The sequence below is a fragment of the Syngnathoides biaculeatus genome, chromosome 6, assembly GCF_019802595.1.
Source record: "Syngnathoides biaculeatus isolate LvHL_M chromosome 6, ASM1980259v1, whole genome shotgun sequence".
Lineage (NCBI taxonomy): Eukaryota > Metazoa > Chordata > Actinopteri > Syngnathiformes > Syngnathidae > Syngnathoides > Syngnathoides biaculeatus.
Window position 1 is genome coordinate 2,945,180 of NC_084645.1, and position 121,896 is coordinate 3,067,075.

The following is a 121,896-nucleotide window of genomic DNA, read 5'->3' on the forward strand; positions in this document are numbered from 1 at the left end:
CTTTCAATTTTTTTCAATAATGTCCAAAATATATGTAATAATGATATTACTTCACATTGGAGGGTTTATTGTACATTTGAATTTGGGAAATGTTCTTTAATTTGATGGTCCAGTACCCTCTTGCATCCTGAGTGCTGAAATACTTTGTCCCTGGTAACTTGGATGTCACATCCTCCAATGTGGGTAGGGGATTGTGTGGCCTCATTATTGCTTTGTTTAATGGTCTGAGAGGGGCTTACGGCCATGCTAACCTGAGAATGACTAATCTCGTCAGATCTCGGAAGCTAAGCGCATTTAGCCCTGGTTAGTACTTGGATGGGAGACCACCTGGGAATACCAGGTATTGTGAGTTGACAATTCAGTTTATTTGGCTGTCCGGTGTTCACGTTTTGCCTTGGGGTGGAGGGGACGCAGAGTGTGTTTTGCCCTCATTAGAATAATTATTTTCCTTGTTAATGATTAATCTTAAGTTGATCCCTCTGACCATTTAAAGGATGTCTTGATCAAATCGATTCTTACAAATTGTAGTTAATAGGTTATGTTTTGTTTTTTTTGGGGGGGGGGTAATACTGTCTTGTTATCTCCGATCAGGTGTCACTACTTTCCGCCATGTTTGTAATAAGTTTTGGGAACTCATTAAGGTGGATATGTACTGTATTTTGGGATTGTATAAAATAAATATGTAGTGTATTTTGGCATTATATGTGCTTCCTCCATTTGCTACCCGGACTCAAGTGGAAAATACAGTTCAGAGGAAACCAGAGTGACAACCCACGAGGGGACTGGGAAAACATGCAAACCCCACACAGAGGTAGGCCAGGATTTGAACCCATGTCCTCAGGACTATGAGGCCATTGCTCTACAGCTGCCTCACTGTTCTGCTCAATTCTGAGAATTCAATAAAATAAAAAAAGCACAATGAAAGTTTTCAATCTAACATTTTGAAAAATGTATACTTTTCATGACTTTCACTGGGTGGGCAGTCTGTCAATCAGGGTGGGCCTGTGCACATTAGAGGCCACCCAAAGGTCGGTCCCTGATATATGCTTGTATTTTTATGAAATTGATTCAAATTTAATTTCAAAACTTCACTGGTGGATGAGAATGCAGCCCTATGGGGGCACAAACCAGTGCAATCTGTAAGCCGGTCCCAAGCCTGGATAAATGAGGCTTCTGATGAGAAGTTTAATCCAGAAAAACACTACATGGAACTTGCTGATGGAAGCAGAAGGAACACTGTGGCATTAAAACGTGGTGATGCTGAAGTAGTTCTTCAGGACATTAAAGGAAGAAATGTTGCTGTCGCACTGAAGAAAGCATTATTCATCCCAATCAACCCCCAGGGCATCGTCTCTGTGAAAGCAGCCACGACTGACGGAGCCATGTTTGCACACAGGGAAAATTTACTAACAAAAGAAACAGGAAAGCTGATCCAAAAGCTATTGTGCCTCTTGAATTGATACATACAGAGAAGGTCAGAAGGAGCTACATTGTGTCTTTGTGGATCTAGAGAAAGCCTATGACAGAGTACCAAGAGAGGAACTGTGGTACTGCATGCGTAAGTCTGGTGTGGCAGAGAAGTATGTTAAAATAGTACAGGACATGTATGATGGCAGCAGAACAATGGTGAGGTGTGCCTTAGGTGTGACAGAGGAATTTAAGGTGGAGGTGGGACTGCATCAGGGATCAGCTCTGAGCCCCTTCCTGTTTGCAGTGGTAATGGATAGGCTGACAGATGAGGTTAGACTGGAATCCCCTTGGACCATGATGTTCGCAGATGATATTGTCATATGCAGTGAAAGCAGGGAGCACGCAGAGGAACAATTGGAAAGATGGAGACATGCACTGGAAAGGAGAGGAATGAAGATTAGCCGAAGTAAAACAGAATATATGTGCGTGAATGAGAAAAGTAGAGGGGGAAGAGTGAGGCTACAGGGAGAAGAGATAGCGAGGGTGGACGACTTCAAATACTTGGGGTCAACAATACAGAGCAATGGAGAGTGTGGTCAGGAAGTGAAGAAACGGGTCCAAGCAGGTTGGAACAGCTGGCGAAAGGTGTCTGGTGTGTTATGTGACAGAAGAGTGTCTGCTAGGATGAAGGGCAAAGTTTACAAAAAGTGGTGAGGCCGGCCATGATGTACGGATTAGAGACGGCGGCACTGAAGAAACAACAGGAAGCTGAACTGGAGGTGGCAGAAATGAAGATGTTGAGGTTCTCGCTCGGAGTGACCAGGTTGGATAGGATGAGAAATGAGCTCATTAGAGGGACAGCCAAAGCTGGATGTTTTGGAGACAAGATTCGAGAGAGCAGACTTCGATGGTTTGGACATGTTCAGAGGCGAGAGAGTGAGTATATTGGTAGAAGGATGCTGAGGATGGAGCTCCCAGGCAAAAGAGCGAGAGGAAGACCAAAGAGAAGGTTTATGGATGTGGTGAGGGAAGACATGAGGGCAGTTGGGGTTAGAGAGGAAGATGCAGGAGATAGGCTAAGATGGCAAAAGATGACACGCTGTGGCGACCCCTAACGGGACAAGCCGAAAGGAAAAGAAGAAGAAGAATTGATACATACAGATTTGTCTGGCCCCATCGAGCAGACTATTCAAGACGGTTATAAATATCCCATTTCATTCACAGATTATTTTTCAGGGGCAATTTCTGTTTATTTCCTTAAAAATAAGAATGATGCTACATTAGCAACAGAAAAATTTATTGCAGCCAGTGCACCATTTGGCAATGTGAAATGCATTAGGTCTGATAACAGTACGGAAAATACAGTCAATACCTTCCAGTCTTTATTGAGAGGAAAAGGCACAAGAAATGAGACATTGCCTCTACATTCTACCCATCAAAATGGAAGGGAGAACGCTTTTTGAGATGGGTAGGTGCCTGCTACTCGAAAAGCGAGTACAAAAGGTACTATGGCCTTATGCCATTCAAAATGCAGCTCAAATTCGGAACGGATGTTATAATAACAGGACCAAAAATACCCCATATTTTCTGATGACAGGACACAAGACAGAACTCTCCAAAATGTGAGTTTGGGTCAGAGTGCTATGCATACAAACATGACCAAAGGTAATTAGACATCAGATTTGAGAAAGGAATATTTGTCGGGTATAGTAGAAGCAGCCCCGCTTTCCTGGTGTATAATCCACAAACAGGGAAAGTGTCAAAACACAGACTTGTAAAATTTATCAAAAAGAACTGTGCTGAACAACCGACACAAACAGATGAAGAAGATCATTCAGAAATTCAAATTAACAGAGGCAGAAACTGTAATCATGAGGAAAGGACACGTGTCAGTAAAGATGTGCAACTACATTACAAAATGACAAATTGTATGTAGTGAATACAAAAACAGCGCAAATATAGAATCTAAAGATGGTCAGAAACATCAGTACTTAAGAAAGGAGAGAAAAGCTCCAAAATACCAAGATGAATATCTAACAGACCTTAAAGGGAATGGTGTAACTTGCACAAATATTGATTATTGCTTCAAGTCTGTGTGTGGAGTCCCCCAAACTTACTGTGAAGCCCCACCTGAGGCATCCAGATGGGAGAACACTCTAAAGGAAGAACTCCACTTACTTAAAGAAAATGAAACATTTGATTTACTCCTTTACCTGAAGGTTGCAAGGTAGTAGGAGAAAAATCTATATGCCATCAAAGAATGCACTAAAGGGGGTAAAATCTCTCAAGCTATAAATGTAGCTCAAGGTTATAGTCAAATAGAGGGTATCGATTATCACGAAACATTTGCCCCGACAGCAACAATTAGATCAGTATGAGCATTGATGCAGATAGCTGTACAAAATGAGCTCATCACCCACCAAATAGATGTTTACATGCACCTTTAGAGGAAGAGATTTTCTCAGAGCAACCAGAAGGTTTGGAAATGACATCGAAGTCCCATTAGGGTTTGCCACAGCGTGTCATCTTTTTCCATCTAAGCCTATCTCCTGCATTTTCCTTTCTAACACCAACTGACCTCACAACATCCATCAATCTTCTCTTTGGTCTTCGTCTCACTCTTTTGCCTGACAGCTCCATCCTCATCACCCTTCTATCAATATACTCAGTCTCTTGCTTCTGGACATGTCCAAACTATCAAAGTCTGCTCTCTGTAACCTTGTCTCCAAATGATCCAACTTTGGCTGTCCCTCTAATTAGCTAATTCCTTACCACACTCACCGTTGCTCTGGATTGTTGACCCTAAATATTTGAAGTTGTCCACCCTCGTTATCTCTTCTCCCTGGAGCCTAACTCTTCCCCCTCCCACCCTCTTGTTCACACACATATATTCGGTTTTACTTCGGCTATAATCTTCATTCCTCTCCTTTCCTGTGTATGCCTCAATCTTTCTCGTTGTTCCTCCACCTGCTACCTGCTTTCACTGTATATCACGATGTCATCTGCGAACATCATGGTCCAAGTGGATTCCAGTCTAACCTCATCTGTTTATTCCCACAGCAAATAGGAAGGGGCTCAGAGCTTTGCCGCAAACAATTCACGTAGCCCTTCATACAAACTGTGCTCACGAAGTAGCCCTCAGCCTCTAAAAGGTTGTTGAGCCCTGCCATAAATAAATATATATAGAAAGAAAGAGACGGCGGTGAAGAAGAAGAAGAGAAGAAGAAGAAGAAGAAGAGAAGAAGAAGAATGAGAAGGAGAAGGAGAAGGAGAAGAAGAAAAAAAGAACTTGACTTGAGACTGTTGCAAATCTTCGTGAAATGATGTTAAACGATGTTTCCACAGCTAATATTTTCTAAGGTAAGATTTGCTCCGAGATGCATACGTCAATGTTTACCAAGATATTAATAGTAATCATGGTATAATTACGCTAACCAGCGAATGGAAGAACTTGTGAACATACTATGACAGGTCAGTATCCAAATCAAGTGGAGCCGTCTGTTATTTTTTAGAATGTTACCAAAATTTATTACATTAGTATATGTGTTGTACCATACGACATCAATGCAATCTGTTTTAAACCAATACGAACGCACGCTTTAACAAACTGAATACAATAATCCATATTTCCAGTACTATAGAAAATAACTTAAAAACAACATTAACTTTACATCATCCCTGCCCAAGCATTCCTAAATATATAGATTTGTGAAATGAAATAAAGTAGTATATATATATATATATATATTTTTTTTTTAAACTCCAATTGTGTTGCATTTTTTTTATTAGCATCCGAGAGCCATCACCAACCTTAGCCACTGACAGACAAGTAATAAACCATGAAGAAGAAAGGTAGATGTCCAAGGTCGCCTGAGACATCACGAAAGAACAGTAGAGTCTGTGAAGGGAAGAGTCCATGTGGAAAACTCAGAGAAAACAACCATGTGACTGCAGCAACATCTAACTTGTATGATGGAGATGCCCCATCCGATGCTACCAACATTTTGACTGACAAGGATTCAGATGTCAAGTCAAAAGCCTTCAGTGAGTAGTTAATTGTTTTGTCTGTGGAAAGTATTTTATTTTAGATTTATTGCATGTAATTTCCCAATTTGCAATACACAAATGTAATTTTTTTTACAAGTGAGATTTTACTGATTTAACTGAAACAAAGCAGCAAAATGGGGAATGAAAGTAATAATTTTCAATATTTTAAGTTAAAAAAAAATAGGACAAATGTAACGAGACAGCCATTTTGCCTGCATGAATCGTGTGCTACTAGATGTTAAAATCGACACTCAAATTAAAATTTTGATACTTTTGATACTGAAGTCATTTGAGATAATGTATTTTTAATATAGCGTTGGTATCGATGAGCAGATGTACACAAGGAGGAAAGCGGTGCAAGAAATGAAAAGTTAACACAAAGGTTGTATATTAATAGGTTGCACCAAAATTTCCAAGTGGCACTCAAAATTATTTGTAGTTTCCCATCACAGATAAATGTAGGTGGGAATATCATCCATCCATTCCTCCATCCATGCATTTTCTGAGCCACCTATCCTCAGAAGGGTCCCGAGAGTACTGGAGCCTATCCCAGCTATCATCAGATGGCAGGGTACACCCTAAACTGGTTGCCAGCGAATCGCAGGGCACATAGAGACAGACAACAGTCCCACTCACAATCATGCCTAAAGGCAATTTAGAGTCTCCAATTAATGCATGATTTTGTGATGTGGGAGCAAACCGGAGTGGCCAGAGAAAACCCATGCATGATCAAGGAGAACATGCAAACTCCACACTCCTATTTTTTATTGCTACATGTCCAACAGGTAGGTGCATTAGATTCTCAGAAAACCAACAAGACTCAGCATTCATGATATACAAAGTCTTAAGGCTTTGTAATTTGTCGAAAGCAATGTATTAAAAAAATGTCTGCTGTTGGCTTTACAAACTAAAAAATATTCTGTAGAAACTTTTGTTTCTAGGATTTACCAATCACGAAAGTAATATTTGGTTGTCTGACCTTTTTTTTTTAAAAAAATAACTGGTCGACATTTGTGTGGCATGGAGTCAACCAACTTGTGGCATCTTTCAGCTGTTTTTTCCACTCCAAGATTTCTTAATGACATTCTGCAATTCATTTACATTTCTTGGTTCTGCTCCAGAAGCAGCATTTTGATGTCACCCTACAAATTCTCAATTCGATTAAGGTCCAGGGATTGGGCTGGCCACTCCATGACATTAATTTTGTTGGTTTGGAACCAATACTTTGCAAATTTACTAGTGTGTTTGGTGTCATTCCCATAGTGAGATAAACATGTCCATATGATGCTTTCACCACCATGCTTCACTGTCTCCACTGTATACTGTTTTATATTCAAAGTTTGAGGGGCATCTCATAAATTGTCAATGGCCCCTGCATCTAAAAAAAAAAAAAATAGTTTTTTCTCTCATCAGTGCACAAAAATGTTCATCCATTTCTCTTTAGCCCAGTGTATGTGGCAAGTGTAGCTTCCTCTGCACATGCCTTTTTTTGAACCGAAGGACTTTGTGGGGGATTCCTGTAAATCGATCAGCTTCACACAGATGCCTTCTCACTATCACAGTACTTCCAGGAAACTGCTTCATCCTGGAGCTGATGAATGGCTGAGCCTTTGCCATTCTGGTTATTCTGCGATATATTGGGATGGTTGTCTTCCGTTTTTTGCCATGTGTCTCTGGTTTTGCTCTCCATTTTAACGTATAAGAAATCATTTTCACTGAACAGGCTATAATTTTTGCACCTCTTTAAGGTTTTACCTCTCCAATCACATTTTTAATCAAAGTGCGCTGTTCTTCTGAAGAATGTGTTGAATGAGCTATTTTCCTCATGCTTTCAAAGAGAAATGCATATTCATAAGGAGGTGGCTTCATCCTAAAAGAGGGGGCACCGGATTCATACTTGTTTTTCACAAAATTGATGACCTTACTGATTGAATCCTGCTCTTTTTTTTTTTTTTTAAACACAACCCTTTCGAAAAAATGGACAGTCTTCATGTGTATATAGAGCATGGTGGGTTTTGTTAGTTTTCTGAGAATCTCCTGCACCTATTGGTAACTTGTTTGACATGTAGCAATAAAAACTATAGTGAAAACGTTAATTTATGTGGTTCATTACATCGGGCTGCCATTATTGGCAACTACCGTGGAGTTAACCAGGCACTCATCTGTCCAATGCAATCCCCGCAGTGAAGCAAGGTGGGGGCAAAATCATGCTCTGAGAGTGTTTTTTTTAGCTAGGGGGACAGGACTGATTTAAAGGAAAGACGAATATGGCCAAGTACAGGGATTTCCTCAATGAAAACCTTCTTGAGAGTCCCAAGTACCTCACACTTGGCCGAAAGTTCATCTTACAAGAAGACAACGACCCTACGCACAGAGCTTTAATAAGGAAGGAGTTCAGAACAACTCCACGACTGTTCTTGAATGTCCCAGCCATAGCCCTCGATTAAACCCAATTGAACATCTCTGGAGAAACCTGAAAATGGCTGTTCACCAACATTCGCCATTTATCCTGACAGAACTGGAGAGGATCTGGATGGAGGAATGGCAGAGGTTCCCCAAATCCAGGTGTGGAAAAATGTGTTGCAACATTCCCAAAATGACTCATTGTATTTGTTTGTATTGTAGTATTTGTTATATTACCTCAAAAAGGATGCTTCGACTAAAAACCAAGCAACGGTTCTGAATATGTCTGTGTTTAAAGGCAGCAACAATTTATTAGTAAGCAATTTACAGAAAATGTTTCAAGAAAAAGTTGTCACGAGTAATCAAAAGCTGGGATAGGCTCCAGCACACCCGCAACTCTAGTAAGGATAAGCGGAATGGAAGATGAATGAATGAATGAATGAACTTGAGTTATATCTTATATCAAATCCAAGATATGTCAGTTACGTAACACTAGGCTACATCATGAATTAACTAAAACCTCTGGCCAGCCGCCGGCTACTTTACTTTACTACTTACTAAGCTTTCATATAAAATAAAAGTTACTGTGTACAAGATTATAAGGATGTAGAGAGAGATGTATGAGTAAATAAGTTTGACTTCTTCCACCTCTTGAATATGTACAATTTAACTTTTTTTTTTAAATTTGAACATTCCTCTTTTTTTTTTTTATCACTCATACACGTTCAAAATAAATAATTCAATTCAATACCACAATGCTTTATTCTTCCCAGTCTTCCATCACTGCAAGATTTGTGCACTTTCCTGATTCATAGTTTTCCTGTGTATCCTGGTATTGTCTTACCTGAGCTATAGATTTCTGCAGCTTCTGCAAAGTTACAATGGATGTCTTGGGTGCTTGTTTGATCAATGCGCTCCTCAAACGCCCTGTCTGTTTATTTTGGGAAGGTTTGCAGTTGTGCCATGCTTTGAAATGTGAAAACTCTAAAAGGGTAGGAATCATTTTTCAAGGCACTGTAAATATGGCTTGTTGCAGTGTTTCCCAAAGGACCAGAATGTATTTGTGGTGGTAGGTAGCCGGCGGCTGGCCAGAGGTTTTAGTTAATTCATGATCTAGCATAGTGTTACGTAACTGACATATCTTGGATTTGATATAAGATATAACTCAAGTTCATTCGTTCAGTCATCTTCCATTCCGCATATCCTCACTAGAGTTGCGGGTGTGCTGGAGCCTATCCGAGCTATCTTCGGGTGAGAGGCAGTGTTCAACCTGAACTCCTACTGGCAATTTAGAGTCTTCAGTTAACCTACCCTGTTTATGAGAATGAATGTGAGGGGAAAATTGGAGTGCCCACCTAGGCACAGTGAGAACATGCAAACTCCACACAGGCGGGGCTGGGACTTGTACCACGGTCTTCAGAAGGCAGAGTCAAATGCGCTAACCAGACCTAACTTGGTTAGCATATCAGGTTAACTGGGTGCAAAGCTTGACTCTGTTTTGTCTGCTTGACTAACTTTTAATAATTTCCCATGAATATAAAATGTACTTAAAATAAGCATTGTCTAACTAAAGTCTTTTCTATAATTTTAATAGACATGATGGAAACCTTCAGATATAATCAGAATCAGTTTTATTGGGCAAGTGTGTAAAAACTTACTAGGAATTTTTCTCTGGTAGTCGGTGCTGCCCTGGTACGACATTGAGAACAAACAACTCAACAAGAACAAAGAACAAGAAACTTCTGTTTGTAGGAACTATTCCTTATAAGAGTTGTGCAAGATGTAAAATCTTCTTTATTGAGAATAGGTAAGAGGTAAGTGTGTTAACGTCCCACATTGTGTTAAACTTGTACAGAGTGGCTTTACCCGTTCGTGGTTCCCTTTATAGACCAGTGCAATGACAATTGTACAAAGGGAGCAGTTTAAAGTGACAAATTGAGCGATAGTCTACAAAATATATTACTAATACTGATTAGACCAGCACAGGGATGAGAATTTTCCCCGGATCCGGGGAATTCCGAGTTTTTTCAGCTGAAAATGTCATTTTTGTGAAACGTAAATCCGTTGAGAAAATTTGGTGGGGCGGGGGTACAGCTTGACGTGAGGTGAGGCTGTGATCAGGACCAGCCGCCAGCACCCATCGCTTCACCTAACGCTCATTGTGAAATTAGTCACAGCTGTGACAGCGGAAAACGGTATTGCTATTTGTTCACGACATTGCTATCTGTTTGCATTAAGTTTGTTGTTTATAATAATGACAGCATTCCGATTTCCGACAGCATTTTGGTGGTATTCGATCGTTATTTTCTCTCTGATGTTAACATTTCATTGAAAAGCATTCAGTTTACTATGGCATAGTTATAACTTATAGATGTATGTACGCAAACGTTATCGAGCGGTCTGCACGTTTGCCAGTATGGCGAGAGTCTTGGAGCGAAAAGATGAAGATCGTGCCAGAGAAATTGATAAAAACCACGGGCTAGAAAACTTTCACATGGGCATGGCTTGAAGAAAGTGTAACCATGCAGATGGGAACGAAAACTGTATCAACATATCTAACCGAATACATACTAAAATTGTATGTTCCCGGCAAAGTGCTGTGCATTCTGTTTTCCAATGTTATCAATTATGGAAGCTGAAGAGCAAAAATTATGCAAGAGCATACCCAAACCAGGAAACACAAAGGTAAGTTGAACGTAAATTTCTCTATTATATAATTCACAACTGTTAATACGATTAAGCCTATCTGGAGCACTGGCCCTGTAGATCACGCATTTAACAGTGTGTTTTATAAAAAAAATTCATGCCGAAGGCAGACATTTTCAGTCTTTTTCCAAAGTGCTCATTCTCATCCCTGCCAGCAGGATGTGAGTGAGTGTCCTAACATGGAACAAGGCAGGAAATGTGTGTTCGCTGACCATGAATTTAATGACTTAATTGCCAGAGGGGAAAAAACTGTTCGAATGCCTGCTAGTTTTGACCATCATTGATCAGTAGCGCTTTCCCAATGGAAGGAGCTGGAAGAGCAACTGGCCAGGATGTGGAGGATCCAAAAGGATCCTGCCTGCTCTGGACTTAATTTGCGTTGCGTGCAAGTCCTCAATAGTGGGTAGTGTGGTGTCGACGATCTGTTCAGCGGTTTTGATTGTCCGTTGCAGCCAGTTTGTCCTTTTTTGTGGCAACACCAAACCAGACTGTGATGGAGGTACACAATACTGATTGAATGACCACTGTGTAGAAGTGTCTCAGCAGCTCTTGTGACAGGCTGTGCTTCCTCAGAAGTACATCTTTTACTGGGCTTTTTTGAGGATGGAGTTGTTTGTCTCCCACTTCAGGTCCTCTGAGACTGTAATTCCCAAGAACTTGAAGACCTCGACAGTTGACACAAGACAGCTGGACACCGTCGGGGGCAACTGTGGTGAAGGATACCTCCTGAAGTCCACGAACATCTCTACAGTCTTTAGAGTGTTCAACGCCAGGTTGTGTTGACCACATGAAAGCTCCAGTCTCACCACTTCCTGTCGATATGCAGACTCATTGCAGTCTTTGATAAGGCCGATGACCGTGGTGTCATCTGCGAACTTCAGGAGTTTGACCGTTGGATTCAGTCGTTTGTGTAGATCGAGAAGAGCAGAGTGGAGAGGACACAAGCAAAGCATTAGACCAGGCATGATCCTGCCCCAAGTGGACGAGTTCAAGTATCTTGGGGTCTTGTTCATGAGTTAGAGAAGAAAGAAATGGGAGCTCGACAGGCGGATTGGTGCAGCGTTTGTAGTGATGCGGAATTTGTATGGGTCTGTTGTAGTAAAGAGTGAGCTATGTCTAAAGGCAGTCGAATTACGTTCCTACTCTCACCTATGGTCACGAGCTGTGGGTTGTGACTGAAAGAACAAGGTCCCGGATAGAAGCGGCCAATACAAATTTCCTCCGCAGCGTGTCTGGGCCCTCCCTTAAAGATAGGATGACAAGGTCTGTCATCCAGGAGGCCCTCAGTGTTGAATCGCTGCTCCTCCAAAGTACCTCAAGGGTGGCTCCAAGTGGAGGAGTTAAAGTACCCTGGGGTCTTGTTCACGAGTGAGGGAAGAATGGAGCAGGAGATCAACAGGTGGATTGGTGCACCTTCTGCAGTGATGCAGACTTCTTGTTGTGTTGAAGAGAAAGTTTAGTCAAAAGACAAAGCTCTCAATTTACCTGTTGATCTACATTCCTACCCTCACCTATGGTTACAAGGTGTGGGTCATGACCGAAAGAACAAAATCCTGGATACAAGCGGCCAAAATGAGTTTTCTCTGCAGGGTGTCAGGGCACTCCCTTAGAGGTAGGGTGAGAAGCTCGTTCATCTGGGAGGGGTTCGCTGTTGAGCCGCTGCTCCTCCGCATTGAGAGGAGCCAGAAGAGGTGGCTGGGTCATCTGATCCGGATGCCTCCTGGACGCCTCCGTGGTGAGGTGTTCCAGGCACATCCCACTGGAAAGAGACCTTGGGTACAATCCAGGACACGCTGGAAAGACTGTCTCTCAACTGGCCTGGGAACACTTCGGGATCCCTTTGGAAGAGCTGGACGAAGTGGCTGGGGAACGGGAGGCCTGGCTATCCCTGTTAAAGCTACTGCTCCCGCGACCTGACCCGGTAGACCGGTAGAATATGGATGGATGGAGACTGAGAAAGTAATGTGAGCAACAGCCAACATCAGTTTGCCCCTGTGTCCACAGTGCTTCAGACATTTCTGTCAGAACCCATCAGCCTCAGAGTGATTTGTTCTCTCTCTATCACAAGCTTGTGAAATTTCATGATGTTGTCGAGTAGAAGAATTCAAAAATTAAATTAAGTCATAACCTACTCATTTCTCAAACAATTTTCATGAGGTTTACTTTTTTTTTTTTTTGTCAATGCTAGACAAGTTTTGGATGGGCTGTACTCACCACTGCTACTTGGAAAGAGAAAATGGACTAAACAAAACGTTGTCCTTTCATGATTTTTTTTTTTTAGATTTTCTCCCAAACTATCACAATAAATGGTGTTTTTTTAATTCTCTGAAATCGTCCTTATTTTTACATCCATCTATCTATTATCTAAGCCACAGGCGTGCTGGAGCCTATCCCAGCTATTTTCAGGCAGGAGGCAAGGTATACCACGAACTGGTTGTCAGCCAATCGCAGGGCACACAGCATTAGGGCTGCCGCTGTGACAAAAGAGTCTTGCTACACCCAAGTTCCTGAGACAGTGGTTAGGGCAGCCATGATGTATGGCTTCGAGACAGTGGCATTGAAGATACACCCAGAAGGAAACCTGGAGATTGTGGAAATGAAGACATTGAGGTTCTCACGACAAGTGACGAAGTTGGATATGATTAGAAATTATCTAATCAGTGGGACAGGTAAGGTTAGATGTTTTGGAAACAGAGGGTAGACGTGGATGGTTTGGGCACATCCAGAATGGGGTGAGAGAGTATATAGGTAGAAAGATGACGGAGATGAAGCTGCCAAGTAAGAGTGCTTGAGGAAGACCCAAGAGAAAGTTGGTAGATATAGTGAGAGAAAACATGAGGGTAGTTGGTATTAAAGAGGAAGATTCAGCAGATCGGCTTACATTGAAAAGGAGGACGTTGTGGTGACCCCAAATGGGATAAGTCAACTTAACCTTATCAAAAGAAATATGGATGGAGCCTTGGTGACAATGTCTTTCACCCAGGAAACTTAAAATGGATCATGGATGGTTCTTCCAGCATGGCGATGACCCAAAGCAAACAGCAATTGAATTGAAAATGGCTCAAGAAGAAGAACATTAAGATCATGGACTGGGGTTGTGAGCCTTTAGACCTAATTCCCAGAGAAAATCTGTGGAGGGAGTGAAAGTTTTGAGTTGCTGGGTACAACCTTGAAACCCTAAAGCTGGGGGGGGGGGCAACCCGGGGGTGGCAACCCGGGGGTGGCAACCCGGGGGTGGCAACCCGTGGCTCTCGAGCCACATGCGGCTCTTTTCCACCTTTCATGCAGCTCTCATAAAGGCACCAAAGTATATCGAAGGTGTCTTTTTAATTTTTTATGTGCGTGTGGACGGGCTTTGTTTGTGTTCATTACGGTAGCTCCGAGCATGCTTTTCCTATTTATTGAAGTATTTACGTGTGCGCTTTGCTTGAGTTTCTTACGGGTGTTACGGGTATTGTGACAATAAACTGTGTGTGTGTGTGTGGGGGGGGGGGGGGTGCGTGTGTCTGTGTGAGTGAGATGTGACTGCGATGGTGACGGGGAAGAATAGCTTTATTGTTCCCGTTAAATAAAAATATGTGGTTGAACACAAGACTCTTTTATCAGAGTGGGAGAGCTCAGAGCTTGTTGTTGAGCGCAGGTGTTATTTTAAAGGAGGACCTGGCTAAGAATGTCTTGGAGGTGAGAAGAGTATCAGACGAGTGATGAGGCTGAAATTTGGAATTTTGAGGGCGTTATGTATAATGTGACTAGCGGCTACGCCCCACAGGTAGGATGTGACTTAGAGTTGAAAGAGAAATTCTGGAAGGAACTAGATTAAGTAGTTTTGAGCATTTCAGACAGAGTTTTAATAGGTGCAGATTGTAATGGACATGTTTGTAAAGGAAACAGGGACGATGAAGAAGTGATGGGTAAGTAGGGCAAGCCCAAAGAAGATGAGCATAGCCACTGATTCACAGTTGCACTCAAGACCTCCAATCATATGTGTTGCATTAGATGAGAGTTGTGACATACAAGAAAAGACTTGTTTGAACTGCTAGTTTGTCTGTCTGTGAGAGAGCACACAATTTTATTTTTTAAAAATGACTGGTCTGTGTGCTTGGTACTCTGTCAATTTCGATTTTTCTTATGTTGGTGTGTGACATTTACAATAAATCTGGCAGAGCAAAGGTATGTGTCTGTGTGAGGAGGGAATTATGATCATGTGTGATTATGTGGTTCTTGTAATACGGTAAAAAAAATGTGGCTCTTGATCTCTGACTGGTTGGTCACCCCTGCGGCCTAAAGGATTTAAAGAGGATCTGCAAAGAGGAGTGGTGTAAAATTGATCAACAACAAGAAAGGTCTGACCTCTGTACTGGCCGATATGGGTTCTCCATCAAGTGCCATATTATGTTTTGATCGAAGGTCATAAAAACCCTCAATGAATTGCAAAGTCATTTGAATGTTTTGTTTTATGTGATGGTGGTATGTTGGACCAACTGGTTAGAACCTCTGTCTCACTGTTCTGAAGACTGGGTTAAAAATCCCAGCCCTGCCTGTATGGAGTTTGCATCTTCTCCCTGTGCCTTCGTGGGTTTTCTCTGGGAACTCCGGTTTCCTCCCACATCCCAAAAACATGAATTATTTTGAGATGGTAATTTGTCGCTGTGATTGGGAGTTTTAATGGTTGGTTGTTTCTATGTGCTCTGTGATTTGCTCGCAACATGTCCTGCATCCTACCTGAAGGTAGCTGGGATAGGCTCCAGGACTCCCGAGACCCTTGTGAGGATACGTGGCTCAGAAAATAGAATGTTGTTCTATATTATGTTATAGATTTTATTTTGGGATTCTGGTATCATTTCCTCCATTTTTACACTGAGCACAAGATTTATTTTCACTATAATTTGCTGATTGTTGTTATTTTTAATCCCGATAGAATTATCCACTGCCATCTGTAGGCTGTGCCATGGAAAGTTTTCGCCACGGAGTCTGCTACATGCCTTTAACAAATGTCCTGAAGATTATCCTGATATATTTAATGAAGAAGCATATGCTGCTGCCAAGTCACCCTCTTTATTCCACATCGACTTCCAGCGATTGGTTGGAGTACAGTTGGACCCTGACCCTCAATTATCAGAGTTTGTTTGCAAGAAATGTCACAGCAAGTTCTATAAGTGCCAAAATATTCTGCTCAGGTTTCTACAGATGGTTAATCTCCTGCCTGTTGGGAAAGACAATTCGAAAATGAGGTGACTTTGAAAGGATTTGGTGTCAAAATCTTTAATTTTCATTCATTACTTTGATGAGTGTTTTTTACCATTAATGTTTAAACTTTTTTTCTAGGCACATGGCAATGCTTTCAGACTCTTCAATAAACGATGGGTCTATAAGTAAGAACAAATATTATCTTCCTCTCCTTATTGTTGGAACCTCAATGTTGGTTTAACAAGTTACTGTAATCTGAGATAATCTTATATTTTTTTTCTTCCAGCTTCACCATCATTTTCTTTAGACATTGCCTCCCTTCACAAGCTCGTGTCTTGGGCTCACCATCATGGAAAGGCCTGCAAATCCTGCCCTGACCTGAAGCAGTTGCTTGAGGAGCAGTGCTGGGACTCAGTCAAAGCAGTGTGGTATTGTCTTGATGGGCACAGCTACACCATGAATACACAGGGAACCACCTCGATCAGGTTTGGATATGTGCTCAACCCACGAGAGAGTGAAACTTGTGCCAAAGAGATTTCAGGGGAGGTGGACTGTGCGGAAAAACGCACAGTGGGGATGGCAGGGCCACAGGCTGAGCACAGTCTACCAGCAGTCACTCCACTGATTCAAACGTCAACACTAGCTGCTGACTGGACCTGCAATACTAAAGGTGCATTTGCAATCTAAGGCACCATTCCAAGTTCACAAAATTTCCACCATTTTTTAACATCTCCACTGTTTAAGCAATTTATTTACCATTCTAAAAATTTTTACATAATTTGCATGCAGTCGTAATGGAGAATACCAGAAGTTTTGTGAGTTTCTCTTACACCAACTTCTATCGGTGCTTTCAGAAATGCATCACTGAAAACGGACACCACACATGGATGTTGTTTTCCCGCACTTAATTGTGACATATTCTATTTCAATACGAACACATTGATGTCAATCAAATATTGTTTGTAGGTATCATTTATTTTGTTTTTCAAAAACATTTGCCCTTTCTGCCCCACCCAAGCTAGATAGACTAAACACTGTTCTGTTGTTAAAGGGCTCCAGACGTAAAACACTCGATTGCAAATGTTTTTCACCTAAATAGTAAACAGTTTGTTTACAACTCTAGCAATCATCCAAATACTCTTGAGCCCCTGAAAATGGGTCTTTGCTGCTACAAACGTTATAAATATAGTAATCTATCTTTTATTCGAAGCTAAATAGCTACGCTTCAATCACATCTTGTTTTACTTTAGACGTGGTTGTGTCTTAGGGCAACTCATAAACACTGTTATTCTCCATTACTACTGGACGCAAATTAATGTAAAAATATTTTAGAATAGTAATTAAATTTCCTCACGTGACCATGTCAATTGCTGTTTCAATACAAACATACTGTCAATCAAAGTTGTTTGGATAGAATATTTAGTTTTTCAAAAATGTCTTTTCTTCCCTACTCTGTATTCAAAACATAAACTGCATGAAATCTGTGTCATTCCTTGATGGTTTATAAATTAAATTCACAACTAATAGAAAATTAACACTTGAACCAATTTAGAATTAGTCAGTTGCAGCCTATTTATTGAAGGTATTCTTTCTTTGAAGCAGACATACTACTGTTTTCTCAATTTCTTCACAGTACAGTCATTATCATTAATTACTCAACAGCTAGGTTTCACAAAATATTTCTGCTCAAGAGATTAGATATGTGCTTTCCTTGGGAACCAAACTTTGTAAAATTGAAGTACCACTGTACTCAACTGTATGTATTTTCATAGCTATCAGTTGAGATCCAAAGTTTACGTACACTATTTAAAAAGACACAAACCGCTTTTTCCTCACTGTGCGACATGAAATCGGACCAAACATTTCCTGTTTTGGGTCAATTAGGTTGTCAAAACATTTTTGTTTACTAAATGCCAGAATAACGAGAGAGAGATTTTGTTTTGGACGATTTTTCCTGAGTGACATTAGTAAGGAAGGCAAAGTTAATTTATTTAAAAAGATTACACAAGGCAAATCAGTGTACTTTTCTACTTTGTACTTCACATGATAAAAACCAAAAAGACTTTTAAAACAAAATCCAGATAATTAAGACATCTCATATACCTGCCAATACTTGGAAAAAAAAAAAAAAGACTGAACTTGTAGGACTGTGATCCGGTCAAAAATCTGGGTGCACTTTTGGGCTTGTGCACTATTGCAACTTTACTATTGCCAAAAGGTTACTCCATAGCCCTGGAAGAGGCTGTAGAACTAGAGTAAAGTGTTTTGATCTTTGATATTATTATGCATTTAAACAATTTAGAAAACTAAGATGATATCATGTTTTTGGAAGCTTCTTTTTTTGGACAAAATTGTAATTAGAGACACACCTCAAGAAGTATTTGAAGGTGCACCTGAAACACTCCTTTTTTATTTAACGGGAATGTCACAAGAAATCAGCCAGGATATCAGGAAGAAAATAGTGGGCTTGCAAAAGTCTGGTTCATCCTCGGGTTCATTTTTCAGATGCCTGAAGGTTCGATGTTCATCTTTTAAAACAATTACAGTTTATGCAAGTATTAACAACATGGGAATTTTCACCCATCATAGTGACGAGGAAGGAGATAAACATCTTTGGGCCAAAATATCCACATCAGTTCAATAATAAAGTTGAAATAACTAACATGAAGATGCTAGCTGAAGTTGCATAGAATCCACAGTAAAATAAGTATAGACTGTCGTGGGCCGAAAGGCGGCTCTTCGAGGAACAAAATGACACAATCCAAAGAAATTCCAGAACGGTTTATGAATAAAGGAATACATCAATTAGTATGCAAAGGGTTACAAAAGCTATATCTAAATCTTTAGGATTCCAGTGAAGCATATCCTCACATGAAGAAAACATACAACATAAGTGAACCTTTCCAGGATTGGTAGGCCTACAAAGATTACCCCAAGAGAAGAGCAATGACTCATCCAGGAGGGCACATTGGATCTCTGGACACCTTCTCAAGAACTGCAGACGTTAGTTAAGGTTAGTGTTCATGAAACAACAATAAAGAAGGGATTGGGCACAAATGAATAAACTATAAAAGAGGGGCCATAGGGGTTGTGTGCAATGTGATCTGGGCAGTAGCTGAAGACTGGGACCTCAGCGATCCAATCCCTGGTTACAGAGCCTGGCTTTTGCAACGTGGAATGCCACCTGTCTGGCAGGGAAGGAGCCCGAGCTGGTGTATGAGGTTGAGAAGTCCCGACTACACTCCACACAGCATTCGAGCGCTGGTACCAGTCCTCTTGTGATAGGTTGGACTCTGTTCCACTCTGGAGCTGCCCACGATGAGAGGCGCCAAGCAGGTTTGGGTATACTTATTGCCCACTGTTCGATGATTGATTTGCGGGCGTGTCATTGGACTTATGGCCATGTCTTGGACACTAGGTTAAGAAAGGAGCGGAGCTGTCAACTGATCACAAATCACCTGGTGATGAGTTTGCTCTGATGTTGGGGGTAGGTGTCGTTCCGACCTGGCAGGCCTAACTGTATTGTGAGGATCTGATGGAAACATCTGGCAGAATTGCTGGACCGAAAGAATTTGAACTCTCACCTCTGGCAGAACTTCACCCACATCTTGGGGGTGACCTGGAACATTGAGTCAGAGTATTCTGCGTCTCTATTGGCAAGGGAGAAAACTGAAGCTGTGGCCATAATGTAGCAGTCCCTGTTGTGGTGGGAATCCTTGAACCCGTTTGTGGACACCAGCAATGAGGGATGCGGTAAAGCTGGAGGAGTCCTACTGGAGTCCTTTCTGGCTTTTACTCCTGAGGCAGTTGATGGGAACAGTGGTGCTCAAAATAATAGCGATCCAATGTGACTAACCACATTAATCCACATTTTCAGCATATGTTTTTTTATTGCTACATGTCAAACAAGTTACCAGTTGGTGCAGTAGATTCTCAGAAATCCAACAAGACTCAGCATTCATGATATACACTCTCTTTAGGCTGTGCAATTGGGCAAATGGTTAAAAGAGGTGTAAAATACAGAGAGTCCTCTGGTTAAGAACATGTTCCGTTCCTATGCTGGTAATGTAACTCGAATTTTGTTGGAAGTCGGATTTCACCATTAGTCAGAATTTACATCAAAATACTTTGTATAAAAAAACAAATACATTGAAATAAAAAAAAGATGATTCTGTACTTTCCATTACTGCTGAGAGATGGATGGAGAAGAATAAGGGGAGGCTGTGCCTAGCTATTGCAAAGCAATCTGGTCCTCAATCCATAACGTAAGTAGCCTCTCCATCTTTACAAGTATCAAAGTAGGTTGTTTTGTGATCACTGTATCTGACATAGGAACGGAACCCTTCACATATGCGAAAATATGGGCTTTGTCTTTGATAATTGTCACCACGGTTGACCGACTGAAGCCTAGCACTTTACTGATGTTCGTCGGTGTCTCTCCTTTCTCCGATCTTTCTATAATCTTGAGCTTTGTTTTTCTTTTGGCTGCAGAAGCATTGCTGAAAGACATAGCTTTTTTCTTGGGGGCCATAATGTTTAAAAAGGAGGGCCAAAAATGCAAAAATACTCCCAGCGCACAAACACGGACGAGCACTGTGCACATTCGCTAGACAAAATGGCGGACAGAGGGCGGGCGTTGTAAAGTTGAAACATTTTAGGTCGAGACCGTTTTAACCTGAAGACTCCCTACCGTCAGCCGTTGACTTTACAAACTCAAAATTATTTTGTACGAACTTTGTTGTTTTTAGGATTTAGCAATCCTTTGAAAGACCGAACAAATATTTAGTTCTATGACATCTGGAATGAAGGTAACCAACTTTTCAGCTCTTATTCCACTCCTAGATTCCTTTACGACATTCCACAATTCATTTCTATTTCTGGGTTTTGCTTCAGAAACGGCATGTTTTATATCCCACTGCAAGTTCTCGATTGGATTAAGGTCCGGGGATGGGGCTGGCCACTCCATGAATATAACTGTGTTGGTTTGGAACCAAGGTTTTGCATGTGTACTGGTGTGTTTGGGGTCATTGTCTTGTTGAAACACCCATTTCAAGAGCATGTCCTCTTCAACATAAGGCAACATCATTGTATTTTGACATATGCAAACGATCCATGATCTCTGGTTATGCGACAAATAGGCCCAACAACCAGAGTAGGATAAATATACCCACATCATGATGCTTACACCACCATGCTTCACTGTTTTCACTGTGGCTTGAATTCAGAGTTTGGGGGCTGTCTCACAAACTGCAGCCCCTGGATACAAAAACAAAAATTTTACTCTCATCAGTCCACAAAATGTTCCTCCATTTCTCTTTAGCACAGTTGATGTGTTCTTTAGCAAATTGCAGCCTCTTCTGCACACTTTTTTTTTTTAATAAACAGAGAGACTGTGAGAGGGTTCTTGGAAATAGATTAGCTTAGCTTTACACAGTCATCCTCTCACTGTAAACTTACTTACAGGTAACTCCAGAGTGTCTTTGATCACCCTGGAGCTGATCATTGGCTGAGCCTTTGCCATTCTGGATATTCTGCGATCCATTTTGATGGTTGTCTTCTTATTTTTGGCATGTCTCTGGTTTTGCTCCCCATATTAAGGCATAAGAGATAATCTTAGCAGAACATCTGATAATTTTTTTTTTACCTCTTGATCAGGTTTCCCCTCTCTAATAAAAATTTTAATCTAAGTATGCTGTTCTTCTGAATGACCTTTCCTCAGGCTTTCAAGGACAAATGTATCTTCAACAGGTGCTGGCTTCAGAATCAGAATCAGCTTTATTGGCCAAGTGTGTAAAAACACACAAGGAATTTTTCTCCGGCAATCGGTGGTGGCCTGGTACGACATTCCGAACAAACCAATAAGAACAAAGAACAAGAGACACTTCTGTTTATAGGAACTATTCCTTATAAGAGTCATGTAAGATGTAAAATCTTCTTCATTTAGAACAGGTAAGAGATAAGTGTGTCTGCGTCCAACATTCTCTTAATCTTGTACAGAGTGCCTTTACCCGTCGCTGTTCCCGTTATAGACCAGTGCAATGACAATTGTGCAAGGGGAGCAATTTAAAGTGACGAATCTTGCAATATTCTACAAAATATATTACTAATACTAATACAGATTGGACCAGAAGGATGTGAGTGAGTGTCCCAACAATGGCACAAGGCAGAACATAGTAAATTCGCTGAGCAAGAATTTAATCCTTGCATAGAGGCCACCTGATTGACACCTGTTTTTGGCAAAATTGATGATCTCACTGATTTCATACCATACTGCTATATTTTTGAGCACACCCCTTTCAACAACTTGCCTTAAGAGTGTGAATATCATAAATGCTGGGTCTTGTTAGTTTTCAGAGAATAAACTGCACCTACTGGCAACTTGTTTGACTTGTAGCAATAAAAAATATAAAGAAAACCTGGATTAATCTGGTTAATCACATTTGACAGCAATTTTTTTCAAAACTTCATGAATGAATGAAGGCTATTTATTTATTAGATGAAACTATAGAATGAAATTGAAGAGACTCCTGCATCACTACATACATGAAATAAAATAAAATGACAAAAAAAATGCAAATAAAAATGTGTAAAATGGAATGCATTGGAAATGTTGCTCAAGATATTGAAATCAGCATGCCTTTCCATTACTAGCACAGCTAAAGGAAAGATAAGAATTCAGGGAAAAAAACTTGTCCTTAGTCTGTTGGTCCTTATTTTTGTGCATATATACCCCTTTCCAGATGGCAGGAGCTCAAAAAGTTCATAACCAGTGCATATATTGTCCTTAATAATGTTCTGATCTCTGCTGAGGCACCAAGAGGAATAAATGTCTGCCACGAAGAAAAGAGGGCAGCCAACGATCTTCTGTGGTGCTTGGATTGTTTTCTGAAGCCTTGCTCTGTCTGCCTCAGTGCAGCTTCCGTACCAAATTGAGACAAAGTCTCTCAGCAGGCCCTTGATAGATGAGCGGTAGAAGGCCAGCTGCATTTTTGTGTCCATGTTGTTTTTCATGAGGAATCTCAGGAAGTGGAGACACTGTTGAACCTCGTAGATGGCTGGTGGGATGTTGTCTGTCCAGAAGAGGTCCTCAGAAACAGGCCTCCCAAGAACCTGAATGTGTGGAGTCTCTTCAAAAACTCCTGTTGATGAAGACCAGAGCCGTTCAATTCGGTTCCTCACAATGATCTCCTTTGTTTTTACAGTGTTCAGTGCTGATTGATTTCAGTGTACCATGTTGTTACCGTCTGGACCTCCTGTGTGTGGGGTGTCTCATCTCCCTTTGAGATCGGACTGACAAAGGTTATTTGTGTGGACTTGGCTGCAGTCAAATCTGTAGAGACAGTACAGGAGGGGATTTAGCACAGAGCCCTATGGTGAGGCTTTAGTGTATGGGTGAAGGAGAGGTTGGAGATGATTCTCAGAGTCTGGGGTCTGTTAGTCAAGAAGTCCTTCATCCAGGTGCATGCGAGACAAAGGAGGCCCAAGATGTCTAGTTTAATCATCAGAATGTTCAGAATGATTGTGTTAAAGGCCGAGCTATAATCAACAGAGAGTGTCCTAGCGTAGCACTGTGGTTGATCCAGGTGACTCAACACAGCGTGCGGAGGTATGCCAATGGTTTCCTCTCTTGATTTATTTGACCAATATGCCAACTAGTGTGAGTCGAAGTTGTGCGGGGAAGGAGTCTTTGATGTAGTTGAGAATAAGCCTCTCAGGTGTAAGGGCAACAGGGCGATAATAATTGAGGCCAGTTAAGAATTTCTTTTTGGGGATGGGACTGAGTCGTAGATTTTAAACAAGTGGCCATGAATGCTTGGGCCAGTGAGAGGTTGAAGATCTTGCAGATGACGCTGGAGAGTTGGTGAGTACATGCTCTGAGCACCTTGCCTGATACTCCGTCCGGGCCAGCAGCCTTCCTGAGGTTCACAGCCAGGAGCACACACCAGACAATGTTCTCTTGTACAGTAAGTGGAGATGTACTAGATGGAGCGTAGTGGGGGTGAGAGGAGCACTGGAGCAGGTGATTTTTGCCAAGATTATTCAAAGTGAGCAAAAAAGCCGTTGAGCTCCTCTGCCAATGACTCATTTGTGTCTCCTGGTGTTGCATCACAGCCTCTGGAGTTTGTGAGGCTGTGTAGGCCTTGCTACACTTCGAGGCTTTTTGCTGGTATGATGGGACTCTATCATCCTCTTGTAACTCCTTTTTGGCATTTTTGATACCTTCTTTTAGTTTAGCTCGAGCCATGATGTAAATAGCTCTGTCACCAGATCTGAAGGCCCAAAGAAGTGAACGAACCTGGCTAAACATCCAGGGTTTCTGATTTGGAAAAATCCTAATGCTTTTCTTCACAAACAGTTACAATACAGAATTTCATGTAGTTCAGTACAGCCCCTGTGTATCTGTCCAGGTCCTTGTGTACAAAAAGGTCCCAGGCCCTTCTATGCTTTTCTCCCAAGTTGTTGAAAGCGGTACTGAAGTTGACTCAGTGCAGTCTGGCCAGGTTCAGTGTTTGTGGTCAAGATTGATATGCGTCTGAGGGGAAAGCAATGAAAGGGTAAGTAGCAGGGAAATGTGGTCTGACTCAGCAATGTAGGGGAGGGTTGTAGTTCTGTTGTTTATTGTAGCTCTGTCACCATGCTTGATGTTGGAGTACATATAGTCTAGAGTGTTTCCACCCCTTGTTGGACAGGAAGACTCTTCGAGGGTACATGGGAATTTGTCTAACCAGTCTACATGTTTTGTGTTTTTACATGTGGATTTGCATAAAGTGTTCAACCGTGCGGGAGTAAGCGTACCAAATCACCTGACACCGGCTGTTTGGCCTCTGTCCGGCCGGTGTCAGAGTTTGCTCCACATTGCCGGCAGGAAGTTGCACTCTATTCCGATGAGGGTTGGACCAAGGCTGCCCTTTGTTACCGATTCTGTTTCTAACTTTGATGGACAGAATTTGTAGGTGCAGCCGAGGCGTAGGGGGGGTCTGGTTAGTTGTCGACTCCATCTTTCTTTTTTGCAAATGATATGGTTCTATTGAAATGCAGCCCTGTGGGGCACAAGCCAGTGGAATCTGTAGGCCGGTTCGAAGCCCGGATAAATCCAGAGAACAGCCTCAGGAAGGGCATCCGGCGTTAATCTGTGCCAAACAAATATGAGCGTTCATCTGGAGAAATACCATACCGGATCCTTCGTGGCCTGGGTTAACAACAACCGCCCCCAGCACCGTTAACTGCAGGGATTCGGTGGAAATTCTGCTGCTGTGGGTTGAAGACAAAAAAGAGGAGGAAAACAGACTAATCCGCAGAAGAAGAAGAATTAACAGAATTTACAGCCAAGTGTAGGCTGAAATTTGAAATTGAGTTATGTACACTGAAGAAAATAAGTATTTGAACACCCTGCTACTTTACATACACACACACAGAATCTCTCTCTCTCTCTCTCTCTCTCTCTCTCTCTCACTCATTGCTCTGACTGAAGGAAAGAGGTTGTTCCCCAAAATCTCACAATACATGGCTGCGGTCATCCTCACCTTAATACAGTGCAGTTGTCCTGTCCAATGTGCAGGAAAAACACCTCCAAAGCATGATGCTACCACCCCAATGCTTCACAGTAGGGATGGTGTTCCTGGGATGGAACTCATCATTCGTCTTCGTCCAAACACAGTAAGTAGAAACAGGACCAAAAAGTTCCATTTTGGTCTCATCTGACCACAAAACCTTCTCCCATGATTCCTCTGTATCATCCAAATGGTCATTGGCAAACTTATGACGGGCCTTGACAAGTGTTATTAAGCAGGGGTACCTTCCGTGCCATGCATGATTTCAAACCATGACGTCTTAGTGTATTACCAACAGTCACCTTGGAAAGGGTGGTCCCAGCTCTTTTGAGGTCATTGACCAAGTCCTGTCGTGTAGTCCTGGGGTGATTCCTCACCTTTGTAAGGATCATTGAGACCCCACGAGGTGATATCTTGCATGAAGCTCCTCTCTGATTCAGAATGACCTTCATGTTTAGCTTCTTCCATTTTCTAATGATTGGTCCAACAGTAGACCTTTTTTCACCAAGCTGCTTGGCAATTTCTCCGTAGCCCTTTCCAGCCCTGTGGAGTTGTACAATTTTGTCTCTGGTGTTTTTGGGTTAACTCTTTGGTCTTGGCCATGTTACAAGTTTGAGTCTTACTGATTGTATGGGGTGGAGAGGTGTATTTATGCAGCTTACAACCTCACACAGGTGCATCTGATTCAGGATAATACATGGAGTGGAGGTGGACTTTCAAAGGCGGACTAACAGGTCTTTGAGGGTCAGAATTCTAGTTAATAGACAGCTGTTCAAATACTTATTTGCAGCTGTATCACACAAATACTTTAAATCGTGAAAAAAATCATACATTGTGATTTCTGGGTTTTTCTTTTTAGATTATCTCTCTCACAGTGGACATGTGCACCTATGGTGAACATTTAGACCCCTCAATGATTTCTAAATGTAAGAACTTGCAATATAGCAGGGTGTACTGTAACATGTGATTTCCGGTAATGGCCCACAGGTATGATGTGACCTAAAGTTGAAAGAGCAATTCTGGAAGGAACTATATGAAGTAGTTCTGAGCATCCCAGACGGAGAGAGAATTGTGATTGGTGCAGATTATCATGGACAAATAGGGGCGATGAAGAAGTGATGTGTATGTACGGCATCCAGGAAAGTAACATTGAGGGAGAGATGGTGGTGGACTTAGCAAAAAGGATGGAAATGGCAAGAACATAGAGTGACCTACAAGAACGTAGATAGAAGCACGCAGGTGAAAAACATTTTGTTCAGATGATGTAATCTGACTTTATGGTAGTGGTATGGGAAAGTGTAGCGCGATATTTTAGGATGATGGTGTGTAGGATGACTCTGGTGGTGAGTCTGAAGATTAAGAAGACAAAGGTAGAGAAGAGAACCACGTCGTGGAAGCTGAGAAAGGAAGAATGTTGTAAGGTCTTTCAGAAATAGATGACACAGGCTATCGATGGACAAGAGGAGATGCCAGAAGGCTGGAATACTACTGCCAAGGTGATCAGAGAGACAGGCAGGTGAATACTTGGTGTCTTCTGGGAGAAAAGGGGAGGAGGCGGAACACTAAGTTACAAAAAGTCATACAATAAAAGAGCTTATTGAAGAAGAAATGTGACTGAGGAGAGGCGAAAGAGATACATTGAGATGTGATGAAGGGCAAAGGTAGAGGTGGCCAAGGCTAAACAAGAAGTACATCACATATACACCAGGTTGGACACGAAAGAAGGAGAAAAGGATCTCTACAGGTTGGGCAGACAGAGGGATCGAGATGGGATGTGCACCAGATCAGGGTGATAAAGGATAGAGATGCAAATGTATTGACTGGTGCCAGTAGAGTGCTAAATAGTTGAAAAGAATACTTTGAGTAGTTAATGAATGAAGACATTCAGAGAAAAGGAAGAGTAGAAGAGGCAAGTGTGAAGAACCAGGAATTGGCAATGATTTTTTAAGAGGGAAGTTAGAAAGGCACTAAAGAAGATTAAAAATGTATGGTCTGTGGAGGTATGGAAGCAATATGGAGTGATGGCTGTGGAGTTTTTGGGGCGGACCTTTTTTTTTTTTTTTTTATATAGACCAATTTTATAGACCAATGATGAAATAGAATGACCATGTCACAAAGATCTACCCACTACAAAATGCAGAACATATTTTAAGTATTTTGAGGATTCTTTGTGCCTTTTTTTTTAGAATGACCAATGATGAAATATTGAGGAGTCTTTATGTGTAAATGTATGTTTGTGTGCCTTGCAGAACCGCATGAGGCAATATTGCTCAACACAACATACTTAAATATGAATTTTTTTTGTAACTATCTGATTTCACGTTGATGATCACTAAACACCATACGAATAAAAATGCACACATGGGATGTCACTCACGTCAGTAGATTCATCCAACTGCAGTGAGAAACACTAACAATCTCTGATATCCTCCCACATTTCCTGGGTTAAGTTCTCAGGCATGGCTTCACAATGCCGTGTAATTGTACTTGACAGCTGTAGAGCTTTTATTGAAGATATTTCCGCCTTATTTTTAAATTATAAGAACAATGAGTCAGCTATGCCTCTTTAAGATCTCTCCTTCTTGGAAGAACTTCTTGTTATTGATGATGATGTTGCTGTCAAATTATGTTGTGTGAAAAGTCGTTGCTGTGTGGCCAATTGGGATTTTAGTTCGTTCACTTTTGTCATTATCAGTTCGCTCGGAATGTCAGTGTCTTATTTTCCATGAACTGTTCGAAAATGGCCATAGATATTTCACTGCACTGGCAGATGAGAAAAACGCACTTTTGACATGACTTTTTTTCACTGACCGTGAAAAATAAGTACATCTCCCATTCTGAATGTCAGTGATACGTTTTTGTCTTCTTTTTTGCTCCAGCATCCATACGCATGCTTGATAAGTTTACTTTAAGAAAAGGACCAGTCGATCGCGATCGACGCATTGAGTATCCATGATGTACAGCTTAGACACGGTGGTACTGAAGAGACAACAGGAAGCAGAGCTGAAGGTGGCAGAAATTAAGATTTTGAGGTTCTCTCTCGGGGTGAACGGGTTGGATAATATTAGAAATTAGCTCATTAGAGGGACAGCCAAAGGTAGATGTTTTGGAAACAATATTCAAGAGAACATACTTTGATGGTTTGGACATGTTCAGAGGCGAGAAATTGAGTGCGAAATTGAGTATATTGGTAGAAGGGTGCTGAGGATGGAGCTGCCAGGCAAAAGAGCAAAATGAAGACCAAAGAGAAGGTTGATGGACATTGTGAGGGAAGACATGAGGGCTGTGGGTCTTTGAGATGAAGTTGCAGGAGATAGATAGGTTGCACATGGAAAAAGATGATGCGCTGTGGCGACCCCTAACGGGACAAGCATAAAGGAAAAGAACAAGACCATATTGGTTGTATTGTCTTTCGTATTAGGCACAATCTGAACATTTTAGATCATTTTATTTGTATTTTATTTCTTTTTAACGGTTCAGTCTATTATAGCATTGCACCTCCGAGAGGAATGCATTTTGGGTATGTGTATGTATATGTATATGTGGGTAAGTGATGTGTAGAAACACATCTGACAATAAAGTTACTTGAATTTAAACTTTTTCAGTAATAACTGAATCTTCACCGATTCAGTTTGCGTTCCCTAAGTCCATTTTTTTTTTTACTTTGTCCCTAGAGTTTGGAGATACAGAAGTGGCAATTTCTCCTGTTCAGGAGCAGCAAGGGGACATGCGGACTAATACTGAGTTATCTGACAGGTGTGTTTCAGTTTTGTATCACTGTTTAACCCCAAATCCAATGAAGTTGGGACGTTGTGTTAAACAAATAAAAGCAGAATACAATGATTTTCAAATCATGTTCAACCTATATATAATTGAATACACGATAAAGACTGTTAAATTTAAAAATTGATAACATTTGTTTTTAGCAAATAATCATACATTCATCCATTATCCAAGCCGCTTTTAATCACAAGGGAAGGAGCCTATCCCAGCTCGCTGTGTGTTACCCTAAACTGGTCATCAGTCAGTCGCAGGGCAAATATCAACACCATCACTGAGCGGGAATCAATCCCGCGCTGCCCAGACCAAAGTCAGGCGTGTGTACCGCTACACCATCTGTGACACTGCATATAATCATTTACATTATGGCTGCAATACATTCCAAGAAGCTGGGACACAGACATGTTTATTACTATTACATCACCTTTTCTTTTCACAACATTCAATACACCTTTGGGAACTAAGCCCACTAATTGTTGAAGGTTTGTCGATGGAATTATTTCCCATTCTTGCTTGTTGTATACCCTCAGTTGTTTAACAGTCCATGGTCTCCAATGATGTATTTTACGCTTCATAATCCGCCACACATTTTAACAAGAGACAGGTCTGGTCTGCAGGTCTTATGGCCACGCTGTTTTAACACATTCTGAATATGGTTCGGCATTATCTTGCTGAAATAAGCAGGGTGTCCATGAAAAAGATGTAGCATAAATGGCAGCAAATGTTTCTCCACAACCAAGATGTACCTTTCAGCATTCAGGGTCGCTTCACAAATGTGTAAGTTGCCCAAGGCACGAACACAGCCCCATACCATCACAGATGCTGGCTTTTCAGCTTTGTGTCCGTAACAGTCCAGATGGTTCCTTCCCTGTTTGGCCTAGAGGACACGAAGTCCAATATTTCCCCGACAATTTTGAAATGTTGACTCGTCAGACCGCAGAACACTTTTCCACTTTGTATTAGTCCATCTTCCATGAGCTTGGGCCCAGAGAAGCCAGCGGCGTTGGCTTTTGCTTTGTATAGTTGAGTTTCAAATTGCAATAACAGTTCCGTGAAAAAGTATTTTATCCCCTCCTGATTTTTTTTTTTTTTTTTTTAACTCACAACTACCACACAGAAGTTTGAAATCATGAAATCTATTTTAATATCACTCAGAGACAACCCAAAGAAAATGCAGTTTTCAAATGATAATTGAATTCGATTGGGAACAAAAAAATTCCAAACTTTATTAAGTCACTGTGACAAAGCATAAATTTGGTAATGGTGAGTCTGGAAAAAGTTAAAGCCATATCCAAGGCTTTGGGGCTCCAGCGAACCACTGTCAGAGCCATTATCCACAAATGGAGATAACTGGGAACAGTGGCTCAGCTTCCCAGAAGTGGACGGCCAAGTAAAATTACTCCAAGAGTGCAACAACAAGGTCAAAAAAGAACCTCAAAAAACATGTAAAGACCTGCAGGCCTTGCTGGCCTCAGTTAAGGTCAGTGTTCATGAATACAATAAGAAAGGCACTAACCGAAAGTGGTCCATGGGAGAGATCCTCGGCGAAAACCCCTGATGTCAACAAAGAATGCATATGGTCGTCACACATTTATTAGACAACAGCTTGATGATCCTCAAGACTTTTGGATAAACATTCTGTAGAATGACTACTCAAAAATTAAACTTTCGAAGATGTATGGCCCGTTACATCTGGCCTAAAAATGGCAAACCATTTGATAAAAAGAACATCAACTAGCACATCCGTCGATTCATCTTACGGACCTATGCTCCATAGCCAATTAAATGGATGAACTTCAGCTTCTGATCAAGACCTGCAAAGAATTTGGACATTCTGCTGCCCTGTGCTTCACAGAGGCTTGGCTTTGTGGACGTGTCCCCGATGCTGCCATTACACTCCCCGGCTTTTATCTTCATTGTCCTGACCATGTTGTGGAGCTAACACGGAAATTGAAAGGCGGTGAATTACACAGCTCAGCACAGACTGCAGCCTGCTTTAGAGTCCCTGTTTTTGAATTTTTTTTTCATTTTATTCACCATGTGAGTTCGCCTCGTTCATTCTCGTCTGTGTTATGATAAGCAGCATGTAAAATATCTGAGGGCACTCGAGAGGACTGTTATACTTCCATTAAAAACACATATTGTGCAATTCCCCGTGAACCCATTTGTTCCTCTGACCACTGCTTGCTCCACTTAATACCTACATACAGGCAAGCACTTAAGTGTGTGAAGCCTTTGGTAAAATCAGTTAAAAAGTGGACCAACGCGGCAAAACTAGAACTTCAAAGCTCCTTTGACTGTACAGACGGGAGTGTCTTTGAAAATTCAGCGCACAGCCTAGATGAATTCACGGATATTGTTACCGTGGCTGTCAGTTTCTGTGAGGAGGTGTGTGTACCAACAAAAACGTTCCGTAAGTTCAATAACAACAAGCCGTTGTTTACAGCCAGACTTGGGCAACTCCGCCAGGCGAAAGAGATTGCACATCGTAGTGGGGAAAGGTCCCTCTACAATTGCACTCAAAACCAGCTGACTGAAGAAATGAATATTGCAAAGAGGGACAATGCAGTTAAACTGCAAAAATATATTGGCACTAAGGACTCCAAATCAGTTTGGCACGGGTTACAATTGCTCACTAATTATAAGTGACGCCCCCCCGAGTAAAAAACAAGAGTGGGCTAGCCGACGACCAAATAGCTTTTGCTGCGATTCGAAATAGACACTTCCACACTATGTACCCACCAAGCCGCACCACCTTCCACTCCACCGTTTAACATCCATGAAAGGGACCTACACAGATCTTCAAACAACAAAGGATCAACAAAGCAACAGGCCCAGAATCTTGTGTATCCATCCTGCCTCAATGTCTGTGCAAACCAACTTGCTCCTGTCTTCACGAATATCTTCAACAGGTCTCGAGAACTGTGTGAAATACCAACCTCCTTCAAACCTTCAACTCCAAAAAGCAGCAGTTTCAGGTCTTAATGACTACAGGTCTGTTACCTTGACATCTGTGGTCATGAAGTCCTTTGAACGCCTTGTGCTGGACCACCTCAAGAACGTCACAGGTCCCCAGCTGGACCCACTGCAGTTTGCCTATCGAGCTAAAAGGTCTGCAGATGATGCCGTCAACATGGGTTTGCACTTCATCCTTGAACATTTCGACAGTGAGGGTACCTGTGCGAGGATCCTTACAGTGTTCACATGGGTCCCTAAAAGTCCCTAAAAAACCCTAAATTTTCGAAGGTGCATTTAGGGGCTCCTGAAAGTCCTTAAAAATCCGCGAAAACCGGTCAAGCCCCTAAAAAGGCCTTAAATTAAAAAAAAAAATCAAAGGGAGGACCTCTACCGCCAAAATTCTCCCTTTCATCGATCCAACTTGTATCACGGGGAAGTGCATTTTTCAAGAAGCTTGGGTTGAAAGTAAGGAGTTTGGGAGCTAGGTTCGTCGAGATCCAAAAGATCGGCACATGTTTTACTGCCATCTGTGCAAGCAGAGTTACCAGCTTGAAAAGATGGGCGTCAAAGCGCTGGAGTCACACCGGAAAGACAGGAGACACGCTGATTTGGCGAACACGATCTCATCTTCCGTTGGTATGAATCTGTTTCTAAAATATCAAGATAGTGAAGCATCAACTTCAGGCAGTGGTACTAGCAGTGTATGTGCACCTACAGTTGTCCAGTCATCGACTTCAACCAGCCGGAAGTCAGGCTTTATGAATGTAGTTCAATACACGAAGACGGACTCGTTAAAGGCAGAGATCGTGTGGACTTCAAAAGTGATCTGCAACCATTACAGTTACAAATCTTGTGAAAATAATTCGAAAGTGTTTGCAGTCATGTTCCCAGACAGTGACATTGCTAAAAATTACCACTGTAGGAAAAGGAAGACTTTGTACCTGGCTACATTTGGCATCGCTGCCCACTTTTCATCTCAACTGCCTCAACGCCAAAAAAGCCAGAATAGAGACTGACATATTTACGCTTATTGAGAAGGCTGACAGGCTGTGTGAGGAGGCAGAAGAAAAGAGGAATCTGAGGTTTATCACCGAGGCCAATCCACTCAGAGGGAGAGCAAAGGACAAGAGAGCCACTTTGGCACCTCTGCAGCAACAAATAGAGGAGGCACTGGGTAGGCTCAAGGAGCTAGAGTAGGGGTGCTGAGACAGACATCAGTAGAAAACATTTGTGTATATAGTTACAATTGTAGTTAGAATCTGTTATTCTGTAGACTGTTATGTGAAGATATTGACAATGGTCATAATAATGAGAACTACCACAAGGGGCGACAGGTGATCACTGTCACAGGTACTGAGGTACTGGAACATTTGATGACCCAAGAACGGTTGATGGCACCATTGGGTGAGTTTTTTTTCCTGACTCTTGATTTCCCACGATGGTCCTAAATTTTTTCGTGTCAGCCCTAAATTTTTTCCGTGTCGGCCCTAAATTTTTCGTGTCAGCCCCGAAGAATGCCCCTAAAAAGCCCTTAAATTTTTTGGGTCAGACTGAGTATGAACCCAGCCTTATCATGGACTCAGCTCTGCGTTTAACACCATCATCCTTGAACTCCTCTCCTCCAAACTTCTCCAGCTCAGCGTCTCGCCTGCCATCTTCCGGTGGTTCTACAACTTCCTGACAGGCAGGACACAGCAGGTGAGGCTGGGGTCACCACCTCATCCATGTGTACTAGCAGCACCGCGGCACCCCAAGGTTCTGTCCTCTCCCCTCTGCTCTTCTCGCTCTACACAAAGGCATCCTTCACCACAGGTGCCCCTGACCCTGTCCAACTGTCTTATGTCGCCCGTCAAGACCTTCAAGTTCTTGGGAATTTCAGTCTCAGAAGGACCTGAAGTGGGAGACAAACATAAACTCTATCCTCATAAAAGCCCCCCAAAGGATGTACTTCGTGCAGCTTCTGAGGAAGCACAACCTGTCACAAGAGCTGCTGAGACAGTTCTACACAGCAGTCAGCCAATCAGTACCGTCACCTCCATCACAGTCTGGTTTGGGGCCGCCACAGAAAAGGACGAATTCTGACTGCAACAACAATCAAAACCACTGAATGGATTATCGGCCCCTCTCTACCCACTGTTGAAAACTTGCACTCAACGCGAACTAGGTCCAGAGAGGGCAGGATCTTTTCGGACCCTCCACATCCAGGCCGCCAGCTCTTCCAGCTCTTCCAGCTCCTTCTGTTGGGAAAGCGCTACTGATCAATGCAAGTCAGAACTAGCAGGCAACAGTTTTTTCCCTCTGGCGATTAAGTCAAACTCTTGATCAGCAAACCCACTTTTCTGCCTTGTGCCATTGTTGGGACACACCCTCACATCCTTCTGATTCTATCATTTATTATTGGTTTATTATTCGTAATATATTTTTTTAGACTATCATATGATTTGTCACGTTAAATTGCACAATTGCCATTGCACTGATCTATAATAAGAACCGCGAATGGGTAAACGCACTCTGTACTAGCTTAACACAATATGGGACATTGACACACTTATCTCCTACCAGTCCTAAAAGAAACTTACATCTTGCACATCTGTGACTCTTATAAGGAATAGTTCCTATAAACAGAAATGTCTCTTTTTTGTTTTTTAAAGCTAAAGGTGACCCTAAGTTTGTTTGGATAATATATAGACCTCCAAGACACCAAAGGAATTGTATGGACAATTTTTCAGAACTGCTGTCAGCCATTTGTACTGACAACTATTTTATCATTGCGCAGGACTGAAACATTCATCCTAACAATAACATGGACAAAAAACATTCCGCTATACTAGACACATGGGGACTTTTCAGAGTCTAACTCACACTCAAGGTCACATCTTAGACTTGGTCATCTCTAAGGATGTTGAACTTCTGTTAATTGACGTTCAGGTTTTGGCTATGTCCGACTGTTTTTCGTGTATTCTATGAATTACAAATTTGTCCAAAAATTCAGACAACCTCTATCTATTCAGAAAAGGTACAGAAATGAGAGTACTGTCTCTCAGTTTACGGCGTCTAAAGCTGTGCCACAAACTGTGAATGCCGACACAAAGAACCTTTGGACAATTTCACATGGAAAATCTCAAATGTCATGAATGCTGTTGTCCATCCATTCATGGATTTTCTGAGCTACTTATGCTGGAGTGCTGGAACCAATTCCAGCCGTCATCGGGCAGGAAGCAGGGTACACCCTGAACTGGTTGCCAGCCAATCGCAGAGCACATGGAGACAGACAACAGTCGCACTCACAATCATACCTAGGGACTATTTAGAGCCTCCAATGATCGCATGTTTTTGGGATGTGGGAGGAAACCGGAGTGCCCAGAGAAAACCCACGCAGGCACGGGGAGAACATGCAAACCCCACACAAGTGGGGGCAGGTTTTGAACCCCGGCCCTCAGAACTGAGGCCAACGCTCTACAGCTGCACCACTTTTCCCTCTCTACACATATAACTTTATTTTAATAGTACAAACGCAGTGTCGTGAAATGGTATTCCCCCCCCCCCCCTTTGGCCCTACATTTTTGCATTGTTTCCCCCACTTTAAGATCATAAAACAAATGGGAATATCATACAAATGTGACCCAGGTCAACCAAAAAGGCTGTTTTTAAAGTGTGATTTCATTTAAGGAATAAAAAGTTTAAATTTACTTGGCCCCAAATGAGAAGGTAATTGCCTCCTCAGCCTAAGAACAGATTGGTATATCCTCACCATTAATTAGGAATTATTGTGGCTAATCATATTATTTTGTTAGGTTTCACTGATCAAACCCAACTCTGATTACCTCCAGACTTGTTCAATCAAGAAATCACTTCAACAGAATCTGTTCCACATCACATTCTAATTTATTAAGATGTACCCTGGTTGGATTCTCTTTTTTGTTTTGGATTGATCTATGATAGGAAAACTAGATTTCAATTGGATTATTTTATTACTAGTACTTCTTATCATGTTCATGTTTGGTGAAGAAATTGGAGCTGGGTGTTTTGATACACAGTCTTCAAAAAACATGTGTGTGGGTGTTATTTGTCCTTGTGTGTCCAAAGTGATTTGACAAGTAGAAAATGCTTTTCAACTGATGAGATTCTTGAGCCAAGGTAAAAAATTATAGATTATTCAGCAAAGGTTGTTTCAACATATTACTGCAGGTAGAATCTCAGGAATTAAATCTAAATTATAATTTCTCCTTCACAGAGCAACTGGGTCCAACGAGCAACAACAAATAACAAATACTTCAGGAGATACTAAAGTTAAAAGGAAACCTGGACCTAAACCTGGCTGGAAGAACAAGTTCAAACCTAAAGGGTAAACACATAAATACATGATTATATAGCTGCATCCTGGTCACCAGCTCTTCCAGGGTTTGCACGCGGCCCTAAAAGTCCCTAAAAACCCCTAAATTTTCGAAGGTGCATTTAGGGGCTCCTAAAAGTCCTTAAAATCCGCAAAAACTGGTCAAGCCCCTAAAAAGGCCTTAAATTTAAAGAAAATCAAAGGGAGGACCTCTACCGCCAAAATTCTCCCTAAAAAACAAATGAATCTTTTATTTAAAAAAAAAAAAATAGCGATCCGTCTGGCGTCCAAATCAGCCGAAAATTGTCAACGGAAGTCACCGTGTTGACAACTAGTCGCCATCTTGTCGATATTCCATTGTTTGTTTCCGTGAGTAGGCATTTCATTTCGTCTTCATTACGACGTAGCGTAGTTCTTTCATCGATCCAACTTGTATCACGGGGAAGTGGATTTTTCAAGAAGCTTGGGTTGAAAGTAAGGAGTTTGGGAGCTGGGTTCATTGAGATCCAAAAGATCGGCAGATGTTTTACTGCCATCTGTGCAAGCAGAGTTACCAGCTTGAAAAGATGGGCGTCAAAGCGCTGGAGTCACACTGGAAAAACAGGAGACACGCTGATTTGGCAAAGACTCTCTCATCTTCCGTTGGTATGAATCTGTTTCTAAAATATCAAGATAGTGAAGCGTCAACTTCAGGCAGTGGTACTAGCAGTGTATGCGCACTAAGGATCGCAAAAAAATGCTTACTTTCATAAGCGGTTTTAACCAAACAGCTATAGCAAAAAACCGGTACCAAAGTGGTGTTTACATAATTCATCCGCGAGTTGGGGTGCGGGGTTCCGCACGGACTGTTTTTGTTGTTCCTCTTCCGGAGTGACGAGTTCACAGAGTTCCCCCCGTTATGCGAGTAGTGTTTTGATGTCTGCCAATAAAACGAGTTTACTCCCATACTTTGGAGCGTTTTCTCGATGCCATGTTTGATGTTTCTTTGATTTAACTGAATGTTCTTTTGAGTCCAACTTTACTGTAACAGTGAAACTTGAAAAAAGTGGAAATGATGGACCGGAAGAAATGATTGGAAATTTTAACCGATTTCGAAAGTCCGATTACGGTTTCGGTTTAAAAAAAAATAATAATTATCGAAAACCGGTTATAACCGGTTATTTGTGGCCGATTGCGATCCCTAATGCGCGACAGTTGTCCAGCCAGACGTCAGGCTTTATGAACGTAGTTCAATACACGAAGACGGACTCGTTAAAGGCAGAGATCGTGTGGACTTTAAAAGTGATCTGCAGCCATTACAGTTTCAAATCTTGTGAAAATAATTCTAAAGTGTTTGCAGTCATGTTCCCAGACAGTGACATTGCTAAAAATTACCACTGTAGGGAAAGGAAGACTTCGTACCTGGCTACATTTGGCATCTCAGCCCACTTTTCATCTCTACTGCCTCAAAGCCAAAAAAGCCAGAATAGAGACTGACATATTTACGCTTATAGAGAAGGCAGAAGAAAAGAGGAATCTGAGGTTTATCACCGAGGCCAATGCACTCAGAGGCAGAGCAAAGGACAAGAGAGCCACTTTGGCACCTCTGCTGCAACAAATAGAGGAGGCACTGGGTAGGCTCAAGGAGCAAGAGTAGGGGTGCTGAAACAGACATCAATAGAAGACGTGTGTATATAGTTGCAATTGTAGTTAGAATCTGTTTTTCTGTATACTGTTATGTGAAGACGTTGACAATGGTCATATCAGTGAGAACTACCACAAGGGGCGACAGGTGATCACTGTCACAGGTACTGAGGTACTGGAACATTTGATGAACCAAGAACGGTTGATGGGACCATTGGGTGAGTCTTTTTTCCTTACTCTTGATTTCCCATGATGGCCCTAAATTTTTCGTGTCGGCCCTAAATTTTTTCCGTGTCAGCCCTAAATTTTTCGTGTCAGCCCCGAAGAATGCCCCTAAAAAGCCCTTAATTTTTTTTGGTCAGACTCAGTATGAACCCTGTAAGACTTCCAACTCCTCACCTAGCTCACGGGCATTCCAACAGCTTCTTCCCTCCTACAATTAACTTCCAAAACAGCAAACTTACAATTCAACTGCAAAATGCTACCAATTTTTCTCGAGTTTGTTGTCACATTCTGTAATGGCCAAATTTTATACATTATTCGTCCAGTCACTTTAATCGTCGCACCACGCTCCACCATGTGCACATCTGTACATCAGCTGTTGACCTTTACTAGCCTCGTGTTCTTGAGTAGCATTTGCGCCACTTCCATAATCGACTGAGGAATACCTGTGAAATTTGCACAATTGACATTGTCCCAGATTATCACATTAGTCACTTTATACTGCATACATTTCTTGACGTTTTGGCACCCTTTGCACAATACTCATAGCACTGGACTATTATTGCTCCATTAGGTATTCAAACTGCTCTAAATACTCGAGAGTCTGCATCCTATGCAGAAATGTCCACCCCCACCTACTCCAAAAAGTGTTCCGTCATTGCCAGATTTCTAGCAACCTTTATTGCACGGTGACTCTTACCGCAATGTCCTGATGTGTTCTCTGTCAATTTACTATCTGTCTGCTGTCGTACTCAACATGTATGTTGTATTGGGCAAGTCCAACTACAATGCTTGAGACAAGTCCTACAGTGTCGTTGACCTACTTGACCAATAAAGATGATTCTGAGTCTGATCACAAATGGGGCTAGCAGCACGATGATGACCCAAAGCACACAATAACATAATTCAAAGTGGCTCAAGAACAACAATATTAAGGTCATGGACTGTCCTAGCAAGTCTTTAGATCTAATTCCCAGAGAGCAACAAAAGCTTTGAGCTGCCAAGACACAACAATGAAACCCAAACGAGTTGCCCAGGTACAACCTTGAAACGCTAAAGGATTTAAAGAGGAATTTTGAAAAGTTCCTCCTGAGGTGATCAACTACAAGAAATGTCTGATCTTTGTACTGGGTGACATGGGTCCGCCACCAAATACGTAGTGATGTTATGAGAAAGGGTGAAATACTTAATTACCTCAATTAATTGCAAAATCATTTTAATATTTTGCTTTATGTGATGGTGGCACAGTATGCGACTGGTTAGAATGTCTGCGTCCCAGTTCTGAGGACTGGGGTTCAAATCCTGGCCCCGCCTGTGTGGATTTTGCTTGTTTTCCCGTGTCTGGGTAGGTTTTCTCCGGGCACTCCAGTTTCCTCCCGCATCCCAAAAACATGCATTAATTGGAGACTCTATATTGCTAATAGGTGTGATTGTGACTGCAAATAGCAGTTTTTTTTCTGTGTGCTTGGTCATTGGCTGGCAACCGGTCGAAGGTGTACCCCACCTCCTGCCCGAAGGTAGCTGGGACAGGCTCCACCACTCCCGAGACCTTTGTGAGGATAGGTCGATCAGAAAATGGATGGATGTTTGTATACAGTGGGTAATGCAAGTCTTCAGATTTTAAAATGTTATAATCTGTTTTATTGCAGCCATTTGCTAAAATCTTTTTTCCCCCCTCTGTGTACACACAACCCCATTTTAACAGGAAAAAAATACATTAAGTTACGCTTTCTTAGTATGTGACGTCACGTGACTAAAAAAAGGGTAACTGGATTGACTGGGTGTTGGGTTCTGACCTGAAGTAACCAGTAGTTCTTAACACTGAATTTAGATGGTCAAGTTCAGCCAGCGAATTGTAGCGAGTTGAATTTCAGACTGCGAATTGTAGCCAGTTGATTCTCAGGAGACTGAAAATATTGCATTTGAATTTTAAAGGTTTAATTTTTTTTTATATGGCGAATTTATTAACATTGAAAAGTTAAACTGAAATACAGCTATTGATCACTTTGTAATAATGTGTATTTTACAACATGAAATTTTCAGTGGCATTTTTAATTAAAAATCCCGGTGGCAGATATTTACTTCCATCATTATGGTCATCCCAGATGTCTTCCATTCACGGATTATGGAGGCCACTGTGCTCTTACAAACCGTAGGTGAAGATCTGTGCCTTGCCACAATTCTATCTCTGAGCTCTTCAGGAAGTTCCTTTGACCTTGTGGTTCTCATTTACTCTGACATGTACTTTGAACTGTAAGATCTTATATGGACAGGTGTGTGGCTTTCCAACTCAAATCCAATCAGTATAATCAAACACATCTGGACTCCAATAAAGGTGTAGAACCCAAAGCTCAAGTGTCATCAAACGGATGATTTTTGGTATATTATTAATGAAAAATCCACAGCCAATATGGTCCCATGTGTTTTTTCACCACAAAACATGATTTTGACGTACACAGCTTTTTGTAACTCCCGCCATAAAAATCCTCTCAGGAATTTGTTGTCGAGAAGAAGCAGGAAGTGACGTAAAGGACAGTGGCGCCCCCTCGTGGACTCGTTTGTTTCCATTAATTTTACTTCCGCGAAGGTAGCTCGTTGTTCCTTCGTGTTAGCCAAAATGCCAGCTCATTGCATTGCTGGACATTGCTTGAACACTTGGGAGAATGGAATTACCCTTCATAAGTTTGAAAGAGACCCTGTTCGTTGTGAAAAATGGATTGCACGGGTGCAGAGGACGAAAGCTTCGTGGGTTCCAAATAACAAGTAGGTGTGTACAACTACTAAAAAAAAATGTTTGGGGCTGACCACGTAATCAGTCTTCCTCATAACGTAGCAAAAGATCCGCGTATGAAATGTGTTGATGTGCGCATACAGCTACTAAAAAAAATAATAGTTTGGGGCGGACCACGTAATCGGTCTCTCTCATAAGGTAACAAAAGATCCAGGTACGAAATGTGTCGATGTGCGCGTCGCCCAGCCAAAAATGTCTCACTCAGCCTGCAACATAGCTTGGCTCCACCCCCTCCTTATATAGCATGGCGGGCTGAAACTCAGCCACACCGGCTGAGGCGCCGCGTTCGGCGGTCACATCTTCCGCGAAGGATGCGCGTCGGGCTTTGCGACGGGGGCGGCTCTGAAGAACCCAGCCGAGAATGCGCTACTCAGTCGCGTGCGAGCATGAAGCGCGCCTGCTCAACTGTAAACACAAAGCAGCTCCGTCATAAGCCACATCGGCCGCGATGGCTCATCTCCGCCGTGAAAGTGGATCGGACGGGATGCGGTTTGGCCGTGATGGCGTATCATCTGAATATGGCTCGAAACAATAGTATAATATTGCCCTGAGGGCTCGAGACAATAGTGTAATATTGACCCGGTAACTTCACTCAGTTGTGTGGTGTTGTCCTTTTCGAAAAGAGCTTCCGTGTCAGAAGGGGTGTTGGAAAAATCCGAATATCTCTGTTGTTCGGCTTCCATAGTAGCAGGCACTGCGCATTTTCAACGGCGGAAGTCACGATGACGTCAAGGACAGATGACCGGACTAATATGGCGACCACTTGGATGTCGAGGGACACTCAATCGCGCAACTTTGTGCATGGATGACGCGTCCTCCGCTCACTTTTTTTTTTCCGAATAGACATTGAAGTGAATACTGTTATATGTATTTTTCATAACAATATCTATTTTAGAATGTTTATAGGGATGACACCCGGGCTTTAAGGCACATTCTTTTGACTCTGTTGTAGTCAAAAGACTCCTGCAAGGACCTCTAAACCACGGGTCTCAAACTCAATTTACCTTGGGGTCACTGGAGGCGGAGTTTGGCTGAGGCTGGGCCGCAGCCTTGGGGCACATGGATGTATGTGGAATTTAAATTAGAAATTAAAAACAATCCTATCTTCTCAAACATCATTTTTTGTTTGCATCATCTTTAAAGTGAATGACAAAAATTTGATGATTATTTAATGGAATAAAATGCTGCTGGATGTAATTATGCCAACTTTTCCTCCTTTTTCCCTTTTCAAAAGAGCAAGTGTCATCCCTATAAACATTGTAAAATAGACATTGAAATAAAAAATACATATAAGATTATTCACTTCAATGTCTACACAAAAAAGAAATATGAGCAGAGAGTGCGTCATCCATGCGCAAAGTTGCGGAAGTGTCATTCGACGACATCCAAGTGGTCACCATATTGGCTGCATCCCCTGTCCGTGACAGTCACCCCGTCACCATTGAAAACACGCTGTGGCCCCCTACTGTCGGGACACACCCCTTCAGACGCAGAAGCTCTTTTTGAAGAAAACATCTCACAATCGAGTGACTTGTCCGGAGCAATGTTACCCTATTGTTTCGAGCCATATTTAGATGACATGAAGATCACGGCATGGACATGAGCCACCGCGGCGATGAGCCTCCCCGTCCGTCAAGACAAGCGCAGGCTCGGCCTTGTCAACAAAGCCGGTAGCGATCCACAAGGCCTTCGGAGGCCGTCCTTCAGCGGCTGCTGCACGGAAGCCTTCCAATGCCACATAGACAGATTTAGCAACCCTGATTTATGGATTACACCCCCCCACACACCTCCAACTATTGTTTTGTTTTTAAGTAGCTGTATACACAGACCTGTCATTTGGAACCCACGAACCTCTCGTCCTTTGCATCGTGCACTCCATTTTACACGACGAGCCGGGTCTCTTGCAAACTTATGAAGGGTAAATCCATCCTCCCGAGTTTCAAGCAATGTCCAGCAATGCAACGAGTCGGCATTTTGGCCAATAAGAAGGAACAATGAGCTACCTTCACGGAGGTAAAACTAATAGAAAGACATCGAAGTGAATACTGTTATATGTATTTTTCATGACAATATCTATTTTAGAATGTTTATAGGGATGTCACTCCCACTTTAAGGATGATCACAGGGAATGGACAGCAGGTTCTGAAAGCTAAGGGTCTGAATTCTTATGGCTGTGATATTTGAGTTTTTCTTTTTAAATAAATTGGAAAAAGTCTAAAATTTCGTTTTTTTCCCTAATAATAAGGGATGCTGTGTGTACATCATTGAGAGAAAAATTAACTCACAATAAAATTATATTCATGGGCAAAGAGAAAGCTGAGTGACAAGCAAAAGGCATCGTGGGGGATGTAAGAGGAGGAAAACATTTGACAGCTGAGAAAAAAAAATATGTATGAATGTATGCACACACAACTTAATCCCGCTCAAGTTTCTTGGGGCCCATGGAAAAGAAAAATGACTGAACTTGAAAAACTCACGAAAAAGGTGCACTTCACTAATGTGCAATAGCATGTGACTGCATCTGAAAGCGAGAGTGCGTCATTCGGTGACACTGGGGTGTCCAAGGAATTTTTTTTGACATCCCTCCTAGCCAATGGGATGCCAGGTAGGTGTTCCGGCGATAGCCAATGGGATAGCAGCTCTTTCATGCTGCACAAACCAAGATACAGGATGTATATGTTTGGTGGAATTTCAGGGCTGCGAATCCAGCACCTATTTTTCGTCACTAGGGACGTTCGTAAGTTGAGGTACCACTGTATAGAGTATCTTTCTCTCTTTGTCACACACACACACACACACACACACACACACACACACACACACACACACACACACACACACACACACACAGTGGGCCAAGAATGTACAGTGCCATGAAAAATTATTTGCCTAGCTTTGGGTTTTCGTTTTGATACAAAATGCAGTTTTAAAGTGAGAATTCAATTTACAAGGGCAGAAAAAATTCAAACCTTTCTGACTCTCTGGGGAAAAAGTAATTGCCTCATTGTTAAATCACAAAGCCACTGTGAATAACCACAAATTTGGGAAAGGTGACTTCAATTTCACAAGCCACACTCAAACCTGATTACCACCATACTTTTTGAATCATCCATCCATCCATCCATCCATCCATCCATCCATCCATCCATTTTCTTACTTGCTTATCCTCACAAGGGTCGCGGGGAGTGCTGGGGCCTATACCAGCTGTCAACGGGCAGGAGGCGAGGCACATCCTGAACTGGTCTAGCCAATCCCAGGGCACATAGAGACAAACACCCATGCTTGCCAGCTGATCCACCTTGCCGCCCGATTTGAATCAAGACATTAAAAATAGAATCTGTCAAAGAACGTGAAGTAAGCTACAAGATCTAAAGAAGCAATGCATCATGCCATGATCCAAAGAAATTCAAGAATAAATGAGAAAAAATGTGATTGAAATCCCATCAATCTAGAAAAAGTTAAAAATCAGTTTCTAATGCTTTGGGGCTTGAGTGAACCACTGTCAGAGCCATTATCCACAAATGGAGAAAACTGGGCACAGTGGCAAACCTTCCCAGGAGTGAACAACCAACTAAAATTACTCCACAAGTCCAATGACGACTCATCCAGGAGGTCACAAAAGAACCTCGAACAGCATACATAGACCTGGAAGCCTCAACAAAAAAATATGAGCTCTTCCGCTCTGGTAGAAACATCCTGTGTTTAACCATATATTTTCGTTTGACTGCATTTTTCCTGAGCATTTTGAGAGCGATATTGACAAATTATTTTCTCCAAAGATCAATGCGAAAGCCAGTTTTGCGAAAAAACGTGTCACCTTTGGGCCAAGGTCAGGAGATGTCTTCTCTGTGCCGAGGTCGTCCTGCTCTGGGTTAACCCTTCTCTCATTGCACAGCTGAGCTGGTAGACGGGAAAAATAAACGCATTGTTCCCCGGTTGCTATTGCGCTTTTTGTTTCGTTCTCCCTCCCATTGCACCACGCACATCTCATTTATCCATCAATGTACACAAACACTGAGCTTGTTGTCACAATCCATGTAACAACCATTAAAAAATTAAAGCAAAACCTGCACACAAATAATGTAATAAACACAAGCAACGCTCGCTCGCAACTACTGTAATGAATTTAAGTAAAGCGCACCCACACATGCACATAAACAAAAGTTTGATATTCTTTCGTTCCTTCAAGAGAGCCAAGGGTTGGCCAGCCCTGCCTGTGACAAAGGCGGCATTTTTTCACAAAACGGTAGAGCTCCTGCCTGGGAAATTTTCAGATAGTTTTCTTTCCTTAGCGAGTAACTGCATTCGAACATTAGAGCGTTCCCAACGCCCAACGGTGTTCGTCACCTCAGACCTCTCCTCCTTAGTGGGACAAAGTCAGTCAGCAGTGGACTTGGCATCCACGGTCTGAGCAGCAGCAGCTTGCTACCCCAGAGCCTGGCTTAAGCCCTGCGACATAAGTTCTTCAACCACAGAATTTGTCTTCTGACAAAAAAAAAAAACGGTAAAGACTTTGGAGTCTGCTTTACACAGACATAGCTTTTTGAGCTTGTCCCAGATAGCAGTGTAATGTTTCCAGGCTTTCATCAACACAGGGTAGACTGCATCCTGAAGTTATCCGGGAAAACAAAAGGTTGCAGATATGCCTCTATATCAACAGAAAATGGTAGCTAGTATTAGATTGCCACTTTGGTATAAATTAAACATTGCCTGAATTAATCACTTGGCATGCTGCCAGCACAAGAGCCCAATAACGTCACCTCACAGGACACGTCCATTGACGTCGCAGCCTTTTTATTTGGTGAAAGAAAATGGCGCACCATCAATTGATCATAAAAGGAGTTACATCTGGTGAAAACAAAATGGCGACTTACATGTGTTGACTATAAAAGAAAAAAAAGAAAGAAAGAGAGAAAAAAAAACTAGTATTTAACCAAGTCAATGTCTTTTCTTTGACCACTGAGGTTGTGCAGGATGCTGAGCAGTCCATCAGTCTGGCGAAAAAAAACAATCATTGAACCTTATTATAACATTGGTTACATGCTCAGACATTTTTATAAACATGTCAGTGTTGCATACCACAAGAACATCTTAATGTCAAGGCTCTCACGGATTTAAAGCCTTATTCTAATTATTAAATGTGTCAGTTTTACTTTTCTAGGGCGTGTCTGAGCCGGAAGTGTCTTTTTTTTTTTTTTTTGCAATTGAGCAAACACGTGTGCTCAAGGTTTTCAAAATGTATGTCAAAACTTAGGTATAAAATATACTTTGACCTTGATCCTATCTCCAATTCCTTGGTGAAAATTTACGAGCGAACTGCAACCTTGAAAAAAAAAACGTTTTACCTTCCATAGAGGCACTTCTTGTGTGATGTTGAGAATGAAAATATAGATGGTTCAGATGATTATGAAGAGGTTTGAGTTGTATAAGTATGGTATAACAAGATCCCAAAGGGATCCAAACTTCACCCGTTGTCCTCCAGATCTAACGTTGGTCATTATGGCCAAACAGCTCCACTTGAATGTCATCAGACTGCAGGACATGTATCCAGAAATTTAAATCTTTGTCTTGGTGTCTTTTTTCAAACTGTAATCTGTCTTTTTTTTTGTTTGTTTGTTTTAGGAGTTAAGGCTTCATTCTTGGTCAGTGGCCTTTCAGCCCTTATTGGTGCAGGACTCCTTTAACTAAGGATAATGACACAAATTTCATCCAGCATCTTTAGAAGGTCTTTAGTTTTTGTTCTGGGGCCAATTTGCCCATTTCAGACTAAAACACGTTAATCTCTGTGGCAGAGAGCCCATCTCCTTTCTGGACGTTGTGATGGTTGGACATTCCCATGATGTTTACTTGTGTATAATTGTTTGAACAGATGATCGTAGCACCTTCAAGCATCTGGAAATTGCACCCAAAGATGAGCCGGACTTGTGGAGCTCCATAATCTTCACTGATTTCCTGACCGATTTCTTTTGATTTTCCCATTATGTCAAACAAGGAAGCAGTGTTTGAGATATAGCCTTAAATACATCCCAGGTCTGCCGTCAACTAACTCACTTGTTGCCAGTTAGCCCAACCAAGAGCTTCCAAAGCCATGATCTCAAACCTGTGCTTCCCCATGTTCTTTCAGACACAGTACTTTTTGTATATGTAAACTTTTGACCTCCAAGAAAATAATGTAAAATTCCTGAAGAAATTCTCTCTCTCATGATTATGGCTTTGAACAAAGTTAAAAAAGAATTGTGATCCTGACTGACCTGAAACAAGAGAAGTTAAGACTCATTTAACTTCAGACTGAGACAAAAAATGAAATATGTTTGTGCACTGTGTATGTAAACCTATAGCTTCAGCTGTGTATATCTGTGTGTGAGTGTGTGTGTGAGTGTGTGTGTGTGTGTGTGTGTCCACACAATATAACCTCGACGTTGGAACATAATTCATTCTCTTAAGTGTTCCGAATTTTTTTTTTCGCCTCCAAAACACTTTCTGAAGGAAGTAATGTAAATGACTTTAATCTATTCATAACCTCCAAATAGTAAATTTCCATTTGAATTACCATTTATTTAAAAACATGTACACCCTGTATTCAAACAATGAAAAATCTTTAAACTTAAAGCAACTTAAATGTCCATTTACCTTTTTGGTTCTGGTGTAATGGCATCAGAGGGACTTGAGAGGGAAAGAGGAAGTAAAATGTCAAAGTCACCCTCCATGTTTTATACTCATTCTCCAGTAGCTTCTCCATTTTTTTTTCTCTTATCCGTGGCCTTTGCGTTGTAATGCAAGTCATTTGTTTGGAAACACTACTTGCTTTTTATCCCATTTTTATTCATTATGATAGTCAAAACCGTTGACTTAGCCCATATGATACAAGTTAGAGCCAAAACAGACATGCACCCCATTTTTGTATGTAACGATTCTCTCCTTCCTTTAATCCACTGTGCTTCACAGAACTTTCTCCTAATCATCATGTCAACCAACTCCTGGGATTTTCCTGTCATAGTCCCAACATTCAAAGTCCCTTCACTCAGTTGTAGGCTCTATGCATTCCTCTTGTTCTGTCAAAAAATCTACTTTCCTCCTCTTCTTTGTCTTCAATCCACAGTCACTGAATTTCCACTGATGTATTGCAGATAAATGGTGCTGGGGGTGGGCGTTTTTCACCCAGGTCACGACCGATCTTGTATGGGATTCTTTTTATGAATGCTATTTTTTTGGCAGTTTTAAGCCAGATGCCCTTCCTGACACAACCCTCTGCATTTATCCAGGCATGGGACCACCCTACAGATTGGTGGCTAATCCTCCCATAGGACTGCATTATTTCCCTCATTGTATATATACTTTTTTAGTTTAAAAGATAATTTTCACAAATACGTAATTGTGGACAAAGGAATCAACAGAATTAGGTTATATGTGGGGGGATTTTGCAGTGCTCAGCGGTGAAGCTTTGGTTCACTTCTGTAATAAATTTCCACAGTGTAATTTTAAACGTCTGACTTGACGACTGCACGTAGGCTTTTCCCAATACGGATTGGTGTTTAAAAGCCAAACTACCCATAAATACAAACAACAACAAGACCTAGTGTGGTATCATAAGACGTCATTATATACAGTGTACCAGGTGGACCAGCATCACTAAGCATGGGGAATGGTCGAAACTGACCCAAGTGTCAATGGCAGTGATACCAGAAAATCCATTCATCCATTTTCTTAGCTGCTTATACTCACAAGGGCCGACCCCAGCTACTTTCGAGCAGGAGGCGGGTTACACCCTGAACTGGTTTCCAGCCAATCGCAGGGCACATACAAACAAACAACCATTCACACTCTCATTCACACCAACGGGCAATGTAATCTTCAGGTAACCTACCATGCATGTTTCTGGAATGTGGGATGAAGCCGGAGTGCCCAAAAAAAAAAAAAAAACACGCAGGCATTGGTAGAAGATGGCCTTCAACAAACATGAGCAAATCTCATCAGGACAATAGAAAAAGCTGAACAATTGTGCTGATACATGTGCTTATATACACTTGAGACTTTCCCACATTTTCAAAACACCACCTCTTAGTCGTGAATGCCTCAGACTAGTTCCTCCAGAGCCTGCAACATTGTTGTTTGTCCACAAGGAGACGCTCCAAGCCAAGGTTAATTTACCTCTTTTTAATTACCTCAATATCCTTAGGCTTATCACCAATCATTCTGACTAGGAACCTTGCAGCTAATCAACCCCTGCCAGATGTTCTCAGGTCTCACCACAGTGAGCCAATTCCGGCCCCTCTTAGACTGTTATCTTTAAGCAAGGTCCCTTACCCTTGAATATCGTTAAATCGAAGTTTTGGGAGGGGCCTTTGAAAGTTCAGCCTGTTCCAAAAGCAAACTATGTTGGAAATTTAGATATTAAGAACAAAGAATAGAAGAATAGTTTATAATAATTGGTTTCATAATTTGTTAAAGGAAAATTTATAATTGGTTATGGCTTAGAATAACTGTTTACATTATTTATTTATTAGGAGATTACTCATCCACAATAGCTGGGACAGGCTCCCTAACTCCCGTGAACTTTATTAAGATATGCGGCTGAGAAAAATAGATGGATGGATGGATCATTTGTATACACAAAAGAAGCACAGAGACACAATTTCTGCACAACAAAAGCACAAATTTGTGGCCACAATTTTAATTGTGGGCTTCTACCACAAATAAATGTACATGTGGAAACCCTGATTTTTGTTGAGCCAATTAAGATTGCATTGTCAAAAAAAGCAAGCCATTTTCAACACTGAAGATATGGCAACAATTTGTACAAAGACCCACGTGACAGCTAACCAGTAGAATAGTTTTGTGACCAAATAGACCAAATTTGAATGAAAGGGGGTTTCAATTTAATGACAATCACTGTGAACCACTGGTCTAATGGCAAACAGGTTTATTACAATTGGCTTGTACATGATCAGGATTTTTTGGGCCGATCAGCGAGTTAACAAAAAAACAACTCATCATTCATCCGATCACATGATGGAGCAATGTGTCTATTTAATTTATCTGTTCATTTACTGTATATATTTTTTGTACTTAATAGTTCTAGAAATATACCGTATTTTCACAACCATAAAGGGCACGTAAAAATCTAAATTTTCTCCAAAATGGATAGGGCGCACCTTTTGTGTGTGCAGAGCTCCAAAATCTGTAAATGTTGCTGTGTGACTACTGGGTGCTCTGCCTGACTGGGAACATTCCCTGCCGACAGGATACTAATTTAGAAGAAAGGCAAACATGACTGAGGACGACATATGGATGTGAAAGGGGCAAGGGTAGGCCTGGAAGGGAATGCTAAAGGCACCCCACCCCAGCAAGTATATAGTGCAGTATTTGCTTTGTGCAAAACAATATTGTTTTGGCTAAGGGCCATCAGAAAATGGCGCAGACGAAGAGATGAACCAGATGAGTTTAAACCCCAAGCCATCACATTATGCGGTGAAACATGGGAATCAAGCAGCCACGAGAGAATTCAAGATCAGTGAATCCATGTTTCGCAATTGGAGGAAGCCGGAAAACAAGCTTTGATGAAACAAAGGACTTCAACCGCTGGACATTGGTGTAAACATGGTCTTCAAAGTGAAATTGCGAATTGCATGGGAGTGATGGATGACAGATGGTGAACACATCTTGACTCAGAGTGGGAGAGCGCCGGGTGAGTTATGCCACAATTTGGTAATGGATTGTGGATGCTAAGGCTAACGAGTCTGCTTCCACTGTTGTTTGAGTTTCCCAAAAGCTGGCATCATTTTGAGACGCCACACAGCTATGAGACTGACTCTGACAATGACGAGGGAACCTGGCATGTTTGATGAAGAATTTGCCCAGCTGTTCATTTTGGATGTAAAAATTGAAATGAGGACTTTGATGGATTTGTGGATGAGGATTAATGAAAAAAATAAAGTGATTGTACAGTATACCTTGTTAAATACTTCAATAAACTACAACCAAACTCAGTTTTGCTCCCACTACATTTTTAAAGAGGATGCATGGATGGTACCGTATGTTTTAAGATGGTGTATTGTCGAGTCACTGGAAGGCTGGAGGCACTTCCAGATTGTTTTGCGTTGCTAAACATGTATGTATACAACGTTTGAAGTGCATGTTTTATGTCAATTACACCTTTGCTCATTGTTCTGGTTTTGTTGTCTGCTGTCTAAATAGACAATGGGTTTAAAAGTTATTGGCTGCCAACATTTTCTACTGTGTGGGTCATTCACCGTCATGTAAAGATAATGTTTACAAAAATTAAGGACAAAAGGAGTCCGTTATTCACAAACAATCAGAGGAACAGGAGATAAGGCGAGACAAGGTGCAGACAGATTCATTTGCGTCATCCAAACAATCAGAGGACCAAATGACAAATGGAATGTGCCAGCACTTTAAATCGCTCACACCTGTTCCTGCCCCATTGGAGCCGTCCACACCTCAGAATTTCCCCTCTGACTACGACAGCGAAACATTCTCCAATAGATTTTGGCTCCCCCTCTCCCTACCTGAATGCAATGTTGGGTCTGATGGATAGAATGAAGACCATTGTCAACAATGGAGTCCAGCCCATACCACGCCAAGATCTTCCTCCTATCCCCCCTTCCCTGAAACCACGGTCATCTAAGATGCGAAAGGTCCCGCCTTCACCCATGAAGACTCTTATCTGTAAATCTGACTGATATTTACCAGGTCTTTTCCAGAATAGACTGACGTCACACACCTTCTGATTTCGAATGCAGGTGCCATCTTGGTTTGGTGAATTCAAGTAAACACACGTGACTAAGCAGGAATCATTTCAGAAAGGCGTATGAATGGTGGCGTACTGCTATGTTATCGGTTGCTCAAACAAGCGTTGTAAAGCGACTTTCTTTTGACTGCCAGCTGTGATCAAGAACCAGTGTGAGAAAACGGAGCAGTTATCAACCAAACAGTGACAACTGTGGCTGTCTCATATTAGAAGAGCTGATCTAGCAGCCAAGCACAATACTCGTGTGTAAATGCAATGCATGTCTCCAAAATCTGTATTTTCTGTTTTATTATAATAAGTTTGCAAAAATGAGTTACCGCACGGCTCGCTGTTTTCTGAGTTGAGTTAAAAATGTCGTCGTGGAAGTGGAGAAAAAGGTGCGCGCTCCAATTGGGACTCGTCCCGGTCGAACCTCTCTCTCCCTTTCGGTAACAAAAATGAAAACAATAATCTACACCTCTTTGGTTGGTATAATCAACATAATTTAACACAACGCTGACTATAATCACGCGGTACATATTTAAATTGCATTGCGCAGTACACTAACCCTAGCACTGAGGGGAGACAGGTTGCTTACAATGGATACCGCCGCATGACGAACCCAGCCATTGATGAATTCGTTGTAGGGTTCCGGACCTTTGTAATTGTTGAGTTGGTCCACGGTATAAACGCTTGTCGAGAAGAGGAGATAGTGGACGAAGTCTGGATAGTTTACCGACGCCCACAGTTTTGTGCTCCATTTGTGTTTCTCCAAGGCATATGGGTCGATATTGTCGATCAAAGCACACTTCTTGTCGTCAACGGTTTCTTGAAACAACATCTAATGAGCAACGCTAACTTTCCAAAGTCTTTTTCGCCATCTTGCATCACTTTTAACCGTCGTACGAACATTTGTGTAACTCCGGTCTGTATGCAAAAGCATTAGAGTGAACAGTGCGTTAGTAGAGTGAACCCATCCAGCATGGCCAGGTGCCCCGGATTTAGTCACGTGGTCAAAAGCAGTCTGTAACTTTGACCTCTATGGAGATCAAGCATTTTTCATCCCTGCAATTACAAATGACAGAAAGTTGGTCCAAGAAATATGGCACAAAAAAAGTAGTACTTCCAACTTAGGGAGGATAAAATGTGAATTTATTAAACCATTGTCTCCAGCTATCTCTGCGAGATAACAAATCGATGTTGATTAGTGACGTTACATCTTATGATCTGGACGTTTTGTTCTTAAATGAAATGTGGTGAACAGAAAGTAGTTGTAATACCATTTTAAATGGGGCAACACAAGCAAATTTTTATTTTATGAAAATGTGTCGAACAAGGAGAAAGGGTGCTGGTATTGTTGTTATTTTTGAATAACTATTTCAATGTAAGGAAATTATAATGGGTGATTTTAACTCTTTTGAATATCTGTGTTTTTTAGTTAAAGGTAACCCAAAGATTATTATTTTAATATTTATAGACTTCCAAGATACAGTAGAAAATTTATGGAAGATTTTTCAGAACTGCTGTCATTTATTTGTAGTGAGTACAACTATTTTGTCATAACAGGGGAGTTTAACATTCATGTTGACAATAACATGGAAAAAACATCCAAAGAAATTTCTGCCAAACTAGACACATTTGACCTCTCTCAACATATTAAGAGTCCAACTCACACCCAGGGTCACGTCTTAGACCAGGTCATCTTAAAGGATGTTGAAATTCTATCGACTGACATGAAGGATATGGCGTTTCTGACCATTTTTGTGTATTTTTTTTATTACAGCTTCTACCAAAAGTTCAGACAACCTCTATCTCTATTAGGAAAAGACTGCGGCTGTGCCGCAGACTGTGAATGCTGAGACAGTTGAATTTTTGTACAATTTTATCGTGAAAATCACAAATGCCATGAATGCTGTCACTTCTGATAAAACTAAGACCATCCTGAGGTGACCTAGAACACCGTGGAGGAGCACAATGATGGTCAAGAGCTCTAAATCAAAGTGTAGGAAAGCAGATTGCAAGTGGAGAAAAACTAAACTCCAAATTGACTATGACCTCTACAGACAGTGTCTTTGTAATTTTAACCAAGAGTAAGGATAGACAGGAACACTTTCCTGAAATCATCAGTAAGAACCTCAACAATACTCGCACTCTGTTTTCTCTGGTTGACAAGCTCACAAACCCCCGAATAAGATAGATCCAAAACTTGTAAGTTGACTCGTGCAATGAGTTTGGATGTTATTTTTGTGAAAAAAATACAATGCATCAGGTCAAATGTCAGCATAAATCAGCAAAATGATAAAATGATTTTACATTTGAAGCCACCAAGGGAAAACTGTCAGAATTTAATACAGTTGACCAAAAAACTGTATAGAAAACTGTTCAGCAGTTGAAACCAACAAGCTGTCAATACTATCTGACTTTTTCAAAACTTTTGTGAAGTCAGTGCTAGCTGATTTGCTGTAAATAATCAATTGCTCACTTTAGTCTGGCGAGTTTCCGAAAGCCCTTAAAGTCACTGCTGTTAAACCTTTCCTCAAGAACAGATCCCTGGACAATTCCATGTTAGCCAGCTATAGACCCATCTCAAATCTCCTTTTCATAGCCAAGATTATCAAGTTATTTTTAATCAATTCAGCCATTTCTTTAATTAAAATAAGCTTTTTGACAAATTTCAATCAGGTTTTCAAACTCATCACAGTACAGAATCTGCTCGAATAAAAGTGCTAAATGATACTGTATAAGGTTGAATACTGACTCAGGAAAGGTGTCAGTTTTGGTCTGGTTGGATCTCAGTGCGGCTTTGTATACGGTAGGTCATAAGATACTGATGAACAGGTTGGAAACGTGGGTAGGACGAAATAAAACTGTCCTTAAATGGTTTAAGTCCTACCTGGAGGAAAATTATTATGTTGTAACCATTGGAAGTGCTCAATCTAAACAAATTGCAATGACCTATGGGGTCCCTCAAGGGTCAATTCTTGGACTCCTCCTGTTCAGCCTGTATATGCTACCATTGGGTCAAATCCTTAAAAGATTTAATTTTGACTATCATAGCTATGCAGACGACTACAGTTATATTTAGCAGTGTCTCCAGATGACGACAGTTCAATTAAGGTATTGTGCCACTGTCTAAAGCAGATAAATAACTGGATGAGCCAACATTTTCTTCAATGAAATAACAACAAAACTGAGACAATTGTTTTTTGCAAAGAAAAGAGAATTATTGTTGCTGAACTCTAACTTTAAAAACCAAAGACCAAGTCTGAAACCTTGGTGTTCTTATGGATTCTGACCTGATTTTCAACGGTCATATTCAAATCGATCACAAAAACTGCCTTTTACGATCTGAAGAGCATACACTGCCTTGTGAAAGTATTTGGCCCTTTTGAACTTTTCCACCTTTCGCCACAATCCAGGCTTCGAACATAAAGATATATATATATATATATATATATATATATATATATATATTTTTTTTTTTTTTGTCAAGAATCAAGTGGGACACAATAGTGAAGTGAAACAAAATGTATTGGATGTTTTAAACTTTTTTTAACAAATAAAAACCTGCAATATTATTCGGTCCCCTTGCATTAATACTTTATTTTGCTACAATTACAGATGCATGTTGCTTGGGGTATGTCTATCAGTTTTGCATATCAAGAAACTGAAATTCTTGCCCATTCTTCCTTGCAAAACAGCTCGAGCTCAGTGAGGTTGGATGGAGAGCGTTTGTGAACAGCAGTCTTCAGCTCTGCCCACAGATTCTCAATTGGATTCAGGTTGGAAATTTGACTTGGCCATTCTAACACCTGGATATGTTTATTTGTCAACTATTCCATTGTGGATTTGGCTTCATGTTTTGGATCATTCTCCTGTTGGAAGATAAATCTCCGTCCCAGTCTCAGGCGTTTCGCAGACTCCAACAGGTTTTCTTCCAGAATGGTCCTTTTATTAGCTCCATTCATCTTCCCATCAATTTTAACCGTCTTCCCTGTCCCTGCTGAAGAAAATCAGGCCCAAACCATGAGGCTGCCACCACCATGTTTGACAGTGGGGATGGTGTATTCAGGGTGATGAGCTGTGTTGCTTTTATGGCAAACATGTCGTTTTGCATTGTGGCCAAAAAGTTCAATTTTGGTTTCATCTGACCAGAATACCTTCTTCCACATGTTTGGTTTGTCTCTAACTTTAAACAAGATTTTTTCTGGATATCTTTGAGAAATGGCTTTCACCTTGCCACTCTTCCATAAAGGCCAGATTTGTGCAGTGAACGACTGATTGTTGTGCTTTGGACAGACTCTCCCACCTCAGCTGTAGATCTCTGCAGTTCATCCAGACTGATCATGGGCCTCTTGGCTGCATCTCTGATCAGTCTTCTCCTTGTTTGAGGTCAAAGTATAGAGGGATGGCCGGGTCTTGGTAGATTTGCAGTGGTCCAATACTCCTTCCGTTTCAATATGATTGCTTGCACAATGCTCCTTTATAGCTTGGGAATTTTTTTGTATCGAAAATCCGGCTTTAAACTTCTCCACAACAGTATCTCGGACCTGCCTGGTGTATTCCTTGGTCTTCATCATGTTCTCTGCACTTGAAACAGAAGCCTGAGACTATCAGAGAGGAGCTGCATTTATACGGAGACTTGATTAAACACAGGTGGATTCCATTTATCGTCATCAGTCAACATTGGGTCATTCAGAGATCCTCACTGAACTTCTGGAGTGAGTTTACTGCAGTGAACGTCAAGGGCCCGAATAATATTGCACCCCCACTTTTCAGTTTTTTATTTGTTAAAAAGTATAAAATATCCAATAAATTTCATTCCACTTCACGATTGTGCTCCACATGTTGTTAATTTTTGACAAAAAATGAACATTTTATATCTTTATTTTTGAAGTCTGAAATGTCCAACTAGCTTTTGGATTCAGATATACTGTGTATGACGGTGATGCGCCATAAATGTCATTTGCAGACCCGATCAATGACATCATTGATCAGATCGCCGAATTTTGACATTAAAGCCAATCAGCACAAAATGCCAATTATTGGCCGATAATCGGTGTGAAGTCTAGTTACAATGCCATTGCTTCAAACTGACACAAACGTTTTGGGTTCTGTATACAGGGAGGAGCTGCCCAACATCTACAAGTGTCTGTATCAAGGCTGCACTGCTGTCTATAGAACTTCTGAAGGTTTAAAGGTCAGACCCGTAATTAGTTCCAGCTGTCTGTCACTGAATTGTTATTCTATATCCACGTGCACAAAGATAAAGGCAGTACATAATCATCGTTGAACCACAAACTTTCCAATTAGAGAGTAGGAATGATAATTCCTCTGACTTTTACTTCCGGTCCCCAAACTGGTGGCAGCTTAAAAAAGTGGCTCTGGCCAGCCCGATCGTAATTCAATAAATCCTGCTGAATTTGGACCGAATGTTGTGAATACTCGACGTGGGACGCTCCTGGTGACGACTTCAGTGGACTAAAATCATCTGTGCAAGCTTAATACCCAAATGGGACCTGTATTGTTTCATGTTGAAGGTGCTCGGCCTAAGTTAGTCTAGCCAAGTTTGCTAACAACAAAATGCGTCTGTAGCCTAATATTTACTGAGGAGGAAAACATCCAACGCTAGTACCTTCACGACCTGCAAAACCTATGTATCATATACAATCGTGATCGTGAGTACTCATGAGAAGTTGGGCAAGTGGAAACGTCATCTTAAACTTGCTTATCGGCCTAGTATTCCTTAGGTTAGCTTGCTAACAACGAGATGCATTTGTGATCAAATCTTTGATGTTGAAGAAACATTGAACGTGGACTCAACTATCAACTACTAGAGTGAGAGCCATTGTGGTTTGAATCTCTTCCATCCCCATATCCTTTAAATCACCATATCCTTTATATTTTCACACAGGTAGTATGTGATTTGTGTACCTTATGTGCTGACTGTGTTTATGAGATTGCCTTTAACTTTAACATAGATTAGGTAGGATTTGAATTGTGTATCTCATGTGGTGACTTTGTTTATTTGATTTTTCTTCTTTTTTGACTATCTGCAGCCCGTTGGGCAGCACAATATTGTGAAACCTGTCGGCCGGTCCCAAACCTGGATAAATACAGAGAGTTCCTTCAGGAAGGGCATCCAGCGTAAAACTGTGCCAAACATATATGAGTGTTCTTCATACGAATTCCATAACGGTTAGGTCGTGGCCCGGGCTTCCTACGCCCGCCCCGACACTGTTAATCTGCAAGGCGTAGGTAGAAATTCAGGTAATGTAGATGGAAGACAAAAAGGAGGAGGAAAGTGGCTTAGTCAGCTGAAGAAGAGGAATACGCAGACGCTACAGCTGTGTATAGGGACTTTGAATGTTGCGACTATGATAGGAAAAGCTCAGGAGTTAGTTGCCATGATGATTAGGAGAACGGTTGATATATTGTACATCCAGGAGAGCAAGTGGAAAGGGAGTAAGGCTAGAAGTTTAGGAGCGAGGTTGAAATTATTTGACCATGGAGTAGATGGGAAGAAAAATGGAATAGGGTTATTTTAAAACAAGAGCTGGCTAACAATGTTGGAGGTGAAAAGAGTATCAGATCGACTGATGAGTGTGAAATTTGAAATTGAGGGTTTTATGTATAATGTGATTAGCGACTTTGCCCCAGGTAGGATGTGACCTCAAGTTGAAAGAGAAATTCTGGAAGGAACTAGATGAGGTAGTTCTGACCATCCCAGTCAGAGAGAGAGTTGTGATTGGTGCAGATTTCAATGGACATGTTGGCGAAGGAAACAGGGGCGATGAAGAAGTGATGGATAAGTACGGCATCCAGCAAAGGAACTTTTAGGGGCTGATGGTGGTGGAGTTTGTAAAAGGGATGGAATTGGCAGTGGTGAACACTTCTTTCCACACATAGAGTGACCTACAAGATCGGAGGTAGAAGCATGCAGGTGGATTATATTTTGTGGAGACGATGTAATTTGAAGGAGGTTACTGACTCTAAGGTAGTGGTGGGGTGACTGTAGCTCGACAGCATAGTATGGTGGTGTGTAGGATGACTGGTGGTGGGTAGGAAGATTAAGAAGACAAAGGTAGAACAGAGAATCAGGTGGTAGAAGTTGAGAAAGGAAGAATGTTGTGTGGCCTTTCAGAAAGAGGTGAGATAGGCTCTAGATGGACAGGAAGACCACTGAGAAGACTGGAATACTACTGCCAAGGTATTCAGGGAGGCTGGCAGGAGAGTACTTTGGGTGGCTTCTGATAGGAAAGGGGAAAAGGTGACTTGTTGGTGGAACCCCAAAATACAACAAGTCATCCAAGGAAAGAGATTAGCGAAGAAGAAATGGGACACGGAGAGGACTGAGGAGAGGCGAAAGGAATACATTGAGATGCGTCATAGGGCAAAGGTTGAGGTGGCGAAGGCTAAACAAGAAGCATATGAAGACATGTACACCAGGTTGGATATGAAAGAAGGAGAAAAGGATCGCTACAGGTTGGCCAGATAGAAGTATAGAGATGGGAAGGATTTGCAGAAAGTAAAGGTGATTCAGGATAGCGATGGAAATATGTTGACTGGTGCATTAGTGTGGTAAGTAGATGGAAAAAGTACGAAGAGAAGTTAATTAATGAAGAAAATGGGAGAGAAGGTAGAGGAGAAGAGGCAAGCGTGAATGACCGGGAAGTGGCAATGATTAGTAAGGGGGAAGTTAGGCACTGAACATAATATAAAATGGAAAGACAGTTGGACCTGATGACATACCAGTGGAGGTATGGAAGCAGTTTGGAGAGGTGGCTGTGGAGCTTTTGACCAACTTATTCAATAGCAGGGTTCATACACTTCCAGAGAATCAAAATTCCATGAATTTTCCATGACTTTCCTGCTACTCAATATAAAATTCCATGACTAATATTGGATTGACTGGTTGTGGCAGTCAGAAATTTTGCAGCTATCTGATCCTGTGTTGCCACTTAAATAATAATTGCCAAAGCTTCACAATGTAATAGGTGCATCATAATGACTGTGAAATTTATGGTTATTAAAAATATAAAGTATACTTACAAGTGTATAAAAGTATTGTTGATAAGAAGCTCATTGGCTTTGCGTGTAATCCACAGGGACATGGGCATGCTTTTACAAATCCATTCACCTTTGAATTTGCTTATCCTATCACTACAACATGGCAGTAATGCACGCTTGTAAGTCGTTTCTTATCTGCTGTGTTGTATGTAATGTAAGAGTACTCTTCAGTTACGAAGGCTTTATGCAGCAAGTCTTGGGCTTCAAACTTGCCATCAACCAACGTTCCCTCTAATTTTGTACGTGTCTGAGCAAACACACTATGGCTATGAACATCCCCTTTGACCACCGTGAGCAACATAAGACGTATGCACTGTGATCAGATCAGTGTCATCCATTGAAGTTACATGCCTCATTCAAAGATTGAGATTACGACACTCCCATCAGAACATTTTTAAGAACAATTTTGTGTTTTTGCAAACTTACAATGAAAATGTCAACAAACCAAGCCAACTATGAACTGCAAATTTGAAATGTCCCATCCAACTTTGTTTAAAATTTTTTTTACCCCACAATGATATCCTCGTCTGTTTTTCTTGGTGTAAAAATGAATTATTCTTTGCAGAAAATCTTTAGCAATGCATTTTGAAAGCTGAAGAATGCTACCAACCATTTTTAAGGTTAATGTTATGTTGCCTCCTATATTTAAAATACAGAATTAGATTTTTGTGCACTCTATTGTCTACGCTTTCATCCTCTATCAGGTTGTGCCAAAGTAGAATTTTAACATTATACACCATCTCATGCTGTACTTTCTACTTGGGATTCAGACCAGACCTTTTTTACTCAAAAAATGAGTAAAATGAATGAGCCGAAGGGAGGCAGTCAGGTAAACTATCAGTAGACCGTGTGCTTCCGTGTTGAGAAAAAAAAAAAAAAAAGAGTCAGGCTGTGGTTCACCGCGATGGATTGGTTTTCATGTGCGCTGAGAATGTCTATGTATTTCTACTCAGAACAATTTTTACGCGCATGATTTTTCCTGCTCGACTGTGCAGATTTGCGAGTGCAATCGCGCCCGTCAAGTCACAGTGCCTGAAAATTCCATGACATTCCCTGATCCAAGCCAAATATTTTTTTATTTACCGGACTTTCCAAGACCTGGAAAAGGCAACGTTTCTTCCCATGATATTCCAGAAATTCCCTGACCCGTACGAACCCTGCAATAGAATACTTGCGGGAGAGAAGATGCCAGAAGAAGGGAGGAAATGTGTGCTAGTTCCCATTTTTAAGAACAAAGGCAATGTTCAGATCTTTGGAAACTGTACAGGAATAAAGATGATGAGCCACACAATGAAGTTATGGGAAAGAGTAGTGGAGGCTAGACTCAGGGCAGAGGTAAATGTCTGCAAGCAACAGTATGGTTTCATGCCGAGAAAGACTTCCACAGATGCATTATTTGCCTTGAGGATGGTCATGGTAAAGTACAGAGGTCAGAATGAGCTGCATTGTGTCTTTGTAGACCTAGAGAAACCCTATGACAAGAGTACCAAGAGAGGAACTGTGGTACTGCATGCACAAGTGTGGTGTGGCAGAGAAATATGTTAGAATAGTACAGGACATGTATGAGGGCAGCACAACAATGGTGAGATGTGCCGTAGGTGTGTCAGAAGAATTTAAGGTGGAGGTGGGACTGCATCAGGGATCTGCGCTTAGCCCCTTCTTGTTTGCGGTAGTAATGGATTGGCTGACAGATGAGGTTAGACTGGAATCCCCTTGGACCATGATGTTCGCAGATGGTATTGTGATCTGCAGGGAGCAGGAGGAGGAACAAATAAAAAGGTGGAGGTACGCACAGGAAAGGAGAGAAATGAAGATTAGCTGAAGTAAAACAGAATATATGTGCGTGAATGAGAGGGGTGGAGGAGGAAGAGTGAGGCTACAGGGAGAAGAGATAGCAAGGTGGACGACTTCAAATATTTAGGGTCAACAATCCAGACCAATGGTGAGTGTGGTAAGGAAGTGAAGAAACGGGTTCAAGCAGGTTGGAACAGCTGGCGGAAGGTGTCTGGTGTGTTATGTGACAGAGGAGTCTGTGCTCGGATGAAGGGCAAAGTTTATAAAACAGTTGTGAGGGTGGCCATGATGTACGGATTAGAGAGAGTGGCACTGAAGAAACAACAGGAAGCAGAACTGGAGGTATCAGATATGAAGATGTTGAGGTTCTCACTCGGAGTGAACAGGTTGGATAGGATGAGAAATGAGCTCATTAGATTCAGAGAGCAGTGATTTCCAAACCTTTTTTAGAGCCAAGGCACATATTTTACAATTGAAAAATCCCACGGCACACCAACCAAAGTAAATGTCACCAATTATGGATAGATAGATTAATTACTGTATGTACTTCCTGCCATCTAATAGAAGAGGATTTTTTTGTTCTGTCTGTGATTGTGCCTCACTGGCATAAATAGATGAATAAAGATTCATTATTTCTTGGAAAGAAATGTTTTTTTTAAGCAATTACATACATTTGGATAACTTCCCATGGCACACCTGAAGAGCACTCCGGGCACACGAATGTACCCCGGCACACTGTTTGGGAATCACTGCATTGGAGGGATAGCCAAAGTTGGATGTTTTGGAGACAAGGTTCGACAGAGCAGACTTCGATTGTTTGGACATGTCCAGAGGCAAGAGAGTGAGTATATTGGTAGAAGGGTGCTGAGGATGGATCTGCCAGCCAAAAGAGCGAGAGGAAGACCAAAGAAAAGGTTGACAGATGTTGTGAGAGAGGACATGAGGGCAGTTGAGGTTGGAGACGAAAATGCAGGAGATATGCTAAGATATGCTATGTGGCGACCCCTAATGGGACAAGTCGAAAGAAAAAGAAGAAGAAACAACAATATTAGCCAAAGTAAAACACAATATATGTGCATGAATGAGAGGGGCAGAGGAGGAACAGTGAAGCTCCAGGGAGAAGAGATAGCGAGGGCAGACGACTTCAAATACTTGAGGTCAACAATACAGAACAATCGTGAGTGTGGTAAGGATTTAAAAAAAACGGGTCCAAGCAGATTGGAACAGCTGACTGAAGGTGTCTGGTGTGTTATGTGACGGAAGTGTCTGCTAGGATGAAGGGCAAAGTTTATAAAACACTGGTGAGGCCGGACATGATGTATGGATTAGAGACGGTGGCACTGAAGAGACAACAGGAAGTCGAACTTGATGTAGCAAAATGAAGATGTTGAGGTTCTTGTTCACTGAGCAGGTTAGATAGTATTAGAAAATGAGCTCATTAGAGGGACAGCCAAAGTTGGATGTTTTGGAGACAAAGTTAGAGAGTCCAGACTTCGGTGGTTTGGACATGTTTAGAGGTGAGAGTGAGTATATCAGTAGAAGGGTGCTGAGGATGGAGCTGCCAGGCAAAATAGAGAGGGGGAAAGACCAAAGAAAAGGTTAATGGATGTTGTGAGGGAGGACATGAGGACAGTGGGTGTTAGAGAGAAGGATGCACGAGATAGGCTTGAATGGGAAAAGATGACACGCAGTGGCGACCCCTCACGGGACAAGCCGAAAGTAAAAGAAGAAGAATGATTATGCATCTATTTCACCAGCTGCTAATCAATGGAGCAGATGACAGAGATCATTGCCAAGTCAGTCGCTATACAGGAATGCTTTTGATGATGATAGTTACATAATTTCTTGCTTTTCTGTATACCTTTTGTGTGAGAAACAACAGAAGGAACACTGCTTAAGCCCTAAATTTACTTCAAGTTCAGCATACCTCTTGTGTGCATGTGGGTCCACAGTCAAAAAACATTTGGTGATGGCATGAGGGCTTTATCTAATCCATGAGCCAATTTCAGTTTACACACAAACTTGTCCATGAACAAATCAGTTTACAAACAAAATGTTTGGACTGATATTCCTTGAGTTCATGAACTAGGCTTCAATTCGCAATCAGTGGAATGCTCAGTTGTGATTTCTCTCGCACAGTGTTAATTTATATTTGCTATGTGCATACAGAGACACATACAGGCACTATCTTTTTTTGCGTCATAGTAAAATGGAATAGCTAAACATGAACATGGTGTTTCTGATCTTACTAAGCAGTTTATTCGCAAAATGTACTATGGAGCTGTTGTTCGCCACTTCCCGCTGCCGGAGCTGTGGTGTGGTGCAGGCTGGTCATCAGACTGAGGTCAGACACCTCAGTGGTGAGCTCCTGCTCTGTGTCTCAAAGTCGCGCGCTCATGCATGGTCAGACACATAGGCTCAGTACTTTTCTTTCTTTTCTTTTGATTTTTTTATTTTTATTTATTTATTTTTTTTTTTAGGAGCAAAGAATTAATGATTTCTAGATTACTTACTAAACCAATCATAAGTCAGTCAGGTCCGGAAATATTTGTACATTGACATACAGTCGTTCTCATCTTTTTGGGTCAAAGCATCACTGAAATGTATTTGATATAAAAAGAAAGACTTTCAGGATTAATTTGAGGGTATTTACTGTACATTCCAATCAGATAAAAAGTGTAGCAATTACAACAGTTTGTATATGTACAGTACTTCCAATTTTTTTCAGAGCTGTTCCATGGCCAGGCGTGTTATTCTTTCACTGCCCTTTTAACAAGTATCAGATAAAAGGGCTAACAAAGGTGTATTCAACTCCAGATTCTCCAGATTTTCACATTTTAATTGACCTGAGATATCTGGCATGCTAAAAGACAGTTTACGTTTTTCGACTGAATTCATTTTCTACTTTAAAAACAGAAGTCATATAAGTCATGAAAGTCACCTGAGTGATGTATAATGCTAAAATACTGATATTGTTTTTTCCTATTCCAGTTTCTGTTAAAAGAGACTAGCAGAAGTTTGCAGGTGATTTAAAGTCTGGTATGTGGAGTGGTTGTATGGGAGGCATGTGAAATGCAAAAATAGAGTAATTTCTCTTGACTGGGTTTCTCCACTGTCAGATTCCGCTTATCCACAGGACTTCTTCTTCTTCTTCTTTTCCTTTTGGCTTGTCCCGTTAGGGGTCGCCACAGCGTGTCATCTTTTGCCATCTTAGCCTATCTCCTGCATCTTCCTCTCTAACCCCAACTGCCCTCATGTCTTCCCTCACCACATCCATAAACCTTCTCTTTGGTCTTCCTCTCGCTCTTTTGCCTGGGAGCTCCATCCTCATCATCCTTCTACCAATATACTCACTCTCTCGCCTCTGAACATGTCCAAACCATCGAAGTCTGCTCTCTCGAATCTTGTCTCCAAAACATCCAGCTTTGGCCGTCCCTCGAATGAGCTCATTTCTAATCCTATCCAACCTGGTCACTCCGAGCGAGAACCTCAACATCTTCATTTCTGCCACCTCCAGTTCAGCTTCCTGTTGTTTCTTCAGTGCCACCGTCTCTAATCGGTACATCATGGCCGGCCTCACCACTGTTTTGTAAACTTTGCCCTTCATCCTAGCAGACACTCTTCTGTCACATAACACACCAGACACCTTTCGCCAGCTGTTCCAACCTGCTTGGACCCGTTTCTTCACTTCCTGACCACACTCTCCATTGCTCTGTATTGTTGACCCCAAGTATTTGAAGTCGTCCACCCTCGCTATCTCTTCTCACTGTAGCCTCACTCTTCCCCCTCTACTTTTCTCATTCACGCACATATATTCTGTTTTACTTCGGCTAATCTTCATTCCTCTCCTTTCCAGTGCATGTCTCCATCTTTCCAATTGTTCCTCTGCATGCTCCCTGCTTTCACTGCATATGACAATATCATCTGCGAACATCATGGTCCAAGGGGATTCCAGTCTAACCTCATCTGTCAGCCTATCCATTACCACTGCAAACAGGAAGGGGCTCAGAGCTGATCCCTGATGCAGTCCCACCTCCACCTTAAATTCCTCTGTCACACCTAAGGCACACCTCACCATTGTTCTGCTACCATCATACATGTCCTGTACTATTTTAACATACTTCTCTGCCACACCAGACTTACGCATGCAGTACCACAGTTCCTCTCTTGGTACTCTGTCATAGGCTTTCTCTAGATCCACAAAGACACAATGTAGCTCCTTCTGACCTTCTCTGTATTTTTCCACGAGCATCCTCAAGGCAAATAATGCATCTGTGGTACTCTTTCTAGGCATGAAACCATACTGTTGCTCGCAGATACTTACTTCTGTCCTGAGTCTAGCCTCCACTACTCTTTCCCATAACTTCATTGTGTGGCTCATCAACTTTATTCCTCTATAGTTCCCACAGCTCTGAACATCCCCTTTGTTGTTAAAAATGGGAACTAGAACACTTTTCCTCCATTCTTCAGGCATCTTTTCGCCCGCTAGTATTCTGTTGAATAAGTTGGTCAAAAACTCAACAGCCATCTCTCCAAATTGCTTCCATACCTCTACCGGTATGTCATCAGGACCAACTGCCTTTCCATTTTTCATCCTTTGTAGTGCCTTTCTGACTTCCCCCTTAGTAATCATTTCCACTTCCTGGTCCTTCACTCTTGCCTCTTCAACTCTTCCTTCTCTCTCATTTTCTTCATTCATCAACTTCTCAAAGTATTCTTTCCATCTATTTAGTACACTACCGGCACCAGTCAACACATTTCCATCTCTATCCTTAATCACCCTTACCTGCTGCACATCCTTCCCATCTCTATCCCTCTGTCTGGCCAACCTGTAGAGATCCTTTTCTCCTTCTTTCGTGTCCAACCTGGTGTACATGTCTTCATATGCCTCTTGTTTAGCCTTTGCCACCTCTACCTTTGCCCTACGTCGCATCTCGATGTACTCCTTTCGCCTCTCCTCAGTCCTCTCAGTATCCCACTTCTTCTTCGCTAATCTCTTTCCTTGTATGACTCCCTGTATTTTGGGGTTCCACCACCAAGTCTCCTTCTCCCCTTTCCTACCAGATGACACACCAAGTACTCTCCTGCCTGTCTCTCTGATCACCTTGGCTGTCGTCGTCCAGTCTTCCGGGAGCTTCGGTTGTCCATCGAGAGCCTGTCTCACCTCTTTCCGGAAGGCCGCACAACATTCTTCCTTTCTCAGCTTCCACCACATGGTTCTCTGCTCTACCTTTGTCTTCTTAATCTTCCTACCCACCACCAGAATCATCCTACATACTACCATCCTAGGCTGTCGAGTTACACTCTCCTCTACCACTACTTTACAGTCAGTAACCGCCTTCAGATTACATCGTCTGCACAAAATATAATCTACCTGCGTGGTTCTACCTCCGCTCTTGTAGGTCACTATATGTTCCTCCCTCTTCTGGAAATAAGTGTTCACTACAGCCATCTCCATCCTTTTTGCAAAGTCCACCACCATCTGCCCTTCAAAGTTCTTTCATGGATGCCGTACTTACCCATCACTTCTTCATCGCCCCTGTTTCCTTTACCAATATGTCCATTACAATCTGCACCAATCACAACTCTCTCGCTGTCTGGGATGCTCAGAACTACTTCATCTAGTTCCTTCCAGAATTTCTCTTTCAACTCTAGGTCACATCCTACCTGTGGTGCATAGCCGCTAACCACATTATACATAATACCCTCAATTTCAAATTTTAGTCTCATCACTCGATCTGATACTCTTTTCACCTCCAAGACATTCTTAGCCAGCTCTTCCTTTAAAATAACCCCTACTCCATTTCTCTTCCCATCTACTCCGTGGTAGAATAATTTAAACCCTGCTCCCAAACTTCTAGCCTTACTACCTTTCCACCTGCTCTCTTGGATGCACAGAATATCAACCTTTCTCCTAATCATCATGTCAACCAACTCCTGTGCTTTTCCTGTCATAGTCCCAACATTCAAAGTCCCTACACTCAGTTGTAGGCTCTGTGCATTCCTCTTTTTCTTCTGACGCTGGATCCGGTTTCCTCCTCTTCTTTGTCTTCGACCCACAGTAGCTGAATTTCCACCGACGCCCTGCAGGTTAGCAGTGCCGGGGGCGGGCGTTGTTAACCCGGGCCACGACCGATCCGGTATGGGATTCTTTAGATGAACGCTCATATTTGTTTGGCACAGTTTTTACGCCGGATGCCCTTCCTGACGCAACCCTCTGCATTTATCCGGGCTTCGGACCGGCCTACAGATTGCACTAGTTTGTGCCCCCATAGGGCTGCATTGCTTATCCACAGGACTAATCGGAAGAAATGTCCTGACCCACTCTCCAGTTAAAGGGTTAAGCTACCCCTTTACCCCAGCCGACTCTAACGGCATGCGTGCAGGAGGACGGGAGCTTCTTAAGTCGGTGTTGAGATGAATTCGCCTAGGTGAACTATCTGCCTTTAGTTTTGCAGAGCCAATCCGATCTGCCCTCACTTATCAGTTCTTAACAGGTAATCTTACAGAGTAAAAGGGTGATAAAGTGATCGCTCCGCTTTTACAGCAGCTTCATCTCTTATGAATCGATTGCACTTGTCATTGACCTAGTAAATTTAACAATCCTTGTTAGAATCATACGGATTTGTTTTATCTTAAGACGGAGAATATCAATGAGTGACTGATTAAAATAGAATTTCACGACTAGATGATGTTTATGTTGTTAAGGATCAATCTTTAATGAGGTTGAATGGTAATAATGAGACAACTCAATATAAGAATGACAAAGAGAGATGAAAATGGAAATTTTAAGTCTTCAATAAAATGATAATCGTTCAAATAACATTCATTACTCGACACCTACTCTCGCCAGTCAAAATTCGATGTTAATTGAGCCTAAATCAATAAAAGGAAACATGATTAAAATGATAATACTGGTGGTAAGTAGGATAGGGTAAATGATAAAAGTAGTAAAAAGTAATAAAAATGAAGTAAGATTAAAAGCATTCAAAAACATTAGAACTTCGGGAAAATAGACATTTTTGAGGGAGCCTGTTAGGGTTAAACAAGTCCTACGAAGCTCAAAGCCCAATTTGGTAATAAGGAATTTTAGGATTAAAGATAAATTGTCTAGCCAACTTGCCCTTCTTAGTTAACCACGTAATGTCGCTGGTATTATCCTGTCATTACCTTATTATTATAGTTGTTTTACTCGCGCCCAATCTTAGATGGAGTAGTCAAAAATAAGAATCCCAAGTTGCTCGAAGACTTCTCCCCGCCAGCTTGCCACACAACTATTACTCCTACAGAAGGACCTGTCTCTTTGTCAGCGAGAAACGAACAAAGAGCCTCGGACTTCCATATCCAAGGTTTTTATAGCTTTTTGGTGGAACATTCTGGAAGGTTTTGGCTGTATCTACGCCCAGTGGGAAGGGCTCTCTTTGTTATCCTATTGGGCCCCTTTCGCCATCCCTAGGTTGACTTGTCACGCCCCTCTTAGCTCACTCAAATTAGGGCCAGGCACCCGCAAACTTAACTGTCATTTCCCCTTTAACCAACATGTTCATCCTTTAAATGTAACCACAACTTGCATTCAGTTTCACTCTAGTTTTTAAGCAATAGCATATATGTATCAACATTCTTGTGAATACAATTCTCTCATGCATTCTCAGGCTTGTTCTTGTTGGTTGCACATCGTGTGTGCCTTGTCTGAGAGAGACAGTCATACACAGGTTATATTCTTTTCACAAAGTAGTTTCAAAGCATCAAATTCTTTACTCAAGGTTCAATGTTTCTTCTTTTTCTTTCGACTTGTCCCATTAGGGGTCGCCGCAGCGTGCCATCTTTTTCCATCTTAGCATATCTCCTGCATTTTCGTCTCCAACCTCAACTGCCCTCATGTCCTCTCTAACAACATCTGTCAACCTTTTCTTTGGTCTTCCTCTCGCTCTTTTGGCTGGCAGATCCATCCTCAGCACTCTTCTACCAATATACTCACTCTCTTGCCTCTGGACATGTCCAAACAATCGAAGTCTGCTCTGTCGAACCTTGTCTCCAAAACATCCAACTTTGACTATCCCTCCAATGCAGTGATTCCCAAACAGTGTGCCGGGGTACATTCGTGTGCCCGGAGCGCTCTTCAGGTGTGCCATGGGAAGTTATCCAAATGTATGTAATTGCTTAAAAAAAACATTTATTTCCAAGAAATAATGAATCTTTATTCATCTATTTATGCCAGTGAGGCACAATCACAGACAGAACAAAAAAATCCTCTTCTATTATATGGCAGGAAGTACATACAGTAATTAATCTATCCATAATTGGTGACATTTACTTTGGTTGGTGTGCCATGGGATTTTTCAATTGTAAAATATGTGCCTTGGCTCTAAAAAAGGTTTGGAAATCACTGCTCTCTGAGTCTAATGAGCTCATTTCTCATCCTATCCAACCTGTTCACTCCGAGTGAGAACCACAACATCTTCATATCTGATACCTCCAGTTCTGCTTCCTGTTGTTTCTTCAGTGCCACTCTCTCTAATCCGTACATCATGGCCACCCTCACAACGGTTTTATAAACTTTGCCCTTCATCCTAGCACAGACTCCTCTGTCACATAACACACCAGACACCTTCCGCCAGCTGTTCCAACCTGCTTGGACCCATTTCTTCACTTCCTTACCACACTCACCATTGCTCTGGATTGTTGACCCTAAATATTTGAAGTCGTCCACCTTGCTATCTCTTCTCCCTGTAGCCTCACTCTTCCCCCTCCACCCCTCTCATTCACGCACATATATTCTGTTTTACTTCGGCTAATCTTCATTCCTCTCCTTTCCAGTGCGTACCTCCATCTTTCGAGTTGTTCCTCCACCTGATCCCTGCTTTCACTGCATATCACATTATCATCTGCGAAGATCATTGTCCAAGGAGAATCCAGTCTAACCTCATCTGTCAGCCTATCCATTAGCACTGTAAACAGGAAGGGGCTCAGAGCTGATTCCTGAGCCAGTCCCACCTCCACCTTAAATTCTTCTGTCACACCTATGGCCCACCTCACCATTGTAATTTTCCACTAGCATCCTCAAGGCAAATAATGCATCTGTGGTACTCTTTCTAGGCATGCAGATACCTACTTCTGTCCTGAGTCTAGCCTCCACTACTCTTTCCCATAACTTCATTATGTGGCTCATCAACTTTATTCCTCTGTAAGTCCCACAGCTCTGAACATTGCCTTTGTTCTAAAAAAATGGGAACTGGTACACTTTTCCTCAATTTTTCAGGCATCTTTTCGCCTGCTTGTATTCTGTTGAATAAGTTGGTCAAAAACTCCACACCCATCTCTCCAAATTGCTTCCACACCTCCACAGGTATGTCATCGGGACCAACTGCCTTTCCATTTTTCATTCTTCGTAGTGCCTTTCTGACTTCCTCCCTTACTAATCGTTGCCACTTCCTGGTCATTCACACTTGCCTCTTCTACTCTTCCTTCTCCCTCATTTTCTTCATCAACTCTCGAAGTATTCTTTCCATCTATTTAGCACAATACTGGCACCAATCATCACAATGAAATCCCCTTGTTTATACCAGAAAAATATAACAAATCAGTTGTATTGCCTTGAAGACAATTTAATCAAACACACAATCCAGTACAACATCAAAATAAGACAAAATAGAGGTACAATGGTGGTTTCGTTACATGTAACACCAGCTAACGAGCGAAACGACATATTGTCACCAAAATCTGAACGAATGTCCTTCTAGGAGAATGTTACTCGTTCCTGTAGGCGAATGTTGCTTCCAGCGATGGAGTAATGAATCCAGAAAAGTCCAAAAGACGTGAGGCAGAAGGCAAGTAGGCGGAAGGCCAGTCGTTACTTGTCTGAAGCAGCACGTGGTTGAAAGAAGCCCCGTCAAAAAACCATCCCTTCATTATAGAGGCAGTTCTTGAAAATTCCACAAAGATCCGCATTCGACAACGTTTTTCAGAACGCTCAACAAAGGTTCCGCGTCAGATGACATAAGAGTGTACGCAACAACATGTACAAAACTAATTCAATACAATGAATACAGAAAGAATGCAATACAATGTGATGCATAACTCAATACAGCCACTCATAACACTCTCCCCCTAAAAGAAAAAGTTACGAATAAACTTTCTGTTGTACTATAACTAAATAAGCAACAATTCAAGGATGCATCAGGACACTACCTGCACCTATATCACTTGCATCAAATTGCAATTGAAATGCTTTCTCAAAGTTAGGTGCCTGCAACACTGCAGAATCAATGACTATGGCTTTGACTTTTTCAAATGCAGCTTGACAACTTCCATTCCAACGAAATTTAATCCTTTTCTCCAAAAGGTTAATAAGTGTAGATACCACATCAGAGAAATTTCGGCAAAGTTTCCTCTCATAGCCTGCTGTAGCCAGGAATCTCATGAGTTCTCTTACACTGTGGAACAGGGAAATGTACTATATATAGCCTCAACTTTAGCATTGACTGGGTTGTACCAGACTGTGCCCTACAACATGCCCTAAATATACAACTTGTGCCTTTCCAAACTCACAGTTCGCAAGATTGACAGTCAGTTCACTACCGACAGTCTCTCAAGGAATTCCCAAATTCTCTTCAGGTAATTGTCCCATTCCATGGCGTAAACAATGACGTTATCCATGTAGGCTTTGACACCTTCCAGACCTAATGTCACATTGTTGACGAGGCTTTGGAACCTTGCTAGGGCATTCTTCAAGCAGAATGGCATGACGTTCTATTGATATAGTCCGTCGGGGGTAGTGAATGTCGCAAGCTTCTTACCACGGTCTGTGAGCGGCACCTGCCAGAAGCCCTTCAAAAGGTCAAACTTACTCATGTACTTAGCTTGATCGACATGATCAATGCAATCATCCACTCATGGTAGAGGATAGAAGTCAGTTTGTGAGAGCGCATTGACAGTTTACATGTTAGTGCAGCAGCACCAACCACCACCACTTTTTGTCACAAGAACTCCACGGACTGTCACGGGGTTGGTCTTCAACTAAACCACAACAAAACTGAGACAATTGTTTTGGGCAATAAAGAAAAGAGAATTACTGTTACGAAATACCTGGACTGAGTAGCTTTAAAAACAAAAGACCAAGTTCGAAACCTTGGTGTCCTGATAGATTCCTTCCTGACTTTCAATAGTCATATCAAATCAATCACAAAAAATGCCTTGTACCATCTTAAGAACATATCTAGAGTGAAGGCTTATATGTGTCAAGCAGACCAGGAAAAGCTCATCCATGCTTTTTTCTCTCAACTAAACCTGACTACTGTAATGGTCTTCTGACTGGACTCTCCAAAAAGAGCATGAAACAGCTGCAGGTCATTCAGAATGCTAAAGCTCAGGTTCTGAGCAGAACAAAGAGGTCAGAGTGTAGGAATCCAATTCTAAAGACCTTACACTGGCTTCCAGTCAACAGAATAGATTTTTAAGTTCTACAACTGGTATATAAATCACTAAATGGTTTAGGCCCTCACTAAATGAAAGAAATGCTTACGGAATACAAACGCAGTAGAGCTCTGAGGTAGATCCATGTTGAAAACTACTACTAATACCAATATTTAAATAAATGACTCCTGGTTTTGCACAAACTCCCATTCATTAACTATGATTGAAAAAAAGACGGCGGTTGACGGCTCGTGAACGCGGAAGTGTGTTCGGCGACAAGTTAACCTTTGCCGGAATCCATCAATCTTTTCCGCTAGTATTCAGTACAATTTCAAATATTTAAATAAATGGCTCCTGGTTTTACACAAACTCTCATTCATTAACTATGATTGGGGGGGAAAAAAAATGACGACGGAGTCGTCTCCACGGAACGTACATGGAAGCGATTGTGGCCACACTTAACCTCTGTAAACCTCTGCGCCAGAGTTTTTTCAATACGCGTTGTTATCAAATGAGCCAACTTGGCATTATAAATATTTTTTGGTAATTTGAGATTGAGAAGAATAATTCCTACCTGAAATGAAGCGATCGCTACACAGGCGTGTGTGTATTTTGGTTGGGCACCATACATCATGTTTAATTGCCAAAATCCATCAATATTTTCTGGTCTTTCCAGCTGGTATTCCATAGAATGATCTCTTTGAATAGCTCTCTTGTCTGTTGTGACGACCAACAGCACAAAAGGTCTTGGGTCAATGTCTCTCGCAATGTTGAGAGCTCTATTTGACCGGCAATATGGTGCGGTGAAAATGGTGATGTCACGTGCATGAGCTCTATACATACATAGAAGACATTATATATAGTTATAGTTTTTTTTCCCTGTTTGAAATGTTTTATTTCTTTGTATTGAAATCCTATTAATCATTGCATTACCTTGTGTATGAAATGCGCGATATAAATTTGCTTTGCTCTGCCTTTACCCGGGCTGCACGGTGGATCAGCCGGTAAAGCGTTGGCCTCACTCTTCTGAGGTCTCAGGTTCAATCCTGCACCCACCTGTGTGGAGTTTCCTCTGGGCACTCTGGTTTCCTCACGCATTCCAAAAACATGCAACATTAATTGGACACTCTAAATTGCCCCTAGGTGTGATTGTGAGTGCAGCTGTTTGTCTCAATGTACCTTGCGATTGACTGGCAACCAGTTCAGGGTGTACCCCGCCTCCTGCCCGTTGACAGCTGGGATAGGCTCCAGCACTCCCTGGAACCTTCATGAGGATGAGCGGTGAAGAAAATGTATGGATGGATGCCTTTACCCTGCATCATTTTGGACTCTGGGAGGAAACCAAAGTGCCCCAAAAAAATTCCACGAGGCAAACATGCAAATGCTGCACAGTCAGGGCCGGAATTTGAACAGTTCGTAGTACCTCGCCAATGTGGCGAGAAGTGCCAAACTGGCAATTTAACCGCATTTGGCAACTGGTGTGTGTTACTGAAACCTGAAAACCTGGATGCACCTTTTGGCATTAATGGTGCCTTTAGAAATATGTTACCCATGCTCAGGGCACTAAAACAGTCCCATACCATCAAAGATGCTGGCTGGACTTTGAGGTGATCACATTTCAGGTGGTCATTTTATTCAGAATCAGATTCAGCTTTTCATGGCAAGTATGAACAACACACAAGGAATTTTTCTCATGCCTCCTTGGCAAAGAACAAACTAACAAGAACGAAGAACAAGACATTCAATGAATAGGAACTATTTCTCATAAGAATCACAGTTGTGCATAATGCAGTCTTCTCCATTTAAAGCAGTTAAACTGCATCAAAGCCCCACATTATGTTAAGATTATACAGCGTGTCCTTAAATTGCGTGAATGCTGTCGCTCCTGTTAAAACTTGGACCATCCTGAGGCGACCTAGAACATCGTGGAGACGCACAATGATGGTCAAGAGCTCTAAATCAAAGTGGAGGAAAGCGGAACGCAAGTGGAGAAAAACTAAACTCCAAATTGACTATGACCCCTACAAACAGTGTCTTTGTAATTTTAACCAAGAGTTAGAGCTACACAGGAACACTTTTCTGAAATCATCAGTAAGAACCTCAGCAATACTCATGCTCTATTTGCTTTGGTTGACAACCTTACAACCCCACCGATTCAGATAGATCCAGAACTCGTAACAGCTGACAAATGCAATGAGTTTGCCTATTTTAGTGAAAAAATACAATCCATCTGGTCAAATGTCAGCACAAATCAGCAAAAAGATAAAATGATCTCACTTTTGAAGCCACCCAGAGAAATGTCTATTGACTTCGTTTGATACAGTTGACCAAAAAACTGTAGAGAAAACTGTTCAGCAGTTGAAACCATCAACGAGCTGTCTCAACTCAATAACATCTGACTTTTTCAAAACTATTGTGAAGTCAATGCAACCTGATTTGCAGCAAATAATCAATTGCTCACTTCAGTCTGGGAAGTTTTCCAAAATTTCTAGCTACTGTTAAGCGCTTCTAAAAAACAGCATTGAATGATTCCATTTTAGCAAGCTATTGACCCATCTCAAATCTCCCGTTCAGTGCCTTCTCTGCCATCTTCCAGTGGATCTAAAACTTCCTGACGGGCAGGACACAGCAGGTGAGGCCACCTCATCCACATGCACGTTCAGCACCGGGGCACCCCAAGGGTGTGTCCTCTCCCCTCTGCTCTTCTCGCTCTACACAAGTGACTGCCCTTGAGGCACCCGACCGTCAAACTCCTCAAGTTCGCAAATGACACTACAGTCATTGTCTTATTCCAAGACTGTGACGAGTCTGCGCATCAACAGTAAGTGGTGAGACTGGAGCTTTAGTTGGGCCAACACAACCTGTCATTGAACACTAAAGACTGCAGAGATGATTGTGGACTACACGAGGCATCCTTCACCACAGCTATCCCTGACGATGTCCAACTGTCTTGTCATCCGCTGAGACCTTCTAGTTCTTTGGAATTACGGTCTCCCATGACCTGAAGTGGTAGACGAACATCAACTCCATCCTCAAAAAAGCCCCGCAAATGATGTACTTCTTGTGGCTTCTTCAAGCACGACCTGTCACAAGAGCTGTTGAGACAGTTCTATACAGCGGTCATCCAGTCAGTACTATGTGCCTCAATCACAATCTGTTTTGGGGTTGCAAATGTATATGTGAACATTGACTGGTGTACAAACAGCAGGATCATTGCAGTCTCACGCAGACCAGTGTTACCTCTAATTTTTCACATGTCTTGAGCATACAAACAAGCTCCCCGAGCACACCGAGGAACACTGTGAGCAACATCAGAAAGCTCACTGTGGCCACACACACACGTCACACCTGGTATCATGGAAAGTTTCATGGCTTGTTAAAAGGATCAAATTACAACAGCAATTTCCATTAGTTAACTTTTAACATAACTAATTTGGTACACTTAAAATGAAAAAGACAAAACATTGAAGATTTGTCGTGAGACTTGTCGTATATTACATGTGAGGGTACTTCTTTGGCTTAGGTCAGCAAGGTCCAGTTTTGGCATGGGTGAGTGTCTTGCCTTGAAAGAAATGAGACATACAAACCTTTCAGGCATAACATGTTGTTCACATAAAAACATTTACATTTTCCACAATGTGAGCTGTAGCTAGTCATACAGTCTGTTTTACTCTTTTTCTAATGCCTATACATTATCTAGTCATAATAGAATTTAATTATTAACATCTATAAATAAAACATCTTAATAAATGTCACTATGGTTAAATCTGACTTAAAATTTACCTTATTTTTCACATCTGTCCTTCTCACTTTTCCAATGGTTGACCGAGAGAAAGTGGAATATGCAATTCTAAGAAGAGTTTCCACATCTCTCATCAAAGGTACATCATTCCACGCATCATCAATGCCCAAGTCTTCTCCATGGGCCACACAATGTTGTTCAGTTAGGTGTGGTATTTGGCGCTTCAACGGAACTGCAACTCCATTTTCCTAGCATTACTGAGGCACCATCAGAGGTCAGCATGACCATTCTCCGCATGTCCAGTCCATGTTTGGAATAAAACTGAGTTATTGCCTGCACAATATCATGAGTAGCGCATGCTGTTAACTGGATGATGCCACCAAACAGTTTTATAGCTGACATAATTTTCCTCCCTGAATTTGATATACAGTGCCCTCGGTAATTATTGGCACCCCTGGTTAAGATGTGTTTTTTAGCTTTTGATATATATATATTTTTTTAAATAATATGGGATCCTAATGGAAAAGAGAGAAAAATCCAACCTTCAATACAAGTGCATTTATTCAGTGGGGAAAAAAATCCCACATACAGAAATAATTATTTGACATCAAATAATGTGCGTCACAATTATTAGCACCCCTGGTGTTAATACTTTGTACAACCCCCATTTGCCAACAAAACAGCACATATTCTTCTCCTATAATATTTCACAAGATGGGAAAAGATAGAAAGAGGGATCTTCAGGCATTCCTCTTTGCAGAATCTCTCTAAATCATCCAGAGACGTGGGTCCTTTCCTCTTCAGCTCACTCCACAGGTTTTCAATAGGGTTGAGGTAAGGGGACTGAGATGGCCATGGGAGGAGCTTGATTTTGTGTCTGGTGAACCATTTCTGTGTAGATTTGGCCATATGTTTAGGGTCATTGTCTTGCTGAAAGACCCAGTGATGACCCATCTTCAGCTTTCGGGCAACAGATTTTGATTTAAAATTTCCTATGGTGGTGGTGTCCTATGGTATTTCAAAGCATTCATGATGCCATGCACCCTAACAAGGTTCCCATGGCCTTTGGAAGCGAAGCCCCACAGCATCACTGACCCACCCCCATACTTCACAGTGAGTATGAGGTGCTTTTCAGCATGCGTATCTTTCGTGGCACACCAGACCCACTTAGAGTGTTTGTTGCCAAAAGGCTCAATATTGGTCTCATCTGACCAAAGCACACGGTCCCAGTTGAAGCCCCAATACCGCTTGACGAACTCCAGACGTTTCCGTTTATGATTGTGAGTGAGGAAAGGTTTTCTCCGTCCATGCATCCCAAACAGTTTGTTGGCGTGTAGACAGCGCCAGATGGTTGATTTGGAGACTTTGTGACCCCAGGATGCTACCATTTATTGTAATTCTGTAACAGTGAGCTTTGGGGATCTTTTGATTTCTCTTACCATCCTCCTCACTGTGCGTGGTGGCAAAATAAACATGGGTCCTCGTCCAGGCTTGTTTACCACTGCTCCAGTTGTTTTGACCTTCTTAATTATTCCTCTCACAGTGGATATGGGCAGCTGCAGTTGAGTGGCAATCTTCTTGTAGCCTCTGCCCGACCTGTGAAGGTTGACACACATCGGCCTCACTTGTATACTGTGTTCCTTTGTTTTTCCCATGTTTAAGAGTGGATAAGAGAAATGGCTTCTTGTGTCACGTCATATTTATACCCCAGGGAAACAGGAAGTGATGAATTACTAATTAAATGTTCCTTATACCCTGGTAAACTTTGTAAACTACTGTAGAAATGACAGAAATGCTACAATTATATTTATTTCCTGGGAATTGTTAAGGGTGCCAATAATTGTGGAACAGGTGATTTAATGAAAAATAATTATTTTTTAGTCAGGGATTTTTTTTATTTTCTTACAATTCATTTGAGTTGAAGTTTACATTTTCCTAAAATTTTCAGTGTGACAGTATTCTCCTGCAATAAACTGAATTTATTTTAAAGCTTTTAACACATCTTAACCGCGGGTGCCAATAATTATGGAGGGCACTGTATATATGACTAGCATTTTGTGTACTGTTATGTCTGTGCTCTCATCTACTATCAGGGTATGCCGGGAGGCATTTTTAACCTTATACATAGTCTCATTCTGCAATATCTCATTGATTGAATTCACAAATTCAAAGGATAGTTTTTTCCTCGCCAGCTTTCTGGTATATTCACATACTTTGCCATGTGATTGTCGATTTGTTGAACTGACAGCATTACCGCATTAAGGCATTCATTTTAACTGCAAGTAAAATATTGTCAATGAGAACTTTAACTTGCTCGGTGTCAATTTTTTTGGGTGACAGCTCGTTCTTTTTCTCCCGGTTGTTTGCACTCTCCCGCAATAATATACCTATCCCTTTTCCCATCTTGAGTTTTCGTATGATTCCAACAGCATTCAAGTTACTTTTCTGGTGGATGTGTCGCTTGAGGTGGTCCACCTTCCATTTCATCCATGTTTTTCCATCGGAAAACTCATTTGCAACTTTAACCTCCCTGCATGTTTTGCAGAGCAGACCCTTCTCACTTGAAAAAGAAAAGATCTCACCCAGTTTCACCGCTTGTTCATCTATTTGCACATACTCCGACAACCATTCCATCTTAAAAGAACTACAGCTCTTCTTTACTTTGGTATGGGGAGTCGACGTATCACATTCACTGCCCGCTCGTTTCGTCATGATATGGAGTTGTTAGCGTTACCGCCGCTTATGTTATGGTGTTTTTATGAGCCGACCATATGCGCACGTACTGTCAATGACATGACTGCCGCGTAGGCACCTGTCGCTCACTGAATTACACAGCAAAATGACAGATAGGTTTCCTTCTGTGCTGAGAGTGTGCAACAAGTGCGCAGTTGCGCACCTTAGAGGGAACAGTGACGCAGACACTTATCTCCCAAGGGAGCTAATAGTAGTCATTGTAGTAGCTGTCTATATCGCGCCAGATGCCAATGTTAGAACAGCACCTTCTTCTTCTTCTACCCTTCTGCTCGCGACTGTAAACCAACAGCACCTCGCCCACTCCAACTGAATGTTTATTGTTGCTGGTGACTTCAATCAAGTGTGTTTAAAGACATTTCTTCCGAAATTCATCCATTATGTGAAGTGTCCCACCAGAGGAGACAAAACCCTGGACCATGTATGCTCCATTATTAAACATACAGCTTCTTCGGTCCCATCTTTCTGGATCCGATCATGTTTGCATTTCCCTTATCCCCACAAACATCCCCCTACTAAAACAAACAAGGCCACAACACAATTGCAACATGCCCTGAGAATCCACTCTCTTTTATGCAGGATTGTTTTGTCACGCACTGTTTAATAATTATTTGAACACCAGAACCTCCATAAAAACACATACTGTTCTGTAGTATATCAAAAACAGCATAGACACTGTGACTGTCAATAGTCCAGGTTTTACCTAACCAATGCCTTGGATACCCGGGAGACTGAGCCACTCCTGAGACGCCGCTTCAGGTCAGGGGGCGAGGTACGATACACCGCTGACAGAGCTGTTTTAAAGAGAGGCATCAAAGTGGCCAATGTGGTATAAAAAAGGAAACATTGAGGAGCACTTCACAGAAAATATCTTTTAAAAAAAAAAAAAGGTGCAATTACAACAAACTACATGAAAAATAACCAAATGTGTGCTGGAAACAGACTTCTCGCGAGTAGAGGAACTAAACCGTTTCTTTGCCCGCTTTGAAACTGACATATCAGATTTGGTCTCATCACCACCTTTTATCAGCAGTACACTAATAATTCAGGAACATGAAGTGAGACGTGTGCTCAGGAATGTAAACACCAGGAAGGCTGCTGGCCCAGATGGAGTGCCTGGGAAGGTACTTAAAGCCTGTGGTGATCAGCTGACTAGTGTTTTAACAAAAATCTCCAACAGTTTCCTGCATTAATCACCCATTCTCTCCTGCCTGAAATCTGCAACAATCATCCCCATCCCCGAAAAGATAGCCATTGACAATCTGAATGATTGCAGGCCTGTTGTACTCACGCCTGTGATCATGAAGTGCTTTGAATGTTTGGATATTTATTTTTAAGTTATTTTAGCAATAACTGTGCCCTGGTGTGAATATTTTTTACCTGAGTTACTTTACCTCATCTTTAAGATGTGTTTTATTTAATTGGTTCAACAACTTTGTGGAGAAGTACTCATCTCGTTGTATGATATCATAGATTTTTTATTTGATTTAATCTCTGACGTTCAGCAATGCCATCTCTACGTCTTTACGGGCTGTCTTTTTGCCAATGTCCCTTCTCTACAGTCGTGGCAAGTGTCTTCATGGAAATCATCACTCTCCCGGTTGCTGTTGGCGCGGCCTCTTCTATCCCCTCCACGTTTCATGCTTCATCTACCCTGTCCTTGAATTTAAAATTGTCCTTGAGTAAGTGCAGCTATCGCAGCAATTCCTTTGCCAAATCCTGTTCTTTTTTTCTTCTTCTGGTTGCATTCTTTGGTCTCAGCATGTTTGGTATGTCGTATAATTTCTGCCAGGCGGTTGTTTGACCAGCCGCCAATCAAAGCATAAGTCGTGATTTTGGTCAATAGGGAAAATTGAAAGTCCATAGCTGAGCTCAATAGCTTTCACAAACGTCCTTGAGGTGGTCCAAGTACTCAGCTGCTGTCTCCTTGCTCCTCGGACGCAGGCACGCATCCGTGATTGGTTAGTGCATAGTGGGAAGTGCATCTCCAACCTATCGCCTATGGCTGTCATTCGCACTTCCCAAGGTCCATTCAAGTTCCAAGAGGCAGTCCTTGGTTGCAGCTGCTCCTACTCCCCTTGTTCCACTATTGCAGCAATTTTGCCAAAAATTCTACACTCCAAGATGGACGAGAAATTTGCAGACCTCGCTGACGATGGGCCTCCACTGTCAGGGAAACTGAAGTAAAGCTGAACACAGCTTTCGCCCAGCTTCTCTGGGATGTGGTCGCTCTTTTGGTGCCTCCTTCATTTCCTCATTGATGTGATGGTTCACCGGGACTTGTTGACAGTCCAGGCCGGGGACCTCGATCTTTGGCATGCGGAAGTTCGGATGCATCTTGGCCTTCAGTACTGGAACTGGCAGTGATGGCATACCCGGGACCCATATTTCCTATACCATGGCAGGAGGTGGCAAGCTGCCAGCAGCAGGAGCCAGCTGAACAGGCAGAGTGTATGACAGAGCAGCAGCAGCTTGTGTGTAGAGGGGATGGAGTGGAGCGTTTCCAAGCACCGTTGCCGCATGCGGAAGAAGGGGCCAATGGTTGTCATCATCGCTGCGTGATTGCTGTTTGACTTGTGTAGGATATAAGAGTACCTAGTACGGCAACCTCGACTACAGTGTCAAAAGAGGAGAAACATAGTCATCAATTTCTTTGCACTCTTTTTCTTTTTTCACTTTTCCCTCGTCTTAATTATTTTGAATTGCTTTTGCTTATTAGCTTCTGTCAATCATATTTCCAGACATTTTGCATTTTTCTCATTGTCTTTTCAATCCGTAATTTTAATTGCTTTGTTCTTCTTTACACTACTTTTCTCCTCTTCCAACTTTTCTTTTAAATATTGCAACTGCCGGATAATTAAACTTCCTGTGACTGGAAAACCATAGTCAGTTACCCATTTCTCTACTCATGTTATTGAATTCTCCCCATGTTTCTCTTCATATGGGTCATGATTGGTGATGTGTATACTCGTAAATCCCTGTTTTTGTTATCACTGGTTTTGCTCTTCCCACTCCCAATTTTTCAGAAGCGCTTCTCTTTATCAGAATATTCGAAGGTCTTAGAAATTGTCAGGGACTCGAAACCCTTAATTATTGGGTCTTGAGGACTTGAACCCCTTACCATCAGATCTTGAAGCTCTGAATCCTTCACTGAATTTAAACCTCGGGCCTTGAACCCCTCACTGAACTGTACTTTATGGTACGGAATCAAACCCTACTAATGGAAGGTGGGGAGAGCACTACCAATACCCCTTAATATAAAGACAAGATTGTTCCCACCAAAAAACAAGAAATAAATGAGAAAATTCTTTACCATAGTTCTCTATTCTAGTTCATTTGGAATCCTGAGGTGATGGGCAGTCCAGGAAGGCAGCCAGACAGTCTCCCGTCCTAATTCTTGTGTAATGGCCGGACAAGTTTCTCGGATGATCAGTCACTGGTCTGGAGAGCCTCTGGATTGGCAATCAATCCTGGAATGCCACTTCTGACAACAACTGTTTTGGGAAAATCTTTTTCTGCCACCATAAACAGGGAGATAATCTTGTCTTTGTGGATTTTTATGACAAATAGAAAGGGATAGTCTTTGCAAAGGGAGGAAAAGTCTTAAGAGTTCTCACTCCTTTCCACAAATCTAGGGACAAATTTTGTTATTCTGGTGTCCTGACAAGTACAGAATGGTGTGTGCAATGGAAATAACTTTAATCTCTGAGGGTTTGTGCACACTTTGAATCGTTGCTTCAATTTCTCTTTCTTTTTCCAGCCAGGAAACAGTGTTTGCCGTTCCACTCATTAAAGGGTACGGAAGGTCCTCAATGCACCTTTTTTCTAATGTTATACATTTTTTATGCAGAATTTGAATCTGAAATCTGTTGCAAAGGAAACATTTTTATTTTTCATCGGCAAAAAATGATAGCACATTGCTCGATTCGCCGAAAAAAGATGACAACAGAGGGGAAATACCCGACAAGGGACGTGACGTCATAGCCGGTGAGAACATCATGGCGCCCTTCGACTACAATGCGAGAATGACTATGGATTTCCCGGTAATTCCATCAATGAACTTGAATCTGATGGGTCTCAAGAAGACAGTGATGAATATGAGCTTTATAAAGGCGTTAAAGGTTATCAATTTGAGTCAGACAGCTAATAAAGCTCAGATAATGTCGGTCGAAGGCAAAAAGGAGGAGGAAAGTGGCTTAGTTGGCAGAAGAAGAAGATGAATGCACAGACCCTACACCTGTGTGTAGGGACTTTGAATGTTGCGACTATGACAGGAAAAGCTCAGGAGTTAGTTGACATTATGATTAGGAGAAAGGTTGATATATTGTGCATCCAGGAGAACAAGTGGAAAAGGAGTAAGGCTAAAAGTTTGCAATCAGGGTTTAAATTATTTTAGCATGGAGTCCATGGGAAGAGAAATGGAGTAAAGGTTATTCTGAAAAAAGAGCTGGCTAAGAATGTGTTGGAGGTGAAAAAAGAATCAGATCGAGTGATGAGGATAAAATTTGAAATTGAGGGTATTATGTATACTGTGATTGGCGGCTATGCCCCACAGGTTGGATGTGACCTCGAGTTGAACGAGAAATTATGGAAGGAACTGGACGAAGTAGTACTGAGCAGCCCAGTCAGAGAGAGAGTTCTGATTGGTGCAGATTTCACTTGACATGTTGGCGAAGAAAACAGGGGTGATGAAGAAGTGATGGGGAAGTACGGCATCCAGCAAAGAAACTAAGGGTGCTGAAGATGGAGCTGCCAGGCAAAAGAGTGAGAGGAAGACACAAGAAAAGATTGATGGATGTTGTGAGGGAGGACATGAAGACTGTGGGTGATAGAGAGGAAGATGCACGAGATGGGCTTAGATGGAAAAAGATGACACACTGTGGCGACCCCTAATCGGGACCAGCCGAAAGGAAAAGAAGAAGACAACACATACGTTCTAAATAGCTGAACAGATGAAGGTGGCAACCCAGCTAGAAGGACATGCTTGTTTTGGAAAAACGGGACTGTTAAGCATTGTGTGAAGTTGAGCCCCGTAGCTCAGTGGTTAGAGCACTGGTTTAGTAAACCAGGGGTTGTGGGTTTGTATCCCACTGGGTCCTCCACTCCCTGAGAAGGGTTGCGTTAGGAAGGACATCCGGTGTAAAAATTGTGCCTAACATACATATGCGTTCATCTGAGATGACACGCAGTGGCGACCCCAAAAGGGACAAGCCGAAAGAAACACACACACATACAGAGTCTAAGTTGGTATATTTTCACAAATGAGAATTTTAATGAACGAAATCCGTTTAAAATGTTGCCATGTTAATTTGAGAGCTACCTACCCAGTAAACAGTACCCAGACCTGTCCAATCCCTTTTTTGGTCACAATTTTCCCAAAATGTCATGAGCAAAACCGCAAAACTTGAAACTGAAAACTTTAAACTGGTATCTTGTGGTTTTGTTTTGCATAAATGCTTAAAATAGAACTAAGTGGGGTGGATGGTTGTTTACTTGACTGATATGGGTCTTTGAGCTGTAAAGGTTTGTGAATGTTAACAGATTTTTATTTATTTATTTATTTTTATCATAGCCACAGGTGTGCATGTAAATGCTGCATACCTATGCACGAGAGTCAACATATTCACCAGAAAATGGCAGATTATCCAGACCAGGGGTGCTCAATGGGTCGATCGCGAGGCAATCTTGGTCGATTGCAGGACGGCGTGCCAAAAAAAAAAAAAAAAAAGTCAGCTCATGTTCACTCTAAACTGTGCGCATGCGCAATTGTGCACCGCTGATGCACTCTCTTTGCAGATATTCTGCGTTGCGTGGAAAAAAAAAATCCAATGCTAATTGAAAGTATAACATACAACTATTCAGTTTGTTGCATTTTGCAATGTGATTCAATGAGCGAGGGATGACTGGTTGTTCCATCCAATGGCACAATTCACATATGTACTGTAAAAAAAAGAAGAGAAGCCACTGGTTTCTTTGAAGCTTGCACATGGAACTTTCTCTAACAATGACCGCTGTTCCGCCACACTTTCTTTTTCTTTTTCCTACTTTACGTTATAATAATAATTACAAATGTTACAGTACTTACACAGCCCATCAATGTGTTTTATAATGACAGCGTCCATCACCGTTGCTTTAGTTGGCATCACAGTCTGGGCAACGTAGAGCAAAGACGAGGTAGACATGCTGCTTATGTTTACTTTTGATATTAATGGGGAAAGTTAAAAAAAGAAATGCTGCTGTTTTAAGATGCAATGACTGTTGGAATATGTGAATAATCAGAGAAAAAGTGGTCAAACTGGATGAGATTCTCTCTTTTCAAGTGGGACACCCTTGGCACAGCCTAATCCTGGATGAAAGCACAGACAATACAGTCCACATAAAGCCAATTCTGTATTTTGAATATAAATATAAATTTATATATAGTATAATATATCACACAACATGAATAACATAACATTGGGAGCATCATCATTTAGAGTGTCCAATTAATGTTGCATGTTTTTGGGATGTGGGAGGAAACCTGAGTTCCCGGAGAAAACCTACGGAGGCCTTGGGAAAACATGCAAACTTCACACAGGGAGGGCTAGGATTTAACACGGGTCCTCGCCACTGTGAGGCCTACGCTTTCCAACTGCTCCACAGTGCCACCATTTGTTCACATTATTGTCCTGTTTTTCTAGTTGAGAATGGTCAAGAACGACATCTTCTATCATTCAACCATGTAAACATTGTTAAAGTTTTCAGGAAAAAAAATACATACTTTCGCAACTTATCTTTTAACAAAAGCTCTTCGCAGTTTTGGTACTGTTTTGGGAGGGGCTGAGCTTGTCGAAGCGTGTCCGGGTTCAGCGGCCGATCCAAGTTCGCATTTTGTGCTTTTAGCAACAGCGATCTGTTAAGGTGTTGGAACTGGCTGTATGGTAGGCATTGATCCAGGTTTTAACAGTATTTTACATTCAAAACCCATCAGACTGCTGACTGTCTCTAAACAAATGGGTTTTTCTTCGGCGTAAATACGAAAGGTTCAATGCTAGTCCCGCAACAGGATGTTTACCTGTAGTGACGTCAGAGGTCAGCCACACGAAAGGAGTGGTTCTTCAGACACGGGAAACTTGGTCAAAGTTTGTGGACTTTTCTTCATAAACACTGATATTTCTATGGTAAAAACATTGAAAAGGTTATGCATTTTATGGTACAGTTGAACATATATTTTCATCTAGATGAGATCATTTGCATTAGAAAATAGACATTCCATACCCTTTAAAATCAACTCATCTGGATGGTTTCTTCTTGCAGCTAAAATATGGCTAACTTGAAAAGCAATGGTTATACAAGTTGTTATGCTTTCACTCAATGCTGAGTGGATGAATTTGAATTTGTCATGAGTAACATGCAGCTGCTCTAGGTTGCCTCATTTGTGAAGCGCAGCATTTTTGTGAGGCCTATGATATACCAATTTCATGATGTGAAAAGGAGTTCATTTGCTTTTTTTTCCCTGCACCATATAAATCCAACTACCCTGTGTAGTTTTCAGGCACACTTCAGAATAACACTTTTTTCCTTTTATGCTTCTAACCCTGCCAGATATATTTTTATTATGTGGGCATTGGATGGTATTGGGTTAATTCTCTTGCTAACTTGCTATGTCAGTGTAGAATCCTAGCATTCATTGTGTTTCACTCTGGACAAGAGTCATCAATGTACAGTCAATCTAACTGTTAAACTATTCTAATTTATTGACAATTATACTGGAAAGGAAAAAAAATACCAAGTACCATAAATTACTGGACCAATAAGCAGAATTGTGAAGAGTAGTTGTGAATTTGACTGCCTAAAGGACAAATCAAGCTCAAAGACTACTGCTAACCTTCTCAATGCAAGACACATGAAAGCCTGCATGGAGTGTGCTTGGGGAAAAAAAGACCTGGAGGATTCCAAGATGGTTAGAAATCATATTCACTGGTCTTATGAGACCAAGATGGATGTTTTTGGCCTGAATTCTTAGCGGTATATGCAGAAAAAAACAGGTACTGAGCATCATTTGTCCAATATAGTCCCAACAGAGAAGGATTGTGGCGGCAGCATCATGCTGTTGGGGTGTTTTTCAGCATCAGAGACAGGACGATTGACCAAGGTTCGAGGCATTCGGGTCAGGCGTTCGGGTTCAGCCTAATGTTTATCAAGTGTTCCCATTTATAAGTAAATTGTGGAATGTCTCCAAAAGCCGAACGAATAATGGAAAAACATGGACAAAACAAGAGATCAGATTACAGAGGCCACGACTCGGGTCGGTGCCATCTTGATCTGCGCACACAATGGGTTCACAGTGTAGATGGACAATGTCCCGAAGCATAATGTCAAAACGACCAAAGACTTTTATAAGCCTCGGAGGAGGAGTGTTATACAATGGCCAAGTTAGTCCCCTGACCTGAAGACTGAAGACAAAAATGAAGCGGAAATGCCTCAAACAAGCAAGAACTGTTAACGGTTACAGTGGAGGTTTGGCACAGCATCAGCTGTTTATTCTTCCCAGACTTGAGGCTGTAATTGACTGCAAAAGATTTACAACCAAGTAGTAAAAAGTAAGTTTATTTATTTCTATTTGTCCCATTACTTTTGATTCCTTGAAAACGGGGTGTATATGTACAAACTTGTAATTCTAACACAGTTTATCCTATTTGGATACAAATGCCCTCAAATTAAAGATGAAAATCTGCACTTAAAGCACATCTTGTTTGTTTCAGTTAAAAACCATTGTGGTAGTGTGTAAAGACAAAAAGATGTTAATTATGTGATGTCAATATTTATTGAGGTGACGATTCCTTTGTTCTGGGGCTAGAACAGAGCCATTCTATTCACATTTATTTTAATTTGGAAAAACTGCTTTAGTTCAAACATTTCAGTTAACATTCAGTCCCTCAGATTGAATTAAGTTTTTGAAGTGACGCTCCACTGGTTGAGTTATCCATTAGTTGTTCATCGATCTTTATTCCAAGTGTTACATTATATTGCTCTCAACACCTGTCTTTCAACTGAAATTTTTCTTTCATCGAGATCTGAGATTGTGTTTTACAGACAAAACAAATATATGTCTTGATTTTGGCCCTTTGATGCAACACAATCAAAATACACGCACACCTCTGCTACTACAAACTCCACTGAGCGTCTGTCTCTGTCCATCTGACTGGTTTGGGATTGTATCTTACACTCTTTTTTTTCACCCTACCATTGTCTTCCAGAAGCATATTAAAGAACATCATGAAGAGATAAGAGAGCGACCCTGTCCCCATCCTGGATGCAACAAGGTCTTTACCATTGACCGTTACCTGCAGCGACATGTCAAACTAATCCACACAGGTATGTTTGGTTTCATCAATAAAAGGGTGGGTCTACCTTCAAGTCTGTGCAGTAGTTCACAGCAAGCTCGACGTAATTAAAAATGCTATTTGTTAAGGAGGCATGTCAGTTAACTCCTTAACACATCTGCCTCATAGTTCTGAGGTTTTGCCATCAAATCCAGGCTCTGGTCTTCTTGTGTGGAATTTTCATGTTTTCCCTTGACTTGCTTGATTTTTCTCAGTGTACTCTACCTTTCCCCCACATTCTATAAAACATGCATTTAAGGTTCACTAAAGTGTCTAAAATTGTCCTGTTTCAAGGCCAGTAGAAATGCTTGTTTGTATAGATGTGCCCTGTGATTACCTATAGACAAGTCCATTGTATGTCAAATTCAGAATCAGAATCAGCTTTAATGGCCAAGTGTGTAAAAACACACAAGGAGTTTTTCTCCGGCAGTCAGTGCTGCCCTGGTATGACATGTAGAACAAAGAAAAACATAGCAACAAGAACAAGAGACATTTCCGTTTATAGGAACTATTCCTTATAAGACATGCAAGATGTAAAATCTAAAGTCTAAAAATCTAAAATCTAAATCTATCATATAAGTGTGTTAACAATGTCAACTGTGCAAAGGGAGCAGTTTAAAGTGATGAATCGTACAATCTACAAAAAAAAAAAAAATATATATATATATATTATATATATATATATATATATATATATATATATATATGGACCAGCAGGAAGTGAGTGAGTGTCTTAACATGGCACAAGGCAGAAAAATAGTAGGTTCGCTGATCAAGAATTTAATGACTTAATTGCCAGAGCGAATAAACTGTTCGAATGCCTGCTACTTTTGACTTTTATTGAACTGTAGCATTTTCCCGACGGAAGGAGCTGAAAGAGCTAATGGCCAGGATGTGGAGGGTCTGAAAGAATCTTGCCTGCTCTGGACCAACCTGTAGTTTGCGTTCAGTGCAAGTCCTCAATAGTGGGTAGCGTGGTGCTGACAATATGTTCATCGCTTTTGATTGTTGCAGTCTGAGTTTGTCCTTTTTTGAGGCGCCCGAAACCAGACTATGATGGAGGTACACAGTACCGATTGGATAACCGCTGTGTAGAACTGTCTAAGCGGCTCTTGTAACAGGCTGTTCTTCCTCAGAAGCCGCAAGATGCACATCCTTTGCTGGGCTTTTTTGAGGATGGAGTTGATGTTAGTCCCCCACTTCAGGTCCTCTCAGACTGTAATTCCCAAGAACTTGAAGGTCTGGACGGTTGACACAAGACAGCTGGACAGCGTTAGGGACAGCGGTGGTGAAGGCTGCCTCTTGAAGTCCCCAATCATCTTCACAGTGTTTAGAGTGTTCAACGCCAGGTTGTGTTGATCACACCAAAACTCCAGTCTCGCTACTTGCCGTTGATACGCAGACTCATCACCGTCTTTGATGAGGCCGATGACTGTGATGTCTTCTGCGAACTTGAGGAGTTTGACAGTCGGATGCCACGAGGTGCAGTTGTTCATGTAGAACAAGAAGAGGAGAGGGGAGAGGACACAACCTTAGGGTTCCCCAGTGCTGATCGTGCGCGTTGATGAGGTTGTGTCCCCCAGCCTCACCTGCTGCGTCCTGCCCATCAGGTTGTTGTAAATTCACCAGGAGATGACAGGCGAGATGCTGAGCTGAAAAGGTTTGGAGGAGAGGAGTTCAGGGATCACGGTGGTGAATGCAGACCTGAAGTCTACGAACAGGATCCTCGCATAGGTACCCTCGCTGTCAAGATGTTCAAAGATGAAGTGCGGACCCATGTTGACGCCATCATCCGCAGACCTGTTAGCTCGACAGGCAAACTGCAGTGGGTCCAGCTGGGGACCTGTGACGAGGTGGTCCAGCACAAGGCATTCTAAGGACTTCATGACCACAGATGTCAAGGCAGCAGGCTTGGAGTCATTGAGACTTGAGAATGTTGCTATTTTGGGGGACCGGTCTAATGGTGGAGCGTTTGAAGGAGGTTGGTACTTCACGCAGTTGTAGAGACCTGTTGAAGATCTTTGTGAAGACAGGAGCAAGTTGGTCTGCTCTGGCTTTGAGGCAGGATGAGGACATAAGGTCTGGACCTGGTGCTTTGATTTTTTTGTTGTGTGAAGATCTAACGTCCCCTTAATGGAGGCTAAACGGTGGAGTGGAAGGTGCTGCGGCTTGGTGGGTGGATAGTGTGGAAGTGTCTATTTCGAATCTGCAGTAAAAGCGATTTAAGTCGTCGGCTAGCCCACTCCTGTTTTGTACCGGGGGTGAACGTCGCTTGTAGTCGTGAGCGATTGAAGACTGTGCCAAAATGATTTGGAGTCATTAGCGTCGAGATGTTTTTCCAGTTTAACTGCATAGTCTCTCTTTGCAATGTTAATTTCTTTAGTCAGCTGATTTCTAGTGCGATTGTAGAGGGCCCTGTCCCCAATGCGATATGCAATCTCTTTAGCCTGACGGAGTTGCTCAAGCCTGGCTGAAAACTACGGCTTGTTGTTATTGAACGTGCGAAAGGATTTTGTTGGAACACACACCTCCTCACACAAATTGACATACGCGGTAGAAAGAGCCGTATATTCATCTAGGCTGCGCGCTGACTTTTCAAAAACACTCCAGTCTGTACAGTCAAGCAGCTTTGAAGTTTTAATTTGGCCTCGTTGGCCCACTTTTTAATTGATTTTACTAAAGGCTTTGCACATTTAAGTGCTTGCCTGTATGTAGGTATGAAGTACAACAAGCAGTGATCAGAGGAGCCAATGGGTGCGCGAGGAAAACGTATCCCTTTCATACAGAATGTGAGGCGGACTTTTTTTCCACTGTCATTTTCGGAGTGGGTTTGCCTCATATGCCAGTGTAGTGAAATGTAGAACTGCATCTTCAAACTGTTTATGAAAAATATGACAACATTCTGCAGAAAAGCAAGCTGAGAATGAAAAAAGTGAACGAACTAAAATCCCAACTGGCCGCACAGCAGTCACTTTTCACACAATATTTAACCCTAACAGCGAAAGCCACCACGAAGCATCGTTTCTGGGTTTGTCACATCACACATCAAGAGGCATAGCTGACTCGTTGTTCCCATCTTTTAAAAATAAGGCGGAAATATTATCTTCAATAAAATCTTTCCAGCTGTAAAGGAGTACAGTTACACGGCGCTGTGTAGCCATGGCTGATGTGTGGAAGGACATCGGAGATTGTGAGTGTTTCTCACTGCAGTTGGATGAATCCACTGACGTGAGTGACACAGCCCACGTGTGCATTTTCATTCGTATGGTGTTTAGTGATCATCAACATGAACTCAGATAGTTACAAAAAATGTTTATGGTGCAATATTGGGTCATGCAGTTATGCAAGGCACACAACCATACATTTATACATAAAGAATCCTCAATATACTTTAAAATAAATATGTTTTGCATTTTGTAATGGGTAGATCTTTGTGATTTGGTCATTCTATTTCATCATTAGTCATTCTAAAAAAGAAAAAAAAAACATAAAACACGCCTGAAAAACACAAACAGTACCAGGGAAAACGTGCCGAAGGCTGCCACACGTCAGTTGGGTTAGGCTTACAACCCACAATCAAGGTTATTTATTCCGTCAAAAAGTTCACATTGCGCTCTGTTTTCATTCGGAACTGCCCAATGACGTCTCTTACTAAAAGTAATTAATCCAAACATAATTAAAGAAACAACAAACTATACCAACAACCATATCCCAGATGCGTGCAAATGTTAACTTACTTTCAAAGTGTTTTTTTCAAAGGATTGTGTGAGGAGATCGTGTCACGTTTATTTTTTGGGGAATTGTACCACATGGACAAAATGTTATATCCAACATAAATATCCCAATAATAATGTATAGCTTGATATATTATTTTTCCTTAAAACTACATGAAATTAATTAAAATATTCTGAATTTTCTTTCTCGACCCCCCCATAAATTACATTTAAATAGACCACATAAATGAATGAAAAATTAAAAGTGCTATGGGGTCTTAATGATTCCTCCTCTTCTTCTTTTACTTTTCCTTTCGGCTTGTCCCGTTTGGGGCTGCCACAGTGTGTCATCTTTTTCATCTTAATCTATTTCTTGCATCTTCCTCTCGAACACCAACTGCCTTCATGTCTTCCCTCACAACAGCCATCAACCTCTTTGATCTTCTTCTCACTTTTTTGCTTGACAGCGCCATACTCAGCACCCTTCTACCAATATACTCGCCTCTGGACATGTCAAAACCATCGAAGTCTGCTCTCTCGAACCTTGTCTCCAAAAGATCCAACATTGGCTGTTCCTCGAATGAGCTCATTTCTAATCCTATCCAACCTGCTTACTCATAGAGAGAACCTCAACATCTTCATATCTCCTACCTCCAGTTCTGTTTCCTGTTGTTTCTTCAGTGCCACTGTCTTTAATCCGTACATCATGGCGGCCTCACCACTGTTTTATAAACTTTGCCTTCATCCTAGCACAGACTCCTCTGTCACATAAGACACCAGACACCTTCCGCCAACTGTTCCAACCTGCTTGGACCCGTTTCTTCACTTCCTTACCACACTCACCATTGCTCTGGATTGTTGACCCTAAATATTTGAAGTCGTCCACCTTGCTATCTCTTCTCCCTGTAGTCTCACTCTTCCCCCTCCACCCCTCTCATTCACGCACATATATTCTGTTTTACTTCGGCTAATCTTTATTCCTCTCCTTTCCAGTGCGTACCTCCATCTTTCGAATTGTTCCTCCACCTGCTCACTGGTTTCACTGCAAATCACTATCATCTGCGAACATCATGGTCCAAGGGGATTCCAGTCTAATCTCATCTGTCAGCCTATCCATTACCACTGCAAAAAGGAAGGGGCTCAGAGCCGATCCCTGATGCAGTCCCACCGCCACTTTAATTTCTTCTGTCACCCCTAAGGCACACCTCACATTCTCCTGTACTATTCTAACATATTTTTTCCACCACACCAGACTTACGCATGCGGTACCACAGTTCCTCTTTTGTTACTCTGTCATAGGCTTTCTCCAGATCCACAAAGACACAATGTAGCACCTTCTGACCTTCTCTGTACTTTTCCACAAGCATCCTCAAGGCAATAATAATGCATCTGTGGTACTCTTTCTAGACATGAAACCATACTGTTGCTCGCAGATACTTACTTCTGTCCTGAGTCTAGCCTCCACTACTCTTTCCCATAACTTCATTGTGTGGCTCATCAACTTTATTCCTCTATAGTTCCCACAGCTCTGAACATCCCCTTTGTTCTTAAAAATGGGAACTCGAACACTTTTCCTCCATTCTTCAGGCATCTTTTCGCCCGCTAGTATTCTGTTGAATAAGTTGGTCAAAAACTCCACAGCCATCTCTCCAAATTGCTTCCATACCTCTACCGGTATGTCATCAGGACCAACTGCCTTTCCAGTTTTCATCCTTTGTAGTGCCTTTCTGACTTCCCCCTTCGTAATCATTTCCATTTCCTGGTCCTTCACTCTTGCCTCTTCAACTCTTCCTTCTCTCTCATTTTCTTCATTCATCAACTTCTCAAAGTATTCTTTCCATCTATTTAGTACACTACCGGCACCAGTCAACACATTTCCATCTCTATCCTTAATCACCCTGACCTGCTGCACATCCTTCCCATCGCTATTCCTCTGTCTGGCCAACCTGTAGGGATTCTTTTCTCGTTTTTTCGTGTCCAACCTGGTGTACATGTCATCATATGCCTCTTGTTTCGCGTTTGCCACCTCTCCCTTTGCCCTATGACGCATCTCAATTTATTCCTTTTACCTCTCCTTAGTCCTCTCAGTGTCGCACTTCTTCTTCGCTAATCTCTTTCCTTCTCTCCTGAGTCTCCTTCTCCACTTTCCTACCAGTAGACACACCAAGTACTTTCCTGCCTGTCTCCCTCATCATCTTGGCTGTAGTAGTCCATTCTTCCAGGAGCTCCTTCTGTCCATCGAGAGTCTCACCTCTTTCCGAAAGGCCACACAACATTCTTCCTTTCGCAGCTTCCACCATATGGGTCTCTGTTCTACCTTTGTCTTCTTAAGCTTCCTACCCACCACCTGAGTCATCGTAGACACCACCATCCTTTACCTCTACCTTACGGTCATCCTTCACCACCTCTGTCCAAATATGTTGTTTCAACCGTCAAGACCTTCAAATTCTGGGGAATTACATTATCACAGGACCTGAGGTGGGAGATGAACATCGACACCCTCAAAAAAGCCCACCAAATGATGTACATCTTGCGGCTTCTGAGGAAGTATGGCCTGTCACAAGAGCTGCTGAGACAGCCAAATAGTATTTGTGTACCTCCATCACAGTCTGGTTTGGGGCTCCCAGAAAAAAGGACAAACTGCGACGGTCAATAAATACCACTGAACGGATTGTCAAGACCTTCAAATTCTGGGGAATTACATTATCACAGGACCTGAGGTGGGAGATGAACATCGACACCCTCAAAAAAGCCCACCAAATGATGTACATGTTGCGGCTTCTGAGGAAGTATGGCCTGTCACAAGAGCTGCTGAGACAGCCAAATAGTATTGTGTACCTCCATCACAGTCTGGTTTGGGGCTCCCAGAAAAAAGGACAAACTGCGACGGTCAATAAATACCACTGAACGGATTGTCGGCAGCACTCTACCCACTATTGAGGACTTGCACGCAACGGGAACTAGGTCCATGGAGGGCAGGATCCTATTGGACCCTCGACATCCTGGCCACCAGCTCTTCCAGTTCCTTCCATCGGGTAGGCACTACTGAAGAATGCAAATCAAAAGTCGGAGGCATTCTAACGGTTTTTCCTCCTTGTAATTAAATTCTTGATCAGCGAACCTACTACTTTCTGCCTTGTACCATTGTTTGGACACAGTATTATTATTGGCAATATATTCTGTAAACTATCGCACGTTTTGTTAAATAAAAAAAAGCTCCCTTTGCACAGTTGTCATTGCAGTGTACTATCATGGTGAACTGCGAATGGGTAAGGGCACGGTGTATAATCTTAACATAATGTGGGGCTTTGGGGCACTCTTAACTGCTTTAAATAAAGAAGATTGCATTTTGCACAACTGTGACTCGTATGAAATAGTTCCTATTCGTTGAATGCCTTGTTCTTGGTTCTTGTTAGTCTGTTCTTTGCCAGGGAGGCATGAGACAAATTCCTTATGTTTTTACATACTTGCCAATTAAAGCGTAATCTGATTCTGAATAAAATTACCCTAAAATTAGATCAGCGCAAAGTCCAGCCAACATATTTGATAGTATGGAAGTGTTTTAGTGTCCTGAGCATGGGTAACACATCTCTAAAGGCATCGTTAATGCCGAAAGGTGCATCCAGGTTTTCAGGTTTCAGTAACACACGCAGTGCCAAATGCGATCAAATTGCCAGTTTGGCAAGTAAGCCACAGAGCACTTCTCGCTACATTGGTGAGGTACTAAGAACTGTTCAAATCCTGGCACTGTCTGTGCAGCATTTGTATGTTCGCCCCGTGGTTTTTTTTTTTTTTTTTTTTTTTTTTTTTTTGTGTATTTTGGTTTTCTCCCACAGCCAAAGATCATGCAGGGTATAGGTGTCACGACCCATCGAGACGGAGGTAGGACCCAAATGCAGGAGTCTGGCGACGCAGCCGTAAATCGGGAAAAACATTTATTATTCCAAGGTCGGGGATCGGGCAGGCAGTCAGGTGCAGCAGCGGTAGTCAGGACGTCGGGTGGAGAGAGCAGGTCAGCGGGCAGGCAGGAGTCGGTACACAGGAGAATGATCAAAGCAGGCAGGAGTATCAAGGGAGTCAGGCTTACGGGGTTGGTCTGAGAACAGGGGGAGGTCGGTACACACGGGTTGTCGATCAGAAATACGGGAGTGCAGGAACGGAGCATGAGTTGCAACGATCTGGCGCCCGACCAGTTGTCCCCATGGTCCTATATACACTGGGGCCAATCAGCCAGCATGAGGCGCAGTGTACGCCTCCCAATCAGCGGGGCCGTGCGGGAACCCGCACAGCCAGGGCTGGACCGGCAGGACAATATGACAATAGGCATAGCAAAGGAAATTTATAACACGCATTTCATTCACAAGGTAACTCAATGCCCTTTACATGATTAATAGGATTTGAATACAAAGAAATAAAACATTTCAAACAGGGGGAAAAAAAACTACAACTATCGACATTGCGAGAGACATTGAACCCGGGGAGAATATTTACAATACCCGAGACCTGTTGTGCTGTTGGTTGTCACAACAGACGAGACAGATATTCAAAGAGCTCATTCTATTGAAATACCAGCTGAGAAGACCAGAAAATATCGATGGATTTCGGCAATTAAACATGATGTATGCCGCCCAACCAAAATACACACTTGCCTGTGTAGCGATCGCCTAAATTCAGGTAGGAATTATTCTTTTCAATCTCAAATTACCAAAACATATTTATAATGCCAAGGTGGCTCATTTGAGAACAATGCATATTATAAAAACTGTCTCGCAGAGGTTTACGGAGGTGAAGTGTGGCAGCAATCGCTTCCATGTACGTTCCGTGGAGACGACTCTGTCCTGTTTTTTTTTTTTTCTCAATCAATGAGTGAGAGTTTGTGTAAAACCAGGGGCATTTATTTAAATATTGGTGTTTGTATTGAATACTAACGGAAAAGATCGATGATTAACGTGCCTCCGAATCCACTTTCGTATTCACGAGCTGTCAACTGTCTTTTTTCCAATCATAGTTAATGAAACTTTTCCGTGTAAATCTCAACGAGTTGCTCACCAGATCCATGTGTATATCCAGTTGTCCAAAACAAGTGGAAGTGAACGAACAGTCCAATTTCTTATCGGCGAAAACATCGACTTCTGCATTAAATACGGGTCCTCTATGCCGAGTTTATCTAATTTTTCCACAATTCTTCATTTATTTTCACCTTTTAAATGTCTAACGGTATTGGACAAGACTCTGAGCGTCGTGCTATAAGACATATTTTCGTGTCATCTCCAACCAACTTAAAATTGAACAATGCTTTGATAGACCGCCAATATGGCGAGGTAAACAAAAGTCATGTGATTTTATGACATAGGTGCACGAGCTCTGTTTATAAACACGAATAAATAAATGTACAATAAAATCATCGTACACTGCAAGAAATATAATTAAAAGTGGAAATACTCTAAAAGGCATGAGAAAAAAGGGAGTTTTCAACATGGATCTACCTCAGAGCTCTCCTGGGTTTGTATTCCGTAAGCATTTCTTTCATTTAGTGAGGGCCTAAACCATTTAGTGATTTATATACCAGTTGTAGAACTTAAAAATCTATTCTGTTGACTGGAAGCCAGTGTAAGGTCTTTAGAATTGGATTCCTACACTCTGACCTCTTTGTTCTGCTCAGAACCTGAGCTTTAGCATTCTGAATGACCTGCAGCTGTTTCATGCTCTTTTTGGAGAGTCCAGTCAGAAGACCATTACTGTAGTCAGGTTTAGTTGAGAGAAAAAAGCATGGATGAACTTTTCCTGGTCTGCTTAACACATATAAGTCTTCACTCTAGATATGTTCTTAAGATGGTACAAGGCATTTTTTGTGATTGATATGATATGACTATTGAAAGTCAGGTAGGAATCTATCAGGACACCAAGGTTTCGAACTTGGTCTTTCATTTTTAAAGCTACTCAGTCCAGGTATTTCGTAACAGTAATTCTCTTTTCATTATTGCCAAAAACACTTGTCTCAGTTTTGTTGTGGTTTAGTTGAAGACCAACCCCGTGACAGTCCGTGGAGTTCTTGTGACAAAAAGTGGTGGTGGTTGGTGCTGCTGCGCTAACATGTAAACTGTCAATGCGCTCTCACAAACTGACTTCTATCCTCTACCATGAGTGGATGATTGCACAGTCTGGTACAACCCAGTCAATGCTAAAGTTGAGGCTATATATAGTACATTTCCCTGTTCCACAGTGTAAGAGAACTCATGAGATTCCTGGCTACAGCAGGCTATGAGAAGAAACTTTGCCGAAATTTCTCTGATGTGGTATCTCCACTTATTAACCTTTTGGAGAAAAGGATTAAATTTTGTTGGAATGGAAGTTGTCAAGCTGCATTTGAAAAAGTCAAAGCCATAGTCATTGATTCTGCAGTGTTGCAGGCACCTAACTTTGAGAAAGCATTTAAATTGCAATTTGATGCAAGTGATATAGGTGCAGGTAGTGTCCTGATGCATCTTTGAATTGTTGCTTATTTAGTTATAGTACAACAGAAAGTTTATTCGTAACTTTTTCTTTTAGGCGGAGAGTGTTATGAGTGGCTATATTGAGTTATGCATTACATTGTATTGCATTCGTTCTGTATTCATTGTATTGCATTAGTTTTGTACATGTTGTTGCGTACACTATTACATCATCTGACATGGAACCTTTGTTTAACGTTCTTGAAAAAACAGCTAGTACGTCGTTGGATGCAGATCTTTGTGGAATTTTCGAGAACTGCCTCTATAAGGAAGGGATGGTTTTTCGACTGGGCTTCTTTCAACCACTCGCTGCTTCAGACAAGTAACGACTGGCCTTCCGCCTACATGCCTTCTGCCTCACATCTTTTGGACTTTTCTGGGAACCATGGCTCTATCCAACATGACAGAGCCATAACAGACTGTGGAGTACACTGTATTGCTAACGAAAGCACCGGTGGTGGGCGGCGCATAAGGGCAGTCATTATAAACCACATTGATGGGCTGAGTAAGTACTGTAACATTTGTAATTATGAGTGTACCTCTTTAAGAGTGGAGGGGGGCGGTGTAAGGTAAAGTAGGCAGGAGTGTGGGCGAGCAGCAGTTCCGTGTACTGCCCAAGTGTTCAACAAAAAGCAGCTAAAACAACCCAGTGGCTTCTCCTTTTCTTTTTACAGTACGTATGTGAATGAACCTTTTTGATGGCAATCTTAAGATCCGGCCCCTTAGCTATGTCCCACAAGCTTCCAAAATGGCGATTGAACAGAACATTTTTGAAGTCGATTCTTTATCACGTAGTCCAGATAATCTTGGGGTATGTTTTTTGCCAAATGCGTCAGACTTGTTCTAGAGATGTCTCAACTATTTGACGCAAGGATATGTACACCAAATAAAGATTTTGGACGGAGCAAGATGAAATGTCAGAGTTGCAGCGAAATGTTGGCGATCGATGCAAAAAAAGTTTGATGCCTCACAAGCTTCATATTGAAATCCAACAGGATAAAATAGTGGAACCATACTGCGCATGTAGAGCAGGGTGAGTACTTTTTACTTGGAAAGATCACAAGTAATATCATTGTAGTCTTTATAAGTGAGTGGGTGTATTCATTTGACTTGGCTCGTAATCGAACCCAGTACTCTGTCTTAAAAGTCTGATGTGATACAAATGGGAAAATAGACATTTCTCTTGCATGAACTCGCGCATTTACGTATCCCTTACCCGACTCTTGAGCATAAAACATTACACACTTTATTCAGCAGGCCAGTGATACACTCACAAAGTGCAAGTTGTTCTGCAGTGTATAAAGCACTGATAATAGCATACCTGTCAACTTTTCGGAGTGCCAACCTGTATGAACTACCAAAAAAAAAAAATCCTCATTGAGAGCAAAAAATCCTTAGAACATACCGAAGCAAATTATATGTGAAAATACCAGAGGGAAAAAACACAAAAGTTTTTCAATGATTTTATTGTAAATATCCATAATGATAATATCTGAAGTTTAGTTTAAATTGTCTATTTACTGTGTTCAAAATTGCATTCATGTGTAACTTTCTTCACCAACTCGAAATGCTGACCCTTCGGCTCGAAATTACAGCATCCATCCATATTGACTTTGCATTGCAATAATGCTGTTAGTGTTCCTGGAGCAAGCGATTTTCCTGAACTCTGTGTGAACTTTTCTCACTACACCGAAGATCCTTTCACAGTCTGCATTGCTGTGAGATAAGCAAAGCACTGCTACCATCACTTTGCTGAGATGATGGAACATTGGTTTGCCTGTAAGAGAGGTAACTCAAGGTGTCGCTCTAACGTACCCAAACTCACGGCGGACTCCTGGTGACACTGCTGGGGAGGAAAAACGTGTCATCAGCTATTTTGAGGAAGCACTTTGGAGGAGGAGGAAGGTGAACCCTGCCGACATGCGAGCCAGAACACCAGCAAGTCGACCGCAAACTCTCCGCTAGTGAGCTCGACCGACCGCGACGAAAAACTGTTGCGAAACCACAAAATCTTTTTGCGGAGAACAGAATTTGGTCTGCAGTTTCAGAATCCGTATGATTTGTGATATACAGCCATATACGTAAGATTCACCACAAAACCACATGAACTACGGCTAAACCATACGAGTTGACAGGTATGTAATAGGAAAATAAAATTCAGAGAAGATACTAATACTTCACTTACCTTCGAACATACAGCCTTGTGTGTGTTGATATTGTTCACATTTAGTTGTACGTGCGGTCTTCCGCAAGCCTTAATCCATCGTATACACTTCGTGAACTTTGTTGGGCCCCTTGTAACCAGGCAGGATTTCTTTCATCCGAATTGCACGTTCCCTAAGCGTATCTGAGGACCATTTTCTTCGTAAATTTAACTTTTCCAAGCGCACGCTACTGACAACCAGCATTGCCTGTGGGAAAATATGGCGAGAGGGGCGTGTCAAGCCAGGGGTTAAGACAATGTGGCTATCTGATTGGCTATTATTGTACGAGTGATTGACAGGTCGGAAAGGTCCATTGTGCCATTGGATGTAGTAACAGGTCATCCCTCACTCATTGAATCACATTGCAAAATTTCATAAATTGAATAGTTCTGTCATTCTTTCAATTTGAGTTGGATGTTTTTGTTTTTTGTGTGCAACGCAGAATATCTGTGTGCAAAGACCACATCAGCGGTGCGCAATTGCACACGCGCAGCTGAGAGGGAACATTGACCCTCAGGGGCTGATCCCAAAGCATGCTTCAGCAGGACACTAAAAAATATTCCGAACATTGTTGGAACAAGGACGCAGCTGTGTTTCACACCACTCTTGATTTTGAAACTCTGAGATTGAACCATTGAAGATGACTGTGCCAGTCTCTTCAGTTCAACTTGAGAAAACAGCTTCCCGGCAATGCTCAAGGGGGAAATGCCATGGCAGTTAGTCACACCTGTCACCTTTGTTATTGTAAACGTGATGATATTGGCATCCCTCATATCTTGTAGTACTTCACTCTTCCTCCAGCACAGGCATAGGAGATGGTGCAGCTCTTAAGCCAGAACGTTTTTGCAGCACTTTAGAATCTCTGCTTGGGTACAACAATACTTGTACTGAAACGATACCATGGAAATATCCAAAACATCTGAAAAAGCAATTGGATGTTAATTGACAAAATATTCAAATAGCTTCATATTTTTCATCCATCCATCCATTTTCATAGCCGCTTATCCTCATCACAGTCAGAATCAGCTTTAATGGCCAAGTGTGTAGAACACACAAGGAATTTTTCTACAGCAGTCGGTGCTGTCGTCGTACAACATACAGAACAGAAAACAGAGAACAAATAACAACATAGCAACAAGAACAAAGGGCAAGAGACATTTCTGTTTATAGGAATTACTCCATATAAAACGTGCAAGTTGTGAAATCTACATAGATAAGTGTGTTAACAATGTCAATTGTGCAAAGGGAGCAGTTTACGTGGTGAATCGTGATGTCTCCAAAATAAATAAAGTAAAATAAATAAATATAAAATATATACAGTATTTATTATTCATACTAATACTAAATGAGAGTCATGAGGGTCACGGGGGTGCTGGAGCCTATCCCTGCTGTCAACGGGCAGGAAACTGGGTACACCCTGAACTGGTTGCCAGCCAATTGCAGGGCACATCGAGACAAACAGCTACATTCACAATTACACTTAGGGGCAATTTAGAGTGCCTGGAGAAAACCCACACAGGCACGTGAAGAACATGCAAACTCCACACTCAGAAAAGTGAGGCCAAGGCTTTGCAGCTGCTTCACCGTGCCACCTTCCTAGTTTCAGGTTTTACCTTTTCTCTGTCTTTGCCGCTCCCCGCCAACAAAGTACTGATCTCGATCCCCATCTTAGATCTGCGAACAATTCTAATGGCTTTCAAATGACTTGTGCTGAATGTGATGCTCGAGCTATGCCAGCTTCCATTCTATCTACACATTTCCTTCTTAAAATACACTTGCTACATTGACTTCACAACACATTTTTAGACCAGATCTTGACCTCGAGAAAAAGAATCTCCTCTAGTTTCACCATTTTTTCTTTTATTTGCACATCCGATCAGAGTCATTGCATTTCAAAATAACGGCATTTTTTGTTGTTGCCATTATTATAATTGGAGGTAAACATAAGCAGCATGTCTAACTTGTCTTTCCTCTGTGTTGTCCAGACTGATTTGCTAACTAAACCAGTTTTTTTTTTTTTTTTACATTTTTTTTGTTGGTGTGCCATGGGAATTTTGAGTTGTAATTCTGCCTTGGGTCCATAAAGGTTGGAAATCTTTGCTCTAGTCAAGTTCTGTATTCTAATCAGTCAGGTCAAACCAATATTAATACATAACAAACAATAAATGCTCACAACCTACTGTTATTAAATTACTTTTTTTATAATTACATTAATTCTCGCACACCAGAACTTTTGAGCACGATTCAACAGAATGCTGTTACAACGATTAGTGTTTGCACTAGCTTACTCAGCTACATGACATCCTCAGACAGAGTGCAAGGGAAGTATTAAGACCCCTTTAAATTTTTCACTCTTTGTTATATTGTAGCAATTTTCTAAAACAAGTTTAGTTCACATTTTCTGCCATGTACACATTGCAACCCATATTGATGGGAAAAAATGAATTGAAGTTTTTACTGATTTTTCAAAAAAGAAAAACTGACCCTTTGCTCAGTATTTAGTAATGTAGCCATGAGTCTTTTTGGGAATGTTTTTCACACCTAGAATCTCCTCAGCCATTTCACCAAGCAGATCTTCGCCAGTTCTGTCAGGTGGGATGGTGAATGTACATTTACAGAGCAGGTGATCATGTTTCTTTTAAAATGCAATGGTACTCTCTGTAGTTTATTATTATTATTCAGGATTCAATTTATTGATTTGGCAATTATTATGCAGGCCTCAGTGTAAGGCCCGCTGCTGGTAACCTGTTTGTGGGTTCCGTGTAAATTTGTGATTGTAACAAGTAGGTTACGGAATGTTCTCTAAAATACAATACTATAATTTCTTGACTGTTAAACAAATTTAGATATATTTAATATTGGAATCTCTGTTTCTAGGTTGGTCACTTGCTGAGGACCCTTGATTACCAGTTTCAGGAGAGGGTTGTGAAAACTTTTTTTTTTTTGCCCAATCATGGATGGAACCTGACATGTCTTGTCACATTGCTCTTTTGAATATACTTGACACCATACATACTTCAGAACCTACAAATGAAAAGATAATTTCCTGTTTATTTTTAACAAATTATATGTACTCAATGAATTATGACATCCATTTTCATTAAACTGAAATTAGATCTCAGAAATATCATTTATGTTATATAAATAATCCCTCAAATGTCAATGCAGTAAAAAGAAACAGAAAACCGTCAAATAATTATCAAATTGATTGGAAAGTTACGAAACTATTAAAATTATATGATTAAATCAATACACTTATACTTGGAAATATTCAGTGAACATACATTGGGCTTTCAGTCAGACAGCAATTATTATTGATTCTTGAATAAATTATGTCTACTTAAAATCAATGTAATTAAAAATTATATTGTAGCACCGAAGAAACGGAGTCGGAGGTGGAGTGTTGAACACAGGAGCAAACCTCCTTTTATTGCAGACATCGACAGAGTGAACCTCTTACAACGGGAACTCTCTAACACTCTAACACCGGAAGTGTAACGATCAAGAACGTCCATGCGGAACCTCGTAACCTAACTCGAGGTCCCTGGGTGAATTATGTAGACCACCACACCAGCCCCCCCAGAATTCACCCATTGTCAAAATCCCTGTGCCGTGTAGAGACGATGGCCCGACCCCGGCGGGTGTGCACTGCAGGGGCTGAGTGGGGGGGGGGGCTGCACAGTCCATTGAATCAAGCGGCCAGGGCCCTGACGGGGTCGAGGGCACCCCGGAAGGTGCAGGGAGTCGGAGCAAAGGAGGCTACCCCCGGCATGGGGGGAGGGCCGACCCAAAGGACAAGGGCATCAGTCCTTCCTTGGGAGCGCACCTGAGGCCGAGCATGACCCCCCAAGTCGACGTTGACGTGGTCGAACCTCCTCTCGGGGACAGCAAAGCACTCCATGGGGGCTCTTGGGTGGCGGTGCACCTTAGCACGCTGATAGGCCACGCACGAGTCGACCCAGGTCTATACCCCGTGGTCCGAGGCCTGGTCCGCGCTCATACGGGAGTAGTCAAGACCCAGGTGCACAATGCCGGAAAGGCAGTCCGCGACCACATTGGATTTGTTGGCGATGTGTCGGATGTCCGTAGTGTACTCCGAGATGAATGACAGTTGGCATTGCTGGCGGGCGGACCACGGCTCAGCCACCTTGGACATGGCGACAGTGAGGGGTTTGTGGTCCACATATGCCGTAAACTAGCCTCGAAGGCTTCCACCCTCTCGTCCGTCCATTCAATGTCCTGGTTGGGGGCCATCCCCTTAAAGAGCCTCATACACCGGGCGCATGGTGTGGGCTGCCCGGCGGATGAACCGTTGATAGAAAGTCACCATCCCCAGAAACTCTCGGAGCCCCCGAGCCGAGCGAGGTCAGGGAAAAAGGAGACGGCCTCCACCTTTGACGGAAGGGGAGCGGCACCGTTTTTGTCGATGAGGTGCCAGAGGAACTCGATGGAGGTCACCCCGAAAACACACTTTGCTGTGTTGATGATCAGGCCATGCCGCTCGAGTCTCGCAAAGAGGTCCCGAAGGTGCCTCAGATGTTCTTCCTCCGAGGAGCTGGCGACGAGGATGTTGTCCAGATAGACGAACACACAGGGCAAGTCTCTGAGCACCAAATCCATTAAACGTTGGAAAGACTGTGCCACGTTTTTGAGTCCAAACGGCATCCTCAGAACCTCAAACAGGCCAAACGGCGTGACTACAGCCGTCTTGGGAACATCTGAGGGGTTCACGGGGACCTGGTGATAACCGCACACCAGGTCGACCTTGGAGAACAGGCTTTTGCCTCCCAGGTGGTACGAGAAGTCCTGAATGTGGAGGACAGGGTAACGGTCGGGTGTAGTGGCGTCGTTAAGGCAGCGGTAGTCACCACACGGTTGTCACCCGCCCTCTGGTCCAGGGACGAAGTGTAACGGCGAGGCCCATGGGCTATCCGAGCGGCGGACAATGCCCAGGCGCTCCATGTTGGCAAACTTGGACTTGGCGACTGCTACCATCTCGGGTCGAGCCGTTGGGCTCTAGCGTGGATCGGGGGCCCTTGGTCTCGATGTGGTGCTCGACTCCACATTTAGTAGCGGCAGAGGAGAAAGTGGGCCGTGTCAAGCCGGGGAACTCACCAAGGAGAACGTGATACTTGGTGCCATCTGAGCGTGGACTAGAGAGACCGCCATAAGTCGCCTCATTGCTGACACAGGCAACCGTGGAGAAAGACAGTGCGTCCACCAGACAGCCCTTCTTAACATCCACGAGCAGCCCGTGGGCACAAAAATAATCAGCGGTGAGGAGAGAGAACGAGACATCGGCAGTGACAAACTCCCATGTAAAGCGCCGACCCCCGAAACACAAGTCCACAGTTTTTATGCCATACGTGCGGATAGGGGAGCCATTAATGGACAGTAGGGGTGGCCCCTGAGTCCCGCCAGCGGCGTCATCCGCAGTGGCGGTCAGGACGCTCCTCTGGGCGCCGGTGTCACACAGGAATTTGCACCCAGAAAGGGTGTCCATGATGATGAGCAGCTGGTTCTTCCTGCCCGCGCTCACAGCTCCGCCCCGCCGAGTCGTAGTTGCAAGGGGCGCGGCACCTCTTCGCTTTCGTGGAAGTTGCACAAGCCTGTGCCAGCGTGGCCGTCAGTGGCGATGGGGCCCCTGCTGGGTGGCACCCCCGCGCCCAGGGGCGAGTAACTGCGCACCGGGGCCAGCACCCCAGGGGAGAAGCGCTAGGTGGCCAGGAAGAAACGGTTGGTCTCCTCAGCCAGGGGACGGGGTTCAGTGATCGAAGTGTTAGCGAGCGCTGTCTGAACATGCGGTGGCACGTGTCTGAGAAACAGTTCCATGAAAAGGAAGTTGGGCTCCTCCGCGCCCAGCAGGTTTAGCATCATTTCCATGTGTTCGGAAGGTTTGCTGTCCCCCAGTCCATTAAATAGCCAAAAGACGTTGGGCTGGCTCTGGCCATGAAAGCTTGAAAACCTTGAAGAGGTGAGCCTTGAGGCCAGCATATTTATCTCGGGTAGGGGGAGATGTGATGAAACTCACTGCTCTGGCCGCCGTTGAGCTCCCGAGGGCTAAGACAACGTGGTAATAATGCACTATATCATCCGAGATACCGTGGAGGGCAAATCGAGCCTCCGTCTGAGCGAACCACGCTGTCGCGGATGTCTCCCAAAACTCCGGCAATTTGAGGATGGTGGTTGCCATGTTCGGTTCAGTCTCAGAAACGCCGAGACTGACGTCGGGGTCACCAGTGTGGCACCGAAGAAATGGAGTCAGAGGTGGAGTGTTAAACACAGGAGCAAACCTTGTTTTATTGCAGACATCGACAGAGTGAAACCCTTACGGCGGGAACTCTCTAACACCGGAAGTGTAACGATCACGAACATCCATGCGGATCCTCGTTACCTAACTCGAGGTCCCGTGGGTGAATTATGTAGATCACCACAATATAACAATTAGCACTCTTAATTTCATATTTTTTTTGACAGTTGATTAAATTAAACATTTTAGCTGTCGCACTTATACTTTAAAACGAAACATGTCGATGTCATGCTCGGAATCAGATTCACATACCTGACCAGACAATCCTCTCATTTTGAACTCTTTTCGTATTTCCGTAACATGATTGGAACATATTTCACACTGAAGTAGTTTTAATTGACCCCCTTCATTGTCTGTCTCATACACAATATCTTCATGAAAGTTCCATGATTGAAACATTTTAAACATAACAGTTTCCCCGCGTACAACATTTTGAAACCGCACCTTCATACTGGGAAGTGAGATTTTATAGAAAATGTAATTATCTGGAAAGGGAGAAAATACAGAGACAATACAGAGGGAGCCAAAAAAAGGTACAGGTATTCGTAAAAGAAGGCTGAATTCAAGGGATAAGCTTGGAATGAGAATATGTGGTGAGTTATGTGGAAGTTAAGGATTTGTGTTACAGTTATTACATTTCAATTATGGCTCACTTGACACAAATTGAACTGTATGTGGCTCCTGAAATACCATACGTTTGAAACCCTTGTTTCAGGCCTTTCAAACAACTATTATTTCATTGAGATGCTGAACTCGGCTGTAAATGTGGTGTTTAGCGTGTCCTTTTATGTTTTGCAGAAGAGAGGAACTACATCTGTGACCAGTGTGGACAAACTTTTAAACAGAGAAAACACCTTTCAGTTCACCAAATGAGGCATTCAGGTGTAAAACCTTTGCAGTAAGTACTATGTTGAAAATTGAATCTTTTGGCCTTCAACCCATAGATTGAGAATAAGCAAAGTGAGTGAAATGATGAAAGTATCTTTTCTTATTGCATTTTTTTTATAGATTCATACTAAATATTTACAAATCATGAGCAGTACAATATTAATTTAAGAATAAATTCTGCCATGCCATTTCACTTGGCATTCGGAGGTTTGTTTACAAGATTATGCCAAAATGTTTCTATAAAATTACAGTATAAAATTCACTTCAAAGCTATGTATATGATACCCAGGTAACCTTGTGAATTTGACCAAACACTACAAAGCTTAGTCAAAAGGCAAAAAAAAAAAAAAAAACATCTTATAAATGCTACAAGTCCCAGTCTGGAACAGGTATAGAGAGGTCAATAATTTACTGTTATCTCTGAATGTGGAAGTACCAAAGCAAAGAAGATCTCCGATGGTGCGGGATGATGCCGGTCCGACATGCCAGGCTCAAACGTGTTGTGAGGGTCTGCTGGGAATGGCTGGCAGAGTCTCCTATCAGAAGGAATTTCAACTGTAACCTGTGAAATACCTTTGCTCACGTCCCAGAGGAGACAGGAGACATTGAGTCCGAGTGGACGATGTTCCGCGCCTCCATTGCTGAGGCGGCTGACCGGAGCTGTGGCGTAAGGTGGTCAATGCCTTTCGTGGCGACAACCTGCAAACACGTTGGTGGACACCAACAGTGAGGGATGCTGTCAAGCTGAAGAAGGAGACCTATCGGGAATTTTTGGGCTATGGGACTCCTAGGCAGCTGATATGTACCGGCTGACCAAGCAGAATGCGGCTTTCGTGGTCATTAAGGCAAAAACCCGGGCGTGGGAGGAATTCGGTGAGGCCATGGAGAACGTTTTCAAGACGGCTTTGAGGAAATTCTAGTCCCCACCGTCTGGCGTCTCAGGAGGGAGAAGCAGTGCACAGTCAACAATGTGTATAGTGGGGATGGGGCACTGCTGACCTCAACTCGGGATGCTGTGAGTTGGTGGGGAGAGGACTTCAAAGAGCTCCTCAATTCCACCAACACGCTTTCCCATGAGGAAACTGAGTCTGGGTGCTCTGAGGCGGGCTCTTCTTTCTCTGGGGTTGAGTTCTTTTCTTTTGAGAGCTTTTTGACTACCTTGGTGGCAAGGTGCCTCTGGATTGGCAGACCGGGGTGGTGGTCCTCCTTTTTAAGAAGGGAAACTGGAGAGTGTGTTCCAACTACAGGGGGATCACACTTATCACCCTCCCTGGTAAGATCTATTCAGGGGTACTGGAGGGGAAGGTCCGTTGGGATGTCGAATCTCGGATTCAGGAGGAGCAATGTGGTTTTACACTCTACTCTCTACGCTCTACACTCTCGGCAGGATCCTCGTGGGTGCATGGGAGTTCGCCCAACCAGTCTACATGTGTCTTGTGGTTTTGGAGAAGGCGTTCGACCGTGTCCTTCGGGGAGTCCTGTGGGGGTTTCTTCTGGAGTATGGGGTACTGAACCCCCTGATACGACCTGTTCGTTTCCTGTACGTTGTCAGAGTTTCGTCTGCATTGTTGGCAATAAGTCGAACTCGTTTCCGGTGAGAGTTGGACTCCGCCAAGGCTACTCTTTGTCACCAATTTTGTTCATAACTTTTGTGGACAGAATTTGTAGGCGCAGCTGAGGTGTAGTGTGTGTCCAATTTGGTGGCCTCAGCATCACAGCTCTGCTCTTTGCAGCTGATGTGATTCTGTTGGATTTATCAAGCCGTGATCTCCAACTCTCATTGAAGTGGTTCACAGCCGAGTGTGAAGCGGCTGGGATGAGAATTAAGACCTCCAAACCTGAGACCATGGTCCTCAGTCGGAAAAGGGTGGCGTCTCCTCTCCAGGTCGGGGATGAGATCCTGCTCCAAGTGGAAGAGTTCAATTATCTTGGGGTCTTATTCACGAGTGAGGGAAGAATGGAGCGCGAGATGGACAGACGGATCGTTGCAGCGTCTGCAGTGTTGCGGACTCTGTATCGGTTCGTTCGAGGGAGCTAAGTCGAAAGGCAAAGCTCTCAATTTATCAGTCGCTCTACATTTCTACCTTCAACTTTGGGCACCAACTGTGGGTTATGACCAAAAGAACAAGATCCCTGATACAAGCGGCCAAAATGAGTTTCCTCCTTCCCTTAGAGATAGGGTGAGAACCTCGGTCCAGGAGGGCTCAGTCTCGACCCGCTGCGCCTCCGCATTGAGAGGAGGCAGATGAGATAGGTGGGGCATCTGATTCGGATGTCTCCTGGACGCCTCCCTGGTGAGGTTTTCCGGGCAAGTCCCACTGGAAAGAGACCCGGAGACGACCCAGGACATAGAGGAGAGACTATGCCTCTTGGCTGGCTTTGGAACGCCTCGGGATCCCGCCGGAAGAGCTGGAAGAAGTTTCTGGAGAAAGGGAAGTCTGGGTATCCCTGCTGAAGCTACTTCCCCTGGGAAAATGGATGGATGGATGGATGGATGAAATTTCAAAAGAGCCATACAATATTTTAGACAAAATACAGGCGTATTTGCGCATTTATGTAAGACATACACTTTTAGAGTACAATAAGTCCTAGGATTCTTAACATTGTTACACTGTTGCTAACCAATGATGACAAAAGTACTTCTTGCCATTAATGGCACTTTTCATGCTGCATGGTTTTTCTGATGGCTTTGGAGTCTGTTTCATGCGTCATTAGATTAAGCTTCATGCAGGCGTTGAGACTTCCATCCGTGAACGTAATTCAATTTGATTTGCCATCATGATGGTACAGTTCTTGCCGACAAAAGCATGTCTTTTATTCGTTTGATTATCTGGTCTTAAGGCAACGTTGTCAAAATGTTTATTGGCAACATCAAGTACGAATGCTTCTGTGAATGACTTTCCATTTCTCACAATTGCTAAAGCACCAGCAAAACTACCTGAATTCCATTCAACTTGTTGGATGCAAACACGGATTTGCTGCTGACTAACTTGGACTCTGGAAAGTAGCGCTTGCGATTTGTGTTTGACTCTTCTGCACCTGTGCACATCGACTGCCTCAGGAAACTACGGCAACCCCACTAGAATAAGCATATCAAGATTCTGGCATGGCCGAGCTAGTCTCCAGACCTAAACCCAAGCAGGTTGGAAATGATGTTATGTGACAGCAGAGTCTTTACTAGGTGAAGTGCAAAGTTTATCAAACAGTGGTAAGGCCAGCCATGATATACGGATTAGAAAGGATGGCACTGAAGAGACAACAGAAAGCAGAACTGGAGGTGACAGAAATCAAGATGTCGAGGTTCTAGTTCAGAGTGAGGGAGAAATTAGGTCATTAGACGGACAGCCAAAGTTGGATGATGTTTCGGAGACAGGGTTCGATAGAGTAGACTTTGATGGTTTGGACATGTTCAGAGTATATTGGTAGAAAGGTGCTGAGGATGGAGCTGCCAGGCAAATGTGTGAGAGGAAGACCAAAGAGAGGGTTGATGGATGTTGTGAGAGGAAGACCAAAGAGAGGGTTGATGGATGTTGTGAGGGAAGACATGAGGGCAATTGGTGTTAGAGAGAACGATGGAGGAGATAAGCTTACATGGAAAAAGATGACACGGTGTGGGAACCCCAAACGAGACAAGCGGAAAGGAAAAGAAGATAAAGAAACTTATGGAAAATGGCTAGAGCTAGAGTTCAGCTTTCATTTTCAAGACTTAGGTGCTATTTTCGTTATATTTGTCCAAAGTACCTGGCATGAAGAGAACTGAAGGAACAAAGTCTCTTATTTTTTCCATGAATATATTATTTCTTTTCTATATGTCTACATACTTTACTCAAACAAAATACTAGGCATTGAAAGATTTTTTATCCAAGCTACTTGTCTGCACGTTATTTCTTCTATTGCAAACATTACATTGTGCAATATATTGTGCACCCAATCAGTAGAGTACTGTTCTTCATTGCATACAGAAACCACAACATTCAAAAAGTGGACATTTCTGCTGCAATTGGATTCAGGGTTTTCCTTTAGAGGATTCAGATTTTTTTCGAACTCCCGATTTCCGGCGTCATCTCCCATGATGAGTGTGGCCTGTGTCTGAGTTTGAGCGCTCCAAGCTGGGCTTCAATGCTTCCTTTCCATATTAATTTTTTTCTTGCTTTCAATGCTATTGATCTCCTGTTGGTAACACTGACTCATGTGTGAATTGAAAAAATCCAAAGGTTCTCAAACAGAATTCCCTGCGTATAATACTGACTTTGGTCACATAGCCTAGCATCGTGACCTGTGGACTCTGAGGTAGTTGGCATCGTTGGCGACCCCGACAGGATAAGCTTGAAGGAAAAATTCCTAGCATGACATAAATAAAAATAAATGAAATAAAGATGTGGCACCACTCAGACCCATTGTCAACATGATCACCTCTGTGACTTATAACATTACTTATGATGATAAGATTATAGCCAGAACATATCTGGCTATCATCTTAGCAACCTTGGTTGGCTCCCGTTCAAAACTCAATGGACTTTGTTGAGTCTGTCCTGAGTTGTTTCAGCCGTGTGTTGGCTTGTTGCAAGATGCACTAGAATGCAACTAAAGTGCCAGTGGGTCGGGGGATTCGCATTAAGACAGGCACCCACCACTTTACAGAGACCATAATACGGATTAAAATAAAATTTCATTTCAAAAAATTTAAAATTTCAAAAATTCATTTTTTCATTCGCTGTGCATTCCAAGACAGAATGCATTGAAAACTACGACTTGATCACAGCCCCTAGGACAGAGGTACACTTAAACGCCAAATGCCACTTGCTGGAACTTTTTTTTTTTCACATCACATATTTTCAATTCATATGAACATTTTTCTGTCAAATACATGGTGCTTTGGACTCCCTGTACCCTCATTCAGCGCAAACCTGTACATGGAAGTGAACATTTGATCCTGGAAAGGAAAGCTGGGAACTCCATGAAGGCAAAGGTTATCAAACTGGGGACGCAGCCAGATGACAGGGGTTGGCATTGTACCCCCCCCCCCCACACACACACACACACATTTACAAATTTTATGCGCAACCCCCCCCCCCTTTTATATTTTTCATTGCTAGCGTCAAATATCTTAACTGTACTTCATTTAATTAAATAAGGTTTGAAAAGGATTTGCAAATCATTTTATTTTGTTTCTCTCTTCATTTTACACATCTTCCAAACCACTACAATTGGGGTTGGTATATTTTAGATGGGGAATTAGAATTTTCAGGTAAATGGAACTCTGCGTATACAAAACTCGATCATTTATAAAAGTACCCCATTGAACAAATGTTTTCTTACAGGTGTGAGGTCTGTGGCTTCCAGTGCCGTCAGCGGGCGTCACTGAAATACCACATGACGAAACACAAGGCAGAGGCTGACCTGGATTTTGCCTGCTTGATATGCTGCAAGCGCTTTGAGAAGGCTCATAATCTCAATGTTCACATGTCCATGGTCCACCCACTGACACAAACCAAGCTACAGAAAGGAGGCAACAAGCTGAAGCCACATACTACGGTCTCCAACCTGCACAACATCTTAACGAGGGGACAAGAACAAGACAGATGATGTCAGGAAGACTTGAAACTCATGATCTGACTCATGGTGCCGATCTAAAAACGTAAACATTTTCCAACAATATACAGTACAGGAATCCCTTGCGATATTTGTGAGGCCAATATATATACGGTGAAGAAAATAAGTATTTGAACACCCGGCTATATTGCAAGTTCTCCCACTTAGAAATCACGGAGGGGTCTGAAAGTTTCATCATATGTGCATGTCCACTGGGAGACAGATAATCGAAAAAGAAAAGTCCAGTAATCACTATGTATGATTTTTTTTTTTTTTTTAACATTTATTTGTGTGATTCAGCTGCAATTAAGTATTTTAACACCTGTCTATCAGCTGGAATTCTGACCCTCAAAGACCTGTTTGTACAAGTCCACCTCCACTCCATGTATTACCCTGAATCAGATGGACCTGTGTGAGGTCGTTAGCTGCAGAAAGACACCTGTTCACCCCATGTAAGTAAGTAAGACTCAAACTTGTAACATGGCCAAGACCAAAGAGCTGTCCAAAGACACCAAAGACAAAATTGTACAACTCCCCACGACTGGAAAGGGCCACGGAGAAATTGCCAAGGAGCTTGGTGAAAAAAGGTCCACTGTTGGAGCAATCATTAGAAAATGGAAGGAGCTAAACATGACGGTCAATCTCAATAGGAGTGGAGCCCCATCCACAATATCACCTCTTGAGGTTTCAATGATCCTTAGAAAGGTGAGGAATTAGCCCAGGACTACTCAACAGGACTTGGTCAATGACCTCAAAAGAGCTGGGACCACCCTTTCCAAGGTGACTGTTGGTAATACACTAAGACGTCATGGTTTGAGATCATGCATGGCACGGAAGGTTCCCCTGCTTAAACCAGCACGTGTCAAGGCCTGTCTTTAGTTTGCCAATGACCATTTGGATGATACAGAGGAGTCATGGGAGAAAGTTTTGTGGTCAGATGAGACACAAAATGGAACTTTCTGGTCATAATTCTACTAACCGTGTTTGGAGGAAGACGAATGATGAGTTCCATTCCAAGAGCACCATCCCCACTGTGAAGCATGGGGGTGGTAGCATCATGCTTTGGGGATGTTTTTCTGCACATGGACAGGATGACTGCACTGTATTAAGGAGAGGATGACCGCGGCCATGTATATTGTGATTTTGGGGAACAACCTCTTTCCCTCAGTCAGAGCATTGAAAATATTTCAACATAACAATGACCCGAGGCACACACCCAGGAAAACCAAGGAGTGGCTCCCTAAGAAGCATATCAAGGTTCTGGCGTGGCCTCACCAGTCTCCAGACCTAAACCCAATAGAAAATCTTTGGAGGGAGCTGAAACTCCGTGTTTTCCAGCGACAGTCCAGAAACCTGTCTGATCTACAGAAGATCTATGTGGAGGAGTGAGCCAAAATCCCTCCTGCAGTGCGTGCAGCCCTGGTGAACAACTACTGGAAACGTAATTGCAAACAAAGGCTACTGGCTCAAATATTAACATTGGTTTTCTCAGGTGTTCAAATACTTATTTGCAGCTGTATCACACAAATAAATCATTAAAAAAATCATACATTGTGATTTCTGGATTTTTCTTTTTAGATTCTCTCTCTCACAGCGGACATCCACCTAAGATGAAAATTTTAGCCCCTTCCATGATTTCTAAGTTGGAGAACTTTCAATATAACCGGGTGTTCAAATACTTATTTTCTTCACTGTGTGTATGTGTGTATATGTGTGTGTTGGGGGGGTTCCTCTGGGCACTCAGGTTTCCTCCCACATCCCAAAAACAGAGGCTAAATTGCCCCTTGATGTGATTGTGGCTGTCGTCTGTCTACATGTGCCCTGCGATTTGGTGGCAACCAGTTCAGGGTGTACCCTGCAGTTGGAATAAATGTACGTACGTTATCCCATATTTACTCTTATTGTATTGTGACGCATATATTCATCCATATAACCTTATTTGTGTCATGTGGGGGAGCAGAACGCAAGCCCCCTGCTATGAAAGCTGATGAAATCAGGAACTAAGGCCTGATCTTGTCACAATGGAGCAGTTTGCATTTACTGGTGTTGTGATGGTAATCGCGTTACTGTTGTGTGATTCCTCAACCTGAACGAGCAGTGAATGTGGAAACAGCTGATGTAATCACCTTGATGAAATAAAAAAGAGGAGCCACGAGAGTGCTTTCAGAAAAGGAGACAATTGCTAAAAGAGGACATCTCCAGTCTGGTCGCCTCGCGAGTAAAAAAACCCAAGTCGCTTGTCTTCCTTCTGTGTGTGTGTGTGTTTTTTATTTATTTATTAAATTCTCTATTAGTATCAGAAATGCAACCTTTGTCATCTCAGCACATAAATTTGGTAAATACCGTATATTCCGGAATAGACGTCGCTCCGGAGTACATATCGCATCAGCCATAAAAATTCATAGAAACAAAGAAAAAAACAAATAAGTCACATTGGAGTATAAGTTGCATTTTTTTGGGTAAATTTATTTTGATAAAATCCAACACCAAGAACAGACATGACATTTAAAATTTCAATGACTAATAATTTAAAATAAAAATAGAATAGAAGCAACAGGCTGAACGGTATTCTTACGTGACACAACAACTGAGAACAAGCCCGGTATGTTAACATATTAAGAGTTATTCCAATAACTATACCATAAATACTAAGAAGTTAATCAAAACCATCAGTGTCACTCCAAATACCCTGTAACTATAATCCAATGAAATCTTCATCCTCAGTGTGACTTCTTAACAAGTCCGCCAACTCCAGAGGGAGACGACGCACCGCTTCCTCTTCTACATCAGACTCATCGTTGGTTGCAGTTACAACTAGCCTATTCCAGCCTTTCTGAATCCCGACAGTATAGTTTTGGTTGTCACGGAAGCCCATTTTTTGTCGAGCCATCCAATGACTTCCTGGAAAGTTGCATGGCAGATTCACCCAGAAGCTGTGCTCTCGCAATGATGCAGAGACAGTTTGTCCTGGTGAGATTGCCTTAGTGCACAGGATTCGAGTCGAACGCCAACCGTGTTAGAACAACTACATGATGATGGAAACACTTTTGACAAAGGTCGCTCATGGAAAAAAAAATATGAATACCGGAGAGGGAGGATTCTGCTTTGTGTCTACATTCACAGATGGGAAGTATGCCAAAGCATTCGTCCTCAATGTTCTCAATAAATATTTTGCCAACATCGCATTAAAACAGGATAAGCAAATGAATAAAACATGCCTTTCTCAGCATGAACCGTTCACCATCACACCATCACGATGGCAAATCAAATTGAATTACGTTCACGATAAACAGATGGAAGTCTCAACGCCTGCGTGAAGCTTAATCTAACGGCGTATGACAAGTTGCATTCATGGTAAGAAGTACTTTTGTCATCGTTGGTGAGCAAAATCATAAAGTTATTTAAAATAATCTGCAGAATATGATTTTCTCCTCAATGGAATTTTTGTTCAGTCCTTCTCAGTTGTTAAAAGTTAGAGATACACGGATATATGGTTGTCAGTGTGAAAATAACCGATAAGCCACTTGAAAAATGGATGGATGGATGCAATAATGTGTTAATTTCATGTATAAATTGCTCTGGAGAATAAGTCGCACCCCTGGCCAAAGTTTGAAAAAAACCTGCGAATTATAGTCCGAAAAATACGGTAGACTAGAAATTACATGTATCCTTTCCTTTAATATTAACATATCACATAAATCCCTCATTTTTCACAGTTAATTGGTACCAGAACAACTGTCGAAAAGTGAAAAATCTCTTTCGCAGGGATGCATGTTTGTGAGTACCAGAAGTTTTAAAACGGAAACATATTTGCGACAAAAAAAATGCAGCCCCATGGGGGCACAAACCAGTGCAATCTGTAGGCCGGTCCCAAGCCCGGATAAATGCAGAGGGTTGTGTCAGGAAGGGCACCTGGCGTAAAAACTGTGCCAAACAAATATGAGCGTTCATCGGAAGAATCACACACCGGCTCGGTCGTGGCCCGGGTTAACAACGCCCGCAGGGCGTCGGTGGAAATTCAGCCACTGTGGGTCAAGGAAAAGAGGAGGAGGAAACCGGATCCGTCGTCAGAAGAAAAAGAGGAATGCACAGAGCCTACAACTGAGTCTAGGGACTTTGAATGTTGGGACTATGACAGGAAAAGCTCAGGAGTTGGTTGACATGATGATTAGGAGAAAGGTTGATATACTGTGTATCCAAGAGAGCAGGTGGAAAGGTAGTAAGGCTAGAAGTTTAGGAGCAGGGTTTAAATTATTCTACCACGGAGTAGATGGGAAGAGAAATGGAGTAGGGGTTATTTTAAAGGAAGAGCTGGCTAAGAATGTCTTGGAGGTGAAAAGAGTATCAGATTGAGTGACGAGACTAAAATTTGAAAATGAGGGTATGTATAATGTGGTTAGCGGCTATGCCCCACAGGTAGGATGTGACCGAGAGTTGAAATTCTGGAAGGAACTAGATGAAGTAGTTCTGAGCATCCCAGACACTGAGAGAGTTGTGATTGGTCCAGATTGTAATGGACATATTGGTAAAGGAAACAGGGGCGATGAAGAAGTGATGGGTAAGTACGGCATCCAGGAAAGGAACTTTGAGGGACAGATTGTGGTGGACTTTGCAAAAAGGATGGAGATGGCTGTAGTGAACACTTGTTTCCAGAAGTGGGAGGAACATATAGTGACCTACAAGAGCGGAGGGAGAAGCACGCAGGTGGATTATATTTTGTGCAGACGATGTAATCTGAAGGAGGTTACTGACTGTAAAGTAGTGGTCGGGGAGAGTGGAGCTCAACAGCATAGGATGGTAGTGTGTAGGATGACTCTGGTGGTGGGTAGTAAGATTAAGAAGACAAAGGTAGAGCAGAGAACCATGTGGCGGAACCTGAGAAAGGAAGAATATTGTGCGGCCTTTCGGAAAGAGGTGAGACAGGCTCTCGATGAACAGCGGAAGCTCCCGGAAGACTGGACTACAACAGCCAAGGTAATCAGAGAGACAGGCAGGAGAGTACTTGGTGTGTCTTTTGGTAGGAAAGGGGAGAAGGAGACTTGGTGGTGGAACCCCAAAATACAGGGAGTCATACAAGGAAAGAGATTAGCGAAGAAGAAGTGGGACACTGAGAGGACTGAGGAGAGGCAAAAGGAGTACATCGAGATGCGATGTAGGGCAAAGGTAGAGGTGGCAAAGGCTAAACAAGAGGCATATGATGACATGTACACCAGGTTGGACACGAAAGAAGGAGAAAAGGATCTCTACAGGTTGGCCAGACAGAGGGATAGAGATGGGAAGGATGTGCAGCAGGTAAGGGTGATTAAGGATAGAGATGGAACTGTGTTGACTGGTGTCAGTAGTGTGCTAAATAGATGGAAATAATACTTTGAGAAGTTGATGAATGAAGAAAATGAGAGAGAAGGAAGAGTTGAAGAGGCAGGTGTGAAGGACCAGGAAGTGGCAATGAATAGTAAGGGGGAAGTCAGAAAAGCACAGGATGAAAAATGGAAAGGCAGTTGGTCCTGATGACATACCAGTGGAGGTATGGAAGAAATTTGGAGAGATGGCTGTGGAGTTTTTGACCAACTTATTAAACAGAATACTAGCGGGCGAAAAGATGTCTGAAGATTGGAGGAAAAGTGTTGTAGTTCCCATTTTTAAGAACAAAGGCGATGTTCAGAGCTGTGGGAATTATAGAGGAATAAAGTTGATGAGCCACACAATGAAGTTGTGGGAAAGAGTAGTGGAGGCTAGACTCAAGACAGAAGTCGGTATCTGTGAGCAACAGTATGGTTTCATGCCTCGAAAGAGTACCACAGATGCATTATTTGCCTTGAGGATCCTAGTGGAAAAGTACAGACAAGGTCAGAAGGAGCTACATTGTGTCTTTGTGGATCTAGAGAAAGCCTATGACAGAGTACCAAGAGAGGAACTGTGGTACTGCATGCGTAAGTCTGGTGTGGCAGAGAAGTATGTTAAAATAGTACAGGACATGTATGATGGCAGCAGAACAATGTTGAGGTGTGCCTTAGGTGTGACAGAGGAATTTAAGGTAGAGGTGGGATTGCATCAGGTATCAGCTCTGAGCCCCTTCCTCTTTGCAGTGGTAATGGATAGACTGACAGATGAGGTTAGACTGGAATCCCCTTGGACCATGATGTTCGCAGATGATATGATATGCAGTGAAAGCAGGGAGCATGCAGAGAAACAATTAGAAAGATGGAGACATGCACGGGAAAGGAGAGGAATGAAGATTAGCCGAAGTAAAACAGAATATATGTGCGTGAATGAGAAAGGTGGAGGGGGAAGAGTGAGGCTACAGGGAGAAGAGATAGCGAGGGTGGAGGACTTCAAATATTTAGGGTCAACAATCCAGAGCAATGGTGAGTGTCGTAAGGAAGTGAAGAAACAGGTCCAAGCAGGTTGGAACAGCTGGCGGAAGGTGTCTGGTGTGTTGTGACAGAAGAGTCTCTGCTCGGATGAAGGGCAAAGTTTACAAAACAGTGGTGAGGCCGGCCATGATGTACGGATTAGAGACGGTGGCACTGAAGAAACAACACGACGCAGAAATGAAGATCTTGAGGTTCTCGCTCGGAGTGAGCAGGTTGGATAGGATTAGAAATGAGCTCATTAGAGGGACAGCCAAAGTTGGATGTTTTGGAGACAAGATTCGAGAGAGCAGACTTCGATGGTTTGGACATGTTCAGAGACGAGAGAGTGAGTATATTGGTGGAAGGGTGCTGAGGATGGAGCTGCCAGGCAAAGGAGCGAGAGGAAGACCAAAGAGGTTTATGGATGTGGTGAGGGAAGACTTGAGGGCAGTTGGGGTTTGAGAAGAAGATGCAGAAGATAGGCTAAGATGGAAAAAGATGACACGCTGTGGCGACCTCTAACGGGACAAGCCAAAAGGAAAAGAAGAAGATATTTGCGACAAAAAATAATTGAGATAAATCTTTAATAATATAACTATATAAATGGAATATATACTTCTTTTCTTTTCGGCTTGTCCCGTTTGGGATTGCCACAGCGTGTCATTTTTTCCTTGTAAGCCTATCTTGTGCATCTTCCTCTATAACACCCTCTTAGAGTTATCGTTAATATATTTATTATGGACTTGCAACAAAGCCAAAGTATCATCCTTGCTTCGAAGAGTCTTGTTCACAGGACGAGCTCCTAGACACAGATGCAACAGTATCTTCCTAGAAGTGACCAAGGACAACTCCATCATAACCAAAGAATGTGCCACATCATCACCAAAACCTTGACCTTGTGTATTTTCTAATTTAAAAAAAATAAATTAAAAAAAAAAAAAAAAAAGATTACGTGTGAGGCTGGTTCAGAACGTGTTTGGAGACTATAACTGCCCTGTCTCTCACATCCTCCTGATCAGAAGAAAGACGACTTCTTGTCTGTTATTTGTGCAACTATTCCAGCAAGTTAGGTGATAAACCTGGCATTTTCTTGGTCCTTCAAGCTGGATTCCAAGATACCCGAAGATCCCAGCTTCAGAGTCGACCTTCAGGAAGACCATGGCCACAGCAACACAGACCCGTTAAGGGACTGGTCCTCGAACTCTCTAACTGGGATCTGAGGGTTGACGGAAATCCAACTGACAAGACGACGTCTTGGTAAGAAGTAACCACCACAGAGAATGACTTGATCAAACGGAACTGACTTGAAATGGTCGTAAAGACTGGGAGGACTAGTATCTCCCGCGCAGATTGCTGCACAAATGACCAACTTATCACAAAGTTAGGCGACTTGTGACCAAGGATCAACCCTGACACACAAAATGGCGCGGACCTGACTATTTAGTGTAGAGGA

General features: G+C 42.2%; 1 protein-coding gene and 1 pseudogene across 4 annotated transcripts; both read left to right on the forward strand.

Moving 5' to 3' along the window:
- The first annotated feature begins 233 nt into the window (after positions 1 to 233).
- LOC133502822 (5S ribosomal RNA) lies at positions 234 to 352 on the forward strand (annotated as a pseudogene).
- A 4,278-nt stretch (positions 353 to 4,630) lies between these two features.
- On the forward strand, positions 4,631 to 116,330 carry znf276 (zinc finger protein 276). Of its 4 annotated transcripts, XM_061822699.1 has the most exons (11): positions 4,631 to 4,770; positions 5,200 to 5,454; positions 15,485 to 15,797; positions 15,892 to 15,938; positions 16,040 to 16,423; positions 28,979 to 29,060; positions 36,277 to 36,387; positions 56,883 to 56,958; positions 88,767 to 88,884; positions 108,409 to 108,508; positions 113,820 to 116,330. In XM_061822699.1, exons 2-11 carry the CDS (start codon positions 5,250 to 5,252, stop codon positions 114,082 to 114,084), a joined length of 1,701 nt encoding a protein of 566 aa, XP_061678683.1. In that variant the 5' UTR covers positions 4,631 to 4,770; positions 5,200 to 5,249; the 3' UTR covers positions 114,085 to 116,330. The 4 variants fall into 4 exon arrangements, with proteins under 4 accessions (XP_061678683.1, XP_061678684.1, XP_061678686.1 ...); XM_061822700.1 differs by lacking the exon at positions 36,277 to 36,387; XM_061822702.1 differs by lacking the exons at positions 108,409 to 108,508; positions 113,820 to 116,330 and adding an exon at positions 104,178 to 104,285.
- Positions 116,331 to 121,896: the final 5,566 nt, after the last annotated feature.

Coding starts and splice junctions, on each gene's coding strand:
- znf276 (XM_061822699.1), top strand. CDS start 5,250: ATGAAGAAGAAAGGTAGATGTCCAAGGTCGCCTGAGACATCACGAAAG. Junction 29,061..36,276: donor AATACTGAGTTATCTGACAG/GTGTGTTTCAGT, acceptor TCTCCTTCACAG/AGCAACTGGGTCCAACGAGC. Junction 56,959..88,766: donor GAACTTCTGAAGGTTTAAAG/GTCAGACCCGTA, acceptor ATTGTCTTCCAG/AAGCATATTAAAGAACATCA.